Source organism: Diadema antillarum, unplaced genomic scaffold, assembly GCF_040938485.1.
Source record: "Diadema antillarum isolate AM-2024a unplaced genomic scaffold, OU_Dant_1.0 scf00000072, whole genome shotgun sequence".
Lineage (NCBI taxonomy): Eukaryota > Metazoa > Echinodermata > Echinoidea > Diadematoida > Diadematidae > Diadema > Diadema antillarum.
Window position 1 is genome coordinate 1689384 of NW_027270961.1, and position 127961 is coordinate 1817344.

The window sequence follows — 127961 nt, forward strand, 5'->3', positions numbered from 1 at the left end:
ACTGTGCACACTAAGATACATACTGGAATGGTTATTTCTTATTTATTAAATTATAGTAGCATATTTGGTTACTAGCTGTCTCTAGGCATTTTCGAATTTGGGCTGCAAAGAGATCCACTACCTTTAAGTTAGAAGAGAGATAAGTGAATAATGATAAAATAAACAAGCAAAAAAGAATGAGTTTCTTTTGTAATACTATCTGACAAACTTTTTACTTTACCATTTTACTTCATAGCTCAGCACTTTCCATTCTCTCTCATACCCTCTTACCCATTACATTTAAATGAAATACAACTAAAATGAGTTTGCATGCCTGCATAATACTCTTTGGAAATTATAAGTGTAAATGTTCTTAGGTTTTGGCTCACTTTAAAATGAGAACCAATAGAACTGTCACAACATGAGAAAATGTATAAGTAATAATCAACACTACATTTCCGAATTTGGCCTGCAAAGAAATCCGCTACCTGTAAGTTAGAAAAGAGATTAGTAAATAATGATAAAATAAATAACAAAAAAGAATGAGTTTCTACCGCCGTATCCAGAACAGAGCCTGAAACGGTGCAGGCTCAAGAAATCGTTTGTACTATAATACGTCTTGAAGTACTGTGTGATACTGTTGACTCAGACTTCTACAAAGCTGTAAGTGAGAATTGTAATCCAATCCGACTCATTACCTGAGATATCTATGAAAATATATCAATAAAGAATGTAAATTAAATAACGATGCGTCACAATGCAGTCTAACGCTCTCACAATGCTATCATACATAGGGTTTTTCACTGACCGTTTTTACTCCGGAGCTCTTGCAATATTCAGGCTTTTGTAATACTATCTGACAAACTTTGTACTTTACCATTTTACTTCATAGCTCAGCACTTTCCATTCTCTCTCATACCCTCTTACCCATTACATTTAAATGAAATACAACTAAAATGAGTTTGCGTGCCTGCATAATACTCTTTGGAAATTATAAGTGAGAATGTTCTTAGGTTTTGGTTCACTTAAAATGAGAACCAATAGAACTGTCACACTGCTGACAACGGCAGACAGACGGCAGTATAGGTCAACGGCTCAAATTTTCGTATGCTAGGTAGTCTCGTCACGTGATAGTTCTGTATGGATTGTACACGTTCCCTATGACAGCAATTGTGAATGGGTAGTCTAGCTTTACTGCAAATTTGCGTCAGGACTGCTCAACCAATGGACAAGATTCTTATGTCACAAAAATGGGCAGAACCTCTACTTTCTGAAACCGTGCGCCCCAAGTTTGTGCGATCTTCCATTCTCGAGATATCCCGTCTGGAAGAATTGCAAGACGGCAAAATATGCTCAAATTCGTAAAATTTGGACTGTTCGCCATAGACAATTCTACTCATAAGGTATACTTTTCTGATCTAATTTGCGTCACTGCTACAAATGTTACAATAAAGATATATACACATAAATAATCCCTAAAGTGTCCACTTTCAGAATCCGGGCGCCCCAAGTTTGCTTCTTAAACAGTTTAAAAGTTATGGCAGATTTTGTGGAAAAATGCGTCGATTTTTGACCCGTTTTACGTGTTGTAGCGTTCGCGCGGAAGCGCGGCTTCGCAGATGACCGAAAGTTTTCAATATGTAATAGCTCGCACAAATTGATACATAACATTTGTGTTTGTGTGCATGGGGACGATCCGATGGTTCATACAACAAAAGGGTTTCGTACAATTAGGTGATCCGAGTATCCTCTCGGATCACCTTCTGTATCTGTACTGAATCTTTCTTCTTTCTTTGTTTCTTTCTTTATTTCTCCTCAAAAGTTGTGCAGAGGTTAGCTCAGAAAGTGCATTGCCTCTCAATGTCAAACTTATACCATATATGTATCATGTCGCAAAGACGACAGCACAAGTAAAATCATAGTGATCAGTCGACCGTGACGTCACTATGACGTCATTATATGAAAACACATTTTCATGCATATCTCATTAATGGAATGGAATATTTCAATGAAATTTACGTCACATATATTTCAAGTCAAGCGAATTCTACTCATATTCTCAAAATTTATTTTTATCTCAAAACGCGCGCGTACGCGCGCGTTGAAATATTTGTATGCTCAAATCGAGCTCAAAACTTTTTTGCACACGTTTCAGACCATTTGGAGCATTTTTTGAAAAATTGAAAAAATTGGACGGACGCGTACGCGCGCGCACATATTCGCACGCACAGCTAATATGAAATAGAAATTTTCAATTTTTTCACACGGATCAGATGTCCGAAATGTCAAGGAATATTTCTACCAAGTTTCAAGTCGATCCGATTCAATATGACGTCATACGGGCCCGTCAAAGTTGAAATTCCGCGCGCGCGTCAATGGCGCTATACAGTGCAACTATGCCAAAAAAACGCCAATTTTAAACCCGATTTTACTCGTCAGGATGGACGGTGACCCCCCATTTTCTTTACATATTCTAAAAGCTGATGAGTTGTACATGTCATTTCATGGGTTGGCAATGCTGGAAAAATGATTAACAGATGTCAAATTTCTTAATAAAGTAAAAAAAGTAAATTTTCAAAATGACGTCATCAAATTTCAAGTTTACTCGAGCGTATCTCACTTATCCTTTGCCAATTTTCATCTAAATTTCTATATGTTGTAGCTTATGAAATGCTCTTTCATAAATGTAATTACATATTTTTGATTAGATGACGACATCACCTCGAAAAAATGGATTGAAGGTAACCTTGTCAAATTTGACCAGTTTACGTGTAATCTCTATGGGAGTGCAATTTTTATGGAAATGAAAATTGACATGACTATCTTTATCGAGCACTAGCTCACTTATGCTTCTGTGAATTTCTCTAAGATTTTAATATGTTGTAGCTGAGACGTAGGGCTATCGTAAGAGTGCCCTTTGTTTTTTCATACGTTGTCGGGATCACGTAAAAAAACTTGGTTGAAATTACAGCTTATCTTCGATGTATTGTAATATTTCTTTCTTTTTACAACTTTATGTGCAATAACTCAAGAAAAACATACCCTATCACCACCATATTTTGCACATGTTTAGTTCATGTCACGAACATTATTTCATAAAATAACAACTACTTAATCAGACGCCATCTTGGGTATGTAAATTAGGGTCAAAGGTCGTAGATGTTTCATCCTGTATCTTGGTGAATACATGTCCTATCTTTCCCATATTTTGCACACGTAAAGACCATGTTACAGGAATCATTTCATAAAATAACTATTTTTTGCTCAGATGCCATCTTGTCTGTGCAAAGTGGGGTCAAAGGTCATATGTACTTCTTTTTCTATCTTCGCTATGACGTATTATCTCTATGGGAGGGAATTTTTTAGATGTGAAAATTGACATGACTCTCTTTATCGAGCACTATCTTACTTATGCTTCGGTGAATTTCTCTCAGATTTTAATATGTTGTAGCTGAGACTTTGCACTATCAGGACTCGAATCATTGATTAAAAAAAATCGGATCACCTTAATTTGTCAGTGATGACAAATTACAATCTCTAGTTATTTTTAACATTGTTAAACGTACTCTTCCACATTTACGTAGCATATAATGTGTCTTTATATTTATTTGGATTGTTATCTTGAGAATTGCTAAAAACCGTTATTATGAAAAAGTGGACCTTTCAGAATTTTGGGGGGTGCGTACGCACCCGACGCACCCCCCCTGGCTACGGGCCTGTGACTGATCGCATACAGTGGCTGTGCACCTATAAGAACGCTGGGCTGACCTCAGGATGTCTATCCAGTTAAGTCGTGGAGGAGATCCTGTGTGCCGATCGCGTGCTTCACTGAAGACGCAGATGCTGCCCTGTCTTGAAAGAGGTCAAGGGTATAGATCTAGACCAATTTCAGCAGGACGCTACACTGAATCATCACATGCTGGCAGAGAGTTCTAACCGGATCATGCAGGTGATATTACCCGCTGTCAGCGTACCCTGATTCACACATTGGATGCAAACCGGATGGCGGCATATTGGAAACAACCAATATTTGGGCATGGGGGCACAACTCTTGGCCAGGCCCAAGTGTTAAGGAGTATCGAGCATAAAGAAGACAATCAGAGTAAATAGTAGTTCCACTCCTATTTTGAATTGAGGGTACCTAAAGAGGTCATAAAAAAAATGCCCAAAATTGCCTGACGTAATGACCCAAACTTAATTGGATGACAATAGCAAGTTGCAAGATACAGGGTTGCTTCATGTGGGATGCATGTTATGCCTCACAGTATGTCGCTTTCCAAATGGTCCATAACGTCACTTATATGCTCCAGGACCATGAGTTATTCATCGGAACCATGCAGCCCACGAGCTTGACACTGACCGACACAGGCCCGCCAGCTCGAAACTAGGTAGCATTGCCCATGAGCTTGACACTTATAGCAGGGCTCCACACTAACTTTTATTTTTGGTGGCCCAAAGGCAAACATCCGACATTTTTTGGTGGCCCGATCAGGCCACCAAAGTCTTCATTTCTGAAATTTTGGTGGCCCCGGGCAACCGGGCCACCGTTAATGTCGAGCCCTGCTTATAGTATAGGCAAACCAGGCCCATAAGGGTCCGACACATGGGGGGAGGGGGAGGTCCACAAGACCTACACTCACAATAGATTAAGCTTTCTGATGTAATACATATATTAATCTCGTGGGCCTTGTTTTCGTCGAATGTCGAGTTCGCGGACCGCACAGCTTGTGGGCCTATTATATTTGATGTCGAGCTCATTGACCTTGTTCATCTAGTGTTTAGGTCACGGGATGTATGACTCGTCGGCTGCGTAACTCATGTGCTGTACGACTCGGGTTGTTTGGCTTGTGACGTACACCTGATGAGGTGGGCCTGTTGTTTTCTAGTTAGCATCTGTCACCCTTTCATCCAGTTCAAGGGACTTAGTTTGCCATATGCCTGTTCACAAACTATTAAGCATCAACCCAAAATATGGTACTCCTCTCCCCACCTTCCATGTTTAAGCGTACAAATTTTGTCCAGTGCAAATTGGATAATGTTGCACATTGGTTTTCATGCAAGCTAGTCTGCATAACTAACCCAAACACAAATATTATATTTGAGGTCACTGCCATTGTTACAAGTCATTTCTCCCCTGATTTTCCTATTGCTATTGTTACGCCCTACTCAAGAATCTGGGCTGCTACCGACAGACAAAAGGGAGTTATGAACACCTGGACAGAACATTCCTGTGTATAGAAATCTGGCCTAGCAACAATACATTGCTGAAATCATACAGTGTCTGGCTGCCAGTGTGGAGCAGCACTGTGCTGGGGAGCTACAGGTGTTTGCACATAACAATGCTAGTTGATTTAATACATAGGGGCAATACAACCACATGTCATACTGGCTTCATAGAAGTAACCTCAGTGGCTATGCAGCAGTTGCAGGGGCAGCAGTTAGACTGCAAGGTCTGCTGGAAAAGGCTTGAGCAGACAATGTGAGGTCGGATATCGGCAGTTTTTAGTCACCAAACTATGGCGTTAACTTGGGTCATTCGGGTGTACGTAGACAACCCGTGCACGCCGTGCAAAAATAACCCCAGCTCGTGACAATGTGTTCGGGCCACTTCGGACAAGGAAGGAACCCGCCGTGTACTACACGTCCAGTTGGAAACCGTCCCTTCGACGAGGTCTTGCACTCCGTCTTCGCAGCGACCTGTTTCGCGTTCGACTTCGACGATCACGGAGACAACTTCAGCATGACAATACCAGGTTTTGTTTATCCCAAAAGAAACACTTTGGACTGTTAATAATCAAACCCCAATTATAAACTGCGCACAGGTAGTATAAACTGACGAGTTATCGCAAGTGTTGAGTTTAATCAAGGAAGCTTATGCAAAACCATATCAGTAACCGGAGTAAAGCTTAGGCAATATTCATGGCCATATTGCGAAGCATTTGTTCAGTTTTCTCTATGCTATGAATAGTTAGGAGATTGATATGAAGCCGGCGTTTAAGCATTACGTCGCTAGAGTGAGGTTTGAGTTGTCATGATAAGCATTGACTGAACTGTGTGCATGGGCGTATGTGACGTGTCTGTGTGTTGTTTTGTTTCTTGTACCACCACCTTATTTGTATCTAAATTGAAAGACCGGAAATAAAGCTTATAATTTCCGGAATTATGGTGTTTTGTGCTTACTTTGTCTGAGTTCTGTATTCAAGGAGTCACACTGGACCAACAAGCAATCACACGCTTTCACCGGCTGTGACAGCCATCACTGATGAAGACACGTAAGCTTCATTTCTGAAGTAATTGACCGCTCACATTCCTGAGACCTGTTACTATGAACCAATGCTTTGTGGAATATGCATACATATACTTTGATTATAACGTCAAGGCGTGATTTGTACATGATTAAACATTCAGGATTAAACCAATGAAGCCAAACATCAATATTTGCAATCCTACACAAATTTTGATATTCTAAAAGTCTGACCTCACATTGTCCTTGGAGGTCAAAGTTGGATATACATAGGGTACCGTAATGACCAATGTTCTGTGGGATGAGAAGACACTTCTTATAGCATAAATGCTAATAGCATAATGCATAATTGCACACCAGGTATACAGTTAACCATCGAATATACATCAAATATCAATATTTTGATATTTTGAGGTCATTGACCTGTCACAGTCCTCAGCGGTCAAAGGCAGAGACGTGTAAATAATTTCCCTTGATCTGAGGAATAGGAAAACGATTCAGTTGTAACACAAATGAATGTTTAGGACATCGTTATCATGTTTATCATCAACCAATTGCACCAAATATCAAAATTCTGATAATTTAAGGTCATTGACCTCTGGAGGTCATTAGAGGTCAATTCAGACTTACCTCCCGATCTTAAAATGAATCTTATAACATGTACTAACACTGGTGAAAGTTTCATGCTTTAGTCAAATTTTGCACAATTTTTCGGCTTATCTGCTCTACTAATAGGCTCTCGGCTGCCAAACGTACATGCATAACATTGCTATTGTACATGCTTAATTCTGCCGGGGAGGTGGAACCAACGAAAACTGTCATGATGATAGTTTATAAGCAGTTTATAATACCAGTACACTGCGTGGTTGTGTGAATAAAGACGTGAACGTGAAATTCTGCTGCGAGGACTGCTGTGCCTTCATTGTAACAAAAATGATATAAATCACCATCTCTATGTTGACATTTTGAAAATTAATCAAGGCAGGAAAGAACCCTTGGAGTATAGTGGAAAATACACCCAAAAAATGTTTTGAGAATTAAACAATTTATAGTTGATGTTACTGCAAGAACTCAACCATTCAAGAACACATCAGTTACAGTAATTGCCCACCCTAGGGTTTTCGTTGCTCTTTTTATCATCGTCATTGCTTTGATGAGCATTGTAACATTATCATCGTTTGCAGGGCGGTGATTCAGGTGGGGAAATCGGTAGCGCGTCTGCCTCGCAGTCAAAATGGGTTGGGTTCGAATCCCATTGCGTCCAGTCCAGTAATGTTGTATGCAATCATGTATCCTCTGTAGTATATGGCAGATATGACATGTAAGAGGCAAAAGCACTGTCCCTCGGAGGTGTTTTTTTAGTCACAAATCTGTCTATATACGCACGCAAAAGATCCCTCTCCATGCACTCATCGCAAAGAGAAAAGTGCTATAATTAAAACCCGGTGAAGCGATCTACCCTCGTGGTTATAGCATCAGGTGACTAGCAATACTTAAAATGTCTCTGTGATTTGTTTGTAATAAATCACCACTGATTATCTCTAGGACAAACTCTGTAAGATCTAAATCTTATAATTCTCCAAATATTAATTGCATCAATTACTGAAATTTATGTTCAGCCAATTGTTGAAAAGTGATCGACTGATATACATTAGTATTGCTTCATGCTGGTCATGTACTGATCACTTACACAATGTTTATACCTAAGTTTTTGCGAGGCATTTTGGGCATAGGGACTCGACTAAAACAAACTCAATAAAACCCGAGCAGTGTGGTTGATCACGAACACCCACAACATACTTCACTCCAACCCATTGTTTTCTCAATTAAGTATATCATAAAAAGTTAATGACTTTCACACTTTTCAAACAGCAAGTTTAATGCACAATACACGTTCAACCAACTTCCTTGCGCGTTCAATCACTTTTTAATACCTATATTTCAATATTCATTCTTACCCAACTCACATTTTATCTGATCATCATCATGAATAGCCAAGAATTGTCTTAGCACAAAAATCCTTTAAACATCATGGTCCCTAAATCTGAATCCTTTACCCGACAGTCTTAGCTCATTCAAAAACAGTTAAACATATGGTGTTAAATAGATATATAATTGCTGTTAATTGCACGTATTATGTCTCTTTGTTTTGTTTTGTTTTTGTCGGATATTTAAGTGATTCTCTTTTCTGCTTCAACTATAAGACTCTAACAATACTCAATAACTAGATTCAATTGACTTTGTATTACGTTTATGTATGAAAAAAATGAAATCAATCAATCAATCAATCAATCAATCAATCAATCAATCAATCCATCCATCAATCAATCAATCAATCAATCAATCAATCAATCAATCAATCGAGCAAGCAATCATCTTCATTTTGTATTATCATGGAATGATATTGTATATTTCAATTAATCACTTACCTATTTCAGCTGTATAAGATACAAACGTACGTATGAACTTTGTTCAATTGGCTCTGTATTACATTTCTGTACAATAAAGAAATGTAGAAATTGAAAGCAATCAATCAATCAGTTAATTAATCACTCACTCACTCACTTACTCTATCAATCAATTAATAGTCAGTAAACGGTATCAACGAGACACACTGTGCCGTATCAAAGAAGAGGAAGAAGAATCATTATTCGCCCCTGTCGAACCCTAGCAGAGCGAAAGGAACCTACTTGAGTATGTTGCAATCATTTTTTTATCCTTTAGATGTAGACGAATTATATCATTCACATCTAATCACATTGCATTGTCTGTTTTTTTCATTTATTTGACCACAGTGAATTAGCTAGAATTATTTACATTTTTTACTGATGTTTCCACCACACTTACTTAAGAGTCTCTCTACATCGCTCTCCCAAGGAGCTCTCTTTCAAATTCAAATGATTTTATTTCCATATAAAGTTATAAAAAGCAATATACATAACGCTTACATGAGTACATAGTATTTTAAGGAACTTAAATCACATAAGTTTCAAAGCTCTTTCATTTGTAGAACTGGAAATTCAACTATCTGGTACGCACTTTGGGTGAATATTTGGAAAATTCTATCAATAAAAACAACGTATAAGACGACATGTTTTCTAAATGTTTGAATGAAAGAAACATAAGTTCATTAATTACGGGACTGCATGATTTTCTAGTTCACAGATGAAGTCACGTGACCGCAGTGTATAGAGGGTGTGGGATTGAATTTCCCCCTACTTCCTTACTTGAACAATAGTAACGAAGATGGTGCTGATGGGGTACTGACGGGGGTTTGGAGGTAAGCATCGAGTTCCAAAGCCTAATAGTAGGCCTACCTGGGAAAAATGAATCAGGACATCCATGCTTAAGATAATGCAAGTGTTCTACCATTAAGGTACTTACACCAGGGAGGTGGAAGAGAGAATAACCCCACCTCCCTGCTTACACTGATTATGCTTGTATTTTACACCTTAACCAAAGGCTGGCTTTCAATTCCAATTTAATTGTCATTGGAAGGACATTTTTCTCAGTCGCTTATTTTATTTTGTTAGAACCTTTGTATAAAACCTCCAGGATGATGATATATCTCAAGCAAGGTTCGAAAATCCAGTTCAATTGAGGTTTTATTATGAAAACACCAAATCAAAGTCCGAAGACTAACCACACGCTATCTGTGGTCTACATAAAATTTGACGACAAAATAAATAGTTCAACTTTACAGCAGGGAGACACAGAAAAAAAGGACCAAACTCACACTTTACAGAACAAATGATTCATATTAAACTCCTCCCTCCCCCCCCCAAAAAAAAAATATTAAAAAAAATCGCACAATATCACATTATCATAAAGAACAACAACAACAACCTTAGCAACAAAGAAAAAATGCACTTAAAATAGTACTTGAAGGTATATACTTCATGGCCTTCATCGATTATTTTAGATTTCCTGCCCCGGGTCCTGCGCTCTCTTTCTCAGTGCTTTAGCTGGCTGAAAAAAACCCAAACAAAAACAATATTATTCCACAACGTATCTAAACTGCAGACATCACAGTGATCATGATCTAAACTCTAGATAAACTGTTTTGTAATTTAATAACTGCTCCTCTTCTTGAGAGAAAGCTGAGAGAATGAAGTATAAAATGAGCTTCGCTTCTGACTGAGAGCGCTTTTTCACTTTGCTCACAAAAGTCCATGTGGGTTACGTTTTTTCTTGTATGCTGCCCTCTACGGTAGGTAGTCTTGTAGCTATGGCAGCAAGCCGAAATTATACTGTTTTTTTGGGGGGGGGGGGGGGAGGGAGTGGGGAGCAAGAGAACGTTCACAAGTAGCTGCTACAAGGACACGCAAGGGGATCCAACACACACATACTTCGCTTTTGAAGTCTTTTATTTTTTTCTCTCTCTCTTAAGTATCGAAATCTAGCAATCTAGTGAACACTTTTGGTTAGTTTGGTGTTTTTTTTTTTTGTTTTTTTTTTTGGGGGGGGGGGTTATCTTTCACCTCTTTTTCAAATTTTGTGTCATCAATTCTTTGTTTTGATGGAAGTGCATATAGCTCTCATCGACAATGACAAGTAAACTGGATAATGGAGTGGTGACAGATAATAGTTATGATAATGCCACAAGTATTCTCACACTGGGATGGGGAGAAACGTAATTACCAAACACAGAAAACACTTAATTCTAAAAAAAATTGTAGCTCGATTTTCAAATTTACTGATAAAATCATTTTTGAAATCTAATACCCAAGTCTAAGGCAAAAAGCGCGTGGAGGAAGGGACAACCAGTGTGACTCTACAAGACTAGGAGATGGGGGAGTGAACTTTGGTGTCTTACTTACTTCTCAGCTTCTTAAGCGGAAGTGCCTTTTAAATATCAAGCATTTCCACAATGAATACAAGATTACATGACAGTACTGAATGTTCCTTCATTTCATACTTACACACACACGCACACACGCACAGACACACAAACACACACGCACTCTTACATTATATATATATATATATATATATATATATATATATATATATATATATATAAAGCTTGGGAGCAATAAAAGGCAAAGTGAACTACTGCAACGTCTGCCAGCAGCCCTTCTTCCTCCGTCACGAAAATACTTAAAATACGGCACCCATCACGTACGAGGCCAAGCCCACTTCACGTCAGACTACTTTGTTTAGATATTTCCCTCTTTCTGTTTCATCTGTGGACATCTGTGTCAGAGTCCTATATAAATATGCTCTTTTTTGTCTGTTTATGTCGGCAACCATTAGATCATTTGAAGATTGGGGTTCCTTCTTCGACGTTAAACATTGTTCACCTTGGCAGACTTTCCGCAATCATAGTACATCATTCCTCTTACAAAGTAATCCATGTTTAATAAAAAAGCAACAACAAAGAAAATAGTTAATTTTGTTCTATCATAACAATTTTATTTTGCTGCTTACAAAGCAACTGTATTTTCTTTTACTGCAGAATAACATGTTCTTTAATTTGAATAGAAATGAAAAGTGAGTTTTGTTTAACACGTGTCTGTGTATCAGTGAGGTTTGTTTGACACGTGTCAGTATATCAGCAAAGATATGAAATGGTGAGACCATTCAATAATTTTTCCTATAAAAAAAAAGAAGTTACGTATTATAATGATGAACACAATTCTTTTCTTCATATGGATAGGTGGGTTCCCGGGTTACACAGTCAAGTATTCATAGACAGGACCTCCCTATACAAGTGTGATAACAGATTTAGAATGACAAAATTTACCCTAGGATTTGACCTAAAAAAAAGTTTGCATTAGTTTTACGGTATTTTTTTCTTGCAGTGTTTCCAATATCAACGGGTGTATAAGCACTGTACATTAACTCATTCACTTACTTCATCATGACAATCATTCAGCGACTTTATTGTTGTGACTCCTTATATTCAGCGACCTTATGCAACAGTAACACGAAAGGACTGTAATGAATACGACGACTAGCCGTCAGACCAGAAATCACACACTCAAGAAATGTACATTGTATAGCCCTCGATGCCTTCTTCAGAACCGTCGTAATACATATTTTGAAAGACCTACTCTTCTTCCACAAAACCTGGCAGATATTAGAAGCCATTTTTACCCACAGCTATATAGTTGTACGTCATATATATATATATATATATATATATATATATATACATTATGTATTATAGAATATGATGAATGACAAAGATTAATAAAGTATATTTGAGATCTTCTGACTTTACTAATATTTAGCACACAAGCTCTAACTGCGAAATCCTCTTTTGAAACATTCCCTGGTTTGGTGGTCATCTTCAGGCCACTCTTTGGTGTGTCATTTTTGGTTTGTTTGCTCTACCTTAGAAGAAGAACCAGTAAAATTCGGCAACTTGTACCGTGACATACATTGCGTGCGAATAAAGAGCAATGGATAAAACACAAATGCATCTATTCTAGATAAATGGAAATGAATCATTATGTTAGAAATAAAGGCATAAAACTGATCTAATGCAAGGTCTAACTATTATAGGGCCAGACAAACCTATCCCGAGGGTGAAAACAAGAAATTAACGAAAAAATAATCCTAGTTATATTGCCCCCCCCCCCAAAAAAAAGTGTAGGATAACAATCATATTGGAGTGGACAAGATTGCCGCTGAGGGCGCCATGACGAAATGAGAAAAGCGAAGGGAATGGAGAAAGCTTGTTGACAGGTTTTCTGTGACACCCAAACGGAGGGATTGAAAAATAAAGGAAAAATAATAATTCAAAAGAAATATGCTTTGTTTTCGTTAACCCATTGAATTTTAGTTTGAAATAACTTCCATGGTTTCTCCAGATCTCCTAAAAAAAGTTTAAACAAGTTTATGAGTAGAGTGAAATACCATACAAGGTTTCTGCTGATAAACAAAGGATAACCCTAGAGGCATCTTGCTCAGAAGTAAAGTCAGACACTATGACACTATACATGTATCTTGTCACTTAGAATTGGTCAGTGAAGAATAGGAATTAAAATCAATGTCCAGGTGAGAATTTCCTTGACAGTATATTTTAGTACAACTCAGCCAGTTGACAACAGCTAGATATCATTTGTAGCGTGAAATACATAACTTGACACGATTTATATTATCATGAATTAACATTTAACATGATTCATGTCTAAATTCAAGCTCTGTTTGTTGAATGCCCACTGATATGCCAATTTCTGTGTATTAAAGTCAACGATGTCTTGCTCAAAGTGACATGTTCTTTTTTTTTTGTATGTTGTCTGTATTGCACCGTTACTAAGTCATATCGTATTTTTTTTTCGTCATACACTTTCTCTCAATTTTATACATTTTCACTCTTATGGGATCACATTCCCTGCATTCCTCGTATAATTTTCCTTTGCCCACATTCTATGCATTGATTGCAACGTTAGTATCAAATCAGTCAAAAATGAATCACGTAATGAAAACAAATCGAGATCAAAAAAGGAAGATCTCACAAAACGGTAATGTCACGGCACGTTATCGGAGCCCTTCTTTTGCCCTTACCCGACACATGCCCGACGAGATTCTTCTTGCACTTGACTCTTCATTATATCGCTCAAAAAAGTACAAGAGCCACAGTTTGTTTTTTTTTTTTGAGGGGGCAAGGGGTAGGGGTACTTCATTTGTGAGTCTTTATTTTTGCTTTTGTTTCTATGTTAGCTTTTATTAGAGTGGATGGGACTGTTTAGCTCTCTTTTCGTTATCTAGCACAATGTCTCTTGGTACAGAGATTCCGTTTCATCTCTTGGTTACACCGATACAACAGAACCTTGCATGATTCAAGTGCTTGCAAATCCATTCTCTGTTGTTGTTGTTTTTTTGTTAGTATCTTCTTAGTAACCAGTAATGTTACATATTGTTAATGTCTTCTTTAAATGCCACCACTATCTGTGTTTTACCCTTCCATGGTATTTCAGTATACTATCGGGTTACATAACCCTGTACAGATAGCATGTTTCTATCATATTAGGCCAACAAGGTGATAAGGTTCACCACATTCTTATCAGAACTCCACAGTCATTGCTACCAGTGTACCATTATTCTCGACACCCGTTAGGCACTCAATCAAATGATTTATAATCAATGTATACAATTCGTTATTTCCCCTACAGCATTTGCTGTGACGACGCATTTTTTTTTTTTTTTTATTTTAACTAGCATCACTCCGGTAAACTTGGCACATTGAAATTCCAGCTGGTCCTACTGTGTATTTTTCAAAATGGGATAAAGCTGTAATCAATCGGACTCGAAGGGATCTGTGACGTCATCACATGGACTAATGACAAATCTTAGCCTATTATGTGTGGCTCGTTCGTTCACGGCACAGCCGTTCCTCGCCCAACACAAACGCATCATGTCTTGCACGTCCAATAGATCACGTTGAGCGAGTTCCATCTGTTGCCTTGTAGCGCGCAGATCATGCTGGAGTTCTTCTACTGCACGCTCCACGCTGTTAATGCGTCGACATCGTGAATGACCGTATAACTTTTTGTTTGTTCCCGTCGTCGTCGCGGTGATCGTAACCCCGTTACCACTTGACAAGTCACTACTGCTCATCACCTCGCATGACTGGCTTTTACCAATGTCCCCAAGTAGTGTTCTCTTTTGTTTTCCGGTGTAACATGGATGTGGCTTTACTGCAGATTCAGTGCAATTTTTTGATGGGAAAGTGTCGTACTCGTCACTGACTCCATTGTTCGACTGGCGACATACAGAAGAAACAGGTGTCGTAGCTGGCGTTGTCTTCTGATGAGTACTACACATTGTATTCAGGATCCGGCTCTGAGCTCTCGTTGCATTAGTTGTGTGAGGGTTGCAATTGATAGCGTTGATACCCCGCCAGTCGTTTTTTGCAGTTTGACTTTTACCTGGCCGATTGTGTGACAACCCATCTGAATGCGCCTGTTCTGTAGAAGTGTTTACGGGCTTGCAAAGTAGTTCCGTCTGCATGATAGCAAACGCCGAGGGCCCGGATAGGTGGCTAGTTTTCTCTGAAATAAAAAAGAAAAACAAACAAACATTAAGACTAAATTGAATGGGAGGTAAGCACAAAAACTTAAGGCTTAAATGTAAGGAAGTTTGCGAACAAAGCAAGCGCGTGTATGTATCAAGGAAGGTTAATTGATTTTCTCTTGATACTGGGCCTCAATTCACACTTCCTCTTTCTCACCACAAAAAAAGCTGTTCACCAGGAGGGAAATCCCCCACCCAATAATCAGTTCTGCACTTTAAGATCTATGTGTCAAAACGTTATCTTTACTTGGCTAACTGTCCAAGACATCTTACTCTATACACAGTTGACTGTAAAGATTCATTCAGTAAACAATTCACAGCTAATCGTATTATTATAGCATCGACATTAGAAAGAATGACAACGCCCTCACGTGTAGATGATAAGATACTTTGTGCGCTATTTCTGCTGCGAATGATGACGGGAACTATTATACGTGTATTTAGGACACATGTTTTCTTTCTTGAGTGGTAGTCTTACAGGACCATCTTGTTACAGTCACATACGCAATCACGTCGTGGCGCCAGTTCATGTTTTAAAGGGATCGTATAGTTTTGGTTGAGACCTAATTTCAGGTTTGTATTTTTTTTTTCTCTTGTGAGATAACGAAAACCTCTTATGTAATATGAAAGAGCATGTAATTCCGTGACGAATACAAAGTTTATTTGATGAAAATTGGTTTTGAAATGGCTGAGATATACAAAACAGAGCAATCCTAATAAAAGCTGGGACCCACTTTTTATCAGGATTGCTTTGCTTTTTTTTTAATGTTTTAGCTATTCCGAAACAGATTTTCATCAAACAAACGGTGCATTCCTCTCAGAATAGACGATTTCATAAGTGGTTTCTTGGTATCTTGCAAAAAGTTAAAAGTCCAATCCTCATCTTCACCAATACTATACCATCCCTTTAAGTACTTACAAATTTCAATCTCCGTTTTCAATTGACTTGAAAACCATTGAAGTATTAACACTCGAGTTTGATCATCGTCCACCTTCGTAACATCAACAACGACAACACAAACTTAAAATAGAAAACAAGTACCATCACTTTTTAGCAAATATATTTCAACAAATGTTGGATACCGTTTCCACACTCTTCGCAGGTCGCAGATAACGTGTTTATTTCATTTTTTTATTTTGTTTCACCGTTACAGTTCTCAATGTGTAACTAAAGTACTGAGATAATTATCATAACGATAAAAACATATTAATTCATTCCTATTTATTTATTTGTTTTGTTTCAGGAGGGTTTAGCTCTGTCAGCTGCGAGTATACATACACTTGTACTGTTATTCTCAGGGGCCCTACACATACATCAGAAAATAAAAATAAAAACACATGGAAAAATACGTTGTTGAGTATTGCGGGGACAGAAAATGCATGGTACAATATAGATAACTTAATTCTAAACATTGTATTTCACTGAGAATAAAGTCATACATTGGGATCTCAAAATGAAATAAAACAAAACTAAACAATATTGTAAGTGTCTAAAATACAAATTATATGGACAGCTGTATTCTCTGTATTTTTCCTGATTCTTTTCATTTTACATTGTGTAATATGTAAATATTAGTGCATTTATCAAATTGATATAGATACGTCTACCTTTCTCGGAAACAATCAACACATTATGTACTTAAATTTGCGCATCCTTTTTTTTTTTTTTTTTTTTTTTTTGGCAGAGCCTTTGAAAGCAGGCAAGCTGAACAGATCTCAGATTCCAACATTTGCTGGTTGCTCCATATCCCAGCAATGAATGCAATCTAAAATATACTTTTTATGATCATTAGTTTGGAGTGGTCCGAAACAGGGTATCAAAGCCTGTGAATAAATTGTATTTTATGAAAAAAAGAAAGAAAATGTGTTTAAACTTTAAATCAGCAAGTACTATCTTACCTGTAATGGGTATACAATATACATTTTTCTGATCTAAATAATATTATATTTTCCAAGGAAAGATTACACTGTATCTTGTTGATTCATAAATTAACACGTTGATTCAAAGAGATCGCTTATCAAACGAACAAGACTTACTTGATTTAGCCTGCTTCTCGTATCCCAGGTGTTTACAAATGATTTTATGTCCAGCAACCTCGGCTTCATCCATGGCCGTGCGTCCTTTCGAATTGGTGATGGATGAATCGATACCAGCAGCGAGAAGTACGAGGACCACGCGGTGATGTCCCCGAAAGGCGGCAAGGTGTAGGGCCGTGTCACCATATTGGGTTTGTACTTGGAGTGGAGCTTTATTTTCGATCAGGAATCTGAGAAAAAAAAAGATAATAATTGATAACAATTTTCCTCTTCTTTTTTCAATCTTTTTTTATCCTTTTATCATCAATTTAACTTTAATTAAATTTTTTTCAGTATAATCATCAGAATGATATTTTCATCATTGTTAACATACATTACTGATTCGATATCAGTTTAAATTCTACAGTCTATCGTGATGCTATATCTACAAAAGCAGCATATAGTTTTTGGCAACACATACTTTGATTTCTTGAAAGCAGTGTCATATTGCGAGAACAAATTTACTTTCTTTTGTTTGTAAAGAAAAGTTCAAGTTCAAGTTCAAGTTGATCTATTTCACTTCCAACAAACAAATGATAAGAAATACAAAGAAACGCATCATTTCACATATTTATCCTCGATAAAAATAAACAGCTATAACCACATTCAAGATTAATTTTGTGATATGTGTGTGTGTATTTGTGGTTGTGAGTGTTGAAATAAAAAGAGAAATTTGTAAAGATAGCGAGGAGTGGGTGGCGGGGTGATGAACGAGAGGCGGACAGATTCCACTGAGCGTGAAGAGATTATGACACCATACACGTTGGAAAGAGAAAGTGAAGGATGTCGTCCGGTTCATAAATATTCAACAGACTCTTTGATTATACAGACGGTGCAAGATCTGTCATAGACTGTGCTAGCAATCAGACCATAGTCTATGCAACGTGATTGATATGAATTTCAGGTTATTAAAGTCATGATTTTGGCGGCACGCAAGCTCGTTTAATATTGTTTGTCTGTTTTTATGGTCAAAGCGGATGTAGTCCACCAAGCTTTAGTCCTGACATTAAAAGTTGCGGTGATGCCAGTAATGCCTAGAATGTCGGACTCTGGTTAGATGACATGACAGGTTCTTTGTCTGTTTGGTTCTCGTTTGCCTATCCTGCATCTCCTTTTCCGTCATCACTCATGCATAAACTGAATCCGCATCCGGGGTATTCACAACATTGGCCATGACGGGGCAAAACTTAGCAAACTATTCACACTCTTATGAACTTGTCATGCACCTTTGTGGTCGACGAAGACAAGGAATGAAATAATTTACCTTTCTCAGTAAATACACAGGATAGTAGAGACAGGAGTTTGAAAGATAGCATACGTGCGAAGGAGTGGAAAATAATGGACCTATACATAGTAGGTTCATTGGAAAATATCCATCTTGACAAAGCTTGATTAAATAGATTTAATCATGGCCATGCACGTAACTCTACAGGATGTAGAATGCATGCACGCCTATTCAGTTGTAATAATAAGAAGAGTACGATCACAAGTGGTGATAAAGTTAGCCGGTTTTTACTTCATTTAAACGATTTGTAAATTTGTCATTCATAATGATGAAAATTCACATAGGCCTACATGTACCATAATTTTCTGTCCTCATACACTGTAAAAATAATTGTGTAAAATTACAGCAAAGTTGACGGCAGCAAAGTTGCCAGAAAATTTGCTTATATTAGTATTATAGCATACATTTTAGAATTGGAATTCAAATTACAGGTTGCTATGTAACCTGGAATAGTAGAAAGATAATTGTAAAACGTGATAACATAATGTTATCATTTCTATAGAGAAACATATTGTGCAATATCTTGTTAAGGAAGTATCAATTAATGCATTTTTTGGTAATTCTGCACGAAATATAAAAAGTTTTCCTGAAATAGAACTAGAGAGTTGTCATCAACATTCATTTGAGACAGTAAAAAATGCCAGTAAACCTTTCATCAGAATCGTTAGATTTCGGAGCGAAGAAAAATACCTTAGTAAGTAAAGACCTAACCGAAGATGATTTGAAATTCAACATCCATGGAACCATTTCCCACCTCGCATTGGCAACTGATAGGGAAGTATTACCGTTATCTGAAGTTAAACCAGAGGTATAAATTCTTTTGTCCACCTCTGTATTGGCTTGTGTACGATATGACCTAAATCTCAGTTTCACGTCAAAGTGTAGATTGATCAATTGCATCTTATCTCTTTTATCATCTTGTTAACTTTGAATATCATCTTTATTTGGAGCTTATAAAATTTTTTCGTCTTTGAAAAGATAAACAAACAAAACAACACGTGTGCTTTGAATTTTATTCAGTGAAGATTGGAATTGTTGAAAATATTTTGTGAACTCACCTAACGATGGTTTCATGGCCTCTCTCGGCTGCAGCATGTAAAGCCGTAGCGCCCCACGTTGTAGTGGCTTCCACACGAGCTCCTCTGCCATGCAACCAGCGCACCACGCCAGAGTACCCCCGTACACAGGCGACAAAAAGCGGCGTCTCATTATTCTCTGGTGATTGATAGTTTACAAGCTTGCCGCAACTCGGGGAGAAAGTTAGCAGCCGTTGAATCTCCTCAATGTCATTTGCTTTGATGGCAAGTAATAGGGAATTCATTTTATTTCTTGCAGTTTGTTGTTGTCTGTGGCCAAACCACTCCGTACCACACGTGTAATTATTCGTCTCGTGTGTCTATGTCCCGAGTATTCGTCGTCTGCTACACACCATTTTTCATCGTACATACGCGCTCATACAGACGAAGCAATAAAATGCGTGGTAGAGGGATGGAACTTGTGACGGTGACTTCCCAGTTTCAGGAAAAGGAGTCGGTTGTATGGTATGCATCGAGGCTACTCCAAAAGAATCTGCAACATACAGAAGTTTGCAAAAACACGTTTATTATGCTAGTCCTGCAAAGGACAGAATGATACAATGACTAGAACAAGATTTAGGCCTCTGCAGGTGACTGGCGTGGGTTGAAGGGGTATTGTGACTCACAGGGTGTTGGTTAAGACGCGTTTTGTTGATAGACAGTCAGTCAGAGAACGATCCGCGACTCATTCATAGTACAGAAGATTACCGAATTATGCAACTGAGGGGAGGGCATTTGTTCCGGATTTCAAAGAATCACTCGTTGGGCTGTAGACACTTTCGAAACTGCTGCATTGCTGGAGAGCCACAGAAATGCAGGGTACACATCAGTATTATAGCTATGAACAGTTTTTTTTCCACGTTTGATTTTGTTAGCATTTGCGTAACTTACCAATTATTACCAATAAACAGACAGAGATTATAAATTTCTCATTACATGTATTCCAATTTTCAATTATATTTCGAGGAATGGATGGTCCAAATCTACAATGCATGCCACATTCAACTGTGTTCTCAGCTACACTCGCGTTTACTTAAAGTAAACACACATAAAGGCACTTGGAATGCACAGTGACTTGTAACTATGCTTAATCCGTAATAAAGAGTTCATAATAAGGTTGGCAATAAATAGTTTCTACTCAATCCCAATAATCCCCAAAAGAATTTATTTGCAAAGTGGATGTATATATACGTCACTGAAATCCAGAGAGCTGTATTGAGGGACCTATTAATCAACTTCTATATTGGTATCCCGTTTACGATAAAATCCGTCGAGTGAAAACTTAAAAGGAAAGATTACTGTACATAATTATGTGTGGGTTGTTTATAAAAAAATCTAGTATACAAAGATTATTTATCCATTCATTGCTTGTTTCTCAAACTTATTATCTTCTCTCTTTATGAATTAGAAAACTTCTGGAAAAGGGAATATTACCCTTCTATCATTATTTTTCAAGCAAATCATGAAAATAAAAACTCACCTAATCTCGGTGAAGTCAGCTGTAGTTTCTCACCGTTTTGCCAAGTAGAATTTGTCATTAGAATATAATTCGTCCGCTCGTATGATGTGCAGAAATCGTCGAATAATCCGAGCTTGAAGCTCCAGTTGATGTGCCGTAGCTTATAACACGTCTTTACTGTATCGAAGAGTAACTGTATCCGTTTTATTCACGCGGACACTCATCAACCACATATTCCTCCGCACAGCCTGAAAACAAATGCTAGTTTGAATGGATATCCGTGCACAAATACACATTTTATACTCCAACACTCAACCGCTTCCGGGTCACAAAAGGTTTCATCATATCTTCTGAAGGTTTCCTGGGAATATACCTTTATCTCTACGAACTAGCTCAGGGGAAAGAGTGGTTTGTTTACAGATTTCATATTCAATGGGGTATGTAGTGTTTTTCACGGTGGCAGCTCAGGATTACCCAAGGAAAGGTCGTATTTCCCGGAGGCTATAAATTTCTCATGAATTTTCCGGGTATTTTAAGAGAGAACCGTGGTTTAGCCGATTCTTCTCTCTTAACGCAAATCCGTAATCTATACGTCATCCACGACCTATTGTTCGCACTGGAGGAATGAAACACCTCCAAACTGAAGGTTTATGAGACTCGTATATTAAGATTTTAATTCCTTTCAAACTTCAGGTTAATCAACTCATTTCCTTGTCCCCGCAGTGATATAAAACCTGCTTGGCTCAAACGCATTGCATTGTTTAGTAGTCTAAGTTTACTTGACGTTATCGAGTAAAAGAGGAGTGTGGAGTCTAGTTTCTTACATTAGAGGAGTGTGGAGAATAATTTCTTACATTAAGTGGACGAATCTTCGTCGGAGAGTTTCTCACGGTATGTGAAGAAAAAACCGTCAAATAGAACTGTTATACCTGCATTAGCTTAATTCTTCATCTAGTATATCACCCAGGCCAGAGTTAATTGGTGAGTATAGCCCTTAGACATCTCTGTAACATAATGTTAATAATGGAGAAAGGTAAAGTAGGTCTACATCATGCGACCTTTCGCAAAGTGTTAGATAGAGATGCCAAAACGATCATGTAACAATGGATGCATGATGCGCCTCGATTAGAGATGGAACTGTAGTGTCAATCAACGCACGAGCACACGTTCGTGAATGATACACACTTCGATGCGTCCATAGTATTGTCCCGTGTTGAGGCCATCCGCGTCGAGCAGAAAAAGGGGAAGTCCCGTATCGCTTCAACAACAATGGCCTGAGTGAATATCCGTAGCGCGGGGAAAACGGGGGGAATTCAGTGCTTCGAATAAAATGTTAGTAGGCATGGCAGACGTGTTAAGGGAAGATGTCTATTAATTTGCTGATATCCAATGTCTCCCAGAGTATACGTTGAACAGAAAGTATCATACGAGTAAAACTGTATCGAATTGACATATTGTGCAGCTTTACAACAGCTATGCAGGTTTACTACAAATTCGATGAAATGTTTGAACGAGTTATTCTACGAATACACACACACACACACACACACACACACACACACACACACACACGTACATATACATATATATATATACATACATATACACATATTTATATTTGTGTGTGTGTGTGAGCCCCCTGCTCCATGATTGTATGCAAACATACACGAGAGTCCTATCATCAAAATATTTTGATAAGATAAAAAGAAAATCTCAAGTGATGATTTATCGAAACTGTTTAAAATGTCTCTCATCGGGTGACTTAGATATCTTTTTTATATAAAATTTGGGCTCAAACGCATACACTCTCGCCCACGTATCACTTTATTTGATATTATTGTATGTGGTAGATCGTGAAGATATCTTATTCTGAGCCCGTATAGTCTGTTCAAGCCCTCGAACCCGGATCTCGAGTGAGTCATGTTCCCTCTCTCCCTCTCTCTCTCTCCTCTATCTCTCGCTTTTCTTTCGACTAGATCAAGTTAAAGGGAAAGTTCACCTTTATATACACGTGGATTGAGTAAATGCAGCAATATCAATAGAACACATCAGTGAGAGTTTTAGCGAAATCGCACAATCCGTCAAAAGTTAAGAACTTTTGAAGTTTTTGCTCAGTCACTGCTGGATGAGAAGACTATTACAGTTTGTGGTGTCACATGTGTATAGAACGAAAATCAATATATTTTCACTTTTCTCGCATAATAAAAGAACGCTTGACTTTCGATATTGCCCAAACTTTCACTGATGTGTTCTACTAATATTACTTCACTTGATCACATGTATATGAAGGTGGACTTGTCCAAACCAAACAAACATACAAACAAAAAACATTCATTTTCATCAGGTATGAGAAATATTTTACTAGTTTTTGTTTCTCATCCGTATTAGAATGTTTTGCAATGTATTGACTTAAATCCAGTTGAATATTTGAACTTAATTGTTCATAGTGATATGTCTAGCCTATCGCAGTATGCATGAAAGTTGAAATGTGCAGAAATCAATTAAAGATACTAGTAATCAAAACAAAACAAAATGATCAGTTACAATATTTTTGTCGTATATTTTCTAGTTTTGACTGACATTCTATCACTTTATTTCAATCATGTCAGGACTTTGGTCTCAGTTGTGATGCTGCTTATTTGCATTGAATCTATATGTTGCTTGGTTTTCTATCAAAATTTCATTTTTTCCAGCAGACTGACTGCAACATTTGATAATATGATTTGATTTGATTTGATTTGATTGAATATGATATGGGGAGGGGAGGGGGTATATGAGTCATGCTTCTGCGTTTTTAGGTTTGTTCTCCTCCCCCTCTTTTCTTTTCCTTGCTCTGCTTTTCTCTACCAATCTCTGTTATTGTTGACTCTCACTTTACCAGTTCTGTAAATGATTTTCATTAAGGATACTTTTTTATTATTTTTTTTTTTGTGTGTATACAGTGTATTATTCTTGTATCGTAAATACGGGACCCTGTGGAAGAACAGTCATATTTTGCAGATATGGTTGAGCGGGCATCAATCCCCCGTTTCTTCATATTGTATATGCAATGTATATGCAACTTAAGTGTTTTTTTTTCATCCAAACTGACCGATTATCTAACTTTGTGCTCATCTTCTGTTCAGATGAAATCAACTTTGGGCCTGCATATCGATGGTTGTGTAATTATTAATGGATTGTTTGAACTCGTAGTTGGATAGAAATATTTGTTTCTCTTGCTAATTGTAAAGCGCTTAGAAGCATTTTGATCATAAGCGCTATATTTTTTCCCAAATGTGACCCTGCATCACAAAACCGACAAAAAGTCGCCAGACTTATATTTTTAGTTGAGAGCAGACTCTAAGCTTTAAAATGATGTATAACTCAATTGAAATGGACGATCCTAGCCTATCTCAATACTAGAAAGAAAGCACACACTCTGGAAGAGAGTGAACTGAGAAAAGAGGTTCTGAAGTATAGGGTCAATTCAAGCGCTTAACTAGCTGTGCATGAAAGGGACAAAACACAGGATGTAAACCACTGGAGCAACAATAATGAAGGGATTATCAAATTAAGCTGAAATTGAGCACGTTCTATTAACATATTCTGTCCATGATTAATGCCAACTTTCAAAGCAGTAGAGTTATCCTTTCAAAAGTTATTAAAGGGAAGATAGTGTAAAGGATTTCAAGAAATAAAACGGTACTCTAAGACATACCTGGGCCCCGTTTTATCAAAAGATAAAATCGATTTTAAATTTCCTTACCACATAGGCTGCCATAGACTTACATTTGAAATCAACTATATAATCAATTTTAACTCTTCATAAAACAGGGCCCTGATCATTCTATTCCCACCCCCCCCCCAAAAAAAAGGGTTGTAAAAAATTGTTATGATCCCAAACTGAAGAAATGTAGAAGGATACCTCTTTCAGAAAATATGAAAAACTCAAGATTGACTCTGTTGACCTATTTCACCTTGTTTGAGTCCTCACGCAAAATCAAGGGGTGCGATTTTTTGATCATTTGTGTTGCACGGTCACAAATTATTTTGATTATTATTACATTATTATTAAATATTACAGTACTGTGTATCAAATATCATCTAAAGAGGGCGTAAGCACATTTTGAAGTTTTGCCGTATTGAACAGCAAACCTCCGCCGAATACAGTACTTGTCTCAATAGGGAGTTTTCGCCACACGACGGAAAGACCGGGCGGAAGCAATCAGCTGTGACAGTCCCCCACTCGGACCCCCTTCCCCCCACCCCCAATCACTTTCCTGTGTGGTCGGAGGCACCTCGTCCACTGCCTGGACTGTCTTCGTCCAGGGAGGTGGATATCTCTCTTCCACCTCCCTGCTTCGTCCTGCTTTCCACACAGTACTCAGTCAACATCCCATGGTCAATGAGAGAGCATACCAATCAGACTCACACTTGCGATGCGTGGACTGTCGCGCTTCCGTCAATGAGTTCGCAAATCGGGGGAAATGAAAGAAGAAGAAGAAGAAGAAGTAGAAAAAGAAAAAAAGTCCCGAATCGGGACTAACTTCTGCCCAGCATCGCCAAATAGATGGCCGAGTACCGTACTCGTTTCCCCGGGACGAGACGTTTCTCGGATTTGATCATGCGAAAAATCATATTTTGCACACCGCACGCTCAACCGCTTGCGAAAGCTCGCTCCGGTCATGAGGCTAAATAGTTTCATGCTCCGGTTGAACATCCCATATTTCGCTTTTCAAATGCAGTGCAGCATTCATCCACTCATTCGACGACTGGATTAACTATCCTACAGCCTTGGAGAGATCGCTGAGTTGTGTACTAGCCGCAACGTTTCGCTGGTGAGAAATTGCTGTGAGCCAAGAACATGACAATTAGAGGTCATATTTGTACATTTAATCAATATTACTTATCGGGGAGGAGACCACAATCTGCTCCGTTGCGATACCGATGTAAACTAGTGTGGGGAGATTACGCCAATGCCCACTGTGCGACATGAGCCGGAGAGCTAGCTGTAAGGGGTGCCAAGTGTCGCATGGCCTATTTCGTTACTATATCAGCCATTTCGTCGACGAAGTGACCATTTCGTAACAAAATGACAACATTTCGTTACGAAATGACTGATTTCGTAACGAAATAGGCTTATTCATCCATTGTAATTGTATTGATGCAGGGGCAGATCCAGGAATTTCGTAAAGAGGAGCGCCTTTACAAAATTGGAGGGGGGGGGGGGGGGGCGCACCCTAATCTTTTCAATTCTTTTGTTTAACAAAAAAAAAAAAAAAATGTAGGGGGGCTGCCCGGTGCTCTCCCGCCTGGATCCGCCACTTTTGATGGGAGTGCTCGTCACAGATCTGAAAGGGAAATATCTTCACGTCACCAAGCATTTGTACAAAATAAAGCAACAACAGAGTTAGCAAGTAGCTCAATCCGGGGGAAATGAAGTAAAATTGTCAAAATTTCAAAAAAGAATCAGCATTCACCTTTTCTCATCTGCCAGCAATCCGTATTAATAATTAATTGCGTAGCATTGTATTTCAAAATTATAAAAGACTTGTTTCCTGGGCACAATCTAGAAAGACATAGTCTTGGTCCTGCATGTTGCCTTAGCGGTAGTACGCTGATATGCTAGCAGTAGTGTATATCGCAGCATCCATAATAGCAGTTATTGTCTTTGCGTTGCAGTTCAGTGATAACAGTGAATGATAGCGGCAGCAATTGTAATTTCTTTCATAGGTAGGGGCAAAGGTCGCGGCCATGGCAACAACCGGAAAGAAGTAAACTGTATGTGAAAAACACATACTGTAAGCCCTTGTTTGTACAGTACTGTAAGCCCTTGTCTGTAAAGTTCGAGGACAACCGAAGTTACTGCTGCTATTGACTTCCGCTATCTCAATATGGAGTTTTGCTATTCTTTGATTTAATCACATTTCCATCAAGTCGTTTTGCCTTTCAGCAGGTCTATCAATGAACACATACAAAGACATGATAGAGGGGCTATTCATGATTCCTGCTTCTATTAATGGGGTCGTGCACCCGTAGCATCAGATATCTATTCATGCAAAGTGAGCATACCTATTGACCCCAACCGTGACGATAATTGTCTCGTTTACTTGTGTGCGCAGACAGGTCTTGATAATATACGTGCAAGCGCGCCGGAACACTTCTGTTTGTTTGTTTGTTTGTTTGTTTGTTTGTTTTTTTTTTGCTTGCCTGTTTTTTTTTTTTTTGAGTGGGGAGTTAAAATCTCGACGGAGGCACATGAAATAATGTGATGGTGTGAGATCCTCGGCGAGGGAGCGAAGCGACCGAACGGGGAAAGGTGTGCCATCGTTTAAGGGACATTTTGTAAAAACAAAAATCAGTGCGAAGTGCTATGATTACAGAACATCCGGGGGTACATTATTTTATGTGACGGTGTGAGATCCTCGACGAGGGAGCAAAGCGACCGAGGAGGAGGTGGGGGGGGGGGGGTGGGAGGGGGATACCCCCTCCCACTGTAGGGACTTTTTGTAAAAACAGAGTACAAAAGTTGCGTTTATAGAGCAGTTAAAAGCAATTTTCTAGGGAATCAAACATAGTGAAAGAAAAAATCAGTGCGAAGGACTATGATTATAACATCCGGGAGTACATTATTTTATGTGACGGTGTGAGATCTTCGGGGGGGGGGGGGGGGGGCATGGTAGTGACTTTTTGTAAAAAAAAAAAAACAGAGTATAAAAGTTGCGTTTATACAGCATTTGAAATCAAATTTCTACGAAATTACGAAAAAAAAAACTCACTGCAAAGGGCTATAAGGGATCATAACTTATGAAAACTATTCATTTTACTATAATGATATTATGTACGGGCAGAGCGAGACAGCCATTTTCACTTTGCCATTCGTCTGAAATGTATTCATTAAAAGTTTAAAGTGATCGCATTATTCGAGCAATGAAAATTATTCTTATATTGCTAGGAAGCATCTAAAGAAAAGGAAAAAAGGTAAGGTTTACTAAAGGTATGTTTCAGGAGGCACACTGGAGGACGCGAGGCTACCATCTATTCACTAAATTTACTCATAAGTGAATATTAGTGTATGGATATAATGATGTATAAACCTATACACTAATGATATAATTAATTTATCATAATCTTCGCATTTTCAGATATGAAATTGAGAACTTTTAGACAAGAAAAGTACCTTTATTGTTCATTTTGGTCTGAATAATTGAATAAGTATTTATTTCATCTGCATATACGTGCTCCAGGGAACAGGATTATGGGCCAGGGACAAATTTCACATTCCTCTCTCCTCCTCTCTCTCTGTCTGTCTGTATGTCTCTCTCTCTCTCTCTCTCTCTCTCTCTCTCTCTCTCTCTTTCTCTATCTCCTTCCTTGGTGTGGGTTATGCAGCAAAGGGTTTTGGGTATATATTGTAAGTATAAATGTTGAAATAGTATTATATATATGTATGAAGGGATTTGATGTATTTATTTAACCTTATAATATGGAATATTAGAGGGTTTATTTAGTTGGGTTATTGTTTGATATTACTGGTTGTTATGCTAACTGAGACTTATGTTAGTTATTTGGGTGTGTATGTGTGTGTGAGTGTGTGTGTTATTTTGAATTTTCTGATATAAGTTTTGTTTGTAGTGTTATGTTATTATTTTGTAAATTTAAAATTGGGGGCTGAGAAGGGTTGAAGCAGTGTGATTTGAAGAATTTATATATTGTATATGTATTGTGTAATAGATTTGTAGGTTGTTGTTTGTTTTCATTGTGCTTATCATAGACGTAATTATGTAATTGTGATGTAAACTATGTGTACTGTTACGATCATTTTGTTGCAATGTAATGCCAGTGGAAGCCAAATTTCTATGTCTGACATAGACCAATAAAGAAATGAATGAATAAAGAAATGAATGAATATTACAGGGACTTGGGGGGGGGGGGGGGTAAAAACTCGTTTCCCCCCCCCCCAAATAAATGTTATCATTATTATTATCACTTTTGGGGGGGGGGGGGAAGGGACAAATGCCCCGGCCCCTGCTCCCCTCCCCGCTTCCGGCGCCCTTGTATACGTGTTTTTCAAATCAGGGAGGTGGTGTTAGGAGAGGAAACAATAATCTCTCCTTGGTATACCCATGCTCTGTGCTGCCAAGAATCCATGGGAGCTATCGCAAGTATTAAACAATTGCTTGACACTCAGACAGCACTTCTGTTTAAATTTGCATCATTCCTGAAATACAACACTCTTAGCCAGCAGGAATTCGCTGTCCCCTTCGATGTTTTCGACAGCAATTATTGATTACCAATATTGGACATGCGAAAATAACTGTAATGCTACCAAACACGCAAAACACGCATTAGTCAATATACTGAATTCGAAAGATGTAATATTGAAGTACTAAACCTAGTAAACAATATTATGTACATAGGCCTACATGTAGGCCTACTACCAAATAATGATTTTCCAGAGAGAGTTTCGGGTCATGAAGTCAAAGGTCAAGTCAAAATATTGAAATTTGATATTTTTCTCCATTTCTCGCAAATGGTTCATGGTACCTCTACGGAAGTTAGTATATTGTGCGTGTACTGACTGGCAGTGATTATCTAGGGAATGTAAAACAGAATATAAAAAGAAAAAAATACTTCTCATCGCCTATATTATTGTTGGTCAATGTCTGTATCCACTATTTCCGTAAGGTCATGTAGATGAGAACTTTGTACATTCAGTTTTGTTTCCCTAAATCAACCTAGCTAATGATCATCATACATCTACAGTGTCACTGCCATAATACCCAGGTGTCATCATGTCGCGAGCAGAACTGAATTACGCTGCCCGAGTGGATCTCGCTCTTGCTTTCCGCGCTTGTGATTTCTATGATCTTGGGTATGGGATTTACAATCACATCACTCAGAGGGCGCCCGCACGGAACGGCGATGGTGACGTCATGCTCGTTTGTCCTTACGGTCTACATTTCTCAGAGGTGACAGTGATCCTTTATGTTTGTAATGGTGTAAACAAATTATCCGTCACATTCTACTTTTAATAGACAATTTCTGGCTCCTATTACGAGTATCTTGTGAACGATAACGAGAGAAAAAAATCTTAAAAGATTAAAGGAGAACAGACACAAGTTTTTGGTTACTGACAGGAAACACGAAGTGCTGGTGACAGAGAAAGTGTAACATGCAAATTATTTTGTCCTTGTCTGACCAAAGCAATCGGGATGAAAAGAATATGGAAACGGAGAATGACCGTTAGAGCCAAGAGATGTCTTTGATGTTAGGTAAGATAAGATATATCCTATCAGTCTTTGCACCACTAGCCATTTTTATGACAATAATGAATAGTTTATTGTTCACTTAGGATCTGCGTTGTCCTTTTCTTCAAGCCACCTTCAGCAAACCACTGAATAGACTCCCCTTCTACCATCGATATCCATAACCAGATGAGAGGGATAGTAGCCTAATATCTCAACAAAAGTTTTTCTTCCCTCTCTCTTTGTTATAGAATCTCCTGGTCACAACACCATACTTGGTGTCAGTTATTGAAATATTCTTGATTTCTAGGTGACAGCTAGCCGGCTGATCGGCGTCGATTTTGATACAGGCGAAGTATTGGAAGGCGACGGGGAAATTGCTGCCACGGCGTCGGCCATTCACCGAGCCATCCATAAGGCACGTTATCCTGTGGATGGTATCACGAGTGTAATGCACACACATCAACCATACACCACTGCCTTAGGTGAGGCTTTCCGACTTTGAATCTAAATCATCATTCCGTTCATATACTAGTCTGGGCTCCGTCCCCTTTTCCTTGGTGCGACCAAGAGAGGGCGCAAATTTTCTTATTGCGATAATCGAGAGACTGCGCGCCCCATTGGGCCACAGAACGAGTTCTGTGCATTGGGCACGCAGTCTCTCGATTATCGCTATCAGAAAAATTGCGCCCTCTCTTGGTTTATCGCACCAAGGAAAAGGGGACGGAGCCCAGACCACAGAACTATATAGGTAGAATGATCAAGTGGGGTCTGAAACACAGAACTCTTACACATAGAAGAATCACACCCATTCACAACCCGCTGAGCTCGGTGTCGCCACCGCGCGCCCAGGATGTGACGCCTCAGTGCACACGCCGCCATGTTGCTTAGCGGAACCTCAGCAGCTAGCTCCTCGCGAGTACGATACGGTCAACTCACTGATCGGACAGTATGACAGCCGCTCATAGCCCTTTGATATTTACTTGAACTTGTAAACTGTCAAACTGGTACTTCTCAATCCAGCGTTGACCACAGATTCATGTACTCATATTTATTTCACACTCTTCCCTGACAGTTGTCTGTATTGAAACAGGTGTTTTTTCCCCTTTCGGATAGATCTATTTGACTTCGGAGACGTGATCTGCTTTGGTATAAAATAATCTAAGACGCGCGCCTGTCCTTGTCCGTGTCCTGCCATTTTTCTGATACCCCTCTCAACCCTATGTCTTGCATTTTTTCCCCTCCAATGATATTGTAAGAAGATGTGTGTTCGTGCTTTTGATTTTTCTCCCATTAAACAGGTCAAATTAAATTTCCAGTCAGTCCAGTTGTAAAAATCAATGATTTGTGGATATGATCATGTAATACATCTTCCCCATCTGACATATACTCGTTCAACATATTAGAAATTTGGAAGACAACATCACCTTAATTATCTATATTCCTGCTGTTATCATTATCATTAGTAGTGTGTAGTACAATGTAGTTATCACTATTGCACATATTGGTATATAGGAAGCAATAGGCCTATAGGCATATATACACTTTATATCTGTATACATGAAATAAAACAGAAATCGAGTTCATGCTAATCACCGACAATTTATTTCACCACACCAATTTTTGAGCGATTTGCAACAACACTTGAGAAAGAGCGAATCGCTCAAATATTTGTGTGCTGTAAATAAATTGTTGGTGATCAACATGAACTTGGTTCCTGTTTTACTTTCGATATCATGATATTGCTACACCAACAAGTAGACTACCCGGTACTCAATATATAGAATTATCTATGTATGTATGTATATATATATATATATATATATATATATATATATATATAGTGTGAAAACATACTATGGTATAGTACGAAATTTTAATGTGGCAACAATATGTAGGCAAGACAAGTCTCGCAAATACGTGTATGACAAATATTGCATATTGCGAAAGCAATGTTTCATAAACATGCATTCAATTGGCAATGTGGCAACAACATAAAAATAAATCCATGAATAATGGACACTGTCTGGCAAGAATATGAAAGGCATTCTTGGCAATGATAACAAAGGCAATACATTCATATACACATGTAGTGCAAAATTGCACTCTTGCTCTTGTTAGGTTAAGCACCATTTAAAATAAAATCCTGCAATATAGTTTGAAAGAACAGATGTGAATGTGATAAAAACCTAAAATGGCAATAGACCTCAAAACGCTTTATCCCGGCGAGGAAAGCGCATTATTTAGAAACAAGACACCAAACAGGTTAGTCATCGCATTCTTCATCAGCGACCAGGATGCGATGTGATGGTAGATTAAAATCCGTTTCTGAAGCAGACATACACACAAGGGTATATGTCTGCTCCTGGTCGGACGGATTTCAAAACTAAAACTCAAATTTCAAACACCTAACATGCAAAATTAAAATTTGTTCTTCTGCATGTACCCTCATGAGATGTTGTGGAAAGTTGAATAAAGTTGGTGCAGCATCTGCCCGCAGCCTTGTTATCTGGCCGGTGCGATCGAAGAACTTCTCTTCAAAGTGGTCAGAACACAAGGTAGAGTATGGTTTGGGAATCCAGTGGTCTCTTCTCATGTTCACAATCCATCTTTGGCGAAGAGCAACACCCCTTCTTGGAAATCTAGGATTTTTAACACACAGAGAACATATGATACATGTGAAAATTATTACCATATCAGATTTGTATAGACCTCATATTCATAATCATAAAACATGTGTACCTACAATACAACTATGGCAAGCATGATGATGATTGCATGCATGGACATGGTCCATGGAAAGCTCCTGATAAGATTAATAACAAGGCACCGGCAGCTGACAGTTTATATCCAATATCACCCCTAACTTTGTTGTAAGAAGAGACTTACATGTCAGCGCAATAACAGTTAGTGAGTTACGCATCAGTCAGGTCTAGCTAATTCAGACAGAAGTAAAAATAAACAGATAAAGGTTTCCAGAAATTGGGCAGAAACTAGAATCTACAGACTCAGTACTGACGTGACACTGACTGACATTACCTAGTATAAAGTAAGTAGTTTGAGTAATATACTAGAATAGTTAAATTTATTCAGTATTATCAATATCATTGGAACTTCAGTCTACCCTACAACTGTTCGTACTACTACTACTACTACTATTACTCTACTTTAATACAAGAGTACACAGTCAGTCTAGACAATCTAGTACAGCTGTATCTACTAAACGACTGTAGTGTTGTCACTGACACTGACCCACCACTGGTACTGTGACTCTAGCTAGACAAGAATAAATCTACGTGTAAAGTTTACACCTAAGCTCAAATTTACATAAATAGATAGTACTTTTTTTCATGTACAAAGCTGCTTGCCCCAACACACAACGTACAGAGTGTATAGCCCCAGGGCCTAAATTAGGCCTACTTGATCTTTTTTATTTTGCATATTTTGGTAGTTGGTGGTAAACACATATGTCGACGGCAAACACAAAATCCAGTGTCTGGGACTACCTTTGCTACTGCGCTCACAAGAAAGCCAACATACGACCGATCCGCCTAATTGTAACGTTACTTGGGGAATTAATTACTTGTTATTCTCATCATGGCTTGGTGTCAAACTTACCTGTTTTCAAATCCTTTTGTCAAGTGATTTGTGCAGTTTACAGCCGCACAATACGGCATTTTAATGCCTCGTTCAGGGTCAGAAAAACACGGTACAACATGCAGTCACTGTATGTGGATAGCGTCTGCTGGGATTTGCACGCAAAAAAGTTCCGCTAAGCAAAATGGCGGACGTCACGTGACAATGAGTCGAGCGACGGCGACAAAACGGGTGGCGAGTGATTCTTCTATGTGTAAGAGTTCTGTGGTCTGAAAGCATAGCCAGCGCACGCGATCTCCGCCATTTTGGTTAGTCTTTTGTTACGTCACGGCTTGCGTGCGCAGAACAGGGTTTGCAGAGTTACAGCATAGCGCAGACTTTTTTTTTCTTCTTTTTTACCTCCCCGTTGTTCATCGCAAGCCGTGACGTAACAGAAGACTAACAAAATGGCGGCATGTAATGTGCGCGCAACTGGCTATAAAGCTACGCATGGGTTGTGAATGGGCTTGATCAATCTACCTATTTATATCTGTGGCCCAGACTAGGCGCCTTGAAGAGATGCAACAAATGCGTGCTCCCTCCCCGCCCTCCCCCCCCCCCCCCCCCCTCTCTCTCTCTCTCTCTCTCCCTCTCTCTCTCTCTCTCTCTCTCTCTCTCATCCCACAAGGCAGGACGCCTTGAAGAGACATTACACTACAGTGCGCTAACATGCAACACGCATAATATCAACGCAACACTTGCACAGCTCCACCATGGAGTTATCAGACACCTTGGCCCCACGCTATGTGTTGGCTACATGTGCACATCGAATATATCGTGCCAAATGGATGCCAACAAGTTTAGTGCAGATAAACCTTCCCCAGATACCACCTACAAACTAATGTGCCTGTGGTTTGCTGGAAAAACGGCTGACTTGCTCTTGTATGATCTGATTTTGTCACAATAACATCGCCGTATTATTAGGGAATATTATTATAAAGATACCTTATTGTCTGGCGAGCAATTTTTGTTTGTCATCGCATCAATCTTGAGATATTGGCTTGCATTTTGTATGAAGCTCATATAAAATTTGAAATACATGTATAGTTATGTTACCTTGTCTTTGATGTAATCTCTTTAATTTTCAATGACAGGGATTCTTGCCTCCCAGTTTAACGCTGAGTGTTGTGCATCTGTTAACTATAATTTGCAATTAGCTGGTATGGTGTTAGACGCACATACCGATGACGTGTAGATAGTACAGCAGTGAACGAGTGTATTAGGCCCATAAAGCCATAGAGATATAACAAATTCTAACCCTATAAAGCGTTAACAAATGGGTCCAACTTCGTGCCTGCTGTATTTTATCCGATATGGTTGAGACAGATCTTCCCTATGAAATGTTTTTCTCTTTAATTCAATCAAAACATAATGAACAGCCTGCCTTGACGACCCCGAACCTATCAAGTTTGCTCTACATCAGACAGCGATGTTATTTTACAACAGAGTAGCTTATGACTGGGACTACACAGGAATAGCCTTGGAGGAAGATGAAGGTGAACGGCTGGCCAAGGTTGTATCTTATTTTTTCTCACAGTCTATCAAAATGTACAGTATACATGTTTTGCCTCAATTTTTGACACCAAACAACTTTACTTCCTTTAGAGTTTGCATTCCTAGAAGTTGCTCCGGTCGAAATGATACATAATCAATGATCTACGATATGCGTAAATAGAATATTTTTATGGGAAAATTAATTTTAAAAAAAGTACAAACAAGAACACCCATGACTTTTGGACGTTTAATCGAGACATTCTTTCCTTCGAAGGGAGGGAGCACTGACCACTGACCGAACCAATCAAAGCATCACCCTTAAAACCATGTTTATTTTCCCTTTTGGGTATTGCCTGCGTCTTAAATTGGACAGAGCTGTCGCGTCCTTTGATCTTTCCCACTTCTGACTGTTTCCTTTATAACTTTTACAGTGGTCGTCAAGCCTATAGGCCTTGTAATGTGTGTATATGTGTATAAACAACATCGTGAAATTGTTTAAGTTGAAAAATTTTCCTGTATTGTTCCACTGTTCTGTGCGTTTTATTAGGATGTGGAAACAAATGAAATGAAATGAAACATGTTTTCGAATACTTAATTTCTGAATGTGTTGCGCACTATTACAGTCGCCGTGATTTTACGTACACAAATTACCTGGCAAAAGAATAATGAATGTTTTCGGAGATCATTATGTCTTTTTGCAATTTAAATGGATAATAAAGTTTTGATTGAGATGGGGGATTCAGATTTACTTACTTTTTGAATATCATTTGAATTACAGTTATAGAAACCACTTATATTTAAGAGAAAGCAATTCTAAGATATTTTTACAGTTTACTTGATGAAAATAGGTTTTGAAAGGCTGAGGCTTCCAGAAACAGAGAGGTCCCAATAAAAGGTGGGACCCACCTTTTATGAAGATAATTTTTTATCTTTGTTTTTGTATATCTCAACTATTTCAAAACCAATTTTCGTCAAATAAACGTAATATATCTAGAATTGTACTGTATTTCATAATTAGTTTCTAATCATCTCTCAAAAAGTTGAAATCTGAATTCGCCTTACACATCTCAACAAAAACTATATAACCATCCCTTTGAATAAAACAATATTCTAATGCGTGGAATCTATTATTCTAATGACAATTTAGATACTGGGCGATAAAGCAGTCTTACTCATGGGCAACCATGGGGTGTTGGTCGTTGGGAAGCGAGCTTGCGATGCCTTTTCTGACCTACATGGGCTGGAATGTGCAGCTAAGAATCAGGTTTGGAAAACATGCGTTTGACTTGTTCTTCAGTATTGTGGTGTAAATTTAAGTTATTCGACTTGATCTGAGTTGCTATTGTTCATCGTATGTGTGTGTGTGTGTGTGTGTGTGTGTGTGTGTGTGTGTGTGTGTGTGTGTGTGTGTCTGGTGTGTAGGTTATGTTAGGGAGTGCTGTGATATAACAGAAAGTACTCTGTGAATGTAGAGAATCAATACCTCTCAGCTCTGTTGCCTCAAAGGAAACCAAAACCCAAAGAGAAATGTGGATTGAGTGAAAGCAGCAACATTAATAGAACACATCAATGAAAGTTTGAGGAAAATCGGACCATCGATGCAAAAGTTATGAGTTTTTAAAGTTTTGGTGTTGGAACCACTGGATAAGGAGACTACTTGAGTTTATGACCTCATGCGTGGACAACGATATAAAGAAAAAAAATGCTTTCACTTTTATAGCGTAATGAAAGAGCACTTCACTAACCGCTTTCAGAAAGCAGGGGGAATAATTACCACCCTTAACATACTACATGTATGTCAGTATCAAGTTGATGTAATGTGTAATTTTCATGAAAATGAATCTTTGTGGAATTCGAAAGGTTCACCGGAGTCGCAATCTCAGAACTTACCCGATCGGGGTCAGGCTAACTCGGACTCGAGGACAACTCGGCCTCGCTTTGACGGCGGGGCCGAGTTGTCCCTCTGGATTGCACAGTGTTATACGATGTACTAATGGGAGCGCCTCGCGTTCTGGCTGGTCGCAGTTAGCATGGTTAGGGGCCGAGTTGATACAAGGCGCACATCAAAGAACCGCTTGGCTCGCATATTATTGATCAAAGATAGTAGTCCAGTCAATCTAGCGATTTTTAGGGGGTAACCCACCACTAATTGCAACAGTAGGAATTTCACTGCAGTGCAAGTCGTTGAGGTTCCTGAACACCATACTAAAAGTCCCAAAAAATCCAGCGGGGCAAAACAGTAAAATTTGCATAATATGCAAATTAGCACCTGAAATGAGAGGAAATTGACAGATCTCAGCTTCCCGTTATCCAATTTTAAAGATTTAAATGTATAAACTTATATTTTGTAGGTCAATGAACACGATAGATGCCTTTTCGAATTGGTCGGACAAAAATAATTTACATAAAATGCAAATTAGCGGTAGCTGTAAGAGTACATTCATAAAAACAGTACTCACGTTGGCATAATGCACGTTTTGCATATGGGGACGCGGGGTTGAGGGGGTAACTTTGGGCGCCTCCCAAGGGGCCGCTTTAAATGTGCACCACTTTTTACTATATAAGTATTGTAAAGCAATGTCTCCTGTATTGATTACATTGCATTTCTTGAAAACAAAAATACCCTTGCTATAAGGCACGATCGAATTTTGACAGTATGTACGTTTGGAACAGATATATTCGCGTTATATGATATTTTATGTTTTCTATATTGCCAAGAGGATAAAGGGCATTTCGGGGGCACACGCCACGTCAATAAGCACCCTCTTTATCGTGTAGATCTTGTAAAGCAAATCTTCTGCTATCATTTTCATGACTTTTCATTTATATAAGAGTGTATTTGCTGTATTGCTGGACCTACTTTTAAAACCATTCACGCTAGAACAACTGCATTTGCGTTGCTAATATCCGTATTTTGTCATAAAGGACGTGAGCGTGATAGGTGTAAATTTAGACACCTCCCCAGGGATTACCTTTGCATGTCCACCTTTTTGACAATGCAGTTATTGTAGAGCAATGTTTCCTCTATTAATTAGTTGCATTCTTTTGGAAACAAAAGTGCCTTTGCTATACGGCACGATGGAATTTCGAAAACATGTACGTTTGGAACATATGTATATTCGCGTTATATGATATTATATGTTTTCTATATTGCCGTGAGGGTGGAGTATTTTTGGCACATCCCACATGCAGGGTTGCCGTTTGATGCGCACCGTCTTCAGTGTATAGATCTTGTAAAGTTAAGTTTCTTCTATAATTTTTATAACTTGTCATCGATGAAAATTGTATTTGCTGTATTGCCGGGACTACTTTTACAACCATTCACGCTAGAACAACGGTATTTGCGTTGCTAATATCTGTGTTTGGTAATAAGGGGGCGTGAGCGTAGATGTGAATTTGGACACTTCCCAAGGGATTATTTTTGAATGTTCACCCTTTTGACAATACAGTTATTGTAGAGCAATGTATCCTCTATTAATTACTTGCATTTCTTGGAAACAAAAGTGCCTTTGCTATCCAGCACGATGGAATTTTGAAAACATGTACGTTTGGAACATATATATATTCGCGTTGTATGATATTATATGTTTTCTACGTTGCCGTGAGGGTTGAATATTTTTGGCACATCCCACAGGGTTGCCATTTAATGTGCATCCTCTTCACTGTATAGATCTTGTAAAGTTAAGCCTCTTCTATCATTTCCATGACTTTTCATTGATAAATAGTGTATTTGCTGTATTGCCGGAACTACTTTTAAAACCATCCACGCTAGAACAACGGTGTTTGCGTTGCTAATATCTGTGTTTGTCTTAAGGGGGCGTGAGCGTAGGTGTAATTTTGGACCATTCCCAAGGGATTGTCCTTTGATGTTCACCCTTTTGACAATATGGATATTGTTAAGGGATGTCTCCTCTATTAACTACAATGTATTTTTGAAAACGAAAGTGCCCTTGCTGCATGATATGGCGTGATCGAAGTTTGAAACATGTACGTTTGGAACATATAGTATATTCGCGTTAATGATATTCAATGTTTTCTACATTGCCATGAGGGTGGGGTACTTTGGGGCACATCCCACAGGATTGGCATTTAATGTGCATCCTCTCACTGAATAGATATTGTGAAGCAATGCTTCTTCTATCTTCCACGACATTCATTGATATAAAAGTGTGTAGCTGTATTGCCGGAACTACTTCTAAGACCATGCACCAAAGAACGTCAGTATTTGCGTTCATAGTATCCGTGTGTTGTAATTACGGGGCTTGAGCGGAGGTGTAATTTTGGACACTTCCCAAGGGATTACTTTTAAATGTTCACCCTTTTGACAATAAAGTTAATGTAGAGCAATTTTTTCTTCTTTTAATTATATTGCATTTCTTGAAAACAATAGGGCACTTGCTGTACAACCGTTGGAAAATTGGAACATATTCGTGCTAAATGATAGTGCATGTTTCCTATATTGCCCTGGGGGTTGGATGATTTGAACACATCCCACTCGGTGGCCTTTGAGTGTGCACCCCTTTGACTATATGAATGTTGTAAAGCAGTGTCTCTACCATTTAAAAATCATGAAAAGTAAAGTGTTTTTATTTACAACCCGGCAAAACGACTTTCTACGTGCATGTACAACTGAATTTGCTTTGGCATATAATGCATGTTTTGTTAACCTGTTTTGGGACCACGAAGGTCAGGGTAGGGGTAATTTGGGCACTTCCGAAGGGCTTGCGTTTGAATGTCCAACTTTTTGACAATATAGATATTGTAAAGCAACGTCTCCTGTATTACCTGAATTGCATTTTACGAAAATAAAAGAGTATGTGCTAGACAGGCGGAAGAACTTTTCAGAGGCATGTACCCATGGAAAATTTTTTCGCTGTTGTTTATACTGCATGTTTTTCATTGCCTTTAGGATTTCACCCTTTCATCTTATAGATATTGTAGAACAATAATTCTTCTATAACTTCCACTGAAATTTAATGGAAATGAAACGAAAAGGACGTTATAGAGGGTTGTTGTTTTTTCGCTTCAAACAGCTATATTCACGTGTGTATACTGTGTTTTGTACTGGGCCGTGAGGGTATAGGGATAAATTCGGGTACCTCCCTCCGAGTAGCTTTGACTCATGTGCACCACTTTTTAAAGATATACTTTCATGGAAATAAAAGAGTCTTTGCTAGACGGCCAAACGACTTAAAAAAAAATCTTGTACGCTTAGAACAACGGAAATCGCGTTGGTTGATGCATGTTTTGCAAATGGCCGTGGGGATATGATCGATAGGGGTAACTTTTGTCACTACCCACAGAGTTTCCTTTGACTGTGCTATCTTCAATATCTCAAAACCTTCAAGGGTGCAAGAGCTAAATCATCCAGATTCGAATAAGCAACTCTCCAAATAGAGTTCATTAATTACAAAATTGGACGTTATAGATGTTGACAGTTGTTTAAATTCGTACTTTGATTCTACGTAATTAATGGATAAGCTATCATTATCTGTCTGATAACAAACTATTATTCGCTTAAAATTATTCATGCTAGGTTTCTAATGCTGAAAAGTTTGTTTTTGGTGAAGAGAAACTGAAATATCACATTTGAACACTCTTGATATGCTCATATCGGGCACATGATGCATTTGAATATTCCGTTGGCTCGGTACCCTTTGCATATTATGCAAATGAGGCCCAGATTATGTACATGGAAATGTTTGCATCGCACTAACTGACATTGCAAACATAGGTTTCAACACTTTCGGTGTTCCAATCTGAAACCTAGAAGCATAGTTTTCATGGAAACACTGTATTTTTATCATTATTGGAGCTAATTTGCATATTATGCAAATGAGGCCCAGAATATGTACATGGAAATGTTTGCATCGCACTAACTTACATTGCTAGGTTTCAACACTTTGGGTGTTCCAATCTGAAACCAAGAAGCATAGTTTTCATTGAAACACTGTATTTTTATCATTATTGGAGCTTATTTGCATATTATGCAAATGAGGCCCAGAATATGTACATGGAAATGTTTGCATCGCACTAACTGACATTGAAAACATAAGTTTCAACACTTTGGGTGTTTCATCTGAAACCTAGAAGCATAGTTTTCATGGAAGCACTGTATTTTTATCATTATGGGAGCTAATTTACATATTATGCAAATTTAGCCACTTTCTCCCATTGGATTTCTTGGGACTTTTAGTATGGTGTTTAGGAGCCCATAACAAGTTGCACTGCAGTGGAATCGTACTGTTGCAATTAGTGGTGGGTGAAACCCTATTTTGACTGGACTATAGTAGTTAAGCGTCTTTGTTATTGATATAGAATATGGCGATCACGGAAAAAAAAAAGAAAAAGAAAAAACAACCACTACAATAAACATTGTCAATGAACTGCGTGTAAATCGGTGTGCAATATGGCCGGGTTGTCCCCGAGTCCGCGAATTAGCCTAGATCCTCTATGGAATAAAAGTCGGTTTACCGACTTTTATTATTCTACACTTTTGACCTTAAAATACTCCAAAACAATTCATCATCCAGGAAAATCGTGTCAGCTGGGTAAGTTTCTTGGTAGACTCTTTCGATGTATTGCAAGCAAATATGAAATGGTGCAAGACCGGTTCTCAAACCCTTACCAGTACTATGTTTTCACTTTAAAAGGCATCATGAAATCAACCCCTTATCATATGTAACGAAGTACAGTTTACCAACGTAAGACCTTTCTTAGCTCCTGTTTTGTATTGAAACTGAGATAATGGTTCTGCGTGCTCTTCATGTAGTGAGAAATCACCCAGACCAATGTTTATCATCGGTGTACTTTCTGCTACTTTTTTTTTTCCCCAACAGATCTTGGTCCAGTCCACTGGTTTGAAAATGCGAATGGCACCAGAGAAGGTTGTCAAGGAGGTTGCCACACCTGATCCTAGATATGGCGACCATCAGAAAATGTTTTACGATTCTCTCAAGAGGATGTTGAAAGATTCCAAACCATGCTTTATGGACTAATTTCTCTTTTTTGTCTTTATTCTCATAATAGTTGAGCAAAGTGCATGAGTACTACACAAAGAGAACATATGGTGACGATGCACCAAATGGTGCTGCAACTTGGGCAAGGAAGAAAGGGAATGATTTTATACACGTACTTTCTAAATCATCGAGTCTATAATTATACGTATTTAAATGCTATTTTGTAATATTTTATTCAGCAAATTGTGACACAAAAGATTATTTGCATACCAGCACGTCAAACATACTGTATATCAAGGCTTAACACTAACATCTCTTATTGGTGGCCTAATCAGTATTTCGTCCTACTAAAGTTAAAAACTTCCAATTTTTGGTGCCCCCCCCCCAAAAAAAAAAGAAAATCATTTAGTAAAGCATTAGAATATCAGAATAAACCATGATAATAATGTAAAAAAAATGGTAATTAGTAAATTGCATCATAAACCACGTACTGCAAGAAGTAAGAAGAAACACATTGAAATAAATCATACATCATGATATTTATGTGATAATTAGGTGTGAAGAGAGCCTAAATACAGCAATGTAATGTGAATAAGTTCAAAGCTGACCAAACGATTTATACAATTATCCAATGTATATTCAATATTGAATTGAGGCATATGATTTCCGTGACACCACATACACATGAAATAATTATATCAAACATATGGGTATAATTATCTTCTATATTTGGATAGATAGAATTTGGCCATGAAAATTTACATTGAGAAAAAAAAAGAGTTGGCCAAAAGTTGGTCGTAGAATACAATAGCGGCGATCTGGCAATCCTGGTCGCGGCGGCGAGATGAAATACCTGCATTTATCAAGCAGTGAGCCGTGAGTTATTCTCCCCTCATCCATGTCATCTGGATGACAAAACCATTTAAAAAATGTACACATAAAGTTTTGGTTGTCCGATCGGGCCACCAAAAGATATCATTTCTTTAGAAGTACACATCACCTGTAGTATAGAGCCTGACGTCTTATATCTGGTGGTCTTGGACCACCGGGCAGCAGCAGTGTCTAGACTTATGCATTATACAACCTTTTATTTTGTATAATGATCGACCCTGACCGAAACGTCGTAGTTAAGATACAGTGCCACCGTATATAACATTAGATAAGACTCCACATGTACATGTACTACTAATTACTGTTGTCTGAATGTACAGACATGAACGTTAAGCACCATTATTAGTGAGCCTTTATGTGATCACTGTAATGTTTGTGCCTTAAGCCCTATGATTGACAATGATCATTTCGCTGTCAATTGAAAACAAATTTATGCAATATGACTTTGCTAATTGTTTGATATATGTCCGATTGTAGCCCCACGTGTATGTTGTGTAAAGAATAACAGAAATGATGACCCTACACGAACATCAAAGCACTTGTACACTTTTGTCTACATTGCGTGAGTTGTACATTACCGTACACTGATTTGATGGGAGGCGTCCCACAACCCAACCGCTTACAATATGCCCATGTTAGCAGGTAATTTTACTCAACCATTAATTCCTACCACAAATACACCTTATCCGAAAGTAGACATAATTCAGAGGTTTGGTTTGTAATTTTGTTAAATTCCAATGTCTGGTTTATTGTCAACATCCCGATATAATACCTATTGTTATCAGATATAATTTAGATGTAAAATCATTGTAAAAACGCAGGATTACTGTACGGCTGAAGAAAGATGCATAATTATGTACATATCTTGAATTCATTTTTGTATGATACATAGCACATTTCTTATGAAAATCGGAAATGAAGCCCCTAAATGTGACTGAACTGTAGATGATCTCCAAGGAAGAATGGCCCACACTTCCAGTGAAAGTCTATGTACAAGAAGCTGATATATACATTGTATATTGTATGTACAACGACCCATCGCAGTGAATGAAAATAAAGGCAGTAACACAAAGTTTCAGGATTGATGAACGTAAACATAAATAATTTAAAACGCGTTATACCTTTTTTTTTTGTTAAATGTACATGGCGGCAAACAAGTTTGGGCTACCGTTGGGTGTTGTAAAAAACAGTTTGCCTTCTCACTGTTGATACGTGTTGTCACTTTATCTATATATGTTTGTGTCGTTTGTGTTAGTCGTATTTCACACAAGAAAATTTTTTATTATCTTGACGTATGACGTACGTCTATACGTTTTAACACACCCATGTCACTTTTTTTAAAGGGAACCCAAACCCAAAGAGCAATGTGGCTTGAGTGAAAGCAGCAACATTAGTAGAACACGTCAGTGATAATATGAGGAAAATCGGTCAATCAATGAAAAAGTTATGAATTTCTAGAGTTTTGGTGTTGGAACCGCTGGATGAGCAGACTACTAGAGGTTATGACGTATGTGTGGAAAACAATATAAAGAAAATATAAAGGGAATTCCACAAAGATTCATTTTCATGAAAATTACACATTCCATCAACTTGATACAGACATGTTAGGGTAGCAATTATTCCTTCTACTTTCTGAAAGCGGTTAGTCAGGTGCTCTTTCATTACACCACAATTTTAGAAATTCATAACTTTTGCGTCGATTGTCCGATTTTCCTCAAACTTTCACTGATGTGTTCTACTAATGTTGCTACTTTCACTCAATCCACTTTGCTCTTTGGGTTCGGGTTCCCTTTAACTCTAAAAAGACTGGATGCCTTAACGATCCCCGTTGAAATATGCTGCGACATTACTTGTAACGCCTAACGATTTCGCGCTGTTGTTTCATGACTTTTTTTTTTTTTTTTTTTTTACAGTTTTGGGCAAGTTTTGATGCCAGATTGCATGCCCGCATGTCCGATTTCAGAGTTTCGATATTTTGCATTCGTTTTCGTGTAAAGTCAATGGCAACTTGAATGTATTACAGATAGGCCTATACTGTTTATAAACTTTATTTTCATTGGATTCTTTTACAGCATATACTGTCGTTTGTGAATACTCTTCTAAATCATAAACAATGAGATACATAAGATTAAACAAAAGAAATACATAAGAAATCAAAAACAAAGAAATGCATATCGACATGATGCGGACAATAGAATGCATGCATATATTCTCAATTATATATGTTCAGATTAGTAGAGATTGCTTGTCTTTTTTTTTTTTGGGGGGGGGGGGGGGAAGGGTCAATCAAGTTTCCTTTGGATCATTCCATATCAAGATCTGCGATAAAAAGTGTCAAAACATAGCATTTGTCTACATCATGTGTACTTATTTAGTAATGTGCATGGTACTTTGCATAAATGTACGTGTATAACATAATTCAAACATTAACTGACACGATTTAACAAAGAACACCTTCTTCCATACAGCGTATAACATTTATTTGAAACATTTATTTCAAAACACCTATAGTGCACTCAGGGGAGTGCGGAACGTACGTTTCTGAGCTCCCGGTTACTAGAGATTATTTTCTGATTTTTACTGATTTTTACCGCAGAAAACATGTTTCCTTGACCTGAAATACCACCGTGAGCTATTTGTGTCAACATTGCCTGGATTGTGTGCTCTGGGAGGGTGTTTCATAAAGCTGTTCGTAAAGTTACGAACGACTTACGAGCGACTGGTAATCAGTTCTTGTGCTGAATTATGGAAATTCTGATAAGTATAGCACATCAGAACTGATCACCAGTCGCTCGTAAGTTGTTCGTAGCTTTACGAACAGCTTTATGAAACAGGGCCCTGATCTCAGGTAGTTTGACTAATGTTTCTGTGGAATACTGATCAGTTCATATTCGGACTCACGTACATCATATATCGCTATTGCTTCAACGTGCCGTACATTGCCGTAAGTAAACTGTAGTACCTATATGACCTACCACTGAACTGCTATAAAAGCTTAATGTCTGTTCAGCAGTTATTGTTTTGACTCGATGTGTTTCGTCACAGTGTTTTCTAGTGAATAAGTTATGAAGCAATAATTCGCAGTATATACAACATCAGTTTGAGGATGCATCTAAGTCAACATTTTGGAACTTAAAAGATCAGGAACCTATCTTATGAGAATGTGCAATTAACGCCAATTTTGGATAAATCTTTATATTAAAATAATATATAACATTTTAGAACAGATTTGACCCAGAGCTATCTCCACGTGATCGAACATTTACATCATCGTTGATTCTTATTGATATACATGTATACATGTATTACTTTCCGCCGTGATATAACATATCAGGTCCCTGCTGACTGATTTTCCATGCACTTCATAATATTGCCACTTCGACCGCCATTATGGTTGCATGACCCAAAATATAGAGTCCGAGACCGGATTGACTAGGCATTGCAGTCTTTTGTTGAAAAGCGATTCCTTCTTTCAACTAATCCGTAAAGCTGTGCGTGAATCAGTGAAGGCCGAGATGTCCATCGCCACGGAGCGGATTGAAAAGAATGAAGCAAGGATAATGGATCTGGAGAAACAAATTGAAAACCAATCATCCGAGATCGCTAAACTCATGAAAGCAGTGGACACTGGAACGTGAGCAAGAAGTTGTAAAGAGCCTGCAAAGGAACGCCAACGCACAAGAACAATATTCAAAATCGAAATACTCGGAACACCAAAGAAGAACCTCGTCCGATCATTGTGAAGTTTGAGTCATACGGAATGAGGAAACTAAATTTGTCATCTCCAAGCGATCCAACATGGGAATTGACGAGGACCTCACAAAGCAGAACGCAGCGCTACTATATACAAACAACAAAAGCGTGCCGTAAAGTTCTTTCATCCTGGACATCGGGTGGAAGAATAATTGCTCTGCTTCCTGCTACTGGAGGAGACAATAAAACGGGTTATTAACTCAGAAAGTGACTTAGACTCAATAATAAATGATCATAACTTTTTCCTGTAATGTGCTGACACATATTCAACCCATGAATAATGAGAATCCAACTTTGGTGAAATCTACATTACCATAACTACAGCAATATTAGTGTACATGGTTATAATGATGCATTCTCTTCATATACTTCATATACATGATTAGGTCCATTCAAACCCGACTTGATCGTCTGGAATCCGTTCGACGTCCAGAATTGGACAATGGGACAAATACCCCCGATAGCTCTAAACACGATGATGTCAACTGCGCGGGTCACAATGAGGAGCAATTGGAGTGTGACGATGACCATATTCACACGTCACCACCATCATCACCTGTCACGGAGCTCACACACCATTCCAACGATGTTCCAACGAACGACGTAAACGGGTCACTCTGTTCACTGCTGGATGAATACAGAAGGAAACATAAGTGTTCACGGCTTCTTGTTCTACTTCGGAATCGAATCCTATTGATGATCCCCGCTTGAGTGTTCAGGCACCTCAGACAGATACGGAAAACAAGCCAGTGAATTCTATTACGTCAAACAACACCCTGGCAACTCAGACGGATGACAAAATCAAAATGTTTGTCAATCCATCAAACAATACTACCCAGGCATGCTAAACAGAAGCGAATGATTTTGTCTACAACGACGCATCTAGTCAACCAGACAGCGACTTCAAGGCAGATATCTTGCTAGTTGGAGATTCTATGGTCAAACACATAGATCCGAAAAAGCTATCACGAAGGAAAGTGGTACACTGTGTATTGTGCAAATCTTTTCCCGGTGCTAGAATTGATGATGCCTTTGACATAGCCAAAGATCTAGCTGGAAAACACAACGTATCGGAAATCATTTTCCATCTTGGCACCAACAAACTTGGCCGATGACGAGCCGAACGAAATCGTCTCCAAATTGGCATCACTCTGCGACTACATGCAAAAGTCTTTTGCAGAGCTCAAGACAATCACAATCTCAACGATAATTCATCGTAGACAGGCCCCGCAGACAATTTCCTGGAAGACCCATCGCGTAAATGCTGACCTAAAACTTCTGGCCAATCAGCGAGCATGGAACATCATTGACAACGACTGCATAGATACCAATACCCAAATCGCCGTAGATGGCGTACATCTAAACGCACACGGGGTAAAAGTCTTCGCGCAGAACCTTGTCCAGCACATCAGGTCGACAATCAGTGACGATGCATCGCCTTTTCGCAGACGGCAAGACTGGCATCGCAGGAAGAAGACTCCGAAGGGCAGGGTTTTTCCGCGAGATTGGATGGACTGCCTGCAGACCGCGAAAACACTGTTAGCTCAGCAGAATCACTGAATTATGTCTCGAATGAAGAAAACGTAGAAGTGATCCAACGTAATGAAAGAGAATTTGTGGAGAACAAAAACAGCTATCACGAACTCATTGATGGTATAATTCCCAACGTTTGTTACACTGGGTTAAAAATATGTCATGTTAACATAAACTCTCTTCCGAATAAAATAGATGAGTTGAGTCTGTTGTTACATAATGATCCTTTTGATATTGTAGCTATTAGTGAAACTCATTGTGATGCAACAATTTCAGATACGGATTTATTTATAGACAATTTTACTTGTGCTGTAATACGTAAAGATCGATCAAGACATGGGGGAGGAGTCGCGCTTTATGTAAGAAAATGCTTAAATTTCTGTGAAATAGATATTTGTGGAAATGATTTGGAGGTCATCTGGATTAAAGTTAAATTAACACGAATAAATCCAGTGTTTGTATGTGTAATCTACCGACCTCCTAACTCATCCAATGATTTTTTTTTGGTAACATTATCAGATATGCTTCACTGTATAAGCGAAAACGAAGGAGAAATCATAATAGTTGGTGATCTAAACTGTGATCTTCTTCCCGTTAATCACAACTCACAGTCTTTTGTCAGTTATGAATACTAATCTCCAACATCAGCTTATTGATGTACCAACTCGCGTAACGCCCATTGATCGATCACGTGTACTCGGGTGACTGGGGTCTTTGAGACACACATATAAGTGACCATTATTTGATTTTTACTGTTTTTGGTACTACGAAGGTAGAGACCAAACATTTTGATAATGTAATTGAGTATAGATGTTACAGACAATTTTTTACAGACAACATGAGAATTTTATCAATATGTTACGAAACTTACCTTTTTTAGATATTGTAGATGATACCGATCCGAATAACGCTATAAAAAGGTGGTATAAATTGTATATGACAGCTGTCAATGAACACGCTCCCCTGAAGAGGAAGCGCCTTAGGTCAAAGTTATGTCCGCGGGTGACTGGTGACTTAATAGACACCATGAATAAGTGTGACTGGTACTACAAGATGTCTAAAAAAGCAAGCAGCCCACAAAACTCTCATTTCTGGCTCATGTATAAATCCCCGAGGAATGAAATTTCCACTAAAATCAAGAAAGCCAAAAATTATTACATAAATGCACTATTAAGTGAAAATGGTGGTACTCCGAACGCCATGTGGAAAACATTAAACTAAAGCTTATTTCATCATCGAAGAATGACAATCAAATTAAGCTTGAGTTAAATGGTGAAGAAGTGTCTGATGCAGAAGAAATAGCTCAGCAATTCAATGATTACTTTGTAAATTCTGTTGATATGTTGCTTAATCCAACAAACTTTGATATCTGTGAAAATAGCGATGATATTAATCAGTTTGATAATGAAAGGGCTGTTGGTTATGTTCCCCCTGACATCTCATTTGATCTCCCTGATGTAACAAATGAATTTATTGTCAATGAAATCAACCGTATTCCAGTTAAAAAAACCGCTGGTCCTGATGATGTTTCTATAAAATTATTGAAGTATGCTTGCAATGCCCAGAATGTAATTCAAAGCTTAACGCATATACTTAATTTATCATTGGACCAGGGTGAATTTTGGGAAGATTGGAAAATCGCACGAGTTCAACCCACACACAAAGCCGGAAGTAAATCAAGTGTTGAAAATTATCGACCTGTCTCATTACTTTCAATATTCTAAGATATTAGAAAAAAATTGTTAATGTATAATTTCAAGATTATTTAATCGGAAATAAGGTATTATTAGATAGACAGTTCGGTTTCCGACCTAATCATTCATGCGAAACCGCCTCTCTTTGTATGGTTGATCAATGGTCTCAGAATGTAGATCACGGATACGTAAATGGTGTTGCATTTATTGACATGAGAAAAGCCTTTGATGCAGTGAACCACGAAATATTGTCCCTGAAATTGAAGTCTGTAGGTTGCACAAATAAAAGTGTACGATGGTTTACTTCATATTTGAAAGGTAGAAGTCAATTTGTATCTGTAAAAGGGAAAAAATCATCCATTAGAGCAATACAACACGGAGTTCCACAGGGTTCAGTGTTAGCGCCATTACTTTTCTCCATATTCATTAATGATATACCCATGAGTATCCACAATGGAGAAATGTTTCTTTTCACAGACGACGCGACTTTATCTGTGCGAGGTAGAAGCATGGATGAAATTCAGTCAAAACCGAACCATGCTCTTGAGGAGGTTTACATATGGACCCAAAAAATAAACTGCTTCTGAATATTAATAAAACTAAAGTAATGGTAATTGGGTCTAAGCAAAAAGTCCAAACTTTAAATGTCAGCAGATTATGTGCAGATAAGATCAAGCCCAGTCGAATGTGTTTCTCAGTATAAATGTCTTGGAATTATGATAGACGATAATTTACAGTTCAACAAGCATGTTGATAGAGTCGCCCTGTAAGTAAGCAAAAATTAGGTATTCTTAGAAGGCTCAAGGGAGTGTTCAACACTTGCTGTCTCAGCCTATTATACTGGGGTTATCTCCTCCCATATGCCTTGTATTGTTGCAATGTATGGACCAACAGGTCACAACAAAATTATGAAACCATCAGCAGGTTACACAAGCGAGCCGCTTACATTATAGCTGGCTGTTCATGGGAAACCCCATCCGAGCAAGTGCTCAATCAACTTAATTGGCCAACGTTACAAACATTGTATTCAAAAGCAATGACATGCATGACATTTAAATGTGTGCACCATCTTGCACCCTCTTCACTCGCAAATAAGTTTGTTATGCATGATACAGTAGCCCAGCGCGTTACACGCAACTCGGGTCAGTGCAAACTTGTGATTCCGAGATGGAATACCGAATTTTACAGGAGATCATTTATGTGCACAGCGGTATCTCACTGGGATAATTTGCCATTAGAGACACGATGTTCACTCAACTTAGGTTTGTTCAAAAGCAGATTATGATATGTGTGAGTCTAGAGACACGATGTTTCCCCAACTTAGAATTGTTCAAAAGGAGCCTATGTGTGTTTTAATGTCGAGATTTTCATTTTTAATCAATGACTAACACTTTCACAGTTTTATCGGTTGTTTGAATTGTGCAATAAATGCTATTGTTGTAGTTTTTCCCAATTCATTTTTGTTCATTTAGAAACGTTGTAGTATTTACATGTCTTTGAAATTGTTCTATAAGCGTTATATGTTTGATTTTGATTGTATTGAATGTATATAATATTTTTTCATTTTCTTTGTTTGTTAGTAACTGTAATTCTGGAATGTTTTATGTGTTGTGTTTTTAAAGGGCCCCGATGAAAACCAGCCAGTGCTGACTTGGGCTACCCTTTTTAAAGATGCGAAATAAATAAATAAAAATAAAATACTGAAGTCGTTTTCATAATAAGTCCTATCTTCTGCCGGTAATTTTTTACTTCACACAGGTACAGTGTAATTTGATTTTTTTTTCTTGTTTCTTTTCATTCATTATTGCATTGACTCATTGTAAAAGTTGTTTGACATTTTTATGACTCTCAAATACCCTTGTATATCATGTGCCAAATCAATAAAAAAAAAACAACAACAATCAGAGAGGACTACACTGTACTTGATGTTTTGCCTGGGTGCACACGACTTGAGCGGGAATAATAGTCAAGGCGCAGGGACCCAGAAAAAATGACTTCGTTCAATCCACCCCGCAGAAAAGATTTGACTGCATGAGGTGGTCGGTTGAACCCTCTGAAACACCCCTAGGTAGTATGTGGTTCCAAATTGTGGTACAAAATGTATCAATAAAATTTTACAGGCCACATTGCGACAAGACCTTATCGTTCGAGAAAGAGTCTGCGCACGCTAAGACTACTACACACGCCACTAGCACTGCTACAGGCGCCATGCGTCCGTCACAGTGCCTGTGGTGCATGTAGTAGTCTTAGCGCACGCAGACTTTTTTTTTTCGACAAACAAGCGTTTTTGCCTGCAAACTAACTTTTCATGCCAAGCTGGGGTCTGTGTAGTGTAGTTTCTAGCCGTCTTTATTTCGTCTTTATTTCTCCGAGTTGCAGCAAGCCGAGTGAGAGCCCATACCCAGTGATTGCGACGCCCGAACCGTTTTTTGGTCGCAATCACTGGGTATGCGCCCTCACTCGGCTTAGCGCAATACAGCGGGCTTCTGCACAATACACAAGCTGCAACTCAGAGAAATAAAGACGACATAAAAACGGCTAGAAATTAGACTAGAGTCGGTGACGCTTGTCGCTAATGGGGCACTGAACAAAATTATCACAGTTTTTGCATTTAGGAATGTCCTTGATTTGTTATTTTGTGTTTGTTGAACTGTTATATTTTGTCATTCTGTTGCAGGGCCCCCTAGGATAACAGTGTGTAAACCACTGATGGGGCTACCCTGGGTAAAGAAAACTGAATAAATAAATTAATAAATAAGAATTCATCAAAACTCCATAAAACTATTATGTTCATGTTGCTAGAGATGTCAGCAATACAATGGGATACATTGTAAGGTATAATATTGTGCATGATACCATGGTAACCGGATGCCTATAGGTGATTGGTAACCCCCCAAAACATATCTGGAATCTAGACAGGTTTGTTTCTTTTGCCTTTCGTGCACATCAACCATTGAATATCGGATCTTAAAGTACCTACCTCAACACTATAAAATTAGCCTGGATAAAAGGGAAAGGACGCTCAAGATTTTCCCTCATTCTCTCCTTAGCATTAATTCATTACTGCACATTTTGACACAGATTTACATATCATGATTTTTCATTCTATTCTATTCTTTTTAAACAATAGCTAACGAACACAAAAGTACGCTTTTAATTCTTTGATGGATAATACAGCGTACGTGTATATTCCTTCTTTCCAGGATTGTTCCGAATAACCATCGCTCTGTAAATACTCAAAAGAGCTTATATTAGAATATAATTGGCTTTACTCTCTGTATTCACCTATATTCTTAAGGGAAATTTGTGTCCATACATTGCTAAAAACTACATTTGCCTGTACTCTGAAGTCAAATTTGTGTTGAAAGTACACGTGTACGACGGATGCAACTTTTTCATGCATTTTACTATTAAAAAATGATATCTTTCTTTCAATGGCAGTTTATTATGTCTTTGTTTACAAATTTTGCTGTAACATGAGAATGCTTCAATATTTTCTTCACATATATGGTACACTTTTGTATGCAGAAGGAAGGACATGCTTATTGAGCTTTTTAAAATTATGGGCTTTAGTTTTTAAGTTATTGACAGCTGAATCCTGATTGGATAATACTGGTTGCCATGGCAACAGGAGAAATTTTTTTTTTACGGTAATAAAAAAAAAAGTTTTTTATTGCATCTATAACTTAAAAAAAATACCAAAGTTTGCAGCAGTAGGAGGCATTTTGGGGGTTTATACCTTACAATATATCCCATTGTATTACTGACATCTCTAGCAGCATGCACATACATAGTTTTATGGAGTTTTAATGAATTCGTCATGAAATAAATGCAAAAACTGTCATGATTTTGTCATTTTCAGTGCCCTAATAGCGACAAGCGTCACCAACCCTAGTCTAATTTCTAGTCGTTTTTATTTCGTCTTTATTTCTCTGAGTTGCAGCTTGTGTATTGTGCAGAAGCCCGCTGCATTGCGCTAAGCCGAGTGATAGCGCATACCCAGTGATTGTGACAAAAAACAAACAAACAAACAAAACGGTTCGGGCGTCGCAATCACTGGGTATGCGCTCTCACTCGGCTTGCTGCAACTCGGAAAAACAAAGACGAAATAAAAACGGCTAGAAACTACACTACACCGACTCCAGCTTGGCGTGAAAAGTTAGTTTGCAGGCAAAACCCCTTGTTTGTCGAAGAAAAAGTCTGCACGCGCTAAGATTACTGCACGCTCCACTGGCATTGACGCCTGTAGCAGTGCTAGTGGTGCGTGTAGTATAGTCTTGGCGTGTGCAGATTTTTTTACGCTTGTTCTAACAAATAACGATGAAAAGTGGCCTGTAAAATTTTACTGATACCACAATTTGGAATCACATACTACCTGGGGATGTTCATGGAGGTCCCATCTACCACCCTGTCTGGTCAAACCTTTTCTGCGGGGTGGGTTGAACAAACTCCTTAATAAAGACCCTGACAGGAATTAGCGCCTTGACTAAAAGAACAATATGATGATATCTATTAATCATTTATCAACTGGAGATGCACAAAATGCATTTTCCAGTACGGTTCCTTCGTCCTCATCTACTTAACCCAAGAAGAAATGTATACATGTAATACAGTTGTACCACTGTAACAGTATTGTACTATACACGCACTAATAAAGTATCTGTGTATCTACTGAACGAAATGTGGATATTCGTGAAAGCAATTTTGCCATATCTATAAAGTATGACCAATTTGACAATGAGTTCAATTGCATTCATCTGAATGTTCATGTATGTAGTTCATATCTAAAATATTGATGAAATCACACTGTTATTGTATGACAATTACATTCATATTTTAGCCTTAAATGAGACTTTATTGGATGAAACCAGTAGTGACAACGAGATAAAGATGGAAGATTATGACTTGATTCATAAAGAGCGAAACCGCAGCACAGTGGAAACGATCTATAAAAGATATTTCCAATTCATAAATCTGGTAATAAGGGTGTACGTCACGAGACTGACACCCACGAGTCATACAGCTCATAAGTCACACAGCCCATTAGTTCGACACTAAGCTAACACGGCCCACGAGACCAACACATTAAACCCCGTGTTGTATCTGTTTTTGCCTATATGTAGTGTCGAACACACGGGCTGTAAAACTCGTGAGCTGTAGGACTCATGGACCTGTTTTCAATGTCGAACTCATGGGCTGTATGACTCGTGGGTGTCGGTATAGTGGGATGACCCCGGTAATAAAACATCTGCCAACAATTCAATAGGCCCATTTCTATACTACCATCTGCATCCAAGGTTACAGAAAAGCTCGTTCAAGTTCAGCTCTGTCAAACTATCTAAAATGTAACAATATTCTGTCTGAAGCTCAATCAGGGTTCAGAAAAAAAAAAATCATTCAACAATTTCTGCTTTACTGAAGTTCACCCCGAAAATGAATGGTCTAATTTCCTAAGAATGTGTATCTATTTATAGTTAGTCTAATACCTATGTAATATCTGTAGTTTTAGTAAAAAAAAAAAGATTATCAAATACGGTACACCAAGTGTTTGCAATAGTGGCCCTCTCGCTGCAAGCTGACAAAATATCCTGAGCTATAATTTTTTATCACTCTCAAATGAAAATCAAAATACACATAACACGTACAGGAATCTGAAATGAGGAAAGTTTATTTCAGTCCAAACAAGGATAATCACTAAATAACTTTGACATCAGATGCTGTCAAGTATTACCTTTTTTTTTGTTGGTTCATTCCTGTTGAATCATGTTCATTCTTAGTGAAATTCAGTTGAAATATCTCATTGCAACAATCTCAATTTCATGCCTATCAAATAACAACATTCCACATACAAATACACGTACACCTGTATACGTATTATAAATAATGGTAACATTAACAGTATAGCAAAGTCTGAAATAAATGTACATACCCTGACAGGCTATATCTGAATAAAAATAGAATTTTAAGCAGGCTAAACCTTCGTACAGACAGACAGACACGTACACACACATTACAAGTATGCTCCCTGAATGATACAATTTTAGCACACTATGTTTCAATATACAGCTGACTGTAAACCACATTTAACATAAAGAAGGCCGTGTTTCCTTATAGGCTTTGTATAGCGGAAATATTTCATTTTCCTATTCTTTTTTTCAGACACAAAACAGACAGGACCTGACATGTAACCAATAAGAGTGAATGAGAGCTATAGAATATGAAATAATTGACTCAACATGGAAATAAGCAAACATGAGTGGATAAAATGTACTACACGTATAGTAATTGGTAAACAGTGACTCTCAATATCCTATAGGGATGAATGAGACTACTACATTCCATATCTCTAATCCACACAACCTCTAACAACTTGAAAGGAAAGGACAAATTTAGTTGCCCGTCATCTGGTACTATAGTTGTTATGATGTGAACAACCATTGACTCTTAAGCAAGATAGCTGTACTTAAATCCGCATGTAAATATTGAATAGACATCATGCATTGGTAATACATGTATTTTAGACACAGAACCTGTCATAATCAGAACTCTCATTGAAAAGTAATGGTACGACATTTCATTTCATTTAATATCATTTCATTTACATTTCATTTTCTAAGCTTACATTATTCTCTGCAGAGTGTTGAACTCTTGAGTTCAGTGGTCGAATAGAGACAGCTTCTCCTTGATCCACAGCATGAAATATGAAAAAAAAAATTATATATATTCTGATATATTCTGATACAGTATGAAGAAAAAACAAGGAAAAGTAGAAATTACGCGGTGCGTAATATATGTCCCCGCCGGAAGTAGCATTTAGTAGCAAAATGTACAATATAGGTAAAAAGATCAAGGTCAAAGGTCAAAGAAGTCAAAGGTCAAAATTCTATGTAGAAGTTTTGAAACCCTCACCTAGTGCCATCACATAAAGGAAACGGAATCGAAATCGGGTTAGAAATGGTGGAGTAGCATTTTGTAGCCAATGTACAATATAGGTAAAAAAATCAAGGTCAAAGGTCAAAGAAGTCAAAGGTCAAAATTCTGTGTAGAAGTTTTGAAGCCCTCACCTAGTGCCATCACATAAAGGAAACGGAATCGAAATCGGGTTAGAAATGCCGAAGGAGTAGCATTTGGTAGCAAAATGTACAATACAGGTAAAAAATCAAGGTCAAAGGTCAAAGAAGTCAAAGGTCAAAATTCTGTGTAGAAGTTTTGAAGCCCTCACCTAGTGCCATCACTTAAAGCAAACGGAATCGAAATCGGGTTACAAATGGCGAAGGAGTAGCATTTTGTAGCAAAATGTACAATATAGGTCAAAAATCAAGGTCAAAGGTCAAAGAAGTCAAAGGTCAAAATTCTGTGTAGAAGTTTTGAAGCCCTCACCTGGTGCCATCATATAAAGCAAACGGAATCAAACTCGGGTTAGAAATGGCGAAGGAGTAGCATTTTGAAGCAAAATGTACAATATAGGTCAAAGGTCAAGGTCAAAGGTCACAACTGAAATTCTGTATAAAAGTTTCAAAGCTCCCATGTAGTGCTATCATATAAAGCAAACAGAATCAAAATCGGGTCAGAAATGGCGAAGGAGTAGCATTTTGAACATTTTGATCACACACGGACGCACGGACGGACAGACGGACAGACGGACAGACGGACACCAACACGTACGGAGCCCGTTTCATAGTCCCCTGCTTGAACTCGTTCGGCGGGGACAAAAAACATATTGTGAAGCTTCAACCCAGGCAAGCTTTTGGCTGACTAAGGCACATTATTATTTTTTTTCTGCATCAAGATATTCAAACCTCTTTGTAACAAAACCTGGCACAATAAAAAAAAAAAGACTAGCAATGTCGCATTGGTATGCCTCCGCCATAATGCATGGTTCTCTCAGTAGGTCTACAGTACGTTGTTGACAATGTGTGACAACAGTTTCACATAATTGGCCAAAAAAACCCAACAAAATGATATATTTGTCACAAATGTGTCAAGTGTTGGCTTTCCTTAAACTAGGTTCGATTGGATGATTGGCTATATTGTTTATGAGAGCAAGTATTTAGGGATTTGAGATTCTTTTCTGACTTTTGACCATTTTATAAGTGTATGCATTGAGTAATCTTCAAGGTATGGAGAAAAAAATAATTTCAGCATTAAATAGTACAATTTTAGAATTTTAACCTGGTTATTGACATTGACCCATGACCCTTAAAATCAGGCAGCACACGCCTATGATGAAATACACTTGACCTTTGGCCTTTTGATTTTTGGGCAAAAACTTTCCCAGAGAATCTCTATTGGGTAATACATGCTTACACTAGGTTTGAATACCAATACCTTCAGACATTGCATACACTGTAGATACAAGGGAAATAATGAAATTTTGAGGAGTTGACATTGATCTTTGACCCTACGATCCTATAATTAAAAAAAAAAATTACTGTTGGGCAGTACATGCATATGTACTAAGTTCCATGAAGATGCCTTGAACCATTTGTGAGATATTGTATGGTGAAGAAAGTGAAAATTTAGCATTTTCACTTGACCCATGACCTTTGACCTCATGGCCCGATCGGGTAAAACATGCATACACCAAGTTTAAGAAAACACCTTCAGGCATTGCATGGATATGGGGGAGGGGAATAGTAAAATTTTGAGCACTTGACCTTGACCTTTAACTTTGAGCATGTGCACCCAAAAGTTGTTGCTTTGTCTGCTCATATGTAAACATGCCAAGTTTTATTAGGATACCTTAAATGATTTTTAGTTACGCTGTCCACAAAATTGATTAGGTACGTATGGACAAGCTGAAAAAATGCCTCCAGTGGCACTTTGTGGTGGAGGCATAAAAAAAAAAGAGAAGGAAAGATGGGAAAGAAAATCTTTCTGGACTGCCAAAGATATTGGCCATTACTAAGAGTCATAAACTTCAATCAACCATCAGAGAGTCCTAAGGCTTGGCTGTTGTAACATTAGACTTATTTGACTTTCTCCTCTTACATTTTCCCTCATTCTTTAGGGCTCAAACAGAGTAAAGTCAATGTGGTATTATCTCAGTGACCTCAATCACTGATGAGTCTAAGGCTCAAGCCGAAAGAAGTCTGGTGTGGTACACAAAGTAATATCTCAATGACCTCTATCATAGACGAGTCTTGGGTTCAAGCAGAGTGAAATTTAATGTGGAAAAGTGGAAACTCAATTATAAAGAGTTGTGATATAACAAAATACCAGATATAACAAACTCTTTTTTTTTTTTTAAATCCCAATGACTTAAATTTGCTTCATTCTAAATTGACTGCTGGTATTTGTTACTGCTATAACAAAATATCTGATATAACAAGAAAAATGTCCATGGTCCTTAGGACCTACACATGAATTATCTAAATGACCTCAATTACTGATGAGTCTTTTGTTCAAGCAGAAATGAAGTCTGGTATGGTATTTTAAAACTCACCGACGTCAATCACAGACGAGTCTTGGGCTCATGCAGAGTGAAGTGTAGCTCAATGACTTCAATCACAGACGAGTCTTCTGAACCTACAGTCTTTACCAGGTTAATCACACACACAAGTCTTGGATCAAGCAGAGTAAAATCTGATATGGTATCTTCTCAATAATCTTACGGGCTCAAGCTGAGTGAAGTCTGGTGTGGTATTGTCTCAACGACCTCAATTACAGATGAGTCTTCTGAAACTACAGTTCGCTGAGAGCAAATGTTTGTGACATCAGAGTCTGAATCATCACTTATGATCACCGGAGATAATGTAGTATCCTTTGCACCATCTTCTCGGTTTCTTTCATCTTCAGTTTTTGAGCCAAAGTTGTTGGTTCTTTCTTGTACTGGAGATTTCTGATAGAAATACAACAGTAATTAAACACCTCGTTTGCTCTTGTATTACTTTTCAAAATCAAGGTCTGGCACAGACTAAGATGCTGCAGTGCACACACAGAGTGCTGCAAGAGATATATCATTAAACAGTATTACATCTAACTCCAAAATTGTACCTCCTCAGGATAGGTACCCTTCATATTGTGTCAAAGTTTTGTATGATCACTTCATAGTGTATGTAGAAATATCGCTAATTCTATTGCTTTTGTGTACAGTGGACTCCCATTGAAATAAAGTCCTTGGGACCAGCAGCTTTCTTTCGTTATATCAAAATTTGGAATTACAGTGTACAACTGAACAAATAAATTATAATAAAAAATACAGAGCTGATAATGTTGCAGGGTTAATTTTTACTTTGTTGTAACTGGACTTGCATTATAACTGTGTTCATTGTAATGGGAGTGCACTGTATCGTGTATTTTTTCATGCAGAATGAATGATTTAATCAAATTAATAGAGAATTAATGAAATGAATACTGACATGAAAAAAAAAAGTCATTACTCATATTTCTAACATTAAAAAAAAAGATGTCTTCCACCAGGAAATATATGTTGTGGTTCAGCCTTCATTGAAAACAATGGCAGAGTTACACAATGTCTGTCACACTTCCTGAATGTGAGGCAAGGATAATTTCTGTTCACAAAAATCAAATGGTGACCACAAAATCATGCTGTATCTTGGCAGGGAAGAGAGGGAATTATTAGGGAATAATCAAGCTACTATTTGGAAAGAGAATCCTATTTTTTTTTCATTGCATGTTCCTATAAATTGTTACTGATGTATGTTAAGGGTATTATTTCCCCTGCCTTCTGATAGAGGCAACTCAAGTGCTATTTTATTATGTGAGAAAAGTGAAAAATATATTAAATTGTCTTTGTATTTTTTCTATAATTGTTCTATGCATGTGACATCATAAGCTGTAGTAGTCTTTCCAGCCGGCGATGGTGGCACTGAAACTTAAAAAAGTCATAACTTCTGAAAGGATTGTGCGATTTTCCACAAACGTTCAGTGATGTCTACAATAAATATTACTGCATTCACTCAATCCACATGTATACATGTACATACAGTATCAGTATACCGGGTATGTACATATTTATCAAGGTGAACTTGTCCTTTAATTCCAAAACTCTGTGACGTTTTCTGTTTCTTAAATGCTGCGTACAATCACTACCATGACGTTGACCCTGCCTCAAACTGATTTTCCATACTTTATCTTTTATTAAATGTAAATAAATGTACAAGTCCATAAGTCACTGATGCCAAACTATATACACATTGATTAAGACAGAGGTCAAACAATGAGAAACCATTGACTGAAACCTGAAATTGAATGTCAAAGCTGGGAGCATGTGGTTGAAGACATTCCTTACCTGAGTGTGTGGCAGGTACTGCAGCCAGTTACTGGTGGAATTAGTATTTGGTTGGCTCCCTCCTTGCGAGTCATCAGAAAACAATGGTATGCTGCCCTCATTGATTGATGACTGAGAAGGGTTGACTACTTCTCCACCGTCTTCTTCAGCTTCATCATCACCATCATCATCATCATCTTTTCTTTCTCCCAGTGATCCTTCTTGATGACAGTCTTTGTCAATCAGTTCCTTGTCTACTCTAACTTGCAGCGTAGAATCACAGCTTACTTTTGAGCTCTGATGAAAATCCTGACTATCTATCGTCAAGTCGACACACAGTTCCTGCTCTCCATTTCTCTTGATTGAATCATCATGCTGACTGAGTCTCGATTCAAAGATATCTTCAGATTCCTCATCAAGGTCAGAGTCTGAGAGGACACCATCACTGTCAGCAAAGGTGCATCCATACACACCTTCATCTCTTCTCTCATTCTGCCATCCACTTTCTACTCCATCACTTTTAGACCCATCTGCTCTACCAGTCAAGTCTGCATAATTTAGGGGTTCTTTGTCTTCCTGTTTGATAGCACTGGAATGAAGAGGTGGTTTCTTTGCACATTGCTTCAGCTCTGGACTGCTGTCAAAGAGATCTGTCCAGTCTTCCTCCTCATTGCCTAAAACACAAACAACATCAATTCATGAACATTCTAAAAACTAAGTGGTGGCAAATCTTTCTTGCACACATTGCAAACACATTTGAAGGACAAGTTCACCTTCCCATATACATGTGGATTGAGTGAATGCAATAATATTAGTAGGAAACATCAGTGAAAGTTTGGAGAAAATCGGGCAATCCATTCAAAAGTTATGAATTTCTAAACTATCTGCACAGACACTGCTGGATAAGGAGACTACTACAGTGCATGATGTCGCATGCGTACAACAATATAAAAAAAAAATAAAAAGAGAATTTCACAAAACTTTACTTTTTTAATAAAGTGCACATTTCTTTGACTTGTTACTGACGTATGTTAAGGGCAATATTATTTCCCCTGCCTTCTGAAAGAGAGAAGTCGAGTATTCTTTTGTTATGCGAGAAAAGTGAAAATATGTTGAATTTTCTTTATTCTTTCTTTGTATCGTCGTACACATGTGACATCACAAGGTACAGTAGTCTTCTCATCCAGCCGTGACTGAGCAGAAACTTCAAGGATTCATAACTTTTGAACGGATTGTCCGATTTTCCTCAAACTCTCACTGATGTGTTCTACTATTGTTGCTGCATTCACTCGACCCACATGTCTATGAAGGTGAACTTGTCCTTTAAGTTGGGCTGATTAAACTTTTGCAAAGCTTAGGGTCAAAGAATTTCTTCCTGCCAAAGGATATTGTGCACTAATTTCCACTTAGATGATAGAGTGAATGATGTTTTTCCTGCTTCATGTGATCACACATATTACAATGCTCATCTTTTATCACCTGAAAAATTAGTATTCATAGTAACTGCCCTATTTGCATATTTGCTTAAATACAAACCAGAGTCATTCCTTTGTATATTATTAATGCATGCATATCCCAATCTACTACAAATGAATGAATAACATGCGGTTGGATAATAAATTCCTGTTTTATTGCAACTGACTGACATATTGCCCTACATCGACGTAAATGATTTACGTCCATGTAGGGCAATATGTCAATCAGTTGTAAATAAAAACATCTCGACGGAAGAATTTCATGAATTTGAAATTCCTATTTCTTTTCATACAAGAGGGATTTAAATCTTTTGTTATTAGAAATTCTGACGTGATAAATGAATAAGGATTGTCAGTTAAAATGAGAGGGAATGAAATACATCTACATGAAGCTACTTTGTACACTAAGTTATGATCAACTGGAACTGTCACTGAATGCAGTTTATACCTAGACCTAAAACTGAGGGAATAAGCTCAATCCACAGTATTTTGTCTGCTTTTTATAAAAGAAATGCTGTTACCATGACGATACACTATTCAGCATTGATGACACAAGTGTTTGCTCATAGCTGGTTACATGTGCCAAATCTCAAGTCAAGTGATCAAAGACTGATGGAGCTAATTCAATTCGAAATATTTTTGCATAATTCAAAAATTCAAAAACAGTTACCATGGATATGCATTGTTCGACATTTAATGGAAAACATTGGCAGAAGATGAAGCTTACACATCTGCATGGTACTGCAGTTGCATTTGCTAACTTTCAAGCCAGATGAATAATATCTGAGGGAGTTGGCTCAATCCATAATATTTTTTGTTAACTGTTTGTTCAAAAAAATAATGTTACCATGGCAATGCATTGTTCGACATGTGTTTTGCCTAACTAAAGACCATAGCAGTCATGTGTGCCAAACCTAAAGTCAAATGCTAAAAAAATGGAGGGAGTTAGAGCAATCCACAATATCTTTGTCAGATTTATATAAAAAGATAAGGCAAAATATTGCTAAAAGATGAAAATCACATATCTACTGCTGTATCAGGCACATGTATCAAATTTCAAGTCAAATGCTCAAAAAGCCAAGGGAGAAAGCTATTAACATCCACAATATTTCACATAATTTGTGTGTAATTGTTCATATAAAAAATGCTGTAACCATTGAAAAACATTCTGCAAAATTCATAGAAAATGAAGATTGCACAAAATATCAACATGATATACTGGAAACTGCAAAATTTTATGTCAATTGCCCAAAAGATATATGGAGTTAGGCAAATCCACATATCATTGTAAGAAACAGATATACTGACACCCACAAAAAAAAAGTCCCGCAGGATAACATATCATAGCAATCATGATATCATATGAGTTTGGACTCAAAACCTCAAAAAGGGAGAGAGCAGCTCACTCCATTAGATTTTCTATGATTCACTCCACCAGATTTTGTATGATATGTTCCAAACAGCTGTTGTCATGGCAATTGATTTCTCAACCTCACAGTGATTCATATTTATACCCCCATACACACTATGCGTGGATGGGTGTATATAAATGACACATGTTAACAGTAGATTCTGTGAAACCAAAAATGTCTGCATTCATGAAATTTTTGGCAAATTTGCAAGGAGTAAAAATTAAGATACATGAAGGTTTTTGTCTACACAATGCATTGAATGGCAATGGCGTTTCGTGAAAGTTTCTTGGAGAAAAAGGCTGTCTGCTCCGATTTACGTCGGTTTCATGCAGCGAATGTTTCTGCTTTTACAATTTTCATGTTAAGAGTATCATGAATCAATATACGTCAATGTGCACTTGCATTGCATAATTCCTTTAACCTGGCCAGTGGGAAACAGTAAACTCTCACAAAATTGCTCCATCATGATTTATGTTGTGCATGTATATTGTACTACAATGCTTTTTGTTTTCCTATTTTGAAGGTTACCATTGTATTGTTCCTGTAGGTGGTGGTACACGGTATTTGTCATGACAACATTAGGCATGTTTTTACAAGACACAAGTTTTCTATGACAACTGCTGTGCTTACAGTGCTGTGTGTAAAGGTTGAAACATTTTCTAACATGGCATACGTGCAGATTCAATAATGTGAGCAGTGAGCAGTGATCATGAGCTTTGAAATATTGTTCTACATACAATAGATATTTAGAACATTGTACACATCCTTTTATGCAGAAACACAAGTAGACTTAGTTTGCTTTACATACAGTGTGGTTGTAAACAGAGTTAGAAGCAGGCAACTTGGAGGTCAACTATTAGCATTACACCCCAATATGCATTTTCTGGGTGAAGAAAACATCTGTGTTAATGACTTTACCTGCGCTTTACTTTAATACAAAAAGGATCCAAAGCATGAAGTCCAAACATATTCATACATTGTACCTTTACACAAGGCCCCTTGAATTCAGTGAGAGGTGACAAACATATATTGTAATATCATTTATACCAGCTACATACTTCTGTGCACATATGAAGCAGAGTAGATGACAAATACAAACATTGAGTTATTATGTGAATGACTCCCCTATCCTTGTCTTTGCCTAATCATACAATTTTTCACAGCAGGGATGCTCTGAAGGGCTATTTTCACTGAGCAGGTGAATCATTTGTGAAAGATGTGCATGGCACGACTAACATGCTGAGAAGTTTTTCCACCAAATGTTTTTTTTTTTTTTTTTGACAAAGGCGCTGAAACCATTCTTGTGCAGTTTGTGTGTAGTTCTCATGAATGTAAGTGTGTATGTTGTGTGCACCATTGCTGAACTATGACAAGTCATATACAGGAAGAACATGTGACTTAATGCAAATTTTCCAATATTCGCAAGCAAAGCCTGTCCCATGAGAGTTGATAGTTGTCTTATGTTGAAGTCAAATGTGTTCTCTTTTGTTTTTCCTTTCTTTCCCTTATATTTTTCTCTATTGTCTGTTGGTTTTTGACCAAGAGTATGTGTCTGTGTGTGTGGTTGCGACTTCTTTTCTGAGTACCTACATGTATCCACACATGCACCTGCTATTCTGTAAAGTTTAACACATTATGATATTAATTTTCAAACATAAATACTGCATACTCAAGAGTCATTTAAGTGAACTGCAACCTTTAGTAAAAAAAATTTTCATTCTGTCTGGTTTTCAAACATTTTTTCTTTAATTATTATATTATTTGATGTGTAGATGTATGTTACAATTCTATTTTGTACAAAACCTACGAAATGAAACAAAATGAAAGGAAATGAAATGATACTAAGTCACTATGAAGTTGGATGCCTCGGCCATGCACTTCATAGAGGTCAGAAATCACAATCATGGTGCAGATTTGCCCCTGATGCACCAAACATTTGTGAGAATGTCTTGCAAAGTACATGAATGCAAACAATCTGAAGAACATCAAAAAGATGATCAGAAGAACCTTCAGAAAGATATTTCCAACATGGTGTATGTCTTGCAAAGTTCATGCACAAATGAGACTTTTAAGACATTTTTTAGAACAAATCACGGGCAAATCATGGGCCAAAAAACATGTACAAGAAATTTCCATTAAATAAAAATTCCATTGAACTTAAAACCACGCCCACAAAAAAGTTGGCAATGCTTCTGAACTCCAATAAACTTTGCCAATCTTTTGCACACTAAAATATGAATGTTGACTTTGCTAGTTTTGTTTTTTTCCCATATTCACATCCTCAGCAATTTGTTCGCATACTGTGTGAAACAGCCCTTAATCTTTCATTTCTCCAAGAATTTTCTAGATACTGTTAAAACCAAAATAGAGTCACTAGCAATCTCCCTCAGGCATCATTTTTTTAAATTTTACTCAAATGTCAATAGCCAATAAATTAAGTCTCTTTCACATAATACTCCGTAGTCTACTTAGTACACATAAACAGGTATGGATTAACCCGTTGAGGACGAGTCCCGACAGGGCTGAGTATACTCGGGTAGGTGTATATGGGAAATGCATGTTACATCAAAATCAGTCCGTCCTCAACGGGTTAAATTGGACAAAACAAAACAAACAAAAACCTGTCAGTAATGTATGTTCATGTCTGAAACCATCCCATAGGCTCTTACAAAGATTACCATGTAATCTGTCACCACACACCAATCTTACTCAACATCCCTTCAATTTCCTGTCAACATGCTTATCTTGCTTCTGGCAAACCCTTTGTCTGAGAATGGATAGGGCCATTACCACAGCCTTGAGACCCTCTCTACTATACAAAATGAATCAGATGGCATGGAAACCATTAGCACTGCATTGTATGTTTGAAGGGATTTCTGCCATTCACTGGAAAAAAAAGAGCACTGATATTTGAGCATGAAAACAATGTATCGAGCATCATCAACACATTCCAGGACACTTGTATCGCATTGAAGAGACCAAGGAAGATTCTACATTTATACTGTCTGTCACAGCAAAGTAATTACCAAAGACTTTGAAAGTAGAGTCTGGTTAGGGAAGGGATATGTAGAATGCTCCATCTTAAGAATTTGACATGCCGGACTTACCACCTTCTTGAAATAGAATGATCCACAATAAGTCATATGTTATACAATATTGGTTTAATAATCTAAACAGCACTCCGAGAACCAAATACCATCGATTAACTTTTCATAGAAGCTACTTTAATAGCTGCTTGAGAGAAACTATAACTCACTCAGGCAGGAGCGGATCCAGAATTCCGTAAAGAGGGGGCGTGTTTACAAAATTAAAGGGGGGGGGGGCGCACCCACCCCTCCCCCATTTTTTTCTTTTTATTTCTTTTGTTTCAACGAAAAATAAAGGGGGGGGGGGGGGGGGGGCGTGCGCCGGTTGCAGTCCTCCCTGGATCCGCCCCTGCTCAGATCAACATTGCATGATTTGACAAATCACGGAAGTCAGCTTAGTTTTGTTTTTTTGTTTTTTTAATCCCTCATTTAAAGTTATTCTGTGTGAAATTCTTTTGACTTAAAATTCTTTGAAGTTGTCATTTTCAAAAGTCGACATATCAGCTTCGTCAACATGATTTCTCTGTCCCGAAACCTTGTATCAAAGGCTCGACAGCCCAAGGATACCATGGAGTGGCAAGAGTAGGAAGACTGGCCTGGCTCAGATTTGCTTAACAAAACAAAAAACAAAAAACAAAAAACAAAAAACAAAAAGAAAACAATTTACAAATTGTGTACAGTTTTATCTCTGACCCCTACATAAGTACACATAAGCTAAAGAAATGGAATAACTTATGAAAATACGCATTTGCTTCACAACAAGCTAACACACATGCAAACAGTCAATGGGACTATTATAATGGATGCAAAAGACCATACAGTCCACATAAATGTACCTGTTGCAAGGCAGCACAGGATTTAAAGAAAATATTCCATTAGTATTTCAGAGCAAAAATCAGTGTATTGAACAAAGGGAAAAGTGAAGATATAGATAGCATCTTGACTACCTAACCCTAACCAAGTCTGATGCAAATTAATGCTGTATTCCATTGAAAAACTGACCAAATTAAAAGAAAAGTTACTTTGTTATTTTCAGGTGGACAAAAAGTTTTAATCTTCTATATTTCTATGAAGATTGGTTCCTTTGAAAACTATAAATGCTGTTTCTAGGCACTCACAGATATACACTGTACAGTCAAACCTGTCTAAAGCGGCCAACCCAAGGGAGATGAAAAAGTGTAGCTGTTACTATACAAATGATGCACAGGATAGAGTGCATTAGTGGAGATGTAGTGCACTCGAGGTTATTTACAATTGTGAAACATGCACGAGGCTTCATGTTTCACACTTGTAAATACCCGAGAGTGAGCTGCATCTCCACTAACGCCACGAAATAATCCTGTGCATCATTTGTTTTATAAAATGGGTCGAAAACTAACAGCATTTTTCACGTACCTTTGTGGGTCAATACCAGTCAGCTACATGTAGCACTCGCTCAAGAGTCAAGATGTCCGAAGATGTTCGTCCCAAACATTTACGCACGTCGCACTCGGAAATCCCGTACATATAAGTACTGTACATATAAGAGTATACATGTACGTACGCCACACGTTATGCACACAAGAAAGGCCGGCCGGCAGCCTGAACTAGAAGTTGTTTACAGGATTGACAGCGCGTATAGTAACGCGCGACGCACTTGTAACAACTGATTGAGTGCGTGCTGCTAGTGTAAACATTGTGACGTCAGGTCGTGCATGCTAGTGAGAAATTAATGCATGCACACGTGACTCATTTCAGTGCTTCCAATTGGCTACATTCTTGAACCCATTTTATAAAGACAGATAGCTGCTATAGACAGGTAATCCAACATTTTGTGTGTAGTGCATACATGTACACATACTTTCAATGCATACACCTGTAATTACTTCAAATGTGTATACCCTTGTATCATGTGTATAAATACATCTGTAATACATGAACAATGCCATTATTGATTGGTGGCAGCTGGCCACGTTCAACAGGTGGCCATTATGCACAGGGTCTTTGACTAAAAAGGGCTTTTCAAATCTTTGAATTGTTTATTGTCAAGATATTTTTGAATGCCTTATAATGAAATAACTAATTATATTATGTCATTACATACTGGTGGTTCATTGGGTCACACTTGCACTTTTTCTAATGAACTCTAGGCACTGTGGAAATTTCATCAGGTTTTTTGTTGACTCATTCCTTGTTTTGCATAACTAAAGTAAGAGACCAACAGGTGTTTTTTTTTTTCCTAGTGGATATGTGTTATCAGGAACTGTGTACAATCCTGCTATACTCAGAAACCAAGTTTGTGCAGTGTCATGGTGGCATACACTGATATGACAATAACTTTCCAGTTGAAGGACCTTGATAGGAAACAGCTTATGTCTATTGCACGCACATATCAAGAGTCCACAAAAGAAGTGAAAGCCAATGAACTGTTGCACCTCTTCTCTTTTCAATTAAAAAATTACATGTTTAAAGACAAGTTGAAAAAGAAAGCAGTTTCTTGTCCTCATCCAATTTTGGCACACCATTATTCATTTCTTGTATTTTTCCAAATGTTGATGAAAATATGTGACCCTGCAACACAAAACAAACCAAAAGTCGCCAGACACGAAATTTCAGTTAGGAGCACATTCTGAAAGAGCAGACTTCAAGCTTTAAAATGATGTATAACTCAAATCAAATGGATTCTAAAGATTGGAAAGAAAGCACACACTCAGGAAAAGTGTGAACTGAGAAAAGAGGCTCTGAAGTACAGTGTCTATTCAAGCGCTTAATCCTTACCAAGCCGTGCTGGCTGTGTGATGAATGGGAGAAAAAACAGGATGTAAGTCACCTGAGTAACAGCAATGAAGGGATTACAGATCAAATGGAAATTAAGCTTGCCTTATTAACACATTCTGTCCTTAATTAATGCCAACTATCAAAGCAGTAGCATCATCCTTTCAAAAGTTATAGGAGTTGAAAGTGGAGAGTGTGTCTAGGTTTTTAAGAAATGAAAAGAGGACTCTAAAGACACACTTAATCACACTTTTCTGCCAAAAAAATGTTCAAGATAAACTGCTAGAAAACACACTTTTTTGCCCATTTTATGATCCCAAATTTTAGCACAATGTAAAAGAAGACTTGCTCTTCCAGAAAATATGAAAAAGTCAAGATCAGCTCGCTTGACCCATTCCACCTATTTTCAGTCCCCACACAAAATTAGTGTGTGCGACTTTTTGTTCGTTTTGTGATGCACGGTCACATATAAAAACATTTTGTTTCTTGCCCAAGTCACACTGACTTCTTTTGATATTTACTACTCTTGGGCTGCCAGTAAAAAAAATTGAATGTCATGCATGCACGCATTGCATTAAAATTTCCTCAAGTACAGTGTAAGTGTGAATTGACTGCGTTATCACTACGCAGGAATGATCTATACACCAGCTGCTGTAATCTTGGCCTGGACGTGGCGTAAATCATCAGCACGCAGAAGTCATAAATTGACAAGTTGTCTTCTCACACTTGTGCATAATGCATATGAGCCTGGCTTGCTTTCAAAGTTTATGGTACAGCACTCATCCGTAAAGTGCAAAATGCTTTAGCGGGAACCCCGCATAGGAGCATCAAAACTTGATGTAACAAATTTTTCATGTGCTATTTCAACTATTTTGAAATACTTCAATTGTTTGTCACTAATTTCTACAATGAATAAATAAATCCCTAGAAATAATTGCAGGGATTTCATTTCCTGACAAGAAGGATTATTTTCTATCCAGTTCCCGACAGATTATGCAGTCTAAACATTTGCTGTTAGGCAGTGAGATGTGAGCGCATCTCATCAAGCATCGCCATCTTACTCACGCACTTAATACCGTACCACCCCTCAGTGTAGTGCGATACGGAGAATCATCTTCCAGCTGTCAGTACAATACTGGTACATACATGTATAGCAGCTCAGTATGTCTTTCGAAATAGGAAAAATTGTCAAAATTCATTGCCAATATTCACCTTCTACCAAACTTTGAAGACTCAGATGTTTGTATTTTAGGTTGTGAAATACAAGTGTCTAGGATGAGTTTATACATGTTTGAAAATCATTACACAAGGCAATGTGAAACTACACTTTCCTATATTGCCTTGTGTTAAATTGCAATTGTCCCTGTAAGCAGCACCTTCAGATCAGTAAAAATAGTAAGATACCAAACAGTAAAGGACTTCCTGCATCATCTCTCTCAGAAAATCCAGATCAGAAACTACTTTCTGTTTTTACTTGGCCTTGTGAGAATTTCTGAGGTACACTAAACACAAGAGCATGCTAAATTGAGCCTTCAAAGACCCACAATTACATACATATATCTACATCAACACTTTTTAACAACTTGTCTACTTTTGCTGATTTTTTTAACCTGTTGCTGCTTTTGTTTCACTGTTCAAGAAATATACCTCTTGTTCTGGCTGTGTACTCTCTATAAACTAAACATTCTATAGCGACCAGTGGGAAAACTCCTGTTTAAAAAATGATGGAGTGAAGAATGTAGAATAGCTAACATTCAATGCTTATTTCTTCAAACACTTATGTAAAAAGACGAATATTACAAAGTCACAGAAGTACATTTGTAAGGGTCACTTTCTTTGTGTCCTTTACACACAAACCTGCTAAAGATATACGGTGAGACACACACTGAACTTTGTAAAGGTCTCCTGTAATTGTTATTCCACACTAATGGCCATTAATGAAGGTAGGGATGTACGTAATACTACTTGTTTCCTTTGTACCTGTGCACATATTGACCTTGTACACGCTGGCATTATTTCCTCATTACAGGGAATAACAGGACAAAAATAACCAACCATAGAGAGATTATAAACCTGACTGGGCTCTTTTCATGATGCTCAAATGACTTGGTTGTTTCAGTTCAACAGACTATCATCCTAGGTGAATGGCAAGCACTCCTGCTATTCACAGATAACGATATTAGATATAAAACCAACACCCCAGACCACATTTCACAGAGGGTGCTGGACAAAACCAGTACAGACTATCTGACAACATGTGCAAGGTTTGTACTATTATACAAATAGTGAATGAACACAAGTGCGATGCTACAAAATTTCACAAGAGGTGAAAGATAGAGGCACTAGATTCAACAAGGTGAAGCCGAGCTACTTAGTGCAACTCTCTTTCACCGAGTGCAAGAACTTGTTCCATTGCATGGTTGACAGAGACAGTGTGCGATGGAACTTTTAACTACACATTCCGTGATGGGCAGTCAACAATCAGATAGCTACATTCTTTTCAGGTGTTGTACAAAACAACATTTATATACAAAGAACAACGTGCGTGAGATAACAGTGTCTAAACCGTGACCATGCAATTTTTAAAATCTTTTTCAAATGATAATGCCAAGGATTGCTGAGAAACATTTACATTTTAAACAATACCATATGTAACATATTACACTATTGTATTGTACTTTCACACAGGTGTGCCAATTCTCTTTTGTTACTTTATTTTGTATGAAATGTAAGACTGTGTTTCTCTGCTTTTCTTTCCACAGCCACAGAAACACTGAAAAATAGCCCTGGCTGATGTGAGTGTCCACATAGCAATGAAATGAATGATTTTCTTAAAATGAAAAAGTTTAGTCACAAAAGCACTGAAGAACAATATAAACAAAGAGAGGAACCCATTTCCATTTTGTAATCAAAGACCCTCCCACACCAACCACTTATTACAAAAACAAACATGTTTTTTAAAAATCATTTTACTGTAGAAACACTGTATATCGACATGAATTTACAATGACTGTTATTTTTTTCAAAATGCATTGATGGAAATTCCTATCAGCAAAATGGTGCAAAATATGATGCAGAAAATCCCCTTGGATTAACAGATAATGAAAAAGCAAATTGAATATTCATGAGCTCACACCACACTACTCAGGAAACCAAGTTTCCTCCCTTTATGTTTGGCAGGAACTGGTAGAAGGCCACAATCTTGCCTCTCTCTGAAGTTACTGCCGTCATTGACGGCTATCAGGATTTCACACCAGCAATAGATAAACAACCTCGTCTGATTATCTTTTGCCTTTTTTTTTGGGGGGGGGGGGGGGCCTAATTGTTGCATTCATACTGGCAAGAAATAGCGTGCATATAAGAGTTTTTGCCTTGTGAATGATTCAGTTGGTGGTCGAGATGCTGTGGTCACAACACATACTGAACTGCTAGTTGAATGAAACTCGCAGCATTGAGCCAAAAACTGTCATTCCATGGAATGCTGGTTTTGTTTTCTTACGTCAATGAAAAGTTTTTCATCTGCTTACAGCTTGGTGCATCCATTTGGACCTTTTCATCATTATCTCTCTATTTTTGGTCAGCCAAACTAAGAGCTCTCTTGAGGAATTCCATCAGTCAAGATGGCTGTACTGAACACTGCCTTCACATTTCTTCTACAAGTTTGTCTGTTCTTTGCTGGTGTACAGCGAACGAGAGGGAGCAAACTGGACGCCCAGGCCCCAGCCCAGGCCCCACCCATTCCTCTAGCCAGCTGTGACATCATCTATAATGACATACCACAATCTGTGCCAACTCACTGTAAAACCCTCATCATACAGAATGCCAATCTGGATGTTCTAACAGCCACCACTTTTGATCATCTCAACGTTACTCACATCACGACTTTGAATATCAGTGGTAATGAAATTGAGGACATCGAGAGATCAGCCCTTCGTCACTTCACATCTCTGTCTGTGCTGGATGCTTCTTCTAATGACATCACTTGTATCTACAGTCAAAGTTTTGAAAACATGACTACCCTCTCTCAGCTATACTTACAAGGAAACAAAATCGACAGCATTGATGATCATGCCTTCGATCAGCTGACAGAGCTGAGAACTCTACGACTAGATGACAACCGCCTAACAAGCATCCAGACTGCTTTTCACTCTACTCCTGAATTGGTGTCTCTAAACCTGACCCTGAACAGAATTAGTCATATTGTGCCAAATGCCTTCAGAGAAACGGCAAGGATGGAGGAATTGCTGCTTGGTTACAATCATCTCACTCAGATTCCATCAGCCATCACAAGTGGTAGCATGCGCAAACTGAAAACTCTGAATCTCATGAGTAATGACATTAACACTGCACTGACAACAGAAAGTCTCAATCTGGAATACCTCCATGAGTTGTACCTTAGCAACAACCATATCACTACAATATCTAAGGATGCTTTTGACCAGCTTGACATGCTAGAGGTGTTGCATCTTGACCTAAATCAACTGACAACATTTGAGGTGTGGGAGCACTCCAATCTGCCAAACTTGCAGGTACTGCTCTTGGATCAAAACAGGTGGCACTGTAACTGCAGTGACATGGCTGCTTGGGAGTCACTTCAACGGACGATTGACATAAGCGACCTGATGCTTGTGAATCCCAATAAAACCACCTGTTTTACCCCGCTGGCATCAAGAGGTACAATGACTTTTGACTTCATAGCAACGTGTCAGCAGTCAGACAAAAAGCTATCACCTTACATATTCATAATCATAGGGTTGGTGGGTATTTTAATTTGTCTGGTATGTTTGTCATGTTGTTGCTACTGCCGGAGACGAATGAGATCACACAATGTAACTCCCACTGCAATGGAGGCTCAAGACCTATCACAGCAAGGTAACTGCATCCCACCGTTAAAGCATGAATACATGACCTCAAATGGACGACCACCTACCAGTGGGACAAGATCAGTGGATGGAAATCACAATCAAGGAGACACAAGTACCATTCGCAGTGCACACATCTATGACTACGCAAAGGTACAGGGTGAAATCTGCAGGGATCCGTCATACACGTATGTCAACAGTCAGCTTTTGAGACTAAAGATGGAGCGCTCTAATCTTGTTTCAACGTCTCCTAACCTGCCAAAGCCAAACAGGGAGAGCAATAATTATTAGTACTGGGCTCCTGTGAAATAAACATGTGAAGAGGAAGTATTACTATAATTACTACTAAAATGCAAAGTGGATGAAGCATTTGTTGTCTTGCAACCTTCAGAGGCAGGTCACTTAAACCTAGCATAATACATCTCTCATGAAGAAAAAAGTAGAAGTGATTTTCAGGAGGAAGCTAATTGACATCCTAGCCAGCCATCGACAGGCAGAGCAAGTATATAAGAACTGAACGATGATGTACTATCCCCTGCTACTTCTGCTTCATTAAGAGGATGGAGATAGGCTGTATCTATATATTTATGTATACTACTCTTGAAATGGCTTTGGAGCATTTACATCTATTTTGATATTTCCATAATCAAAACAAAACAATCACAAAGACTTGATTAGACTATTTTCATAGAAATATCATTTAATGCTCTTGGTAAGCAAATTATCATAACGGCTTATTCACATTTGTTGATGGCATAAAGTGGTAACTCATCAATTACAAGCATAATTTCAGGAACATATGTACTGTATACATAATATATGTAGGGAGTCTAATTCTTCATGAATTGGGAGTTCCTGTAAATTTCGCAAGAAGTTAAAATTGCGATTGTGGAATACAGTACTGAACGGAGATATGTGCGCCTGTCAATTTCATGTTGGGAATAGAGTTAATGTTTGGCATATCATACAGTATTCTCTCTCCCTATCTTCCTCTATCTTTCTATCTTTCTGTCTATCTCTATCTATCTATCTATCCATCCATCTATCTATCTATCTATCTATCTATCTATCTATCTATCTATCTATCTATCTATCTGTCTATCTATCTATCTATCTATCTATCTATCTATCTATCTATCTATCTATCAATCTATCTCTCTGCCCCTACATCTGTCCTCCTAGTCTACCTGTCTGTATCACACCACATGTAGATAAAGTGTCAATGTATTGCAGAGTCCTCATTGTGTATCAAAGTGATTTCCATTTTTTGTCATGAAGTATAATTAACTTCATGTGTGTATCAGGAAAGATCAGACTATCAGGCTGCTTAATTTTACTTTTCCTTTTGACAAAAATGTGAGCAAGATTTGAACTCCTGGTCACGATATTAAGCTCCCCATTACCATCTGCTGATAGCCTATTTGACATTATATGTAACTACAAACTTCATAACAATGAATAGCCAACACACTCTGTACTTATAAGGATTTCATGTAGTTCTGGTAAACCAAGGTACTAGATTTCATGAGAAATTATGCCTAATTTATACTGGAGAAATTTCGAGGCACAAAATGTAAATCTTTTCATGTTATGACATGGGATTGGGGTAGACTGGACATTACTGAACAGAAATGAAAATTGAGGTAAGCTATGTCATCACAGAGTTCCTACAACAGATGTGGGTAGGTTAGAAAACATTGGTACTTTCCATATAATTTCATATCATAATTCCACTGTAAATACAATCAGTTTTAAAAGGAGGCAAGTATCCCTGTATTGGTCAATACTCTATAAGAAATCAATTTTCTTTTGTATATGTTGTAAATAGTGATTGATGCTTGACACTCTACAATGTCAAAGCTCAAAATGTTGCAATATGATATATGTGTGATTCACAATGTGTGTATATGGCTATTATAAGAGGGAGAGAGAAAAAAAAAAGAATTTGGTTTCACTGTACATAGTTAGGAGGTATATTATTGTAAATATATTAAAGAACTGAGCATAATTGCAAAAACCATAAAGAATAAAGTATGTAATCGTTGTTCTTTCTCAATGTAATATTACTACAGGACATTATAACCCTATTCCACAGAGATTTCTTCACATCGGTCACTTGTTGGAAGCAAAGTCTGTTGCTTCTCGCCACTCGTTGTGGTGTACCAGATCAAAGTCTGATGAATCTGACTTGTGATGATTGACTATCAGGTTAGTGCCAAACATGTCAAGCGAGATCCAATGAGGCAAGATTATGAGGATCACACATGACATGTCTGATACTTATCTGAGAGTTGATTGACTACTATCAGGTTAGTGCCAGACATGTCAAGCAAGATCCAATGAGGCAAGATTATGGGGATCACACATGACATGTCTGATACTTATCTGAGAGTTGCCCAACACAGGATGGATTAAGTAGACTGTGATCCGATATAATTTGGTGGGTGGCACTTTTGATGAGTGACCGATGAGAAAAATTTCTGGTATTAGCACAGCAGAAAAACATCACTGTTCAACAGACATAAACAAATTGTCAGAAGAAAAAGCAAGGAATGAATGGCACCACTGATAGTTCAGGAAAGAGACTGGTAAATGAGAGAGAATTAAAGGAGAGAGAGAGAGACTGAGAAAAGAATAAAATGAGAGAGAGAGAGAGGGAGGGAGAGAGAGAGAGAGCAATGATGACACAGAAGAAGGAGGAAGATATTCATAAGGTAAGAGGGAAAGAGAAACAGACAGACATGACATTTTGCAGACACGAAACACTTAAGAGTTAAGGATCCTTAAAAAGGAAAGCAAGTAATACAAACACACAGGAAAAGTAGACGTGGAAAGATAACAAAATAAGTGAAACATAACAAAACTTGAAAAGCACTTTGAGAGTGCAGACCTCCACCAAGCATGCAGCTCATTTCAACCACTGATCTTGTTTTTTCCAGAGATATCAGTGAATTCCATCCATAGGCCTACGTAGTTATAACATTGTTTGCTGAAAGTCTCCCTATTTCCCAATGTAGAAGCCTTTGTTACGTCATAAACCATCAGCTGCAGGGCGCGCCTCGCCCTAGCAGAAACTAGAGCACGCACTTTAGTGCGAGCATGCAAACCTCAAATACGCACAGCCTGAACTCCCAAGTTCATTGACCCTACCTGCCAAAATATTAAAAAATCCTTCATAAATTCCCCCAAAATTCTCGGATCACTACCAAAAGTTAATCGTTTGTTACTTGTGTCATTCTCAACCTTTCCTGCAAGTTTCATCCCAATCCGTTATCTACTTTTTTAGTTATTTTGCACATGGACAAACAAACAAATGAACGAACGAATGAACAAACAAACCAATGGTAACGAAAATATAACATCCTCCCCTGGTGGAGGTAAAAATCAAGAGCTAGAGGTATGAGGTATACACATACTGCATGGTTTTCATGTGAACTGAGCCTCTTTCATAAATTCCAGCTAACATAGATAAACTAAGAACCATATGAGAATATTATCTATATTGAGTAATGAATAGTGATGCAGAGCACAATTGAAAGGACTTGATTATAAGCTAGTCACTCAAGAAGTGTGAGCCATTTTCTGAGAAGGGCAGAGTATTATAAAGAATTATTGTATTTTAAATTCTACTTTAGTGTCTTATCCAAATACATGTAACTGAGTACCCTTCATTCTCATCTTACACCATCTGTCACTGTGGGCAAAACACAAAATCTAGACATAGCGAGCATATGTGACCCTGCACCACAACCCCCCCCCAAAAAAAAAAGTCGCCAGACATGGATTTTCAGTTAAGGGCAGATTCTGAAAGAGCAGACTCTATGCTTTAAAATGATGTATAACTTAATTCAAATGGACTCCCCTAACCTACCTAAATACTGGAAAGAAAGCACACACTCTGGAAAAGTGTGAATTGAGAAAAGCACTTTATCTTTTCCCAAGCCGTGCCAGCTGTGCCATGAAAGGAACAAAACACAGGATGTAAACCACCAGAGCAACAACAATGAAGGGATTATCAGATTAAAGATAATATAAAGTTTTGGTACCTCAAAAGTTTCCCTGAGTTTCCTTGTCTTAGTTTGTGTTTCAGGACCTTTCATATAACTAACACTGTGAGACTTACTCGCCCCAAAGTGCTCTCATGTCTTAGTAATCATGCAATAATGGTTTCGTACCAGAGCAGAGCGGGCTCTGAAAAATTCGAACGAGCCGTTAGTTTGACTCGACACGGTACCGCGACAATCAATATACACATATTGTACGAAACCATTATTGCATGATTACTAAGACATGAGAGCACTTTGGGGCGAGTAAGTCTCACAGTGTTAGTTATATGAAAGGTACTTTAACCTGAAACACAAACTAAGACAAGGAAACTCAGGGAAACTTTTGAGGTACCAAAACTTTATATTATCTTTAAGCTGAAATTTGGCATATTCTATTAGCACATTCTGCCCATGATTAACGCTACCTTTCAAAGCATTCTGAAGCGCTATTCTTTCAGGAGTTATTAGACTTGAAATTGAAGAGTGTGCAAAGGATTTCAAGACATGAAAAGCGGCCTCTAAGTCATACCTGATCATTCTACTCTTCCCCAAAAAAGGTAGTAGAAAAACTGTTAAAAACACTTTCCCACTAATGTTACAATACCAAACTGAAGAATAATGTAGAAGCAAAGCTTCATCAGAAAATATGAAAAACTCAAGATTGACTTGGTTGAACCATTTCACCTTTTTTGAGTCGTCCCTTAAAATCAAGGGGTGCAACTTTTTGTTTGTTTTGTGGTGCATGCTCACATATAATACCTATTCAGGGGTTCCACTAGCAGTAATGATTCTATTCCTAGTTTTCACTTGATACAACTCATTTGTACCACTCCTATTTACAGAAAAAAAAAAAGTGCTAGAAAATAGCCATGTAGGCACTAAGGAGCCCAACCACAATGCCTCAAGGGAACAACATTTAATTTGAATAACTGCTACTTTTTACTATTAAGAATGATTCTTACCGAGATTCAATCTCATTGGTGATGATGTGATCATGCATTGTGCTGAAGCACAAACATGCAATTTAACTGGTAGTCCCAGGTGGGGGAGATGTTCATTATTCCTGATGGTTTGTTCAGCCGAAAATGAAATAAGGTTTGTTATTGTGATTGTCTCTTAATCAGAAAATGAAAAGGTTCATTATTCTGAAGGTTTGTAATTCCAATGCACACAAAATCTGTATTAATTGTACCTAGAGGTTTCTTAATCTGAAAATGAAAAAGGGTTCATTAATCTGAACATTTGTGGCAGTGCTCCGAAAGTTGGTTATTAAATCTGAAGGCTCATAATGCAGAAAATGAAAAAAACATTCATTTTTTAGATGTTTGGCTAACATCTGAAAATGAAATAAGGTTTGTTCACCCAAAGTTGTAAAGATGGTGAGTAATAACAATCCTCTGGAATTACAAACCTTACCTCATTTTTGGATTAATGAACCTCTGGAATAGCACAATTCTTTACATATCTTTAGATTAGCATACCTATTTAATTACATACCTTATTTTACTCTCACGTTCAGATGTGACCCCAGATGGAAACCCAAGGAGCTATCATAATGCATCCCATGGAATAGGTTTCGTCTTTAGCCTCCATGTGTAGCTATGCAATATACACTAATAGCATTTCCATTGAACAAGAGAAGATGTTGAACTATTAGATCCATGGTCTGCCAAGCAGCTAATTTCCACCACTGATCTTGTTCTTCCATAGAGATCAGTGATTTCCACCCATACATAATGAGTATGCATGCTGAAAATCGCTTGAATTCTCAATACAGAAGCTTTTTGTTACATCATAAACCCTCAGCTGCGCGGGCGCACCTCGCCCTCGCAAAAACTAGAGCACGAACCTTCGTGCACATATGAAAAACCTAAAAAATGCGCCCCTTGAACTCCTAAGTTTATTGACTTTAACTGCCAAAATATCAAAAATCTTTCATGAAATCAATAAAAAATTTCGGATCATTACGAAAATTTAATCATCGGATCATTATGAAAATGTAATCATCTGTTCCTTGTGTCATTCTCAATCTATCCTGCCAGCTTAATTCAAATCTGTGCACAACTTTTTGAGTTATTTTACATATGGACAAACAAACAAATGGCAATGAAAACATAAAATCCTCCCTTGGCGGAGGTAAGAAAGAAAAAAAAAATGTTAAAAACAAGACTGGACATCCTCCCCAGCTTGCTATAATAAAAGTACTGCATGCTTATAATGAAAGTTAACATGCACACACACACACACACACACACACACACACACACACACACACACACACACATACACACACAAATAAAACTTACTATGTTGCCTTTTTCTGTTGATCCTCTGGATGTTTTTCAAACTGCCCAGAGATTTGAAATTGGCTTGCTTGTCAAGTTTATTCACTCCATTATCAGTCACATTGTCTCTCAAGAGATCCTGCAATCTGGAAACATAACAGAGAAACTATTCTTTGTGGCAGTTTGACTATCAATGAAATTAACTGCAAAATACCAACTTACAAAGAGACAATAATCTACACAAAAATAAACATTAATTCAAATTAGTTTGACAACCATGATGACCTGAAAATTAAAATGTTTGATTTGGACAACACCTCTACTACACATGTATAATCTTTCAGAGAAATCACATGAACTCTTATCTCAATCCTGACCAACTCATAAAAAGAGGAGAAGCATACAATACCAACCCTAGTACCATTTCAAAGGTTACAGGCGACATACTTCTCATATAAGTTTACAGTTCAACCAAGAAAACAAAAATCATCATACAATGTACTTGTAGGGCAGCATAAACAAGAGGTATCTGATAAAGGAATGATTTGCAGACAATGTTGATATGAAAATTGAATATTGAATCATGTTTAACTCTTTATGTGCCATGTTCGCACGCCCAACTCAGTAGACAGCGTGTGTCAACTTCGTATATTCTGCTCAAACACACAAAGCCGCCCTAAACTGATTGATAAATTGCCAAATGCCACATTATGATGAAAGTCTTTCTCACAATTCCATTCCTGTCACATGTAGCATGCATTCTACAATGTGATTGACAATCAAGAGGTGTTCCCTCCTGGATTTGGGAGTAAATTATAAGTTTCTGGCACTGCTTTGTTATCAAAAGTCATGACTCTAGTTAAGCATTTTGGGAGATGTTTTACTCATTTCTTTTATCATATCTTTCTTCATAGATACAATGTATGTTCTATCTGCCATTCATGATAGCACATCACAAGTGTTCATATTATCATCATTGTGTTTATCAAAATGTATTGTTTATTATTAAGAGTAATGATGAGACATAAAATGGGTAATGTTCAGGTCTTCAGCCTGCATAACACATGATATGTAAGAGACAAGAGACTACAACACAAACTAAGTTTGTGTGTGTGTGTTTTTTAATTCAATGTACTGATAATGCCTTACCTTTCAACAACCTCTTCTTCACTTGAACAGTATGGGACAACATTAGGATAAACATACTTTGGTCTGATGTAGCCTAAGAAATCCCTAACCTGGAAGGAAATATAAACAGAAAAATCTGTATGAGTCAAAGAAGCATGAGCAAAATAATATCTTCCTCACAGCAAAACAAACAATCAAACAAACAAACAAACAAACAAACAAACAAACAAACAAACACCCCCAAGAGTCATGTCTTTTCCCAAATGCATTCACTTACAATATCTGTGCCTGAGTTAAAGTTGCAGAGTTGAATATTGGAAGAGCAGAAGCAAAAACACAGTCTCCCTTTCACTTCAAATATCAGAGAATATCATTGCATGAGTTGCGGTGGCTATGTTTCTATAAATCTCAATTTTGGTGCCCCTGCACGCTCATATAGAACTTTGGAAATTAAGAATGACCTAAGATTAAGTCATTGCATATCAGTAACAACTGGAATGTACAGTGGCAGATCCAGGGGGAGCGCACCGGGCGCAAGGCCCCCCCTCCCCCCCCCCCCCCATTTTCGTTTAAACAAAAGAAATAAAAAAAATGGGGAAAGGGTGCATGCACCCTCCTTTAATTTTGAAAAAGGCGCCCCCTCTATACGGAATTCCTGCATCTGCCCCTGATGTACTCTCACATGCTTTTCTCTGCTGCCTGCATATCATCGGCCTTATCCCTAAAGGGCCTTAAAGAACTTCCCCTGTTATGTAAAAAGGGCACTAATAGTGTACAAAGTCTATTGTGTTAAAGGCCTTTTGACGTGAGACCAACGATATCATGTCATTCTCTGACACAGATTCTGCAAACAATGGAGTCAACATGGCTGTGGTGATGTCTGGTTGTGTTATGACTGGCTATGGCTACTTATGACTTAATGCAGCAATGATCAGTGATTAGAACATGATGACACACACACACACACATACTGATTAAAGTATGCACGCATCTGCATTAACACTTGTGTTTTAGTATGTGATAGCACAGTGTTTTTCATGTATCATCTAATCAATTGATTATACTCAAAGGGAAGTGCATACAATCCATGGACAAAATCTACATGCGTATGTTATTCACAGCAATGTCCAACAGACGTGCTTTAGCATCTGTTCTTTCTCACATACAATGTGCATATGTCACCCGCTACAACAAAAGGATCCTAAAGTCACTGACGGCTGAGCCAAGAAAATCGAGTTTGAAGTCGCATCATCAAAATTGGTCAAAACATCCGGATTTCTGTTTTTGGCATGATTTTGTAGTCTAATGTTTTGTCTATCATTTGCCGAAATTTCGAAGCTAAATGTTTGAAGGAAAGGCAAGAAATAAGAGTTTTTCTGGGCCATGATTTTCCGACTTTCAATGTAAGAGAAACATGTCCGAAGATTTGGATTTAGCCCCGCAGCTAGACTCCACCCCTAGCAACGAGGGAGTGATCTTATTGGTCAGGGCGTGGCATCCTGATTACTGATTGGTCATGCGTAGACCGCTGGCACTAAGTTTGAATGAACATCGTGGAGGTCGCTAGGAACATGCCTTCTATAGTCAGGCGGTGAAAACTGATAGCGTCGGAAGGAAAACTTTGAAGGCGTTTTTCTCGAAACTCTGATTGCCTCAACCACTTGACATGCCCTACTAAAATCATCGATATCTCCGTGACCGAGTATTCTTATTAGCTGTGCTATATATATGAAATTAAAGTAGAAGATTAAGGGAATAATGTCATGCCATTTTCCGAAAATTGTCCTTCCCCGACTTTCGGATCCTTTTGTTGTAGCGGGTCACATATAATCATGGCATGATCCAGTAAAAAAAAAAAAAAAATGACTCCTCTATTTCAATTGCAATCTCCTAGACTTTTTCATCTACCCACTGATACCATAATTACAGGACAAAGGACGAGATAGTTCAAGGTGGATTAATGATCATTCTTGAAAACTAAACAAACTGGCACTAATTTTGTTGGGCTGGAGGGTTGCTCGCATACACACCATTATAGGTCACAAACAAATGAAAATAAAAACATGATCTCATTTCCCACTTTGCAAAGCTTTGGATTCATGACGCATAAATTCTGAGATTGAGGTTTTCAAAACACAGGAAGAACAGAGAGATCTCAAAGAAATAAAAGTTCACTGCACTTTCTGGAACAGCATCTCATTTTATTGTTTATTTGTTTGTCTGTTTTTTGTTTCCATGCAGAAGGGATACATGAAGTCATGCACTGTACATGAATACCTTAATGTCCTTGACAGCACACATATGGGCATATAGAGGAAGTGTGGATTTAATATTCCACTGTCATCCTTTTTAATCAGATTTTGAGTGTTTTGGTGAGTGCTTGTAACATGGAATCAAGCGTGTTAGTGCAGCATTCCAACTGTCATCACATCTACACACTGTTCATAGTAAATATGAATTGACCAGCACAGTACACAATGTTCATGCTCCTGCCATTTTTTATAATAAATGACAACATTTCGATGTGAACTATTTATCATTGTGATGTATATTGAAGATATTACCTGAATGTACATACATGTATTACATACTTGTACATTGTAGCTGCCTTGGACTGTTCTTTTCCAATATCCACAACAACTATAAAGTATATACATTTTCATGTATTAACAAAATCAGGAGGCCACCCACATCATAATACTATCTACAGAACTGTATATTCCAAAGTAATCACATTTATCTTTACAATTATGAGAAATATAACATTCAATTCAAGTGTGCACATGCTCACATAGACTGAATAAAAAATCCATTGGAAACAAAACAAAGTTCTACAATGTACCTTCAGTCTGAATGTAAGTTTAGCAGATATTACTCATGAAAATATCTATTGGGACAATCCCAACATTGGAGTTCCACTTAAGTTGACTATTCACCTGAATGAGTGTTATATATCCAATATATGACAAAACCACAAATTATATCCTTGAACAAAAAAAAAAAGGACAAAAAAGGGGAAAAAAACCCAAAACATAATAAAGAAATTCAATTAAAAAAAAGAGATTGTGGCACATGGAAATAATATCACTAACAGGAAATAAGTCACCATGTCATTCCTGTAATCAATGGTAAGCACAGAAAATAGAAGTAATTCCCCTTTTCTTTGTGCAAAACAATGAGTCAGTGCAATTACTATTTTAAGAGGCACAATAGAAATAACAATGACACAAATAAAAAAAAACTAGAACTATCACTCATTGTGATTAATATACCCCCACCCACAACTGAGGAAATTAGCTCAACCATTATTTTTTAAAACTTTTTAATGAAAAAAAAAATTACCAATGCAATGCACTGTCCAACAGTAAATAAATGTATTGCTCACTGTTAGTCAAATGTCCCACATCTCAAGTCAAGTGCTCAAAAATGGAGTGAGCAAGATAAATAAACTGAAGATTTCTATGATTTTTATTAAAAATTGTATAACCATGGTGCAACACAATGTTGGATATCAAGAAAAAAATGAAGTTTTGCACAACTATATATCATAGCCATCACATATGCCAAATTTCAAGCCAAATGCTAACAGGATGAGGGGCTTAGTTGAATTCACAATATTAGGGTATCATTTTAATTCAAAATATACTGTTACCATGGCAACACATTTCAACACTGACAAAAGAGTTTTTGCACATCTAGGTAATGTAGAGGTAACATGTGCCAAATATGAAGCCAAAATGCTCTAAACATAGAGAGTTAGGATCTAATCGAAATGTTTGTATGATTTTCATTCAAAATGCACTGTTACCATGGCAACACATTGTTCAACAATGATGAAATACAAAGTTTGCATATCTCTGTACTACAATGGTTGCATGTGCCAAATTTCAAGCCAAATGCTAGAAGACTGAGGGAGTTACCTGAATCCACAATATTTTACATTGATTTTCATTCAAACTATGCTGTTACCATGGCAACACAATGATCAACAATGACAAAAGGTTAAGTTTGCACATCTACATACCATAGTGGTCAGGTGTGCCAAATTTCAAGCTAAATGCTCAAAGACTGAGGGAGTTGGCGGAATCCACATGCTTTTTGGTGAAAAAATGTTGTTACCATGGCAACACATTGTTCAACAATATTGACAGATTAAGTTTGAACATCTATATGCTTTAGTGGTCACCTGTGCCAAATTTTAAGCCAAATGCTCAAAGACTGAGGGAGTTAACTGAATCCAAAATATTTTTGCATGATTTTCATTCAAAATATACTGTTACCATGGCAACACATTGATCAACAATGACCAAAGACTATGTATGCTCATCTACGTACTATAGTGGTCACATATGCCAAATTTCAAGCCCAATGCTCAAAGACTGAGGTAGTTACCTGAATTCACAATATTTTTGTATGCATTTTAGTGAAAAGCTGCTGTTACCATGGCAACCCATTGTTCACCACTGACAAAAGATTAAGTTTGCACATCTATATGCTATAGTGGTTGCATGCGCCAAATTTCAAGCCAAATGCTCAAAGAGTGAGGGATTTAACTGAATCCACGATATTTTTGTATGATTTTCATTCAAAATATGCCGTTACCATGGCAACGCATTGATCACCACTGACGAAAGATTACCTTTGCACATCTACGTACCACAGTGGTAATGTGTGCCAAATTCTAGCTAAACGCTTAAAGACTAAAGAAAGTTAGCTGAATCCACAATATTTTTGTATGTTTTTTGGTTAAAAAAAAGCTGTTACCATGGCAACGCATTGTTCATCACTGACAAAAGATTAAGTTTGCACATCTATATACTACAGTGGTCATGTGTGCCAAATTTCAAGTCATATGCTCTAAGACTGAGGGAGTTAACTGAATCCACAATATTTTCATATGACTTTCATTCAAACTATGCTGTTACCATGGCAACACATAGATAAAAAATGACGAAAGAGTAAGTATGCACATCTACATACAATAGTGGTCACATGTGCCAATTTTTAAGCCAAATGCTTGAAAACTGAAGGAGTTAGGCTAATCCACACATTTTTGTATGATTGGTAAAAAAAAATTCTGTTGCCATGGCAACAGATTCATCACCACACACATCATATGTGTTTTGCACAAATATACATTACATTGATCGTATATCCCAAATTCAAACTGAATTGCTACAAAACTAAGAGATTAGAGCAATCCACAACATTTTGTAAGATTTATATGAAAATCTTCCGTTGCCATGGCAACGCATTATGAAATACTCACAAAAAAGGTCTCTTGCACATCTGCCTGTGATAGCGGTCACACATGCCAAATTTGAAGTTGATTGCTCAAAAAATGAGAGAGGAGTTTGATCCACACTATTTTGCTAGATTTTTTAAAAATTTGCCGTTGCCATGGCAACTCATTATGCAATACTAACGAAAAAGGTGTCTTGCACATCTCCCTTTGATAGCAGTCACACATGCTAAATTTGGGGATAATTGCTCAAAAAATGAGAGAGTAGTTCGATCCACAAGTTTTTACAAAAATATGCCGTTTCCATGGCAATGCATTATGCGATACTAACGAAAAAGGTGTCTTGCACATCTACCTTTGATAGCGGTCACACATGCCAAATTTGGGGTCAATTGCTCAAAAAATGAGAGAGGAGTTCGACCCACAAGATTTTGCAACGGACCGCCCGCCCGACCGCCCGACCGCCCGCCCGACCGACCGACCGACCGACCGACCGACCGGCCATCCGACCTCAGGATGATTCCTATATACCCCCCCTACACACTATGTGTGGGTGGGGGTATAAAAACAGTATGAGGGCTACCTACAAAGTACAAAACCACATCCTAAATATGAAGGAAAACATATGAGTACTTATAAAAAGAAACTCTCTGGAATCTCTTACTTTTCTATAGTTGAATTTTTTTTCTGAAAGATATTTTTGTCAGGGATGCAATTGAAATAAGTCTTTACTCCCACTCCTCAAGATATTATAGCCTATTATTACTAACAAACATTTTTTATTTTCAATGCATTTCTTTTAATAAGTAGAGAAGCACTCTGATAGTGCAGACCTCTGCCAAGCAGCTAATTTCCACCACTGATCTTGTTCTTCCATAGAGATCAGTGATTTCCACCCATACATAATGAGTATGCATGCTGAAAATCGCTTGAATTCTCAATACAGAAGCTTTTTGTTACATCATAAACCCTCAGCTGCGTGGGTGCACCTCGCCCTCGCAAAAACTAGAGCACAAACCTTAGTGCACATATGAAAAACCTAAAAAATGCGCCCCTCGAACTCCTAAGTTTATTGACCTTAACTGCCAAAATATCAAAAATCCTTCATGAAACCCACACAAATTTTCAGATCATTACCAAAATTTAATCATCGGTTCCTTGTGTCATTCTCAATTTATCCTGCAAGCTTAATTCAAATCCATGCACAATTTTTCTAGTTATTTCGCATATGTATGCCTTGGACTGTTCTTGGCCAATCTCCACAACAACTAAATATATCGTCGCTGGGGCGATAAGACCTCGTATCTACAAAATGTCAAATGTTCAGGAGAGCCAAAAAACATGGCGGCCAGAACTCTGTGGCGAATGGGATAGCCTTTCCTTTGACATGCCGTGGTGGCTTCATTTTTGGAGTAAGACAGTTGGGATTTGAACAGGACATCACTTTATTTAACCATTAATCAAAAAAACTCATTTTCACCAAAATTGCAGATACAAGGTCTTATCACCCCAGTGACAATATACATTTTCATGTATTAACAAAATCAGGAGGCCACCCACATTATAATACTATCTACAGAACTGTACATTCCAATGTAATCACATTTATCTATACAATTATGAGAAATATAACATTCAATTCAAGTGTGCATGTGTATGCCTTGTCATGACTAGACATACAGCAAAACTCATGAGCATCATATTCGTACAGGGCCTGCCTACACAAAGAAGGCATAAATTGTAAAACCACCAGTAATTGTAAAACCAGACATTTTCATACAAATGAACCTTCTTGAATTTCATAAGGATTCAAGATTCAAAATTGCACATAAAAGTGTTGATCTACTCGATTCATGGAATGCCAGTACTATGCCATACACAGTACGAGTATTGGTAAGTTCCCCTGGGTCGGGCTAGCTCGGCCCAAGGTGACAACTCAGACCACTCTTCAAAGGTGGGCCAAATGATCCCAGCTTTTTCGTATCAATAGTGTAGTCCATTGTTGGAGCGCCTTGCAATTTCATTTTGAGAGTGCAGAGTTACTAGACTACAGGACTACAGCTGCGGGTGTCTTGCATATACGCTGGGCCGGTTTACTGCATGCATGCCGCACCATCCGGCCTCTCACATGCTGACTCTCTCTCGAGCCATGCATCTGCATGAGTAGATGCTGTCACGGCTGGCTGCCTGGTGGCCTGGCGGCGCAGTGCGACAGCATCAACCTAGCTGCGTACGTGAAGATTTGCGTGTGTTTGCGTGTTTTGAGAGCACTAGTATCGTAGTACACTGAGCGTACAAAAAATTATTGAACTACATTGTACGCAATCGAATGCAGTCGATAACACCAGGCGACTACTCTTAGATCAAGGCGCATATAATTTTTGGCTTTTTAGAGATTGCACCGTTTCTCTTTATATATTGCTATATCTCTGTATGTGACAAACTTTGCACACTTATATTTGATAGGGATATTACCAGTACAATAACCTACAATGTCAGAAAAATTAGATTTAACACTAGACAACCTAACTAATGTGTAATTCTGGTTTCAAGTCTCATTCATTAGTATATATATAAGCATTAAGTTGCCCCTTGACCCAACCAAGAACCTACCCTCATCCCGCCCACAGCTCCCCATTAAAAAAACATTCCATAGGACCAGTGTTATACTTATAGTGACATACATGTAGGCAGTTCATGTAATTGCGAGTAAATTTTGTCAAACCCCAAATTTAAAGCTTTCACTCCTGCCAGGGAAAAAAAAATCATGCCTACTTAAAACAGGGTATTACAGAGGGACAGCTTTGACTGCAAGTTTTTCTTCACAGGAACAGTTGTTATCACATTTATTTATGTATGTTTGTATGCATGTATGTAGGGATGTACTATGCAGCCTTGAAATAGTAAAATAATGTATGTCGAAAATTCATGAAAATTAACTTAGTCTCATATTTCAGCTTATTTTAGCATACATAATATAACTCTTGACCAAACCTTGAAATCAGAACCCATTCCGTAAGTGAGATATGACTCCCCCTCCCTCCCTTTGGAAATTGTTCAAATTTTGCTGGTAAAACAAAGTAAGCGTTGATACGCTTGTCCCCTCTCAACACACAAAGGGCATGGACTTGGCAAAACAATATATCTACATGCGATACATTGTTTTGCCATATCCATGTTTACCCAGTGATAGACTGCGCGCCGCGCAACTGCAGAAGCGCGCACATATTGACACTGTATTACTGATAATGTTGGTCTTTCTAGGGTAACATATGAAGTTTTGTGCGAAGACAGAAAAATAGCTGTAGGTTTGCAAAACTTCAAACTCGATTTACTGGAAATGAGGTTGGACGTAGATACATTGTTTTGCCATGTCAAGGCCGTATGTACGTATAATTATTATTTATTTATTTAGATTTTTATGTATGTATGTATGTATATATGTATGTATGTATTCATTCATTCATTTATTCATTTATTTATTTATCTATCATTTATTCATTTATTTACTTAATCATCTAAAGTTTCTTTTTTTGTAGACTTGTCAGAAGCTATTACATGCTCTTCCCCAGTCACGTAAATTGACTCGTATTTATACACTGCCTTAGCCCAGGTGAGCAGGTACTGTACGAGCTGAAATTTTCGCGTACAGTTATTTTCGCGAAATGCTACAATGTACTTGAAGGACATTTTCGCGCATTGTTAATTTCGCAGTTGTGAGGGTCTAAATGAACTGAGTTTTTCATACATTGTTGTTTTCATGTGTTATTATTTTTGCAGTTGAAAGGCGATTCGCAACATTCGCGAAAATAAAACCGCCACAAAAATTTCAGCTCATACAGTAAAGCTGTAAAGCAACTGGCATGAAACAGGTGAGCTAAAGAGAGGGAACATGCAGTAAGACACAATGAGCCTAACTGGTGTGAGTGGTTAATGAGCAGCAAACAAATGAAGATGAACAACAAATGCAAACTGCATATTAAAATGTACTGCAATGAACAGCAGCAAGCTACAGCAAGGTAATAGGTAATCACAGGTAACTATTCGCAGTCTCTGGACAAGTGACATACATGCAGCTTCCTACGATCTAAATACCCAGTAGTGTGCCTACTACCTTCAATTTTCGCTGCGCATTGCTGGGTGCGACTGCAATACTGATACACCCTGCAAAGTGTAGCAATATGCAGCAATATATATACACAGTGTAACAGAGGCAGAGACTCCAACTCTCCCGTTTTCGACGGGAGATCTCCCGCCGAAAACCCATTTTTGCAAAATTTCCCGTTCTCCCGTTTGAGATTTAATATCTCCCGCCCTGGAGAAGGTACTTTGGGTTGGAGTCTCTGCAGAGGCATTATGTGAGCAGCCCATTTTTTATTTATTTTTTTAATGAGAAGCAATGAAGATACCTGAACCATGGAGATGCTTTCTCCTTTGAAAAAAGAAAGGAGAAATTTGCAAAGTGTGTCTTTTATTGTCGTCATCTCCACTGATAAAGGAACTGGTAAATACCTCTAAAACTGGTGAGGGCAGACAAACCTTGTATTACTTACCTCACTGTAAGACGAATGAAAAGAAAAGCACAGTCTGTATCTGTTTCCCACTTTTCTGCAGAGATGACAAGTTCATTGAAAGGCCATTACCAACCCACAGCCATTACATTTTTTTCGTGCTTTTTTGTTTGTTTTTTCAATGTACATGTAATTGAATAGACACTATCAAATTAAGTCATTTTTTGTCATGATATTCAAATCCTCCTTGGTTTTAAACAGCATAAGTCTTTGATATCAATGGCTGTACATGATATAGGGGTTTTTTTTTTTGTTTTTTTTGTTTTTGTTTTTTAACGTGGGTATGAAATTGAGATCTTTATTGGTTGTGTTTATTAATTTTTTAGATCTTTACCAAGGGTTTGGAAAAAAAAATAAGTGAAAGTAATCTTTAGTGCTTTATACATAAGATTTTGATAAAAGAATAAAGGAAATTTATGCCACTGTCCAAGTAAGCTGTAGGTGACACAGGTTCAAATCCCAGGCTAATTCCTCCTTTTTCATTTGGTGTTCATGATATCAATCGAACATACAATCTAACTGATGAAGAGTAACAGTAAAAAATAAAATCGCTGTGAGATTTTGTTGTATTAGTGATCTTAACACCACAATGAATAAATACAAACACATGAATGAAATCCCATAATTTAACTACACTCATCCTCTCTCTGATTATGGAACCAAGAAGTGTAATGCTAATTAATGCCCTGCTGTTATAGTCATGGTGGTAGCATAGGCAGTATATGCATGTGCAGTCCAGCACCTGTACAACTGCACTACACATAATCTGTCCAAAGATGATCATAAGTAATAATGGGTTGAGTTTGTGGATCTCTTTCTGAATTACTGTCCAAAATCATAATATTTTGGGGAAATACAAAATTCATCATCATCATCATTGCAATTGCAGTGAACAAATCATTTCGTGTTGCTTTTGTGTTGATAATCCGATTTGCTCCCCCATCAACACATTCCCCCATAGGGGCAAAATTAGGACACCACGGACTGCTACTTTCATGAGCAACTTTCATTCTTCACTCCACAGAGATCTAACTATAACATGACTTGCCTCTACTACATCTAGATCTGGAAGAGCTAAACTCAGTTTGGCCCTTTATCTCCAGAATATGTACAAACTATTTAATGACCCTTTTATCACATGATATACACAAACACAATGCTTGCGACTAATTTACACCAGAACCATGAAGAAAATCTGAAATTAGTGACATTTCATCCAAAACCACTATTATCGAAGGATGTTTAAGCATTACATACTGGTAATTATCAGTCTGCCTATGGCCTAAACATAGCAAAACAAAACAAAAAGAAGCATAATAATGAGCACATTGAGGTGATTCCCACTGAGTAACTTAAAAAATGGATTAAAGATGACAGAGAGTACCTTACCTGACCACATCATCAGGTCTGGCATTGCTTGTAAACCACATGGTGCTTGGTTGGACTAGCATCACATCTGATGCAGACTCTAGAGAACAGGACTGTACAAAGAAAGGAAGCGATATCAACCAGTGTTCATCAGAAAAATACTCAAAGAAAGGAAGCGATATCAACCAGTGTTCATCAGAAAAATACTCAATTGTCTACAATTCATTAATCTTGTCCTTAAATCACTGATAGCCTAAACAATTTATCATATCATAGTCTGAAATGGGTCTAGGAATCTCTAGCAATCTGATTGGCTGTTTGCACTGTACAAGTGTTTTTACTTCCAGAGTGTCCATGATCATTTGCATATTTGCTTGTCTCTGTGTGCATCCAGTTACACTGAGCCATGCATCTAGATGGTTCTTCCACCAAAATTCTTGAAGTAAATCAATGCATGGCTATATTGCTGTATATTTTCATATGATAACTTTTGTACTAAATGCATTACTCACTGTTACTCAACACATGATAAACAATGCATTTGCCCATTCAATGTTTTTTTACAACAGCATAATATAAGATGCAAAGGTACATTTTTCCAACAGATGTAACTGGATGTTGTGATTTATTTTGGAAATGATATAAAGCCCCCTACTGATCAAACTCTGGTCATGACAAAGGGCACAAAATGCTCTAATGATTTATAAAGAGACTTTGTCCACTGAGTTTGCTTTTCCATCTCACCCTTTTTCTTTGATAAGACACTAACCTCTATGGCCATCACACAAAGACAGAACTGTCAATTTATGCCACAAGCCCTTATTCTTTTTCAGTATTCTGTGTGACAATACATTCCTGCACAACACCCTTATCCTTTCTCAATTTTACTATCTGTAATTTTGCCTCCAAATCTATTGTGCTACTGTACCATTTTTTTTTATACTTCTCGATATATTTTTTTTTTCTACTTCTGTGAAAAGAAGTTGCTCTGTTGGACAGTTTTCATTCTTAACAAGTTCATGCACTCAGTCATAGCATTAAAGGAAAAAAGTTGGCTATACTCAAGTGTGACAATACCATATGAAAGCTATTGTGATGTTAAAAAGAAAATTAGAACAAATATGAAACTTGTCACTTTCAGACCAGTTAGGTGATACACTGAGGGTCATCAGATATTGGTCGCCCATGATCGACACATCTTAAAACGGGACATTTAGAAATGGAAGCAGTACTATGTATGATTTCATTTATTCAAACGCAATCACAGCCTTACATATGGCATACCTCAAGCCAGATACAAAGCACAAGTAAGAATAAATTTTGCCTTGCCCATCCTTAATGTGTGTCCACTTCCCACTTTATTGCACTGATGATAGCCTGTGCTGTTTCAGTGCTGTTGCAACTTTTGTTTTTCTGAAGCATTCAAGGACAACTACTATATCTTGAGAGTAACTAACACACAAGACAGAGAAAAAGAGTTTGAGTAGGGAATGTGTACACTGTATCGGCATGCATGAATCTGAGTTGAACTGCCATCTGTGGTAAGGTGTCTAGCCAGCTCAGGGACACGCTCATACTGCTTCATCACACCTTCTGAAACATGGACCTGCAGATAAACAAAGTAAACAAACAAAAAACACCCATGTTCAAAATGTTTAGAAACCAGCAGAACATTTAACTTTATCGGCAAATGTTGAATTGTATCAAAGTGCCAGTCAGTTCATAAAGAGGCTTGTTCCTTTATAGCTTATATAGAAAGCAAACTTCTTCACAAGTAAAAGCTAAAAATGAGCTTTCTACTTTCCTGTTTAAAATCCCTTGTTGACATTTTTTTAATTTGTACATGGTCACTTCACCTACTGTTACATTTTCCTTTCAAATCAAAGGTATAGAGTAGCTGGTGTATCACACTAGGCAACTACTCCCTGATGTGTTTCCTTAAGTTGGTTGGAGAGACCCAAGGGTCATAGTGATTTTGATTGCTTTTTTCCAACCTGGCTCCTTAGGGAAGCTCACCAGGGAAAGCCTGACATTATGTTTTCTTGCATTTTGCTTGTTTTGTTTATCTGTCATCGCTTTTATGGTTTTGCAAATGGCGAATAAACAACAACAACGACAATGACGCTGACAACGCCGACGACAACAACAATAACAACAACAACAATAATAATAATAATAGTTGTAATCATAATAATATTAAATAATATAAATATTACTAACAACTCACAAAGTTATAAAAATAAGAATTTAATTTATTTCTACGCTTTTCATTTTGTTGATACATGGTTATCTACCACAGAACCTGTCACAGGGGGTTGTAGGAAAGACTTCCACTTGATTGCAGATGATATCAATAGTAATCAAAGTCTTGACCATTCATTGCAAAAAAAAAAACAACAACAACAAATTGCAATCCCTTTCTAGAAAAAGAAGGAGTTAATTATAAAAATACCTTTTGATGGAAAGTCTTGCTCATCTCCACAAACAAGAATTCATAGCCATACTTTGCCTTGCAAGCAAGCTTCACCATGTGACCAGGGCTACGTGTGATTTGCCTTTTGTATGGGGAAAATAAGTAAATGGCTTTAAGGAAAGTAACCCTCAAAGTTGTGTCACGCCTTGTAACGTACATTCATTACTATAAAGTCACAAAATGGTATTAAAATACAGTGTTCAACAGAAGTTTAAGAGCTGTTATTATCTTTTCTGGTCAATGTATAGCCATTCATTTCGAAAACAACAAATTCACAGTGATCATCTATTCTTTGACCTTCATATCCCTGTTGGGCAACAAGACCTTGTACCTCAAAGATGTAATATATTCAGGTGAAAAAACAAACAAGCAAACAAACAAACATGGCAGTCAAAGCACTATGGAATAGCCTATCTTTGACATTCCAGGGTGGCTTCATTTTGGAGGTCAGACAGCTAGAAATTGGACAGGACATCACTTGACTGGTTTTCTGGTAATTGATTTACAAAAAAAAAAAAGAAAAAAAATGTGATTTTCACCTAAATTTGAGATGCAAGATCTTGTCATCCCAGCAACAACATGTCAGTACATATGTTCACCCTAAAATTTCATTTTGGCATAAGTTGTAATATTTTGCTTGTTTGTCCTTGTTTGAGGCATTTTTGGGGCAAAGTTGTCTATCATCAGTGTTCCCAAAGATCATTTTGCCTTGAGGTAAAATTCACATTAGAAAAAAAAAATAAAGCAACATTCCTGAAATGTACAATTTTATCTTGGAAATACCCTTCTGCAGCTGCTTTTCTTGTGCATTTTCAGATTGATTTTCAGTTAAATAAAACACACTTTCATTTTGTGTGGGTTATGTGTAAAGTGGTAGTTGTTTCATTTTTCCTGTACAATACAGGTCTGTATGTCTACCAAGAAGTGAACCAGAAGTGATGATGGGTCATTTGGCTTTTTCTGCTTGTATGACTGTCAGACTACACACTGTTATTCAGTTGTATTTTTCACAATCTTTTTCAGTTTACTTAATACCTGTGACTAAAGAAGAAAATAGAAATTAGGGTATGTACAATAAGATCAGAAACATTCTATTCTAATTCTGCCACTTTGTCTTGCAGCTTTTTTTTCCTTACTTCTTCTCCTTCCCAATGAACAAATAAGAGTTCTTTTACACAGAGTTCAATGCTTTATCATTGTGTACACTGATAGATGTAAATGCATGAATGACTGAAATGAAAGCAGTTGGCATATTCTTAAGTATCAAAAACATTTTGTTGATATTTACACATTTTGTTAAAGCAGTAAGGTACAGAATGTCATCAAAGACCTTCACAAGGACTTTATATGCATGTTTGTGTTTACCACTTTAAACAAAGTTCACACGCATTTAACAAAGGCATAAATTAGTTCAATACTGTTTACAAACAAACCCAACTAAAATCTTTCTCATACAGGTTGAATGGTTTGCTAGATACCATGAAAGCAACACCATGGCAAGTGCCAAAAAGCTCATTCAGAGTACTGGTTACAGCACAAATTTACATTTTGCAAACCTTGGCCGAAATGTTCTCTACGATTATTGGTTATCAGTGGAAAAAACCATGACCTTTACCACTATAGAAAGGTTGCTTCAGAAATTAGCTATCAAGGCTACTAACATTTCACCTTCGCCACAAAAACTCTGAAATTTATTGGTTACGAGGTATGATTGAATATAATTCGTCGCTGGGGTGACAAGACCTTGTATCTGCAATTTTGATGAAAATGACTTTTTTGGATTAACTCTTTATGTGCCACATTCGCACGTCCGACTCAGTCGACGGCGTGCCAACTTCGCATATTCTGCTCAAATGCACAAAGCCGCCCAAACCGATCAATAAATCGCCTAATGCCGCGGTACAATGAGAGTGTTTCTCGTGCTTTTGTTCCTCTCACATACAGCTTGCATTCTATGTGGCGATTGACTATCAAGCAGTGTTCCAAACTAGATTTGCGTGTAAATTGTGAGTTTCTGTCATGGTTTCATGTGCAAAAGGCGTGACTTTACAGTAATGTAGCAACTGGTCATTTAACCCTAACTAGGCTAGGCTATTTAGGTAGATCACAGAGCCGGGGGGGGGGGGGGGGGGGGGGGGGAGGGGCTCCAGATCTCGGCCGTCGACCGCACGATCGCGACGAAAATTGGCACACACAATGCCTATGATGTAATCTAAAGTACCACGAGGTCAAATTAAAAAAATATATTTTTTATGCTAAATTATGTTAATTTTTGCATACAGAGCTACCAAGTATCACGCATTCTGAGTGAGACTCAAGCATTTAGGGGTCGTCCCACGATCTCACGCATGGCACCCATTTTTCTCATGCATCGGGCAAAGTCTGCAATTTGGGCCACTAATAATGAGCATACTGTAGCTTTATATTTTCCTTTTGTCTTTCAAAATAAGTAAAAAAGAGTCACTTAAGTATGCACCTGATCGCACCATTAAGAGCTAAACATTGAAAAAGCTCCCTACCGTGGGAGGCCACGGGGAGGGGACCCCTCCCACACCCTTGCTCGGGTGCACATTCGCTCGTTGAGATGCCGAGTCATGAAAATCTCACTCATAAGTTTTTTTTTTTAACTTGGCATATTTCTCAAGTTATCGCGTAAACGAATGCGGACGGACAATCCGAAAAAAATAATGCCTCCGGCACCACTTTGTGGCGGAGGCATAAAAACAGAATTCTTTCTCAAAGCACCACTACCTTCATGTCTCAGAATAACGTGGCACACAGGGGGTTTCCACCATGGCAAATAAAGAGTTAATAGCAAATACCGTATACGCTATAATTTTCGCGTACATAAATTTTCGCGAATTGCCGCTGTCACACATTTTCGCGAGTGGTTAAATTCGCGATTGGGGGACCAGAGAAAATATGAAGTGGCAAAGAAAGTGTGAATTTTCAACTTACTAGCAAATAAGAATGATACTAGTTATACACTGCATGAAAAAAACTTACCAGACCCTGCTGACTAGTAAGTTAGAATTCAACATTTTTGAAGTGGTAAATCCATCGCGCTAGATTTCTGACGAGTGGTCCCCTTGCGATAATGGATTGGCTCTCTACAGTATTCGTAGGTAGACGTGGACGTGCTATATGTATGTAAACAAGCTTAGCCAGTACAGTATATGGTCTGTTCGGTAAGCCATGCAGATGACATGGTATACTACTATAGTACTGAAATTTTCGTATCATCAAGGCAAGGGATTCATTTTGGAAGGTAATATTTTCGCGTGTTGTAAAATTCGCGAATAGCTCCCGACTCGCGAAATTCGCGAAAATAAAACCCCGCGAAATATATAGCGTATACAGTAATGGGTTAAGTGATGTCCTATCCAAATTCCAAACTGTCTTACTCAAAAAATGAAGCCACCACAGCATGCCAAAGGAAAGGCTATCCCATTCGCTATAGTGCTTTGGCCACCATGTTTTTTGGCTCTCCTGAACATTTGACATTTTGTAGATACGAGGTCTTGTTGCCCCAGCGATGATATGCAACAAACAAATAAACATGCATCTGTATTCTCTACTCCTGTGAAACACCATTATCTGAAATTATTGCGATTTTACATTTCAACCATGTCTCTGCAAAACACTATTGTACTTCTTAATCAAAGTGAGGGAAAAATCTCACTTTGAAATACCATTCAAACTATTTACAGCAACACACTTTGTAATAGGCATTTTTACATCAGCCCGATAAAAATCCAAAATCCAAGCTCGAGACATTTTTCGCGATCGCAAATTAGCGCTTATTTCATTTCCTATTCACATCAGCCCGAACATTATCAAGAAGCGCGCTAGTTCACATTAATTGTCCTGCTATTTCGGAAATTTCCCGAGTTGGACTCGAGAAATGTTCTCGATCAGTTAGCACACTAATTTGTATTCACATCATCAAGTAACGTGCTATTTCGTGATCGGGTTAATTTCCCAAGTCAGAAAATAGCACGCTATTTCAAAACATAGGGCTGATGTGAAAACGCCTATTGATGATAGAAGTTATGTGATACCATGTGGACTACTGACTAAATGGTCATGGTATGCTATTCATTTACTCCTCTGCAAGCCACATTAACTTCCTGCTCATAGGAATGTGAAATTTTTGCACATTTGACCCATTGGCATAAAAAGGGTACACAGGAACAGTCAATTGGAGGCATTAGCATGATTCAAATATGTATACATTACAAATCAAATGCACAAACTGGGCACAAGTAAAAGTAGACATGGGCATACAGACTCAAAGTGGTAGTTGTACAGAATTGCACAGAAAGTCTCACCTTTCAACAAGTCCCAATAGAGCATCTTTAGAGGCTTCCTGTATGTTACATACAAAAGATATCATTGTTATGACTAATCAATTCTTTATGATTATTTATGAAGTATGCAAACCTTCCATTATGAACCTTTCACTACTGCACCTCTAATATGGGTAAATTATTGAAGAGATCCATGACACATTGTAAAAAGAAAAGATAAGAAAAAGCTCCCATAAAGGGCACACATGTAGTGTAAATTGGCAATAAATGTATGCACTGGCAGTAAGGGCTTGCTCTACTTCACTAAAGTATAAAAAATATGTAAAGTTACATGCAGACAAAAGAAGATGTTATTTTTGGCATACTACGCAGTGCTGGTTGAAATCCTGACAGCCCAATTAATATCTTTCCTGCATAATGCTCTGGTACCACATGTGACATTTTATCACAAAACCCTCAAAGAGAAGCCACACACACATTAGCTAAGGGCAGATCATTCTGAAAAAGCAAGCTTGAAGCTTTAAAATGACACAAAACTCAATACAAATGAACTTTCCTAACATATCTGAATAATGGAAAGAAAGTAGACTCTCTGGAAAGGTGTTCACTGAGAAATGAAGCTTTGAAGTTTGCTTCATCTCACCCAGTAGTACTGTACACAACAATGAATGGGACAAGGAACAGGACACTGACATCCATGGCAATTACTACGAAGCTTATCAAATTAAGTCAAAATTTTGCACATTTATACCGGTGTATTCTATGCATGCCTAATACCAACTTTCAATGCAATACCAACATACTTTCTAAAGTGAATAGAGTTGAAGTTGAATGGTGTGTAAAGGGGAATGAAAAGGAAATTTGCCTAATTGCACAGACAGAAAAAAAGTGTTCAAGAAAAACTGAAAAAAGAAAATCCCCCATTCCTTTTATGACTCCAAATTCTTCCATCATATAAAAATTGCTCTTTCACAAAACACACACACAATAATAAAAATTGACTAGGCTGACCCAATGTCACCTATTTTGGGTATTCACCTAAAATTGCATGGAGAATTCTGTTGTTTAAGTGATCAATGCATGGCCACATACTGTATGTTGCTTTTTTATGATCACTGCAGAAAGTTCCATGCATAGTAGTCTGACTACCAGTAAGTACTAATACCAATCATCTCCTGGATAGAACTCATGCAAAGCCAAGAAATGCCAGGGTAGAATCTAACAGTTAATCTATCATTTCTTTTCTCAGCCTAACAAATTGAAATGAGTAACAAAGTGAGAGTAATCTGTATATAAAATGCACATACTGCAATCCCTGCATAACTTACCCTACTGGGTATGTGTAAAGCCTCTGGAACACAGAATGTAGTGTCAAGATATACACTCTTTACATCCTTGACTCTGAAAACAAGAAGATGATGACACAGATGGAATTAACATATTTTCACACAAGGAATCATTACAAGTTAGGTCTTACCCATCAAACATGGGAAAACACAAAGTCTTTTTCACAAGCAAGTACACTGTATGTACAAACATGCTTACGTGTAGATCTGGTAACTACAGCTGTCCATGTAAATCATTTTTTAAGCACCTTTATCGATTTAAAAAATCTCCCGTATAATATATTTAGTAAATACCATAGAGTATACATGTACATGCATTAAATCTCCCTCTTTCCTTAAAGAGTGCTCAATTGGTAATACTGACATCCTTGGCATGAGCCAAAGTGTGCTACAAGGGTATTTTACAGGCACACTTCAAAAAGTGAGACTACAGAAAGGGTTTTGTTGCTCATTGTGCAATTCGTTATAAACTTTCCACAGACTGTGCTCCTTCTGGTGATATTCATTTGATATCACAAAATAGCTTTGAGTTGATCTCAACTGTGCTATTTCAGCCCTAAACAGAGCAGAATTTTTTGGCTATGCTAAATTTCCTTTTATTTGAATCATTACAAGAAACTGGTTAGAGATTATTCTCATAACACAGACTCACCTGGATCCAGAGTGCAGGGGTTCAAGCCTCGCTACCTCTCCCTTGGCGAGTCTGAAGTCACCTGTGTACAATACACTGCCCTGCTCTCCTTCAAATAGAAACCTCCAAGAGTGACAAAAATATGAGGGGGAGAGAGAAGTACATGTAGAGGGATAATAATCAGTATGGATAGATATAGATACAGCTGTAGTTAGATAGGTAGATAGATACACATAAACATATTAGCAGGCTGAGCCATTCATTTTAAACCCATTAAGAATGGACTGATATTGCAACAACATGCATTTCCCATATACACTGTCCGAGTATACTGGGGACTCATCTTCAACTGGTTAATGTAATGTAAGGTCATGCCAATACAGTGGTGATGCTGTCATCAGATTTTTGTATTACCTTTAATGAGACAAAAATTATCTGTCATGCTATAAAAAGAACTAAAGAAATATGAAAATAGAACTATAAGAAATGTCGCTATAGATGGCAGCTGGTATGCCTCCGCCATTATGCATGATTCTCCTATACTAGGTCTACAGCACACATAGACAATTCTGTGTGATTACACTTTCTCAAAAATGGCAAAATATTAAAATGACAGGTTTGTCACAAATTTATTGAATGCTCACCTTCCTTGACCTACAATGTACAGTAGGTTTAATTGGATGAATGAGAGAGCATGTACAGAGCCTGTATTTGGGGATTTTAGAACTTTTACTTGTCTTTGACCCTTTCATAAAATTATACATTTAGTAATTTTCAAGGTACAGAGAAAAAGTGCAATTTCTGTACATTGAACAGTAAATTGCTACCATTTTCAACTGGCCTTTGACCCTTGACCTTTGACCCTAAAATTCTTAAGAGAATCATTGTCAGATAAAACATGCATAAATATGTATTAAGTTTCAAGATAACGCGAGTCACTTCCGAGATACTGAGAAAGAAGTTCAGCACTTTCACTTGATCTTTGACCTTTGACCTTTTTTGACAAAAAAAAAAATCTTCCCAGAGAATCTCTATTGGGTTAAACATAAATCCACCAAGTTAAAAAAGAAAATAATCCTCCAGGCATTGCATAAATATGAGGGAACTTGTAAAATTTTGAAGTGTTACCCTTGACCTCTGACCCCATGAATCCAAAATTCCCTAGATGATCACTGCCAGTCAGTACATGCATATACAATGTATACTATGCTTCATGAAGATACCTTGAACCATTTCCAAGATATGGAGAAAAAAAGTTAAATTTTCACATTTTTACTTGACCTTTTGATCATTCAACTTTGACCTCATGACCCCAAACTTTCACCAGAGACTCTTAATTGGGTAATACATGTATACACTACCTTTCAAGAAAATATCTTCAGACATGGCATCTACAATATATGGGGGAAATAGCACTTGAAACTTTGAGCATTTGACCTAGACCTTTTGACCTTGGACCTTGAGCATGTGCCCCCAAAAGTTGATAGGCACAACTTCACCTGCTAATAGACATACATGCCAAGTTCCATAAGGATACCTCAAAAGGTTTTTTAGTTATGCTGTCCACAAATTTCATTGACTAGAAGGACAGACGGACAGACAGACAACCCGAAAACATAATGCCTCCCGCACCACTTTGTGGCGGAGGCATAAGAATAAATGAACTTACGTATCTTGCAGTCTAACACTCAAGCATTAATTCATCTTACAACGTGCCATATATTGGCTTACCTTAATGTAATATACATTTTTTATTCATTCAAAATCAATTCATAAATTAAATACAGGTATTTAAGTCTATCATGATCGGGACACAAATTTTAGAATGAAATGATCAGACCCTGCAAGTATATAAGTAAATCTAAGTAAAGAGCAAGAACAACAGATACATTTTGGGATTAAATTCAGGATAAGGGTAAACCTACACTGCCCTACTTTGGCAAAAGGAAGCAAGTGACATCGAGTTCAAATGCTACAAATGAAGAAAATATGTTTTGGGGTAGGCCCTTCAACATGAAAATTTATGAAGAGAAATAATGTTGGTATTTGTGCAAGTCATAATGGTGATGCATTTATGACAATTCGAAGAATTTTGATATTCCCATAGAAACTCATTATGTAACTTGCTTCCTTTTGCCAAAGTAGTTTAGATTTATAGCAAACATGAAAAATCTGGCACAAGGAAGCAAGTGACAATCATATCATGAGATGTTACTTGCTTCTTCTTGCCAAAGTATGTATTATAGTCTTGTAGCAAACATAAAAAATTGACAAAAAGGAAGCAAGTGACAATCCTATCATCTAAGGATGTTACTTGCTTCCTTTTGCTGAAGTATTTTAGATTGTGTGGAAATAAAAATAATTTGGCAAAAGGCAGCAAGTGACAATCATATTATATGAGGTTGTAACTTACTTCCTTTTGCCACTCAAATATCTCAGAAATGGGCCAAAATTGTAACTTTCGGATTTTTCAGTTAAAGAGAGCATGCCTCAAATATGCCAAATAAAAAAAAAGTAAATATCCATAAAAATGTCACTTGCTTCCTTTTGCCAAAGTAGGGGCAGTACGGTGTATACGAGCATGAATACTAAACATTAATTCTTGAAAAAAAAAATATATATTTTTCAACAACTTACATTACTGACCCAGGACAGTGTCCAGCAGGCAGGAGAGTGACTACCAGTTTTTCTTCCTGTTTGAATTAATGTTTAAATAGTAAAACTACAGGATTGTAATTAATGTAAAATATTACATCACAGTTGGCTTTCAGGGAAATTTGTTAATACATTTCCAATAGATATCAAGATGATGGTTAAACAGCTTTGATTTGAATACAACTTTGCTCATGCTGGTGAAACCAAAACAATGCAATAAGAAAATCCTTGAATTATCAAGGTACAAAAAACAAACCAACATTTGACCTTCTCCCAGAAGACTTTGAAGAGATGGGATTGTCATGTTAACATCAAAGCAGTCTGAGAAGTCAAATGAAAGTATCTAGACGAAATAATTTGACAGTATTCAAAAGGCAGTACTCATTGGTACATTTGTGTACATAACACAAATCCTGTCTATACTGATCTGTACACCAACCACAACATCCCCATTATGTCAATCAAATAGTGATATCCTTTGTGATTTTTTTCAAAATGTAAAGTCTCCAGCTTTCCAATAATAAACTAATTTAATCATTGTAAATGTACAGTGTACTTATCTAACATTTATGTCAGACCTACAACTGTAGCACATTTTGTCGCAATCCCAACAACCACATAAAGATATTTTGAGATAAATAATTTTGCAGAGGTGAGACACAACCAACCATGCTGGATACTATATGAAGACAATACAACTGTACACAATGCAGTTCAATTCAAAACACTGTCTGTAGTAGCATGCTTTATGTAAAAGTTTCATATGTCAAAACAGTATTACATTTGGATTTGGAAGAGGGTACAATATACAGTTTTTACACTATTTGGGGGTGGTTTTTTTTTTGTCAATACCCGACTGAAGATTTCTGATTTTATAGCTGAGTTTTGAGCAGAGTTTACATGGTAATTCAGTTGCGTTAGCTGTGACTTTATCATGGGTGACAAAGTCTGGAGCTTTACACCTGATCTTTATGTATGATGATAATCTGGACCTTGTTTACACAAGGACGCTTTCTTAGTATTGACGAAGCTTTTGTAAAGGGCCTTGCCATTATCATAACAGCCTTGCCCAGTACGCATCTCTAAACTAGGATAAAGAGAGATAGTGTACATGACCAAAAGTGTAGTAATACGATGTAAAACACCTTGTTCGAGGATCTATAATCCCATTATATCCCACATTATTCTGAGACTGCAACAATGTACAATGCAGGCATGCTTTGGGGAAAATATTCTCTCTTTTTTCAGATCCATGTAACTTTTTAAAGATTTTTGTTATGCTGGACAGGCAATGAACAAAGTTGTAGAGGAAATGCAAAGCTTTGCTATGATGTAAATTTAATGACAAGTCTATGACCATTTTTCTTTCAAATGACCAGTGCAATAAATACTGTACACTATTATCCTGGAATGACTTTTGTATGCAAAACAGTGGCAGAAACTGAGAATTTACTTGCAAAACCAAGATGAAACATCCCTTGATTTCAGATCACCACATAATGCAAACGACATGTGACAGGAATGGAATCGCTAGTGAAGCTTTCATTGTAGTGCGGAATTTGGCAATTTATTGATCTGTTTGGGTGGGTTTATGCACTTAAAGGTCCTGTTTACCCTTGGGAGCAGTGATTTAAAAAAAAAATCAAGATATCACATTTGATGCATGTGTGTAGGTCGGTTGTATCACAAAACATCCTACCATATAAAATTTTTGCAATAAAGCCTGAAATGCAAGGAGATATCCGTATTTTTCTCAATAAACCATAACTGTAGATGGTTTAGTCTGGAAACATTTTTATTATAACTATTGTTGACATTTTGTGTATCTAACAATATTTAACAGCGATTATACGGAGCCAAATTTTTATAGTGGTTGTTTCTATGATCCCTAACTCACATCTTAGAACTATTTTAAAGCACTAATGCTGGCTTTTTATTTCATCTGCAAATAGTAAATTATGCCTATAAGCAAAATATGTGCACCTGGCATGGCGTTGTCCGAGCATGGTGTACAATTTGTATGTGCGAAAGTGGAACATAAAGAGTTAAAGGGAATGCAAACCCAAAGAGCAATGTGGATTGACTAAAAGCATTAACATTAGTAGAACACATCGGTGAAAGTTTGAGCAAAATTGGACAATCGATGCAAAAGTTACGATTTTTTAAAGTTTTGGTGTTGGACCACTGGATGAGGAGACTACTAGAGGTTATGACGTATGAGTGGACAACACTATAAAGAAAATATAAAAGGAATTCCACAAAAATTTACTTTTCTAGCAAAATGAAAGAGTACTTGACTAAACGCTTTCAGAAAGCAGGGGGAATAATTGCTACCCCTAACATACTACGTCAATATCAAGTTCATGGAATGTGTAATTTTCACGAAAAATGAATTTTTATTGACTTCCCTTTATATTTTCTTTATATTGTAGTCCACTGATACGTCATAACCTCTAGTAGTCTCCTCATTCAGCAGTTCCAACACCAAAATTGTAAAAATTCATAACTTTTGCATCAATTGTCCGATTTTGCTCAAACGTTCACTGATGTGTTCTACCAATGTTACTGCGTTCACTCAATCCACATTGCTCTTTGGGTTTGCGTTCCCTTTAACAGGTATTAGCAATTATGCATGTAAATCAAATGTCAAAATACTTTTGTGCACTGCATCCATTTAATCTTGCCTTCACAATGATAAACAGAAAGCCACAGTATACATTTCATGAAAAATAACAATCATACTTAATACTTTAGGATCAAGAGGGGCATAATACTCCAAATTGGAATAAAAAAAAATGAGGCCTTTGAAAAACTGATGCATGCAAATAATGATGGGGGATAGATTATTTTTCAAGCAGCAATTTGTTTAATTAAAGCTTTTAAGACTTATATTGTACATCTACATATTACACATCTACAAATACAAAAAAAGTCTTACATTTCCATTGAATTCATCAGCTAGCATGACTGTAGTAGACTGTTCTATGGGCAGGGAATGGACACTCAGTCCCAGGTGAGAGTACTTAGGGTCTGACAAGAGGAACTCTTGAGTGACCTCCGAGCAGTACAGCTTGATCTTGGGACTGATGAACAGGAAAACAAGAATGTCTGTGTTAAAATTCAAATAATGCAGGAGTTATAGACAATTGTACAAATACTTTCACTTTTTGCTACTTGTCAGACATTTCTGTGTGTGGATGATTCCTCAGAGCACTGCAAGGGCCTAGTTATTGTTACACTGTACTTCACCTTTCATTAATATGAATGAGTAACTAGCTACAATATCAGTATTTGTGATGTCAATGAATAAATGTACTTCATACCTAATTGTGATTCAAATCTTGGCTTTTTTATGCTCTTGTTCATGAGTAAACAGGCCAACAACAACAACAAAAAAAGCAATCTATATTGCACCAGTTCAAGCAAGGCCATAGTTGGACTTAACTTTGACCAAACTGTCCTGCAGTGTCCAATGTGCATCTTGCCCTAGGGATATAAAAAAAAATGGTACACACCTTGCGACTGTAAAAGTGGTTTCTTTCGCGGTGGTTTTATTTTAGCGCTTTTCGTGCTTTGAGGTTGAACCGCGAATTTAACATCACGCAAAAATGTTTTGACCTCGCCACTTGTTACAACGCTATTGTGCACATGCACACACGCAGACACGCATTGAGTGCATTGATGGTCAACACACACACAGCGATACCGCGCAATGTAGGTACACTACAAGCATGTTATAAAGTACTTGAGAGACGGGATTTTAGGTAAGCCTGCATTTAATTTTAATTTCTCTTTAATAAATAAAATAGTTGGATTAAAGTTTGGGTTTTCATGTGCAAAATAAAACAGTTTTTGCCAACTGTGAATTCACAGATCCGCGAATTTAAACACACCAATGGAAACTGCAAAAGTATCTGTACGCGAAAGAAACCACTTTCACAGTATTTGAATCTCACTTACTGTATAGCCACAATCAATATGTTCGCATTTAAGAAAAAAAAAATGTTTGTTTTTTTTTTTAATCATGTTCGAATCCTGAAGGGAATAATAGCTCCTTTTGGTGGCTGTGTGAATGGGCCTATTATAACACATGCGTTTCACTACTTTCCTACTTTTTATCGTAAAATGGATTTAAAAACCAAAGCTCAACTTCCAATATCAGTAACAAAGCTTTGAAAAATGCTATTTTTCTACGGATAAACTATTCCCAACAATTCTCATTTTTCTCAAAATAATGTTCATGTGATTTTCAGATAGAAAAGACAACACCATATTCTATGCACTTAGTCATGTAAAAAGCAGTTACAGTACATGAAGTTCATAGTGAATTGTGTGAACACTCTGGATACACTGTACTCACTTCAACCTTAGTACATGAAGTTCATTGTGATAATATTTGACTACTCACTTGCATTTCAACCTTTCAGCAAATTTTGCACTACCAAGGCCAACCATGTGATCTGTAAAAAAACACACACACAAATAAAAACAAACAAACAAAACACTGTGGTGATTGATGGCTGAAAGTACAGACAAAATGCTGACTTGGCTAGTGTATTCAAATACAACTTAGAACACATAAAACAAAACAAGTTATGAAACTTTAATTTGAAATTATTGTATAATTTATTGCCAGTGATAAGCAATCTATTCAAATGGGGTTGAAGTTAAGATGATTTGTGCCCAAATTGCAATGTAAGAGAGGATATTGTTCATGCGTTCATTGAATGCAAACTTAAAAAAACAAAAAACATTGTATTCGTAAGGAGTTTGTTACAAGATGAATACCATGCACCAGTAACAAATATCAACGTTTCACATTTGTTGAAAATAAAGTGCATGAGTTAGTATAGTCTGTTTGTGACAATAGCATTTTGGAGGATTTATAATCTTATTTTGAAATGGAATGAAACCAGTAATGATAAAAGCAGCTGTGCTTTAAAATATGTGTTTATGAGAAAAATTAAAATGAGAATAGAAATACAATGCTATATGAAACACAGTAGAACACAAGGGAAAAATGAATTATTACTACCAAACAAACTGTTGAACTTATACGCTGTAATGCACGATTGTGTTTGTATCACTTTCATGAGACATTGTTATGATTATATTATTTTGATTGTGTATTTTGAATGGAACCTGAATAAATCCCTAGATGAGGCAAAAGAAAAACAAGAGACCTGGGGGGTCACGCGCTCACCTGAGTATCGCAAGTTCACCTTCCATGCATTCTTGCAGACTCTTACCTGAGAACATTGGAAACTTGTGGTGGGGGCAGCTTTGAGAATAGGGGCATGGTGTCCATTCACATATTCCATCGCACTGGTAAAAATATTTGCCAAGCACACTGTACTTTATAAAATGTTGGATTATGCAGCTTGGGAAAAAAGACTTAAAGCCCTATCACTTTTGATTAGAACTAGAGAAAAATATTATTTAATATTCATTAATTTAGGAGTTTTGGACCCCTGGGGCCCCCAAGGAAAGCATGGTGCCCATTCAAACACTTTGAGGTTATCCCTATGGGAATGCTACTTGACAAGTTTGGTGAAAATCCATTACGTTGTTTTCAGCAAGAAGACAAAAATTTAGGCCTGCATTTGGACACCCCCATCCCATCCCGCTTCCTTGGGTCCCAAGGGGGGGGGGGGGGGGGGGGGGCACCCCTGATTCTCCCATGAACAAACTTGAAACAACAGTCATCAATACACTGACTGACTGTATTAACTTAGCTCAATCACTTCCAGTTCTAGAGAAAATCTGTAAAGATTCCTTACAGGTGGGGGGGGGGGGGGGGGGGGGAGGGGGGGGGGGGGTGGACCCCTGGGGCCCCCAGGTGGGGCATGGGGCCCATTTGATGGAATTGAGATTCTATCCTCCTAGGGATGCTGCCTGTCAAGTTTGGTAAAATTGGTGATCTAGGGTTTTCAAGAAAAAGATGAAAATTTACAATTTTGGTCCAAATTCAGGCCCCCTGGGGCCCCCCAGGTGGGACATGGTGCCCATTTGATGGGAATGAGATTCTTTCCCCCTAGGGGTGCTACCTGCCAACTTTGGTGAAAATTCATATCTTTGGCATTCCCAAGAAAAAGATGAAAATGTACAATTTGGGCCCCATTAGGACCCCTCCCCACCCCCCTCCCCTGGGTCCCAAGGGGGGCACCCCTGATTCTGCCATGAACAAACTTGAAACTATAGTCATCAATGTACTAATTCATAGTATCAACTCAACTCTATCACTTCTGGTTCTAGAGAAGAAGATTTTTTAAGATTCCTTAATTTTGGGGGGTTTGGGCCCCTCTGGGGGCCCCCAGGTGGAGTATGGTGCCCACTTGTAAAAATTGAGATCCTATCCCCCTAGGGATGCTACCTGCCAAGTCTGGTGAAAATCGGTCAAGGGGTTCTCAAGAAGAAGATGAAAATGTAAAAGTTTACGCACGACGTAAGCCGGACGCCGGACGAAGGGCGATCGCAATTTAGCTCACTTGAGCCTTCGGCTCAGGTGAGCTAATAAAATGGACAAAATGCATGAAAAAAAAAGTAAATATAGAACAACAAATATCAAATTCGTAGGGGACAACAATCGAAATTCAAGTAAATGCATTCATTAACTCTTTATGTGCCACGTTCGCACCTCCGACTCAGTCGACGGCGTGCCAACTTCGCATATTGTGCTCAACAAACAAAGCCGCCAAGACCGATCGATAAACCGCTAATTACTGCTAATCCCGCGGCACAATGAAAGCGTTTCTCATGCTTTTGTTCTTCTTATATACAGCTTGCATTCTATGTGGTGATCGACTATCAAGCGATGTTCCCAACTAGATTTTCTCATACATTCTAAGTTTCTGTCACGGTTTAATGTGGAAAAGTCATGCCTTTACAGTAATGTAGCAACTGGTCATTCAAAAGAAAAATTGAAAATAAAGTCGTCATACAATTTATATCAAAACAAAGCTTGGTATTCCTCTTTAACTTTGCCTACTATTATGCCCATCTTAAGAGAAATTTGTAGAAGTTACACAAATTGGAAAAACAAAATTCTTTCTCAAAACATGACTACCTTCGTGTCTCAGAATAACGTGGCACACAGGGGGTTTCCACCATGGCACATAAAGAGTTAAAGAGAACTCCAAAATGATAAGAAGAGCACGGAATAGGTCCACAACAGCACAAAACTACATGTACATTGTATCAAGAGCTTTAAGCTAAATTGTGATTGATGAATTTCAGAAACGGATGATTTCTTGGTCAGCAGTCAAATGTTTAATCTTTTATGTTAGGGTCTATCTCATTACATCGGTTCAAATATGTAAATCATTTTTGTGTCACATTACTTTTAAACAATAATCTATTGAACAAACTTCTCTCTCAGAAGTCTTTGTAAACAACTTCATCAAAGATGATCATATTTACAATGAATACAAAAATATATTATAAGTGATATATGAGGAGATGTTATTAAATGGAATACCTTCTGAACCTTCTGAAAGTTATAGCCAGCAGGGCAGCACACTGCATATCGCTGACTTTGGTGTTGAATACACGTGCGTGGTTATGCTGTAAGTGCCCCCTTGAAGCTCTCCGACGATGACACCTTAACTATATCATCTTCTAATTTATTCCATGCCATGGGGGTCCTTACAAAAAATGAGTTCTTGTATGTATCCGTTCTTGCAAATGGTATTTGGATTTGCATGTCATTTTATTTTTCTTCCTTGTTTTCCTTTCTGGCAAATATGTGATGTACTTATTGGCTGATATCCCCACCATTCCCCGCTGTATCTTAAATAACATGGTCAATCTATTCCTTTCTCTTCTTGTTTCCAGTGTTTCCCATTTCACATCTGCTAGCATCTGTGTGACACTGCTACTCTTGCTGTAGTTTCCTAGGCAGAAGCGTGCTGCTTTCCTTTGTATCCTTTCCAACTTCTCAATCTGTCCTATCTTGTGTGGATCCCAGGCGCAAGATGCGTACTCCAGTATGGGTCTTACTAGTGTGGAATAAGCTGTTGCTTTTACTTCCTTGGGACAAAACCAGAGGTTCCTTCTCAAGAATCCCAGTGTCTGGTTTGCTTTAGCGACAGTGTTGTCTACATGTTCCCCCCACGAAAGCTTGCTGTCAATTTGAACTCCGAGATAGGGCTGGGAACTTGAATGATGGAGGGTCTGCCCACAAAAGACATAGTCTCGAGTGGGTGGTTTCTTTTTGTTAGAGATAACCACAATAGAACACTTAGAAGGATTAAATGACATCTTCCATGTGTCTTGCCATGTTTCAAGAGCCCTGAGATCTTCTTGCAGGATGTCCATATGTATGTTCTTCTTCTGTGACAGATGTGTACAATTGTATATCAAACAATCGTCTGCGAAGAGCCGCGTTGTACATTTAATGTGTTCTGGGAGGTCGTTTATGTATGTCAGGAACAAAAGGGGTCCAAGAACCGTGCCTTGAGGTACGCCTGACAGAACTTGTTCTTCTGAGGACATGCTTCCTTCACAGACCACCCTTTGTATCCGGTTTGTAAGGAAGTCCCTGATCCATACTTGTAGGTTGTTTCTAATACCATAATACTCAAGTTTTCCTAATAACCTTTCATGGGGTACTTTATCGAATGCCTTTGAGAAGTCCAGTATTGCCATGTGAGTGGATTCCCCTTTGTCCAATGACTGTGAAATATCATCAACTGTGACTATTAACTGTGTTTCTGTTGAGCGTTTTGCTCTGAATCCATGTTGTGAATCCACAAGTACTCCATGCTCTTCAAAATGGCCCATGATGTGAGAGTGAATAATATGTTCTAAGATCTTGCATGTGATGCTAGTCAAAGAGACTGGTCTGTAACTATCGGGTGCTTCCTTACTTCCCTTCTTGAATATCGCACAGATGTTTGCTTCCTTCCACTGCCGTGGTAGTGATCCTTGGTCAATTGAGGACTGGAATAGATCTGTGAGTATTGGTGCTAATTTCATAGCGAACATCTTCAGGAACCATGGTGGCAACTGGTCTGGTCCTGGTGCTTTATTTGGCATCAAATTCATCAGTTGTTTCAAAACTCCCGCTTCAGAGATGATTAATTCTGGAATATCCCCAATGGTGCTGGGTCCCATTGATGGAACACTTTCCTTGCTTTCCTTTGTGAATACACTTGCAAATTGGTGATTGAGTGCTTCCGCTTTCCCCTTGCTATCGCTTATAATAGTATTGTTTACCACAAGATCTGCAACTCCCTTCTCTCCATTTCCCAGGCGTTTCATGTAAGACCAGAACTGCTTAGTGTTCTCCTTCATTGCTGTGATGAGATTCTTTGATGTAAAATCTTGTTCAGCTTTATTCAATTCTTTCCTTAATTCCTTTTGGCACGTTACAAAGGCATCCCAGTCTCTTTTGTCTCGAGTTTTCCTTGCCCTGTTGTACGCCCTCTGTTTTTTGCGTCTGAGTCGGTGGTGGTGCCTAGTAAACCACGGTAGGCTACCTGGTTTAGCGGCTGTTTTCTTTGGGATATGTTTATTCATGATATGTTTGATTTTTGTTTCAAACAAGTCCCATTTTTCCTGAACGGAGGTCTTCCCCATCAAATAAAACTGTTCCTTTAATTCATCCAGCTCATTTCCAATCTGATCCTCATCTGCTTTACCACGTACAAAATATTTCCTCCTGGGCTGATGTTTCCGTTTGGCCAACAGATCTAAGTTTGTGATGACTATGTCATGATCACTTACTCCTGGCTCTACCTTAATATCCTGCACAAGACTTGTGTTGTTTGAGAAAACTAAATCCAAGATATTGCCTCTTCTAGTTGGTTCCTTTACATGCTGATTCAGTCCAAAACCCGTCACGGTCCCGAACAATAATTCTGCGGTTTCCTTAGATGCAGAATGGTCCTGTGCTATTTTAGAATCATCCCAATTGATGTTTGGTTGGTTAAAATCACCTGAGAGCACTATGTTGTACCTCTTGCCTTTGTTGCATATCTTCTCGAAAGAATTTTCAAGTTCATATACAAACTGTTTATCATCATGTCTGGGCTTGTATGCAGTACCAATCAAAAATGAATGCCGGCCTTTTAATTCAATTTGATTCCACATTATTTCAGTATCTGTTTCAAACTCCTCTTTGCGAATCATAATGAGGTCCTTCTTACATGCTGTTAGGATGCCCCCATGAATACCCTCACTCCTGTCCCTTCGATAAACATCATAAGTATCAGGAATGATTTCACTATTGTTTATCTCCGGTGAAAGCCAAGTTTCAGTCCCCTGTATGATATCAGGTTTATGCTGGTCCAACAACACTTTGAGTTCAGAAGTTTTATTCCTGATGCTCTGAAAATTGATCACCATCACTTTGAGTGATTTCCTGCCATCACGTTTATTTATAACTGGCTTCTTTTTAACTGTCCTTTTCCCTTGGGGTTTAGACGGTATAGTATCTCTGATGAGTGTATCCCCTTCATCATCATCTTCCAGAACAGAAAAAGCATTAGATGTATTGCTTTCCATTGATGAATTGAACAGCGTTTCAGATATATTCATGACTTCACATATTGGGCAAATCCAGACACAGTTACTCCCCTGTAACCTACTGTATGTTTCATCATCTACTCCACAGCATGCCGCATGTATCCATTTCTGGCATCCATCACACTGAATGCCTTTATCTTGGCTAGACACCATTTCCATACACATCCCACATGTTTAAATGTCCACCCTCCGGCACCTCCAGTCATAACTCCAGTAGGAGTATTCAGGAGGACCTCAACCAAGTACCAAGTACCAAGTACCAAGTACCAAGTAAGTGATAATGTACATGTACAACGTACATGTGAAAATAACAGATATAAATAAATATGTTTAAAAAACAAGGTGTAGAACGTTTAACTACTCTACCACTACGTGTACAAACATTTACATCTACTTTTTCTACAAAACTACTGTCTTTCTTCATTGGTATTGAAGAGAAGTGAAACATAATAGTTCTCATAAATTTGGCTAGTTTTTTCAAATGGCAAGCATTAGTTGAATTGAATAATTTGGCCATATGTAATGCACTTGGTCTACTGGCCGTCAAACTACTTGGTAAATTTATAATAGTCTCTCTTTGATGAAAAAGGGACAAACAAAAATGTAATGAAATTCATCCCCTATATTGTCGAATGAACATATGACTGTAGTACAATGCAATTCATCTGTCAGGCTTGCATCAAACCTTCCCTTATTAACGGGTAATCCACTATTAGATCTACATCTGAATTTACTTACACGTAAAATGTAATATAATCTCTCTTACACAAGACCTATAAATACTTCTCTAACATCAAATTATCCTTAAACATTCTATAATTTGTAGAGATTCTATTTGACCATGTTGCTGCTCTCCACTCTTAAATAAACATATCAAAAAGTCTAACTTTTGAGGTGTGTGAAATCCATGGAGCACTAAATCCACCCCCTTGTGCAATTCCCTAGCCCTGCATGATGAAAAATATTTGTGATAAATAATAACCATTGTGATTTTGACGGGGAGTGTATGTCTCCTTGTACTGATGTAAATGCAGAAGAAATTTGAAAATTGTACATGAGTGTTTGGTTTCTTTTCCCTTGACGAATCTCAACCAGAATCCAATCATTCGACTTTTAATATGGTTCAAAATGACTCCACGTCCAGTTTCACCATAAACCATACACTCAGGAGTACATTTGTTCACAAGCAAAATTTTTCTTAAGAATTTCCTATGGAAAATTTCAATTTGGTCTATGCACTCATAACCCCAGACTTCACAACCATAGAGTAAAAACAGGTTAAACAACATGATCAAATAGACGTCACTTTATATCTCATAATCATATCTCCATATCTTCATATCTCATCTTTAATATTTGTAAGAGGTTTCTCATTATTTCACAAGAGTTGGAAACCTGAAGCCTCATCTCTGACACCAAACTAAACCATCCCTTTAAATTTAGGCAGTGTATACAACCACAGTACACGCGTGTGTCTTTAGCTTTACCATCCAGGCATCCAGCCACACGAGCGAGTGCAAGTGTGGTTGTACATTGTAGCTTGGTACTTGGTACTTGGTTGAGGTCCTCCTGAATACTCCTACTGGAGTTTTGACTGGAGGTGCCGGAGGGTGGACATTTAAACAATTATTCCATTTAATAACATCTCCTTAAATTTAACAGAATCCGTTTGTGTGATTACGGAAGAAGGAAGTTCATTCCATGCTTTAATTGTGCGGGGAAAAAATGAGTTAGATATGGCCAGAATCGCTGGATACAGCCACACTCGTGTGTATACATGTCCACGGATACCCCATGTCCACACACATGGAGAAGGTTTAATTACAGTATATTTGAAGGCTTAAATTTAAGTCTCCTCCACTATCCACTTCCAGCTCAAGAACTTGCAGAAGTCATTTAATACATTGGCAATGCAATGGGCACTGCAATGCACACATGACACACATAACATATTAGCATCGAGACACAGCATACTCAAGTTAACTACTAATGTATTAACTTGGCTTTGCAGCAAGAAATAGTACCATACTGTACGTGATGACCGGTATGCGTACAGTACTCAGGAGGTTCGGTTTTTAGCGTTTTCGTGACGCGAATAAGTAGTGATAGCCAATAACAAACAATACATGAGATAATACGTATGGGACTCGGGAAGTGCTATAGTACGTACGGTATCGCTTCATTCATTTACACACCGCTCACCTGCATGACAATGCGACAAAAAATACCCCTTTGCTCGAAGAACGCCATCCCCTTTGAAGCGATCAATTGCAATTTGCGGATACTCTACCATAAGTCCTCCAAATGTACTCATTGTAATTCGTGTATCCAAACGTAACAGGTCCTCCCTCCAAAAGCCTCCAACTTTCGAAAGTCGCGCAAACAAGCTGTCGGTGAAAGTTGCATTATACTCCACATGTTATTGACGGGACTTCGTTTACTTCGCGACAGACAGTGCAGTACCTGAATAGAGTACTCAGTACGTGAAGTGAAAACCCAGTAGGGCCTACACGGTTCATTTTTTCTTTTTCTCGTGTCATTGGCAGAAAGAGAGAAAGAAAGAAAGGAAAACAGAATAAACAAAAAATAGAATAGCTTACAGTAACCTCAGCGTATTTTCATTAGTGCTCTTGTTATAAGGTCTATTAATTTTTATACAACAAGTTCAAAGTTAACTGAGTTTTATATCATTTGGCCATGCTGTATTTATTTATTTATTTATTCATGTTTTCTTTAAAAGCAGGGTTGTCCCGTTCAGAGCCCCAATGGCCTGCTTTGCAAGGGAGCCGTGCATCACGTATACAAAGGTTACAAAATCAAACACGAATTGTATTCAGCTTTGATTAGAGATTTTTGCCTTACTTGAACTATGGTGTACTAACTTGGGGTGCTACAGCAAAAATTCGTTTAGAAAAAAAAAAATTGCTTCTTCAAAAGAGAGCTGTTAGGATTATTTCAGCAGCAAATGCACGTGCTCATACTGATATGCTGTTTTATTGGAATGATATTTTGAAAATACAAGATATTTATTCTAATATTGTATTTGGTATCCCTCATGTATCAGCTCAATAATGAAAATGTGCCTCACGCAATAGCGTTCAATATTAATAGAGTACACAAGTATTGTACAATACAGGCTGCCCTATATCATCATCTCACATCAGTCAGAATCAAACTCAGAAATAATACTGTCGAATTGGCAGGCCCAAAATACTGGAACTCTTTGCAATCCTCCTTTAGACAGGCCATTGTATAGCCTATCTGGATTTAAACGTAAGATGAAATCTTATCTTCTGGACCGGTACGATGAATCCTGATGTTATACTGTACTTCAGATGAAATAACTTGCAAAGTTATAGATACAATGTATGTAAACTTCCGTGCTCAATATGTGAGTCCGTTTTATGAATGGCAAGTGGGACCTTTCTTGTTACTGTATAATGAGGTTCTACTGTACAAAGATTTGTGTGACGTACAGCTTGTGCCAAATATTTTGACCTTGCTTCAGTGTATTGAAATTTGAAACTGTTAAGTATTTCTTTACAAATTCTAAAATTTGTCAGAGGGAACACAAACATGTGTTTCCACTGTTGATAAAGTATCATAAATTGTAAATTATATATGTATTAATCTCTAAATAGGACTGAGATGGAGATGTCTCCACGTTAAACTAGATACGAGTATTAAATCTGCTGTACTGGTTTAAAAAAAATGTTTTTAATGATTAATACTGAGTTACATCATAGTTAAAGGACAAGTCCACCTTCATATACATAAGGATTGAGAGAATGCAGCAATATTAGCAGAACACATTGGTGGAAGTTTGAGGAAAATCGGACAATCCGTTCAAAAGTTATGAATTTTTAAAATGTCTGCGCAATCACTGCTGGATGAGAAGACTACTACGGTGTATGATGTCACATGCGTACAAAGATATAAGGAAAATAAAAGAGAATTTCACAAAACTTTACTTTTTGAATAAAGTGCACATTTCTTCGACTTGTTACTGACGTATGTTAGGGGTAATATTATTCCCCCTGCCTCCCGAAAGAGAGAAGTTGAGTGTTCTTTTGCTATGCGAGAAAAATGGAAATATGTTGAATTTTCCTTATTCTTTCTTTATAGAGTTGTACACATGTGACATCACAAGCTATTGTAGTCTTTTCATCCGGTCGTGACTGAGCAGAAATTTCAAAAATTCATAACTTTTGAACGGATTGTCCAATTTTCCTCAAACTCTCACTTATGTGTTCTACTAATATTGCTGCATTCTCTCAACCCACATGTCTATGAAGGTGAACTTGTCCTTTAAGCACTGGATATTTTGTAAGTCATTGCCTTTATTTCGCCCTCTTTACTGTTGTCTTTGTAACCGTCTAGTGTCCAAGTCCAAGTTCATATTTCTCCATTATTCAATCCCTTATTCTGTTTAAACACATTTTTTTTTTAACATCCGTTAGTGCGCTGCATTCTCCCCCCTCCCACAATTATCATTTCATCTCCCCATACTATATAGTTTCAGGCTGAAATTTTCAGTCTTAAGAATACCTGCTGGCTTTTTGTTTTGTTTTGTATTATTTGTAAATAGGAGTTTCTGCAATTTACAAGCATTGCTTCTCAGCAGGTCTCCTATCTTTTACCCTGAAGTATAAATAATTTAAGTCTTCTATCAGCTATCTGCCATGATTGTGTAATCATTGATTTTTGTCTTCACCCAATATTACATCTTTTGTAATTATGTTATTCTTGGTGGAATTGAACAACTAAATTGAAATTGAAATTGAAATCGAATTGAAATTGTAAATTGTAATATACACACACACACTCTAGGCCGACGGAGGCCTAGCTTTATGCGGACGAAACTGATTATGGCTGAAACTGAGAGCTCCACCAACGAGATACGACAAAAAAAAATGATAATGATTATAATACAAATGTATTTAGAATCATACCTCCACAGCTATGCTCTTATATCAGGGATCATACACACTTCCTCCGCTCGATACTGACAATTCGTGGTTATGCTAAGGATATAATCCCCCACACATTAAAAAAAATGTAACTATATGGTCCAACCGCTTTCTCACCCCCCCCCCCCCCCTGTCAGCTGATGAAGCCCGGAAGTAGCATCAAAAACATAAACTGCCCCCCCCCCCCCCCCCCCATCCACCCACGAGACGCCGGCAGTCAAGTGCTTTCTTTTTTTTTTCCGGATAAAGTCTCTTTGAATATTTCTGCATATCCTTTTTCTGATGCGTTTTGTCTGGAAAATGTAATATTCACTCACCCAACTATATGGTCGGTTAAAAAATGCATAACATTCAAACGGATTGTCCAACTTCTCACACTGACCCACTCAAGTCCTCAACCTGATATTGATACTGCTGCATTCTCCAAATCGACACCTTCAGGATTCCATTCTCCTTCAACCATGACGGAACAAACCACTTATCCTGGCCATGAACTGCATGTTGTAGGACCTACTACGACCTTACTTATCTTACCCTAGATGTGTATTGGTCGTTCTAAAAAGCAAAACTGAGTCAAACATGTAACAGAGGGCAACGTTTTATAGTAGCAGATGTGTTTTGAGCAAAATTAGTATGGTAAACTTAGGCCTAAGTTATCTGTTTATTTGATATGAATTGTTTGATAGAAAGTAACGTCTTATGAATTATTGTTTATATGGCATGTTGCGAAGTTTGAGGAATTGAACATGATGCAAATTGAAGAGTTCCGTAAAAGAATTTGAAGCAATATTTAGCTGTTCGTAAGTCTCTATAGCCTCGAATAGCTGTTGCCCAATATCAGTAGTAAATATTAATGGGTCACCTTTGCCAAACTTCATTCAGTCTATATACCACGTTTGCAACCAACAGGACCTTGTAATGCGATGAGCTCAGCAAAGTTGGCTTGTCTGTGATAACCCAGTTAGTAATTGTAATGACAAGTCAGCTCTAGATTCTTAAGTTCAAGTAATATAAAAATTATCATTAATTTTCCCTATGTCATGACATTCTCAGTAATCTATCTCTTCACCAAAGTGATGAACTTTCTGACGAACAGGCAAGAAGGAAAAAATTGTGGTTTTTTTTAATGCGGGTCACAAATTTTACTTTCATCATTCTAACTTCTGATGGTTAATAATCATACATAAGTGTTATTAAATGCAGCAATCCCTTTTTGTTTGTTTCAGATTGATATAGTGATTACAAGATTCAACAGGTCCCCGGCCTGACAGACGGCTTGAGAACAAAAAGAGCCGCAAAGAGATGTTAAAACCACTTTATAAATCCGAAGAGCATTCCTATTTATATTGATGAAAATCGGTTTTGAAGTGGCTGATATCTAAACACAAAAGAAAACAAAGCGATCCTCATAAAAAGGTGGGTCCCACTTTTGATTATGATCGTTTTGTTTTGGATATTTCAGCCATTCCACAATGGATTTTCATCAATTAAATTTTGAATTCCTCTTGATATAATATTTTACATTTCATAAGGAGTTTTTTTTTCATCATCTAAAAAAGCTTACCTAAAAAAACAAAACAAAACAAAAACCGTTGAAAACCCAAGTCCCATCTCAACCGAAACCATGTGTATATCTCTTGTGCAAGCAGCTTCAATGTGCTTTTTGTTGTAAAAGTTGTTTCAACCTATCAGGGCCCCTCATGTCTGAATATATACGCAAAACTAAATTTCGTAACAACGCACCCGTTTTAATTTTCGGAATAGGGAAGCTTATTTCGTTTTCAGAGTGACGAACCTTGGTGGAATAACGAACCTTATTTCATTCCAGGAATTATACGAACCTTCTCAATCACGCTATAAATTGCAACTGATTGACAAATTGCCCTACATCGACGTAAATAAGCACTGAGTTGATCAGTGTTTTAGTAGTAGCCATGATAAAAAATCATGGGCGTACATACTCGAGCAAGATTCGAACCTACGATATGCACGCTATAAGGATTAGAACCGACGCTTGCTGTCGGGCGAAAGCTCGGTGGTCTAGTGGAGATGACGCCTGTCCGGTGATCAGGAGGTCGTACGTTCGAATCCTGCTCGAGTATGTACGCCCATGATTTTTTATCATGGCTACTACTAAAACACTGATCAACTCAGTGCTTATTTACGTCGATGTAGGGCAATTTGTCAATCAGTTGCAATGAAAACATCTCGACGGAAGGATTTCATGAATTTGAATAACAAAGCAGTACCCGCTGCACGCTATAAGGATTAGAACCAACGCTTGCTGTCGGGCGAAAGCTCGGTGGTCTAGTGGAGATGACGCCTGTCCGGTGATCAGGAGGTCAGGTTCGAATCCTGCTCGAGTATGTACGCCCATGATTTTTTATCATGGCTACTACTAAAACACTGATCAACTCAGTGCTTATTTACGTCGATGTAGGGCAATTTGTCAATCAGTTGCAATGAAAACATCTCGACGGAAGGATTTCATGAATTTGAATAACGCTATAAATGTTCGAATTAACGAACCCTTCTCCGTTTTCTAACGAAGACATCTTCGTCTGAGCCTTCCCCCTCTAAATAATATCTTTCTTTCGTTTATCCCTGCCTATGACTTGTCCGCCTTGGACTACTTAACATAACAATTATGTCGGAATATCTCGGTGTTTGGGTGTTTGTTCCATGTTCATCGTGTCACTGCCGGCAACCAGGGACAGCCTGGTGGTAGTGTCGCTGCCCGGAAAGCAGTAGATGACAGGTTCGAGTCCCATTCTGTTTCCTTTTTCCCCCGACATGTTTGTTAATTTACAGATCAGCAATTGCGATCTTAACAAATGTTCATTTGTAGAGGGAGACAAACTGAAGAAACTCAAACCTGAGAAGACAGTCATCTTCTTGGACATCGGTTATTTGTGGGTTTCAGAATCACCCCAACGTTGATCACACTCTAATCTGTATTATGACGTTCGATAATGGGAGGCAAGTCGTCTCATCTCACTCATGATAAGTGTGCTGCTCCTATATACTGACCACTGCATAAGCAGTGTGCCTTTTATTGGGAACAAAGATCCCTTTCAGAACCAGTACATTGCTCACTTCCGGGTGTACCGTGTATGTGGTACGCGTCCCGACGGACACCCACGACACACCACTAACTCGAGTACACACACATGTCATTTTCTGCATAGGAACAATAATACCCTGTATAATGACACCAGCACGCTATGCCGTTATGAATGAGGCAGTTATTCATCATCATTGCCAACCTTTAATACTATAGGTTTTCCCGGCCAATTTCGCACTTTTTTCAGTCCAATTCCCAATTTGTGCATTCAATTTAGCATAATATAGCCTAGATGGCATTATTATTATCATTTTAGAATGGTTTATTGGGTAAAATTTGCAAAATCGTAGCCCGACGGCTAAAATACATTGCAATGACAATTAGATACATTGAACTGTTGTACATTACATCCACATTAAAAAAAAACATGTTTGGTATTTTAATTTCATGTGAATATAATCTTTTCATTCAAATTCATTTTGGAGCATATTTCAAATTACATTCGAATCAGCACTTTTTCAGTTCAAATTCATAAGACAATTAAGCATCATTTCGCAAATCGTTCATTCAAGTTAGGTTGATATAGTCACGTGATGACGTATACGCTGCGCTCGTTCATTCGATTTTAAATTCATTCAATTTAACATTTGCTGCAGTCAATTTCGCTGACACGTTAATGCATTTATTCCTTTTCTTCCATTTTCATTCATCATAGTGTTTGCAAGCATCTTAACATTTCATATTTTCGTGTTCATTCTTCATTCTGATATCACCTTTACAGTACTTTCAAAATATGTGTATGTGTTTAAAATGTTCGATAGCATTACTGTTCACAGATACATTAATCTTGTTTGTTTTGACATTAACTGGGAGAAGTTAATCTAAAGAAGTTAAGGTAAAGTTCTTGGATCAGCTCTAGCCATCAGTTTGTCCAGGTTATTATACCCTCAAATACTTCTATGATTCTTTCCCTGTCTTCTTGAGAGATACGCCTGTATCTAATGGCCACCGCACACTATACGATCAGACTGGTCTTAAAGTCTTAAGCCCGCCGCACACTACACGATTTTGCCCCGATTCACCGGTCTTAAGACCTTAAGACTAGAAGTGTGACGTCACAGTCTTGCCATTTTCTAGTCGTACGACTGGGTCTTAGCGCCAGTCGTAGAGATTTGACATGTTGAATTTCTACGACTGGTCGTAGGCTTTCAGCCATTCACAATGCAGTAAAATGCAAGCGCACGCAGTGCGCACTGCGCGCTTTACAGTCGGGTCGTATAGTGTGCGGTGTCTGGTCATACGACTGGTCTTTAGACCCATCTTGGCTTAAGACTGTAAGACCAGTCTGATCGTGTAGTGTGCGGTGGCCTTAACTCGTACTGCCATGACTGGACATAAGAAAATGAAGTGAATCTATGGTACTGGTGCATGCATAGTTCTGATAACATGTATAAAAGAAGAGGGGCGTCACAGAAAACAAACTTGAATTATTTAGGGTCAAAGATACCTTTGCTATATACTTAACAGTATGTGGATGAAACAAAAATTCACATTTAAATACGTATAAACCACGGTTCTCACCTTTTCAAAATAGAAATAACAGAAATAACTAGAAATAACATAACGCCAATTTGAATGATGTATGTTTGGAATTTGACTTCCCATACGCGAAATTGAATAACTGAAATACAATTTTCCGCCAGTGCTGGCGAACATGAATGACTGAAGAGCACGTGCCAATTTGAATGCTCGTTTTATGAATTCGAAAGGCACATGTGCGAATTTCATTGATCGAAATGCTAAATTGAATGAACAAGTTGCAATTTTGAATGACAGAATGTGCAGTGACGAGGATTTTCGCTAAATTGAATGAACCTTTTATCAGATAGACTGACAAAAGTGCGAAATTGGCCGGGAAAACCTATATTATCAAAATCAAATCAGCTTTCATTCTTAAAATGAAACCCGAATGCTACACTAATTTGCCGATTGCACTGATTGCAGGTGATAGCCATACTCGCTGGGTAACCTTCTTTATTCAAAGTCGTTGTGCTGAGTCGTTTGTCTGGGAGACTATAACATTGTCATCCCTCATATTGTGATTTATACACAGCAAACCCAGATTCTCTAAGCCACGGATTAAAAAGGGATCGTATAGTTTTGGCTGAGACCTTATTGCAGGTTTCTAACATTTTTGGTGAGATAATGAGAAACCTCTTATGAAATATGATAAAGAGCATGTGATTTCATGAAGAATTCGATCAATGTTTATTTGATAAAAACTGATTTTGAAATGGCTGAGATATCTAAAACAGAGCAATTCTAATAAAGTGTGGGGCCCACCTTTTAATACGATCGCTTTGTTTTACTTTGGTTTTTGATTTTTCAGTCATTCCTAACTTGATTTTCATCAAATAAACCTTGATTTCCTCTCAAAATAATATGCTTTGTAATATTCCATAAGTGTTTTCTTGGTATCTTGCAAAAAGTTAAAAGCCAAATTCTCATCTCCACCAATACTGTACTAAAAAGCGGTAAGCCGCTATACCAGGACGTCTTATCGCACACCCAACAACTTCAAGTGCGATCACGTGCTGCGGAAAAGTTGCTAACTTATCGAAATAGGACTATTATCATCGGTGCGAATTAGCACAGGTTGTCATGGTGAAAACAATGATCAAGGAGATAGAATATTATGTGTTTTTTAATCATTTCTAACTTTTGCGACCCTCCGCCGTATAGGAGGGAATTCTTGCCTAAGATACTGCATTAGTAAGAACACTGTATTAAACTAAGAATTATACACATAATATGTTAACATGGCCGACAGCCCTCCCAATGACCACGAAAGTAATCTGAATGTTAAATCATACCGTCTAACTCCGAATAATTTTGATAATGTTTTACAGGGACATTATTATGGCAAAAATTTTTCAGTAACACATGTTAATATTCGTTCTTTAAATAGAAATGTTGATGAGCTAAAAAAAAACTTGCATGAATGTAGTTTAAGTTCAAATTTTGATATCATTGGTTTATCGGAAGTGTGGAATGTGAGTAACACATCTTTACTGGGCATAAGGGGCTATAATCTTGAGACTGAATGCCGCCAAGCACGGAAATGTTAGGGATGGAGGTGTAGGGGCTTACATTCACTCATCATTAAAATATAAACGGCTTGATTTCACTGCAATAGCACATTCAGAATCCCTGTGGCTTGAGCTTTTATGTGATAAAAAGAAGGTCATTGTTGGTGTTGTTTATCGTAAACCCAATACCAACATTACAGAATTCTAAGAATCTTTCTTAAATGTATTGCATTCTTTAAAATTGGATAGACGCAATTGTTCGATTATGGGTGATTTTAACATCGATCTTATTGATGGTGAAAAAGATTCAGAAAACTTTCTAACTGTCATGCATTGTATTGGATTGTCTCAAGTGAGTAAGTGATTTCTTTTTCAACTAGATTAACCCGAAATTCTGCTTCCTTGATTGATCATTTGTATACAAATGATTATGGACATGTTTAATATACATGCAGGTATTATTGAGGCTGATGTTTCAGACCATCTTCCAATCTTTACTGTCTTTGAAAGTATGTTTTATTTTAACCCTATAAAGCCCGGGGGGGGGGGGGCACATTGTGCCCCCCTAACATATTTTCGTTTGCCATTCCTTTAATCCGATTTCAACCAAATTTGGTGACTTTTCCTAAAATTTTATTGCGAACATTTTGATATATTATTTAGCTATATTTGATGTTGCTGGTTGCCATGGCAACCATAAACTGACAACCATGTCAGTCAGATTTTGCATCTTTTTTCTGTTACCATTTCATTTAACAGCATTAGTGTATGAAATGGGTGTTTCTTAGCTGAAATTTGTTGAAGGAGCAAAATTCGAAATAATTATGGTCCTGGAAAGTTTTTCTTATTATTTCCTTTGTTTTTATGTGACAAAGGCATAAAACAATAGATATAATAGAGATAATTGAAAACAATAATATTTTCTAAAGATTGCCCTTATATTTTGAGTTATTTTGATTCCTTCACCCAAGTTATGCTTCTAATATCATTAGTATATATCATATTATCATTTTGCAATCTCAAAATTCCAGTATTATGCAAATATGAAATGTCATAACTATACATGTACCCATCCCAAACATTTCATCTCAGGTCTCATAACGA

The 127961-nt window shown here is 37.7% G+C and overlaps 3 protein-coding genes across 3 annotated transcripts; 1 reads left to right on the forward strand and 2 right to left on the reverse strand.

Annotated features, from left to right (window-relative positions):
* Window positions 1-14470: 14470 nt before the first annotated feature.
* LOC139717145 (uncharacterized) lies at window positions 14471-21294 on the reverse strand. The gene is made up of 4 exons (XM_071628645.1): window positions 21165-21294; window positions 19667-20177; window positions 17285-17514; window positions 14471-15225 (listed from the first exon to the last, which is right to left on the reverse strand). Exons 2-4 carry the CDS (start codon window positions 19927-19929, stop codon window positions 14471-14473), a joined length of 1248 nt encoding a protein of 415 aa, XP_071484746.1. The 5' UTR covers window positions 19930-20177; window positions 21165-21294.
* An 8623-nt stretch (window positions 21295-29917) lies between these two features.
* Window positions 29918-42498, forward strand: LOC139717146 (putative aldolase class 2 protein CC_1201). Its single transcript, XM_071628647.1, has 5 exons — window positions 29918-30094; window positions 30681-30855; window positions 35386-35519; window positions 36648-36764; window positions 42340-42498. Exons 1-5 carry the CDS (start codon window positions 29918-29920, stop codon window positions 42496-42498), a joined length of 762 nt encoding a protein of 253 aa, XP_071484748.1.
* A 17108-nt stretch (window positions 42499-59606) lies between these two features.
* On the reverse strand, window positions 59607-118102 carry LOC139717147 (protein artemis-like). Its single transcript, XM_071628648.1, has 15 exons — window positions 117937-118102; window positions 109616-109667; window positions 108146-108290; window positions 105190-105245; window positions 102574-102675; window positions 101904-101976; window positions 100597-100634; window positions 96245-96347; window positions 95291-95398; window positions 93814-93905; window positions 92407-92461; window positions 82633-82721; window positions 81505-81629; window positions 61585-62237; window positions 59607-60171 (listed from the first exon to the last, which is right to left on the reverse strand). Exons 1-15 carry the CDS (start codon window positions 118046-118048, stop codon window positions 59941-59943), a joined length of 2034 nt encoding a protein of 677 aa, XP_071484749.1. The 5' UTR covers window positions 118049-118102; the 3' UTR covers window positions 59607-59940.
* Window positions 118103-127961: the final 9859 nt, after the last annotated feature.

Excerpts from the sequence above, each read along its gene's own strand:
- LOC139717145 (XM_071628645.1), bottom strand. The coding sequence starts at position 19,929 with ATGAATTCCCTATTACTTGCCATCAAAGCAAATGACATTGAGGAGATT. Across the intron at positions 17,515-19,666 it reads GGCCATGAAACCATCGTTAG|ATTCCTGATCGAAAATAAAG; the intron begins GTGAGTTCACAA and ends TTTTTTTCTCAG. Across the intron at positions 15,226-17,284 it reads CGAGAAGCAGGCTAAATCAA|AGAAAACTAGCCACCTATCC; the intron begins GTAAGTCTTGTT and ends TTTTTATTTCAG.
- LOC139717146 (XM_071628647.1), top strand. The coding sequence starts at position 29,918 with ATGTCGCGAGCAGAACTGAATTACGCTGCCCGAGTGGATCTCGCTCTT. Across the intron at positions 30,856-35,385 it reads ACCATACACCACTGCCTTAG|CCTGCCTTGACGACCCCGAA; the intron begins GTGAGGCTTTCC and ends CATAATGAACAG. Across the intron at positions 36,765-42,339 it reads AATGTGCAGCTAAGAATCAG|ATCTTGGTCCAGTCCACTGG; the intron begins GTTTGGAAAACA and ends TTTCCCCAACAG.
- LOC139717147 (XM_071628648.1), bottom strand. The coding sequence starts at position 118,048 with ATGAGTACATTTGGAGGACTTATGGTAGAGTATCCGCAAATTGCAATT. Across the intron at positions 105,246-108,145 it reads CTGATGAATTCAATGGAAAT|GAAGAAAAACTGGTAGTCAC; the intron begins GTAAGACTTTTT and ends TAATTCAAACAG. Across the intron at positions 60,172-61,584 it reads AGTACCTGCCACACACTCAG|AAATCTCCAGTACAAGAAAG; the intron begins GTAAGGAATGTC and ends TATTTCTATCAG.